The sequence below is a fragment of the Gallinula chloropus genome (genome assembly GCF_964237585.1).
Source record: "Gallinula chloropus genome assembly, chromosome: Z".
NCBI classification, from domain to species: Eukaryota; Metazoa; Chordata; class Aves; order Gruiformes; family Rallidae; genus Gallinula; species Gallinula chloropus.
The window spans coordinates 34,951,982-35,086,137 of NC_140089.1; the positions used below are offsets into that span (position 1 = coordinate 34,951,982).

Genomic DNA, 134,156 nt, shown 5'->3' on the forward strand with positions numbered 1-134,156 from the left:
AAACTCAGACCCAAATAAGGTATCTGGGGTTTTTCCACACTTCTACGCATATCATACACTTTGTCATAACCCTTTATTTGCTGTCTCCTAGTGCAACAGCATTCTCATTCAAGTATAGCTGAGTATTAAGTGCTTATTTTTGTTCCTAAAAATACATCAAATCTGCTAATACTTCTTTTACAAACCTATCTTACATACTGGATACAACTACTGTCCCCTTAAAACTGATAGCCATAAAAACTATTTAGACCTATGTTTATTTTTTAATTTTACTCCTATGTGGCATGCATGCACCATAGTCTGTTTTATACCTGCTATTAATACTTTACACACTTATGTGTAGTCTCTCGACATACAAATGACATAGTATTATATTCCTGAATTTGGCAGTTCTTACTATGCTTCTATTGTAAGTTAGCTGTGGCAATCAGCAGGTTTAGAACTAAAAAACCATTTTATGCCCTTTTATGCGTGCACTGACAGAGGATCTATCTCATTGAGTAGCAAAGCTGTGGGAAGAGGCAAGCTGTAGAACTTTAGGGTCACTGACAAGAAGATGGACTGGGTCCTCTCCAAGACCATGCAGCTACAGGAACCTGAACCCCCACTGCACTGAGAAGATGCAGCCAGAGCCTTAGTTTGTCAGGCTGGGTAGGGAGACGCTGGGCTTGGTGAAACCTGGGAGCTTGCAAGCTCCAGCACCAGGAGCCTGCTCCAATTGCAGCTGTGATCTACAGAGCAAGTTCTGCACCCTGGAAGCAGGAAAAGAAGGGAGCTCTGCCCAATAAAGTCTCTGAGCCGGCTGTGTCCAAATCCTGTAGCAGTGTGGGCTGGACAGGGCAAGAAACAGTAGTGGGAGCGGGAAGGACAGAGGTTTACTTCTTGACAAGGGCTTGAGGTCTAGGTATCATGGATAGGTTCTTCTCACTGACGCCAGTAGCATGGGTGAGGCCAGGGGAAACCAGCAGCGCATCGAGCAGAATTACATGGCTGGGACTATAAGGGCAGGGCATGGGGACCATGTGATAACTCCTTCATCCTGCTGGTGAAGGTGGAAGAATCTGAGTAGAAGACAGTGGTTGTACAGTTTGTGTCAGAAGCTGGAACTCAGCTTTTACATCCACAGGACTTTCTCTGAGGATCAAGCCGCTGCACAGGGTAAAAGTGTGGACACACCTGACCCAGACAGACCCCCTGGGTATACAGGGATGGAGTTTGGAAAGCCAAAGACTACCCAGAGTCCAATCTGGTGAAAGCTATGAAGTTCAAAAGGAAAATCTTGTGCACATACATCAGCAGTGTAAGGAAGGCTAGGGGAAGTCTGGGCCTGTTGTTGAATGGGATGGAGTACCTGGTTAAATGATACAAAAAGGCTAAAAGCACCCTCTTCACCCTGTTCTTTATGGATAAGACCTGCCTTCTGTAAACTCAAGCCCCTGAGACCAGTGGGAAAGTCTGGAGGAAGAAAGACTGAGGATGCCATTAAGCACCATTTAAACAAAGCGGTGGTAACACTTCCATGGGACTTGAGGAGGTGCCATCATGAGGGTTGCAAGAGCTGGGCCTGTCATTGTGAAGCCACTCTCAATTATGCTTGAATATTTTCAGCTGATGGATGCAGTTCCACAGAGCTCAAGAGAGCATCAACCCTGTTTTCAAGGGCAAGGATGATCCGAGCACCTACAGACCTGTTAGCCTCACCGTGATCCCTTGGAAGGTGCAGCAACTAATCCTGGAAACTGTTTCCAAACCCATGAAGAACAAGAAGGCGATGGTGAGTAGTCAGCATGGATTTATTAAGGGGAAATCATGCAGACTGACAGAAACACAAAAGCAAAAAAAAACCAGGCAGATAGAAACAGTGCTGACCAGTGAGGAATCCATCTGTTTTCCATCTTACCAGACCAGCAGAGATTCCATGACTTCACAGCACTTCCTCAGAAGGGGAAATAACAGCTCAACAAACAAAACAGAGAGATGTAAGTACTGAAATACTTTTTTCCGAGTTACCTACTAAAGTATAATGTGTGAGCAATACAGTAAGAATGCCTATGATGGAAATATATCCTGAATTTTTATAACTCAATGACTAACTTCTGCCTGCATGACATTATTCACTTTAATAATAAAAAACCCCCACAAAACAAAATGAAACACAAACCCCAAAACCCATACCTTTGGTAGCAAGTTCCGTGATTAATTTGGAATTAGGCAAAAAAAGGCCCCATACTCAAGAAAGGGAAATTATTCATCATCATCTTCTTTATCTTTTCTGAAAGAGACAGAAGAGAGTGTAATAATCAACCACCATCATCATTGAAGCAGCATATAATAGACTACCTTCTACTCTATCCTTCATATCTGAACTCACTGGGCACAGCTTGCTTTCAAGCTATTCACAGAGATATCCAGATCCTTTGCCTCTCATGTCTGAACTGACACACTGATTCTAACAAGTGTTCCTCAAATTTCAATCCTAGGCCATTTCACAATTTTAACATAGATCTAAAAGGATGGGAGTGTTCAGAGAAAGGTCTCTATTAAAACTGCACTGCTGCCAGTGCGTTTCAGTTATAACTGTGATTCACCTGCTTCCTGCGTGCTTATTGTAACGACAAATTAAGTTCCATATTTTTACATTATTATTTTGCCAGCATATTGCATAAACAATGTTAATATATTGACTTCCTCCAGCAAAGTGAGCTTTTTTCCCCTCTCCCTCTTGACTAATGCAGCATATTTACACATGTAGGGAAGGGGACAAAATAAAGAAAACCTACACATGCACAGTCTGATGACCGGATAGAAACTACTAGGTTCCAATTTAACTCACAGGCAAGGTGAATTTCTAGTCTCTTTTTAGACATTTTAAATATAAGTATTTACTCTTTCAAATACAGTGTCAACAAAAGGGAAGACTGATCTCAAAGAATTCCGTTGTTAAGGATGCATAAGTTCTGATAAAAGCTACAATATCTAGAGGAAAAACCAGGTTTAAAACAGATCAGTTTAAAAGAAACAATGAAGTAATTTATATCCATATACAGTCACTATTCATACATGCAACAAAATGCTTTTTCTAACAAAACCATTTAGGACAAAGAACACAGCGCTAATGTTAGAGGGTTTGTGGTTTTCTTCCCTCTTAACCTAATGTACAGCATTGTTTTTCTAAGTAAACATCTCAAAACACAAAGCATCTGAAAGCAAACGTCAGCTGTGAAAAGCTTCAGGTTTTCCAAAACGTGAGCCTGTCCAACATGATCATGAATTTTTCTTGCCCTTCCAGAAACATATTTTTACCTCAGGGTGCCTGGAGAGCACTTTTACCTAACCCTTTTCTTTCTGCCCAGGTCATTAATGGTATCATAAATGCAGTATTTGTTCACTACAAATACCTGCAATATGACTTCTGATATGGTGTCCACTGAGGAAGTCAGGCAGGCAGAAAGAAACAAGAAAGCTTTGCACTAACCAGAAAGGTTATCATGAAATGCAGATTGTTTTAATAGGTTCATCTGAATGCAAACAGGGAAAAAAGTATATAGCTTTTGCCCTAGGACTGCCCCAAAACATACTGAGAAAATACTGCTTCACAAATAAACCCAATACAACCACAACCCAATTGCTTATCTGATGAGGCACCACCAGCTCTGGTGACAACACGGTCCTTGCAGTCCTGTGGCTGTTGAACTGATACATAACTAGAAACCATGACCTTTTAAGTTCTGGCTCTCTTTAGCCCTGGACTTCTCCTTCAGGAACAAAAGTAACACTTGTGAGATCTGAACTCCACAACTTTTTTCACAAAACCTTAAGCATGACAGAGATCATTAATTCCCAGCACTGACTCCACACAAAGTTAACAATACATGCTTTATAAAATACACATCCAGTCTGAAAAAACCCCACCAATTCCTAAAAAGGCTGTATTCTAAGCAAGTTAGACAGAAAAAGGAGTGTAGAATCACAAGAGATACACTTGCTGTAATATTTGTGATAGCCAAGGCATGGCCATATCAATTGACAGCCTCCATCAATCTGTGGATCCAAGCTGTGGTTTCAGACATGTGACCTTCTTGAAATCTTAAGAATTACTGCCAAAACTAACACTAAACATACACATCATCACCTCCCCCCCCCCCCCCCAAAAAAAAAATCCAAACTTGAACCAAACAACTAAATTAAACTATGTTTTCAAGAAATCACATGATGTTATCATGCCAGAACAGAATTACCATTATTCCTTTTGCAGCTCTTGAATTTAACAAAACTAGTATCCCAGTTAACACAAGTAGCAGTGTATTTTTGCCACAAGAAAACCCTGCGTACCTGGCATTGCCTGTTTATACACTAGATGGTTGCTAGCAGAGACTGTGGCACTACACGGTTGCTAGGTGGCTCTCCACAGGTTGGTTCAGGTCAGAAAGGCATTCCCACCCAATTCTTTTTTGTAGATAGGATCTAGCAAGGTGTGCCAGTAAACATCAAGTGCATTCATAAAAGATGCCATGCATGCTTAGCCTGCAACGGGCCTTGCCATTAATGTCTACAGACTATATCCTTGTTAATGACAAATTCATCACAACCACCCTCACCTACTGGCGACCAAACTGCTGCCTGTAGACAGGTAATATATGTAACTTCAGCACATCACTGTTTGGATCCTCAGTGTGAAAGGAATTAAGTCCTACAATTTCCTTTTACCAACTACTGGAGCTGGAAAATTAAAGTGCGAACTAAGGACAGTTGGAAGGAACTGTCCTTCCCTGCGCTGTGCTGCTGAAGCCCACGGCCCACAAACACACACGCTTCTTCCCTTACCACCTCAAAAGCAGCAAACGCCCTCATCGCTTAGCCAAAAACAAAACCGAAACCATCACTGGGGATATTCACGAAAGAGGCAACAGTATTTCTTTATTTCGTAGACAAGGAGATACTAATTGTTTGCTAAGGATTTCCCTCCCCGACTCTCCACACAGAGAGGCACTTCTGATGCTAAAGTTAATGCAGGCAAGGCAGGCAGATCTGGCAAAGCAGATCTGACACAGGCCAAGCTGACGCCCCAGCCTGGCTACACGGAGGCCCACAGGCACCTCAGAGAAAGCCCACCCCCAGCCAGCCTTCCCGGGGCCGCGCCAAACGGCGTCCCGCGGGGCAGCCGGCGCTCTCCAACCCAGCACCGCGGGAAGGGCGGCAGCCGCCTCTTCCCCGAGCCCCTGACTCGGGAGCGGCGCCCGGGCCCCTGAGGCCCTGGCACGGGAACACCTCTCACGGCGAGGGGTCGAGGGCGACCGCGTCCCCGCTCCCCGCCACCCCCTTCCCCCGGCTTGGCGGCGCCCCGCCGGCCGCCCGCCTCCCCCCGCCGTCCCCCTCCCCAGGGCACGAGGCGGAACCAACCGTTGGGCGAGGCCAGGAGGAGAAGGGAGGGCCCGCGGTCACGCGCCCCCTTCTCCCCCGCGCTCCATGGCAACCGCGGGGACCACCCCGGCCGCTCGCCGAACGCGCGCCCTGCCGCTCCCAACCCCTTGCCGCCGCAGCGGCGCCGCCTTCCGCTTCCGCCTGCCGGGAACGCGCATGCGAGCCCAGCGCGGCGGGGTGGGGCCAGAGCCCGTGAGGGAGCGCGGGCGGGGGGTTGGAGCCGGTTGGGGTTTGGCTTGGCAGCCCCGGATCGCCTCACGGCCGTGCCGCGGGCTCCCGCCCGGGAGTCTTGCCTCGCACGGCTAGATTCAGCCGCCCGGCGGGCGTGCGACTTCTGCGGCTTACCAGCGCAGGCGGGAGGAGGCCGCTGGAGGAACGCGCTCCCCTGCCTGCCTGGAGTCGGGTGGGCGCCGCCTGACCCGGCCCGCCTTGGAGCACGCACCCGGCTTGCGCTGGAGGTGGGAGGCGCAGAGCGGCCCCCGAGCAGTGAGTGGCGTTGGTCAGGACGGGTTCTCTCTCCCTCGGTGTAGTGGCCCTTTGCAGCTCCTGGCAGGAGCAGCTCTAGCTGTTGTCCGAGCATCGCAGCCTAACCGTTGTGCCTGTTCGTCTCCCTCGCACGAAATTTTGCAAACCATTAAAAGCAATACTAGCTTTCTTAGGAGGCACGTATTTCACCATCTGTACTGCATAATAGCTTGTTAGTCAAGGTAACTGAAAGGCAGCTGCGACCTGCACGGAGGACAGTCCCCATCTTAAAGACCTTTTGCTTCTCAGAATCTTAAAGCCATCCATGAAGAAAAAAGTATACTCCGGGGCTACCAAGGCAGTCCCAGCACCCCAGGCCCTCCAACCCCTCTGTTAAAACCTACTGTTAGCTGGCATCATAAGTAACTGTAGCAAGGTCAACACCAGGGACACCTAGATCACAAAAGAAGCAGATGGATGATGGCATCACAGAACCATAACTATTTTTCAAAATAATTTATATGTGTTAAGTACTGAGCGGTTCAATCATGTTGTATCTGAACGCCTGAAAGGTCCAGGAACCACGTATAAAACTGCATTCAGTGTGCCCTAGGACAGGACACCTGACATGTATGAATAAAGAATGGCTCTACCAATTCTATATTTTGCATCCTAGCCCTGCTCCTCAGTCAGCACAGGCCAGTTGCAAATTTTCTGTGATGCTTGGGTGCTCTGCTGAGCTGTGGCCCTTGCAGAGGGCGTTTACATGGCTGGGGAAGCTGATCTTTGTTTTTAAAAGATAATTCTGACCCGCGAGGGATTAGCAGTGGCTAAGAGCCACAGACAGCTTGTAACAGACAGCGTTTTCAGTGTTCCCAGCTGGGAATCGTGCCTTGAGCACCCATTGCTGATGCACATACATGATCTTTTGGCTACCTAAAGGTATCCCCATCTGTCTGAGTGGCATGGTTCCCGCTGTAAATTGATGGGCTCTCACCCTGGAGCATGTTTCCTACACAATGATGGATGAAATGGATGAAGAGTAATGCGGTGATCACCACTGACAGAGAAAACTCTTCTTTTTTACTGATAACATTCTTCCTAAAACTTTATTATAATATGATTTTTCTGAAAAGAGAGTACCTAAAAAGTCAGTTCAGTGTTTAAGTGGGTTTCAAGATTTTGTCAAGGCTTTTGGACCTTAGGATCCTGATTTATTTTTTAGCCTCTGATATTCTTTAGTTTTCCCTATAGCCTTCTGATGTATAGGGCAATTGTTAACATCTCGAGGTACTGTGACCTGAAAATACATATCCTTAGGAGGAACTTTTCGTTTTCTGGGAAGAGAATTAAGCATGTTCCAGGTATAACAGAGGACAGTGATTCCTCCAGAACAACAAACATATGCCTAGGAACAGGTAACACTGGAAATAATATATCTGTTAAGTGGACTGTTAAAACCGTGGGGAAGAATCGCTGAAAAGGCTGTAGTAAAAAAACAGCTTCTGCCTCTCACTCCATGACAAATTTCACATGTGAGTTTCTACATATATGTAAAAGACGTAAGTTTGTGAAAGCTTCTCTCTGATTTGAAGAACAAATGTAGATTTTTTTAAAAAAATAACTAAGGAGTGGAAAGGAAGCCTAGGAATTGGGAAATAAAATAGAAAGATAAATAAAGAGGGACGGTGTGAGTGGTGAAGCTTTCTTGTAGAATGAAAAAGAATCAGTCAATAATGCTTCTAGTCAAATAGCAAGTGTTTGCATTTCTGCAGTGGTGCACTGATAATGGCCAGTCATTAGATATGTAGCCTTGTCAAACAGATTCTATTTCGCTCTTTTCTACTCACTTAGATTTGCAGAGTAAACACAGGTTGTGGAGCAAGGGCAGTAGTCTATTCTGGCTCAGTTGTCAGTGCAGCAGTTCCCATTTGTTAGTATTTCTTTGGGGGAAGCAGGGTGCAGGAGGAAAAGCAGGCAGTCACATGCTGGGCTGCCCAGCTGAACTTGCAAAGGCTCGGACTATAGAAATTCCCTGACGCTTCTGCCAGAGTATCAAATCCAGACAGACAATAAGTCTTTGTGGTGAACTCTGTCCTGAAGGAAAAGAAAACATACTTAGGAGGAGTACTAACTTTGTGTAATACAGACTTTACATAAAGTCTAATGTGGATGTGGATGTATTACACAAAGATTTTTAAAATTCTGCAAAATTAGGAAAATACCCACATTCTTCACTGGCGAATGTTGCACGATAGTGCAGAATTCCTCTTGGAGTTTCTGATGTCTGTGTTGTTTTGTTGTTGCTGTTTATAAATTACCACAGGAGCCACCAGCTGTCATCATATACATTTTATTGGCACTCTGTAAATACTAAATCAGCATGCTAAAATCAAGCCATGTGCAGTAACAGCTGATGCTCTGTTACTGAGAGCACATGCAAGGGAGAGGTATGCACTGTGACTCCCATGATTCTTACAGCTTACAAGTCCCTTGCTTCATGGAACTGTTTTCTGGGATTCATTTGGAGCCCAACTGTGCCCCTTGATCAATGTGCAGAAGAGTGCTGCCTGTGCACAGGTGTCCCCTGGGCTGAGAATTCAGCCTTCTTAACACTCATCTTCCTTCTGAATAGTGTGGTTTGTTACTGCCCTGTCTTTTCTGCAGCACCCTTGCATTGCTGGCTTCCTTGCAAACCTTGCTGACGTACGCAGGAGACACTTGTTAGCTCGAGAATGGGAACAGAATTCTTCATCTCATGACTTGCTGTGTGGAAACAAAACCTGTCCAGAAGTTTTGTAAGACAAAATGTCACATACCGGGGGTGGGGCAATAGATCTTTAAGTAAAGGAAAGTGTTTCTCGGGCTCCATTTTCACTCTGGCCTACTCACCACAAAAATTAAAGGCAAGGTGTGTTTTCCAATCTGTATGCCTTAGTAGTAGGCATGGGGAAATCTACTGTTTCCCCAGCCCAGGTAGGTTACATGGGACTAAAACAAAGCAGGCAGTAGTCTTAATTTTGGGAGCTAATTTTCATCCAGGTCACTTCAGTGGTGTGAGGAGCTCTGCTGAGATGAAGTCCCAGTGCAGATGTCCTAGCATTGATTCTCATAAGGCTTGTCTTCCTCTAAGAGTTGCTGTCTGAAGGCCCAGCAGGGTGACAGACCACTTGGATGCTTCTGTACCTATTTCAACATGACATGAGTTTGAACCAGCTTCAGCAGAGGGTTCAGCTGAGATACTGCCTTGCTCAGAAAGGCAGCCTAGGTACATGCCTGCTCTGTTTGGACACCCTGACCACAGGCTGCAGCCGCTAGCAGAACATCAAGTTGAACTGATGGTAATAACAATACCCTAAACCAGCAAAAGGAAGAGTCCTCCAAAAAGGCCTTGGAGAAGCGTAAGGCCAGCACTGATTTCTCTTCTTAATTATTTTTTCTTCATTTTAGCTTTTGGGCCATTTTTTGATTTTCAAGTTGAAGTGCATTTTGCTGGTGCCATGGAGCACGAGGCACTGTAAACAAGGTAATTTTGTTCTCAGTGTAAATGAGAAACCTTTTTATCCATATTCCCGTGTGACGTACTGTGTCCCTCAACGAATGCCTGTACCAGTGGACTTATGTTTCAACATTGCTGTTGATACTGCTATAATAAGAGGCTTGTAAATGGTTAAGGAAGACTCGTTAGCAGGAACTCAGGACTGACAAAGAAGAAACATCAGTTGAGACATAAGTTTGAGTCTAACACCATATTTTGAGTGAATTACGCACTCAAGCACTATGTGCTCTGTGGAAATAAAATGACTTCTTTGATGACTTCCAGCCCCCCTCCCTCCTTATCTGTTCGAGGAATTCCTTGTTGGCTTGTAATTGGTCACAAATGCAGGCAAAGCATTTCATTGTAACTAGTTCAAGCTCCCTTTGTCCTTGAAGGTATTCAAAACCTGCTGAAACCAAACTTGTAGTGTGGATCAGAGTCAAGGGGTAACAGTCTGCGCGAAACAGCTGGTTACTTGTGGTGACGAAGAGGAGCCATCCGACTTCATCCCCATGACCCTCAACGACCACCACCAAACAGCAGTAGCAGGCGCAGCTGGGAGGAGTTTATGGAAATCACTTCTTGGAACTCATTTTAATACGAAGCAGGACAGGGTATGAATATGTACAGGTGTGTGAGGTAACCCAATAAGTAAGTGTCATCGAACTGTATATAACCAAGAAGAACTGCCACGTTAGTGTGCACGTCCGCAGTGGAGCAACCCCCAGTGCACCCAGCGCTGAACCATTGCAACCAGCAACTAATGGAACTCCCCACCTGACGTGAAGTCAATTCGGACTGATGGAACGCCTCAGCTCCATGGTGGTTGATACTGCAATCTCTCTCTCTCTCTTTCTCTTTCACTCTCTTTCTCACTCTTCTTTCTTCCCCCTCTTCTCCTGCATGCTTGTTGCGGGCTAAATAAAGTGACTTAAACCTTGACTCCGTTTTGAGTCTTAATTCTGTTCCTGAGAATTGCGAAGACCTCCTCACGATAAAGCACCTAATTGGACATCACTCAGGGGTTAAGCCCAGCTGCCCCCAGCCACCCAGAGCAATCTGAGGTCAGTTGGAACACAAGGGGGTTTAACCTCTGCCAAAGCAATCTATCTGATTGCAGATGTGACATCCTGCAGTGGGCAAACTGTCATTTCCTCATGCCTATTCTTTCTCACCTGAGCAGAGGGAGCAACCGTGAGGGAAGATGCTGGGGGAGCTGAAGTTGGTGTCTGCATACCAGATATTCAAGGACTTGGGTTTTACAAAAAAGCTCATGCAAAATATTTGTCATTCACCATCAATGTTTCCGCTTTCCACTGGCATGCTGCCTGATGGAGGACCTGAGGTAGCCTCAGCCCCACCCCTCCTCACCTGCACCACCCTGCACAGCACATGCTCCCAGGCATGATGTGATCACGCAGCTCTGCGGACTGGCAGGGGGCTTCTCCCAGAATGGGGAATCTTGTCGCCGTGCTGTTGCAGCCAGGAGCTAGTACATTAAAGAGAAGGTACTGCAAGAGACTTCGCCACCTGTCAGTACAACATGCTAAAGCTTGTTAGCTGACAGGCATGAGGTTAGCTGTGAATATTTCATAAATGGTGAACAAAGTACCAAGCACAGCATGAAGTACCGAGTGCAACTTCCGAGGCTTTTTCCTGAAATAGATGGTTGTGCACAATTCAGTAAGAGCCACCCTCCAGTGTTTGATGTAATTATGGGCATTAAAGCCAACCGCACAAAATCCTTACTTAAGAGAATAGCCTGTACTAAAGATTTATTTTGCTTAAGCAATTAGAATAAACAGCACTTCTTCTCAGTTATTTTTGAGGTAAATACAGCTATTTGGAAAAGAGGCGTTAGGTGAAACAGAATGACAGAAGTGTACAAACTCCACTTGGGACTGAGCTGAATTTTCAGAGCCGTCTGAAACCATGGCTTAGTCTCGTTCTGTGAGACAGGTTTGCAGAAGGAGAGCTGAAACAGAGGAGTTACCAGTAGTGCCACTGTAAGCGTGGTTAGAACGGAAAAGGTCTCACTGCAGAAAGCGTGCAATCTCCGAATGGACACACAGCTGAACGACAGCCATGCGGGTTTGCTGCTATGGAGCCTTACTGCTGGAAGCACTCACACCGTGACACAGTGACACAGATCACACCCTTCACCTTTCTGACCCACATCATTATAATAATAGTTATGCTGAGGGAGCGAAATTCTGTTAGCCCCTGGGCACAATTTATTCCTAATACAGAATTTTTAAAGGCTGAGAAATCTGATCCAATTAACACATTCTTGATTTTGCAGAATACCGTGCTAATTACATGCAACCAGTCATTGCTGGGTTAATTAACATTCATCCAAAAAACCTAAAGCACTAATCTAATTAGCAATTACTACAGCTGTCATTACCTCTTTTCACCTACTTTTAAGCTGTGCAAATTCACACTAAGAATCTGGTCGTGCACACTCCTTACATGAATAGCCGCCTTTGACTGCAGTAATGCTTCAGCACCCAGAAGGCGCTTTAAAAGTTAGGCTGAATACAGTCCACAATATAGCTTCAGTTCTGCTACCCTTATGTGCAAAAGTCACAGCTTAGCAGCCAGCCATGTCAAAATTATGAGAATGGAAGTTTTTTTTTCTTTTTAATTGACTTGTGATCCAAATTGGAGTGTATGCAGGTCCTACCTTGAAATGGTTCTCTGCAACTATCAAACCTAAAACATACTTGTATTTAAGAAAAAAAAAAAAAGAAAGAAAATGGGGGCAAGCGTTCTTAAATACTCACACAGCTCTAAAAACATGAGTTGACAGAAGCCTCAGAAGTTTTAGCTTTTTCAGATTAAAAAATTAAGTTGTGAATAAAGAGGGGAATAAAAAGTTGAGACATGTAATGCTTTGTGTGCTTTTATTCCTTAGGCTGGATTCAGGCAGTAATCACGTTCAGTAACTCGGAAAGGGTCCATAAGGTGCTGAGGCTTGAACCTTAGGTAAGGCAGGGAGCTGTTTCTTAGCTGTGCCACTTGCATACTTTAACAAAGCACCAGTCATTGGGGCTGATTGTGCAATTGGACATGCACGTGAGGAGGAGCCTCTGCAGAAAAAAGGAGGAGCCATAAAGAATTACTTTGTTCTCTGAAGCGATACCGTTCCGAGCTGGTGCGACTTTGCCTGGTAGAAAAGCTTTTCTTTCTTTGGGCATAACTTGAGCCTGTTTGTGCTCAGTGCAGCCTAACGGGAAGGTAAATTTCGGAATCTGGTGCTAGTTCATTCCACTAGCATCCTGACTATCAGCAGTATAAAGCTAGAATAAATGCTAAGTTAAAATAAGCATTTCCTTTACTGCATTCAATACTGGGATGATAAGACCTGAACAGCTTATTACTTGGAATGACATCATGTATCATACCGCAACATATCAACAGTCATCACGTCCTTAGGGTAAAGAAATAGAGAGGAGGCTCTGTTCAGTTTTAGTAAATGATTTTTATTATGTAAAAACAGGTTTATATATATACAATGAAAGATAACCATATACTAATCTTCAGTTTGTTCACTGCAAGGGAGAAGCAAACTGGTGCAGCAGTTCAGGTCCAGTACCAGAATATCATTCAGATAGTTTTCTGTTAAGTATCAAACATGGGCCATGCTGAACATATTTTTTGACAAGATGTTAAGACACTACCAGTAACAGTGCAGTTCAGATCCAAGGAATTGTTTACCCAACCCTTGCATTGACCAGTTATATCAATATCGCTTTCTAATACACCACTCCCCCCCCCCCCCCAAAAAAAAACCCAAAAAACCTGTAAATATTTTAACAATCGGAGCCTGTGTCTGAGAGTTTGGCAATAGCAGTGGCGCAGATTCAGAGCACTGAAGATGCTGGGTTAGTAATGGGCTGAAGTCTAGAGGCTGGAAGCTAATGGCTGTCTGGGGTGCCAGGTCTGCAAGACAAACCCAGGGAGAAGCAGCTGGGGAAAGCAAAGAAGCCCCCAGTTTAGCTAACAGCCACTGGTGCTGGGTTGGCTAGCATTAGACCCCTCCTTGCAGAAAGTTTTCTTGGCTCTTCCTATAAAGCTGTACAGGTATTGGCACACTGATAAAATCCTTCTGCAGATTTTCTATCACACACATGCCTTTCTTGCTTTAGTTTAGGTGTTGAGAACATTGCTTAAACTTTGTCTTGGAGTCACTACCCATATTAAAATTCATCACACTGGAAAACATGAATTGTTTTTCCACAATTAATTTAAATAATAATAGTAATAACAATCCGTTCACTTACAGTATTTTCTGTGGGAGTATACAATTTAATTTTTTGTTTTTACTCATTCTACTATGTAACACTTTCAATAAAGTGCAGAGTAAATACCAGAGTGTAGAAGGAGAATAAATAGTTGCTGTGGCAAAATATCTTTTGCAACCACTATCTAAGTGTGCACATTGTGAGGTTTATTAGTTTTTGCTGGGAACTGAACAGCTAGGAGCAATCAGAATGACCTTAACTAGTCAGAGCTTTCAATCTGACTTCTATTTTTGCACTCTCCAGACACTATCTTGTTGTAAAAGTAGGCCTGCTTTAAGAGACTAAAGCCTGCCCTGGGTTGCCCGTAAAGCTATATTGGCAGTCCCTGCAAGCAAAGGCAATGTAAACAAATCAATATATTAGATTTTTGCACAGGTAAATCATGCTAGTTCTTCAGCTGTTGCTTAATAGCATCCCAGAAACAGTTATAGGAAGGGTGGAAAATTCCTGAAAGCTTTTCGTTATGAAGGTAAGAAATGTACAGTGATCTCGTCCCCAGTTCTTTAACAGCTGCCAGGTGTTTTTAAGTCAAGTTATTGTTGAAACAGTTCAAGTAGAAGGTTTATATCTTTAATATTTTCATGTAGCAGTGTGATGAAAGTTTGTCTTTTTGCTTTTTTATACTTTTTTTCATTGTCAGATTGTTATGGAGGAGTTAAGAGGTACTTCACACAGGTTAATTGTGCTCATGTACATTTGCATGCAAGTCTGACAGTGGAGATCCAATCTCAGGGTCTTTAATCCTCTGACTCTCACATTTACACTCCTCTACGATCATGACTTCTTTGACCACTGGAACAGAACCGGTGCAGTTGAGATTCAGGCGCTTCATGGAGAATTTGCTGGGCAGGCAATGGGAACAAAACGTATAAAGGCGATCTTCTGGACCAGGAACATGAAAGGAACTACACTTTCCAAAGCACAGTTTGTTCTGCACCGTCACCTTCTCACAGCTCTCGTGAGTAACACCCTGAAACAGAAAGCAGTTGAAGTCTCTGGTACATGAGCGGCCTGTGGACTTCGGTAGAACGCATTAAGGCAAACACACACACCTCTCCCCACCCCCCCACCCCCTTGTTTTTTCTTATCAGAACATTTACTTTAAATATCTTCATTTATTATGTAAAGCAAGTGGTAAAACAAGTGATTTGAAAAATGAACATTTTTAATTCCTGTGGGCAAATCTTAGATTGAACAACAAAGGCAAAATCTGTTTAAACTATAGCCCTTATAAGGTGATGGGGAATATCCAGTAGGTGGGGGTTTTATACTTACCTTTTAATTGTCCTTTGAATTCTACATTTCTGACATGGTTAAGCAATCTTACACATTTAGCAGGACTTAGAACATCATTTTGGCCTGCTGTTCATCTATATATGCACCACTCAACTGTAATCTTGAAGATTTGTCTCCATATGGAAGAAGCATAATATACTTTGACAGATCTTTTTTTATAATTAAAATCTTAGAAGTGCAGTGGAAGTTCTGTAATCTCTTGGTTTGCAAGAATAGCAGTTCCTTGTGGCAGAAGAGCCTATGTCAGCTTGCAAGCTATAAAAGGCTAGACTGACGTTAGCACTTTCCTAGCGGCATAACTTCAGCCGTCCTGGAGGAAGCTTGCCCTATTTCATGGCAGAAACAAGCAAAACAGTACAAATTTCTAGGCCACATCTACACTTACGTATGTCTGCCAGTGAAAGAAATTTAGTGAGGGATGTGAAAAATCACAGCCCTTGACAGACTGTGATTATAGAAGCACTGAGAATAGCTGTTACAAAAAATACAGCACTTTTTTTATATATGCTGGCTACTTGTCTAGATGTTACAGAATGACAGAAGGGTTCATCTGTGCATGGGACAACTGACCAGCACTCCAGCATTCTTAGTACAGGATTAGATGCATGCATCCCGCAAAGAGTCCTGGGGCAAATATTTACAGGTGGGATGTGGTTATCTAACATAGCAGAAAGGAATTCTTGCTTAGCTGTAGGAAGACAACCACGTTCCACCTGTAAATATTTGCCCCAGGACTCTTCGTATATACACTTACATATGTATATACATATACAAGTGTATGTATATATATGTAATTCACATATAAAAACTGTTTAGATGTATATTTATTGAATAGGTAATTAATCACCACTGCCCTGCTTGCTCAGGCTAGGTCAGAACATCTTTGCATAAAAAGAATAAATAACTCTCTGAAAATTGAATGTGTGTTTTTCCAGGGCTATAATTTAGCTGTTTGCCTCATCATACTAAAGCTTTTTCAGCCCTTTTCAGTGGTGCTTTTCAGCCACTTATCAAGTGTGAGTGTTCTGAAGCAGCCCTGTGAAATAACCACGTGTGTCTTTAATTGCTGATTACAGAAGGCAGGGGAAAGGACGTGTTTATTGAGCCTGGATACCAGTTCTTACCTGGGAAAAAGGCAGGGTTCTGCAGTTTTCTTGGTGCATATCGTTGGTCTTGATGGGCAAGACAACCTCTTCAGATGCTGAATTTTTCCTTAACATGAAGTGGTCCCAAAACTTCTTGGCATCCTTCCTGTAGGGAGGTTCAGCCTCCCTCTTGCTGGAATAGTGGGATGGTGAGAAACTTTCCACAGGAGAGATCTCTCTGGGTGCTACCCTGGTTCTCAGGTCTTGGTCTGCATGGAGTTTGGCATTGGGAAGGATGAATCTGGATGATTTTTTCTCCTCTTGCTTCTCACTTCCAGACGCTGTCTGAGGAATTGCTACAAAAAAGCTCGGTTCTCCAGGGGTTTCGTCAACACCTACTGGGTTTTTCCCTACCAGCTCACGATAACTCTGACCTTCCAGCAGTTTTTTGTCCAGATAGAAAAGGTGCTGAAATGGCCACCTGCTTTTTCTTTGTGGTGAATCTCCCCGTGGCTCTGTGGCTGCAAGACATGAGAGCACTAACAGCTGAAGGAGAAGCAGTGACATGATCCTCTGAAGTGCAACTGTGTAGACCTGCTGTGATTGCAGTGAACATTGTGTGCTAGCTTTATACAGGAGCCTGAAGTCAGTTTATGGCTGCAGTCTGTGGGCAGAGGAGGGGAGGGCTCAGGGGAGGTCCCAGTGTGACTAATTGCATTAATTTACAGTAGATTACAATTATGATAGGGGAGTTTGTGCTAATGAAACTCTGCTTTCAATCTGGATTATGTGTATTAGGAGTTCCTATCTAAAATCTAGTAACCCAGGATGGTGTGGGGGACAAAAAGAATCAACAGGAGGAAATGTTTGGATAAGGTGTCTAGTTTAGGCCTAGGAATTAAGGAAACATTTGAGATTGTGTATTAGCATGTTTAATGTGATCTTCATTGTTTGTTTTGACTTTCCATTCCACAAAGTCAGAGACTGTCAAAACAAGGAGTGTTACTTCATCACAACAGGGAAATGCAAGCTGAATCAAGTTTGATACAACGTGAAGCTGGATCTGGAGACATCAAATCAGCCCATGTTTTCAAAAGTTGAGTCTAATTTTAGTCTTTCATATTTGGGATGTGACCCTAGGCCTGCAGCAGCATCCTGCAAACTGATAGGCTGGTGCTCACACACACAGAAGAATCTGGCAGAGAGCACTAGCCCTTGCTTCACCTCCTTCACAGCAGGTTTGCAGCTGCTGGAGTGCAGACATATCACTACCCCCGAATAAAAGGTCCTGGGGTGAGGAAACTCTGTGGCCCAGATTCTCACAGATTATCTGACACTGTTACATCCTGTTCAGGCACCAGAGGCACTATAGGCATCTCATAAAGCTGTTAAGCAAAGTGAGGATTTAAGAAAAACATGATAAAAACGACATTTTATTACTATAGACATCAGTGTCTCAACAGAAATGTCAAAAAACTGCTGGAACCTAAACTGTAGGCATATTTTGCAAAGTTACCATGCTATGAAACATGCAAGAAAAAAGAATCTGACAGAACATCATCCTGAGGGAAGTTTCAGAAGAAGAAAAAGGTATTTTCAATAAACATTGCAAATGCTGATCCTAATCTGAAAATACTAAAAGGAAGTTCTTCAGATGACTTGCCATTTAGGTACTCCAATCTTTACTCACCCCTGTTCCTACCAGGAGTCTGTTAGACTCTAAATTTTTTGTTAATGTCATTATTCTTGAAAACCTATGCAGGCTGTGCTAGATGTATGGAATTAGTGGACTTTCATTTCCAGGTAGTTAGTTTATTGCCTGATAGCCAAAGCAACTTCCTGGCCACATCCTTGTGAGGCACTGATTTACAACTTCAGCACAAAGTTAGTGGAGATGTAGAGCTTTTCCATACTACAGAATTCTCTTGAGTTAAAGTTTGTTCTAGTCTTGAGCTCCATCCTAAGACAGAAGTACATAAATCCCTTCATGGTACATACTGTTTTATCCTGCAAATACAGCACCTAACAAGACTTCAGGTGTAAAGGCACAAAATGTTACTTACAAAAGGGTAGGAAAGAAGGCTAAGGCAAAGCCGTGTCAGCACGTTGTGCCACAAGCCACTCCACGACCCAGAGGCAGGAAAGAGAGATCTCTGCTCCTCTAGGCCAAGCCAGTTACGGTTCATGGGTTTTCTTGGATGCTTTTCACAAAGACCTGGTAAGAACCAAAAGCAGCATGCTGGCACTGGTTCTGCAAGGCCAGTCTAATACTGTTCCTTCATGGAGTAAGCTGGGGCTGCTTTCTGAGAGGCAATGCTGGTTTAGAAAAGGGGCTGGGTACATCTGGGCACAGTTAATTCTGTATTTACATAGTGTATAAGCCTGTTTCAGAGTCAGACGTTTGTGTGACCGTGCACAGGTAGCAGATCTGTCCTCAGCCCCCCGGTTCAGCCAGGAGCCTGCCTGCAGCATGGGAAGAGATCCCAGCTCAGACAGCAAGTTTGGAGGGTCATTCAGGAGTTAAAAATAGCCAGTATTTGTAAGTCTCTTTGCGGTGATATCAACTGCAGAGACTAATAATTGACAACAGGGATTGGACTGGGCACATAATCATTATGTTCCAAATGCAGCTAATCCCAGGTTTCTACAAAAAGAAATGCTGTATTTTTTTTAAAAAAAAAATTGTTTTCCTGCCTGATTACCCTTTCATATAAGCACAGCACATGTTTTCACTGTATTTTGGTTGTTAAGTCTTGTGGCTAAACGCAGCAGTGTCTTTCAAGCAGGCTCTGATTTGCCTTCATAGTAGCAATTTATTCGGGACATTCTGTTTTCACTAGAAATAGTCACCGTGCATGTTTGCCGATCCTTTTAAAACTGTCAGGTCTATAGATGATAAGTGCTATGCAAGTGCAAAGTGGTATTATTAATTTGTTTCAGAGCCGGAGTTTATTCAGTCATTATGGACATAAACTGAGTAATTAGTTACACTGCCAATTGATGCCTAAAAATAATTCTCAGGCAGTGCTTGAATTACTTGCCTACTGTTGAGCTAAATAGTCTCATCATAGCATGATTGATGATTAAATCATTAAAATGGATTTTATGTATTACAGGCCAATTCAACATCCTGTCATTTTCCCAACACATCCTATGTAGACAAACTTGTATCTAGATATATCTTTTACAGAACCCATATGAAGACCTCAGAACTAACGAATTAGCACTATGCAGTTTATTCTCCAATTATTGTACTTATCAAAGAAAGCCATCTGCAGTCTTTGTTTCACTGAGTTTTGGGGAAACAGATCACATACAGGCCTCGGGGGAAGGTTATAATTATGAAACCAAAAGGCTTTTCACAAGGTGTGATATGAAAGAAAAGACAGTAAATCTGTCTAATTTTGTACCTTCAACCTCAGGTACCGCACATCATTAATTCTCCCCCCCTTGCCGTTGAGTTTCCAGTCCTCTGTTGCATTGTTGGGTTTTTTCTTCACTCATTTATACCTTCCTGTTCACATTTCTCTGCTTCTTTCCTCAGTGCTGTAGCAAAAGAACTGAGCACAGTCTGCCAAAATGTGGATGCTCACTGCTGAAAATGCTCGCTTTGTGTCCAGCAGGCCTAGCATATGTGTCCTTCATGTGTATTGGCCTGTGTTCTTGTGGCTGTAGGTATGTATGTGTGATGCAGTGATGGGTTTCTCTGTTATAATTCTCAGGCTGGTAGAGTTTGGACAGGTGTCCACTTCCTGAAGCATCTCCTGCATGGTTCTGGCACTTACATACTGCCTAATTGAGAGGGTATCCAACTCCAAGCCCAGCCTGAGGAGCTGTCTTGGGTTTGTGCTTGGTTGGGTCTGTGTTTGATTGGGTTTGTGCTTCAGGTTGTTAAGCTGTGGGACAGTGAGCCAGGGGAGGAGGAGTCTGTGTAAAGAGATGTTTCAGTCTTCATGGAGACATGTCTGTCTTAGCTTGCTGTGAATAATTTGAGAGAGCAGAGGGGGTTCAATTGAGAACTTTGACAACAGAAAGAAAATGGTATTAACATCATTCAAGAAAGAAAATGGAGATAAGGGCTCTTTTATTACAATAAATATACACCTAGACTTACCTGAAAATTTCATCTGTACAAATATTCTTTTGCTTACTGTTCTTATATCCAGCACCTCAGATACTTCTACTACCTCTGACTGAAAAAAATACATTATCTCAACACTAAAAAAAGCAAACAAACAAACAGACCTTACTGTATTCTTGTCTTCTAACTTTATACCACTTGTCTACTGATGCAGAGGATGGCAGTTAAGCAACGGAATTAGAGTAGCAGAGTAGTCCATATTGCAAGCAGTGTAGCTTCTTCATGGGCAATAAGAGAGAACTGACGTCTGCATCTCTTCCATGAAGGTGATGGAGGTTGGTGAGGGACAATGACTTTACACATTCTACTTCAAGCCAAGAATCATACTAGAATCGAATTTTATGACAATCTTTCTTGAAGTCATTTTTCCTCTTAGATAGCTGCTTGCACACCTGTAACTTCTCTTGATTTTACTTCTCAAAATAAACAGCTTTTTCTCCTCCATAAACATGTCTTGGTAATATTAATTCAGGGATAGGAACATGGACAGAAACAGAATTCAGGAACTGCATAAACAGTAGGTATATAATGCTTAACTGTAAGTGTGTTTCTGCTGTGTCCATCTCAGTAGTCTTTGTCACTAGAAAAGGAAGCTTTTGTGAGATTATGAAACTGAACAAACGCATATTCACCAAAATACGTTGTGGTTTTTATTGTTAACACACATTACAAAGTTAAACATAACAATATATATCGTGTTCCGAATACAAGAATTACTATAGCACCAGTCTTGTGATGTAAATAATACTGAATCACAGTATTCAGTGAATTATATGTAAAATTCTCTCAAAGCTATTTTTTATAATTTTAGAATGAGTGAATAAAAAATTTAAGACATCCAGTAGTCTTCAGTGAGTACAAAAAAAGATGGAAAACATTTTTGTGGGTTTTTTTTTGGTTGGTTGATTGGTTTGGTTTGTTGGGTTTTTTTTGGGGGGGAGGGGAGGGGGAGGTGCACATTAAAAACTTGCTCTCCATGAAGTTAATAACCACACAAATGTTTTAGAATATTTTAGTTTGGAAGAAGTGCTCCTGTGCCCAGCTGCCTATCCATCTTTTTTCATACCCATTGTCTTTGAATCAACCACTTCTCTGTCAAATTTATCTGAAATTTTTCAACAGATTTAAAAGATACTTGACAGGGGGAAATGGTGGTTAAAAGGAACAGGTACACAAAGAGCTCACGACTCCCACAGCTTCATAGAAATCTGAGGTTCCTTTCACTGGGCTGTTGCATCTTGGTTCTGTTTCTTTGAAAGGTATATGGATAGTTCTAGAGAAACAAATCCTTTGTTTATCCATAAAGTGTGGCACCCATAGGTGAACACCAGAATTTACATGTTCTTTGTTCTTTCTTTCAGCGGCTTCAAATTCCTCTGATGATGTTCATCCTCTGAACACTGATTTTCCCCTCAGTTTACTCAGAGTCTAGTTCAAAAAGTAATGAAAACAGGAAAAACTCCCGATATTTTCTCAGGTCTTGTAGGCCCTTCCTTTACTAAACCTCTTTGAGACAAGAACTCCCTGTCGCAACAGTAAAAGTTACTTATTTGTGCTCTCCCTGGTTTTAGTATGTGGTGTGCTTCTAGCTCCCTCATTCTACTAAAAACTGTAAAAATCTTTGAAAAAAAGACTTCATTTATAAGGACAGAGCAATTACAATTTACAAATATACGTTTGGAACAGCTAAGTGTATTGAAAGACAACTCATCAGCCTTTTCAGGGCAGACATATCCTTGCACTGCTACGTAATAATTTTAGCTGTATTAATGTATTGAATTAGATCTAACAAAACCAGTAAACACACTCAGTTCGCACCACTAACAGTCTGTTGTGTACTGGAATCTTCCTTCTCTTCAATCACTTTAAAGGAGCTTGAATGGAATAAGACAAAAGCAAACCCCGGAGATCACTGTTGTCTCAGACTAGGCACAAGTCCTTTATTAGTTACTGATCAAGTAACAAGCACCTCGGTCAAAGTTCCCTCTCCGTTGATGACATTTATTTATTAAAGAATTAAGAGAGGTATTTGAATAATCTCAACAGGCTTTATCAAGACAGCACCAATAAACCCAGCAGTTTTTATAAGGAGAAGGGCCTAAAGAAATAAAAATTTATGTCTAACCAAGCTCTCTTGGTCAATTTTCCCTGGAATTTAAGAACACAACAGCAAGAGATCCCAAGAGTGCAGGGTTGGGTTTTTCCCCCCCCCAGTGAAAACTCTCAGATACAAAAACAGGTCCAGAGGGGTGCTCAGGGGTACTTGGCTTGAGGAATTCTTGAAACAATTAGCCTATCTATGTTGATCTAGAAAATTCCTTAAGCAAAAGTGTTAGTGTCTAGCAACATGTCTAGAAGCTTGGCATAAAGATTACTATGACAAAAAAAAAAAAAAAGAAAATAAAAGAAAGAAGAGAGAAATCCCCATAATATTTGTATCTCTATCTCTTGACAACAGCAGGGGTGGGGAGGCTCTGCCCACCGTGTTTTTCCTCTGTTTGTGCATTGCACTTGTGTTTATCTGCAGCAGCCCTTTCGGAAAGGTTCTTGCTGATATACAAAGACTGCCAGCTCCTCACATCCGTATTCATTCAACATGTCACAGGCAGGGAGGACGGATGAATAACCCATGCGTGCCAAAGGCAGGGGGAATGGATAAATAATCCAGGAAACCATGTCCCTCCTCCCAAAGAGGAGAGGTGATTCTGCGGCGCCTGTCCCTCGCAGGGCTGAGGAACCCCAGGAGGAGGTTTTGCACCTCGGGTGTGAATGCTGTACAGATGTGATCTGTCCAGAGGTGATGGGGGCAAGGGGAGAATCAGCCGCTGGCAGTGGGCAGGCAGATGGGAGGGATGGAGGTTCCTAAGGTACGGGGCAAATTCACTCTGCTTAATGCCACACCAACTGTCACATGCTCACCACCGGTAGAGAGGGGGAGTTGAGAAGAGCCTTAATATTACTGGGTTGGGTTTTTTTAGGAAGCTTATGACTTGTGTGGGGCTTTTTCTTTTTTTAATTTTGAGGCTGGCGGTACGAAGGTCCTAAAGCAAGATTTTTGACAGGTCAGACATGAATTTACTGTAATGTTACAAAATGGTAATACTCCAAGGGCATGTGTTTAAAGTGAGTTAAAATTAAGTAATGGGCAGCTGTTTTTTCCTATCGAATGCCAATTTTTAAGGCTTACCCAGAACTAAATCTGGATTTTTAATTACTATTTTTAAAAACCTCTAAGCCCTAATAAGTAGATTAATACTTTTCCAAAGCCATAGCTGCTTTAGTACAAAATATGTCTCACGATTACATTGGTTTACACACACGTATAAATCCTATCGATGTTCATGTGCCGTTGAATATCCCAAGATAATATTCTAGGATTAAGCTTCAGTATTAATTTTGTGTGTGTGTGTAAATCACCCCTTGATACAGCTTTAGATTTAAGACCTCCCATTATTTAATTACACAAAAAATTACAGCGGCGTCCTGCAACTCCCAGAAAACATTGAACAGTTTTGGTTAGGAATGTGACACAACATGCAGCTCTCCCTGAGCAGATCTGCTGGGATCCGAGGCTGGCCATGGGAGGTAGAAAAAGAAATACAAGGCTTTGCTCCTCCGTAGGAAAAGAAATACAAGGCTTTGCTCCTGTGTCCCTAAATACCGCCGGGGTGGTATTTTCGCAAGACATTTTACTAGGGCATGTACCAAAGAGGCCCCAGTCTCCTGATACAATGTCCCTCCCCTTGTCACCCAGGAGGACCTGCTTTTAAGCAGGTTTGCTGATCCAAGCCTGCCCTCATTTCCACCCCAAGCAGCCGCCTTCTTTTTTGTTACCACCAGGTAAAACTGCAGGTTTTACTGCAAATGAATTAAAGCAACATCCAAATTCACAACATCCCTCCCTTAAGAGTGAAGCAAATTGTCTTTTTCTCTTTTTTTTTTTTCTTTAAGAGAAAGTATTTTTACACAGAAATGTGATGAAAGCCTTCAGGTCTAGTTCTTTGGGGTAAAAAAAAAAAACAAAACATGAGTAAATTACAGATCAAAGTATTTGGGGAGAATTCAAAACCATAACCTGGACTTTATCTTTGCAACTGACCTCTGTTCCTTGGTTATAATCCAATCCATCTGCATCTCTGGCAGCAGATAAAATAAACCTTGCTGATAATTAGGACACTTGTCTAACTGCACACCCTCACATGTCTGCAGATAAATAAAACTGAAACCACATGAATTTCCATGTGCTTTCAAAGAGATCCTCCATGATTTACAACTTTCTTGAACATACGTAGCTGCTCCGTTTGGCCTTCCTGCAGTCAGTTGCTTGCCATTTTCCTCGCTTCTGCACCAATACACAACTTCTTCCCCTCTTTGGAAAGTGGTAGGAACCTCTTCTCCAGTTAATGTAGGTTACAGGCTCTCCGCCGTTCCACTCCCAATGTCCAGGATTGACTTGGTCATTCAAGCCTGCATGAAATCAGTAAGACTAATCAGTGATGCTTATTGTCTCTGGAGCCTGATGGCAACACAAGCATGTTGTTTCATCCCTTAGTTAGAAAAATGCATAAAATATTATGCTGAGAGAAAAAAATCCATCTGGAAGAACACAAGTAAAATACAGTTTAATATTTCATAAGGCCATCTGAATCACAATTAGTGCCATCTGAATAAGGGAAAATATACTTTTCCACATTATTGCCTATCTAGAATGTTTTCTCTCCATCTCTTGCATGTCTATCACTCCCCAGATTTCTTTTTAGATACTTAAGATGCCAAACAGAATGTTATATTCAAGTCTGGGCAGCCTCAGATGCCTTCAGAAAATAAAATCCTGGAGATCTCTGTAGACGTTGTTTACACTGCTGAAATTAACAGTTGTAACATTAGGTTGTGTTAATTAATACAACTTAAAACACATCTTTTCACTTAGTCTCTGAGTTACTGAGACTGAGAAGCGGGTGGTGCGTTTTCAGACATGACCTGTCTTACTAGCTGGAAGAAACCAAGATCAGAAAATTTACTGACAATGGCCTTGTAGTCTTTGTTCTTACCAGAGGACTTCCCTTTCTCTCAGGTTAACAGAACCATGATATGATAAAAAACAATCCTAAACTAGCTGTAGTTTTTTAAAGTTAATTTAGAATACCTAGTAAATCCATCTCAGAAAACTTCTAAGAGCTGAAAACTGCAGTTCACAATTGGATAAAAGAGCTTAGTGCATAGACAGAGGAAGTAGAGGAAACAAGAAGGGTTAGGAGAAAGCAACGGTGCTGGTCTGTGAGCTACAGCAGTCGCAGGTGCAGAGAAGGCCCATCTGAGGCTGAGTGGTGCTTACTTGCCAGCTGAGGTTAAGCCACAGCGCTCATGACAGGAAAGGTACATAATAAGATAATAGACAGCTAAATCTGAAATCATGTGATGAAACCTTATTTAGCTGAACATCTAATTGATTCACAAGATTTACCATACCAGGTGACCACTAACATTAATGTAAATTGACCATTAACAGTAATGTAAATACTTATTTAAAGTAGAGCAAAAAGGTAAATTAGCAGTCAAAAGAAAGGTCAGATAGACAAAAGAGTACGAGCCCCATCAGAACTTATTTTACCAGCTAGCATTAAATGGGAAAGGTCTTAAGGTGAAACCAATCCAGCAATAGGCATGATAAACTCTTTGCTTTGACTTAGAAAATTAGTGAGGTAAATTATGGCTTTCAGTTGATGCCTTGCTCTGAAAGAGTAGAAGCAGAAGAAAGTTGAGGACGATACAAGGTTTGAAACCGGGGCTTGAACTGCCGCAGCAATTTCTGCTTTCCAAGGCACATAGGAACTGCAGTCCTCGGAGGGGCAGCCGGTGTACTTGCCTATCCAAAAGGGCTTCCTCCCACTGAAGTCCCACAGCCACTGCATGTGTTGTTCATTAGCCACACTTGCGAGACTCCCCAGGTATCTAGGCTCAAGGAGAGACGACAGAGTGATTAGCGTTCCACAGAGTGACAGACAGCTCCCATCAACTTCTCAACAAGGGGCACTGATTCCACTATAAAGCATATAAATAACTTTTCATGGGAAAATCACTACTTACTGGCGCAAAAGAATCATTGCACAAAGATAAAGTGTTAAGATTCTGGATCACTTGGAGAGGAACCAAAGTCCTAGGTCTGATTTTTCTAGCAGAAAAATTAAATCAGCTGGGCAACGGAAGTAACTGTGTACAGGAAATGCACACCTCGTTCATAGTCACAAACTGGGCTTCACACCTTTACCACAAATGTTGCTACGCTCTTTTCTTTGAAATAATAATCTGCAGGCACTAAAACCCCAAGCTGCTGAAATACACAGCTTCACCCATGTGGTAGCAGAGCAGACTGCTCCTTTTTAAAATGGTGTTCTGACAGAACTACAGCTTTGAATACCGCAGTTAAAATGCTGGCCATGTTTCAAAGAAAGAGCTACGTGGGTGTAATTTAGGGGTCTGGCTTGGAGTGGTAGCATGGTTCTGAGCAGTAATGTTGGGTTGCCTGCAGTGACTATGCATTTGGTTTGTGCTGGAGAGCAGTTGTGGTGTGTATTAAGCCAACGGCTTCCGCATCAAGCTAATGCATAAACTCTGCGCTGTGTTCGCACCTAAAGGATGCCAACCCCAAAGCACTTGCAAACCCTCATCAAAACAGGTTTTAAGAAAGCCAAAACCTTTTCTAGCAGCAGAGTAAGTTGATGGCATTATGACAATTGTGCTAATATCATGACCGTTTCCAGGTAGTGAAGACAGAAGATCAGTATTACTCCAAGACAGGTTGGCAGCTGTCTGGTAGGGTTTGGGATTGTGCACCCCACTTGTGGAAGGAGCTCACAAAACTTCCCCCAGTGAAACTCCCAGCAGGGGCTGTGACTGTGTCTCTCATCATGGTAAAGATTAATGCACAGTGTTGGTGCCTCTGTGTACCAAGGGTGACATGGTTCCACACTTCAGGACCCATCTACCCGAATCTCCAGTGAGCGGGGAACAAAGCTGTTATGCCAACAAACAAAAGCACTCTGAAAGTTCAGCATTCCATCTACTTCCTGAGACAAAAGCTCAAGGAAAGCAGGCCCCATTAACTCGGGGTGTCCTCCCAGGGTTACTGATTCAGGGGCTGGATGCCATTCCCCCTCAGAGTGACTGTGGGCCCAAACGTGGGGCTAAGAAAAGGTTTGGGCAGCAGTCTCTGTGGCATCACTACAGGCTGAGAAATAACAAAACCAGGGCATTTTGTTTGACTTCTGCCTAAGTACAATCGAAGCCCTGGAACTTACGTTGCTTTAAGTAAGCATAACTCCTGTTGCTTCGGTTGTTTTGGAAAAATGCAAACACAAAAGGGATCAGAGTGTATCAGTAACTGCTGTACCATTTGTGTCGTACAGTGGGGGGTCTGAGCAGGACCAGTTTCAGACTTTTACTTCACTCCCCATACCAAGGCAAGAATTCAGCACTGTGAAAGGGAAGTACTCCAGTAATTATAACATTATCTAATATTTTCTCCACAGGAGTGCTTTCTGAATACAACCTGAGAAACACACGTGACTGAAATGGGAACAACCATTCCAACTGTTACACCTCCTCAGGGGTTTCGAAGTACTGTAGGGAAGTGAGAACAGTCCTGAAGGAACGTACCGCTTACAGCGGTATTACTGGCTGTACCCCTAGGCAGAGCGCCAGACGTAGGAAATTACAAGGTAGTGTTATTTATGGAGTTATGTAAATCTACAACTCGCTAATTTAAATTACTCTAGAGAAGGGGTCATCATGCTTTATTCAAAAACAAAAAGAAAAACCCCCACACAACACTGATTTCTGTGCTAAATAAATGAATTTGATATTCTTCCTGTGTACAATAAATTTTTTACTATCAAGAGTGTCCATCATCTTTACATGGATGATGGACATCTTGTAAAGAGTGTAAAGGAAGTGTTTTGGGTAGCCATTGGGCTTGAAGTAGTATATGCAAACCAGCACAAAGACCTTTGCATTAAATTGCCCAACACGTTTAATAGAACTTGGTACCCTTCTGATAATTCTAACTTCAGGAAAAGCACACTTGACTAGCTACGAAGGCCTCTGCACCACAGGAGGACATGTGATTTGAAGTGCTGTAGTAAATCCATGTCCTGTATTGAGGGTAAGGGGGTAGGGGTGGAGGGGAGGTGTGGGGGTGCATATGGGGGGGGGCAGTCTGAGCAGCTCTGCTTATCCCAGGCTTGTGTTCAATCACCTAGGGAGTAGTTCCAGTGCCTTGAAATAAGTGCCTAGTGTTGCTACAGCACCTCGCAGAATTCAGAACATTCAGATGAGGCTGATAGACTATGCAGAGTTTACAGGAGCCCTGCACATCCAGAGTCATGGCTGAAAGTCTCTGGGTACATGAATCCCTATGCTGGAGTCCTGACCAGTAACACCAGTTAAACCAGTCACTTACAGAACTAGCACAGCACTAGGAGAGGAGGGCAGCCTGGTCCATCCACCGAGCCATCACGAAGGATCTAGCCTATTATTTTAGCTGTCATTCTGCCTGTGATTCCCAAGGACTGAGGCCACAGGCTGCTCATGTACAAACACCAAACGGAACAGCCACTGCCTTAGAGAGCTGTCAGTAAAGGCTCTGGAATCTGACCATATTTGAGATTCAATTAAATGTTCAGCTTCAAGAAGATGGAGGTATAATCTGACTAACAAAGCCGAAGACGTGACAGTGGGCTCTGTCTATCCACTGGAGAGTCCCTTCAGTGGAAGCACTGAAACCATCTCCCATGCAAATGAGTCCTGCTGCACTGACCCTTGGGGAGGACATGTTCCTACGGGATAAACAAGAACTGTAGCACAAATCACCAAAATTGCTGCTAAATCAGGCTGCTGTGGGATCACTCAGCCGTGATATCCCCCAGATGCTTCTCTTCCTGTTGCCAGGGGCCTCTCCATGCATACAAAACAAAGCGAGAGAAACGAGCTCTCGGAGCACCTTTCTCTCGGATGTATTGGGGAAGGGTAAGAAATGCAACAACACAGAGCTGACAGGTTTTTTTTCCACCCACATTATCACCGTGGCATATAGTAACTTGCATCAGGACAAGCACATTCTTGTGTTTGTACCTGGAAGCTGATTAAAAGGTTGGTATGGTATGCCACCTGCAACAAATGGGTGCAATGTGTGTCAAAGCTGATGTGAAGCCCAGATAGGTTTGCATAACCCCATGCACATACGCATAAATTATGTCTTTGCTTCCACAACAAACTGTTGCTTTGATGGAATGGAATCATAGAATGCCAGGTTGGAAGGGACCTTAAGGATCATCTAGTCCAACCTGTCAGGGCAAAAGCACAGCCTAGACAAGATGGGCCAGCACCCTGTCCAGTCAAAGCCTGACCATGTCCAATGTTGGGGAACCCACCCACTTCCCTGGGGAGTTTACCCCAACAGTAACTTGGTCCCATTACCCCTCCTTCTAAAGAATGAGTGTCCATCTTCTTTGTAGCCACCCTTTGAGTACTGGAACATAGTAATAAGGTCACTGCTAAGATGTCTTTACTCAAGGCTGAACGAACCCACTTCTCTCAGCCTTTCCTTATGTGTCGGGCTTCCTTTTGATCACCTTTGTGGCCCTACTCTGAACCATCTCCAACCCTTCCATCTCTTTTCTGTATAGCCTGGTCTCAAGTCCGTCATCTCAGGATAAGATTGTTTTTGCTAAGAAGTTAGGAGGTTGGTCATTTTGGAAACTATCACTGAAACAACTTTAACGATGTGCTTTTTTCCTGTTTTGTATAATAAAAAAGTTTATCAAGAAAATGGAAGTTTCATGCCATTTTTGTAGTAATAAAACCTATTTTTTTTCAAGAGAAATTGGCTGGTTTTGTGAGGGTCAATTCTAAGGTTTTCATTTAATGTCTCAGTTGGATCTACTAGAAAAAAAAAAGCTGAGGACTGGACACCATGCTGATTTTATTTGCTTGTTGCATATATGAACTATTTAGATGTCAGCAGAAGACGTACTAACAACTGCAATACCACAACTGGTGGTGGTGGTGATCACTGGGGTGGGAGATCTGGGCTAAAGCAAAAAATTAAATCTATACAGTTACCTTCCTGTGCAACTTCTAAGCATGTGCCTGGGGTTGTACTTCTGTAAACCAGTTCCGGACGGAGGCCAGGAGCACTCACTCCATTTACCAGGATAAAGCTTTCTCAGTCTATAGTAGTCTGACATTAATTGAACAATCACTGCCCTAAAATACATTTGCTTGTGGTTTCAGTGATAGCCTTGACTTTTCGTGGAGGCATTTAACACTGTCATTAATTTACTGTTGTACAGTTTATAATCTATGTGGCACACCATGGCCTTCAGCAAAGCTACTGCCTACATGTTCGCTTGTGAAAGACTCTTACTGTTCTCTGCAAGCCCGAGCAGCAGTGTTCCAGGTGGCCTTGTGATTCGCTACCAGGAAGTAGCAGCTGCCCTCATGATGACTCCATCCGGAGGGACATTTCTTTCTGCTTGACTCCTAAAATAAAAAGGGAAGAGGCAAAACAGACTCCTGCTCATGGTGATCTAGGTCTGTGCACTAATAGCAAGACGGGATGTGCTGTTTATGGCCTCCCTAGAATTAAATTGAACATGAACTTCAGAATGTATCAATAAAGCTACATCATTGCTTAGAAGATGTAAAGAAATAAATGCCTGCGGAGGGGCCATAATGAACAGCTTTAAAGGTGACATGAGGTTTCAGTTCCAAAAATCCCCTTAAGAGACCACATTTGTTTGGACTCCATTTTCTGTCTCCAGCACTATGTGTGAGGAATGCAGTGCAACAAAATCCAGCATGACATCTTACAAGAGAGATTGGGGTGTGTGTGTGTGTGTGTGTGTGTGTGTGTGTGTGTATGTTTACAGAATACCTAAGTGAACCTCTTTTACCAACTCCCACTCATTCTGCCACAGCCTTCATTCACTGCCTTGTGCCTGTATCCCCACTGTGCTCATGTGCATTGCCCAGGAGCACTGGAAAAGGCAACCCCAGCAATCAAGCCCTCATCAACATCTCTGGGAATCTTTTTTTCTGCTGGCAGCAAACCTGGTTCTGAACAACACCTTTATCCCCGGTACAAGTCAGTAGTTGTCAGAGGAAGGTCCTTTGCTTGAGATTCTCACTCACTGTAGACTCTGTGCTCTGATTTAGCCTACTCATGGTGACATTTTTACCTTGCTTTGGAAATTCCAGAATTTCCATATTATCCCATCACACTGAAATAACTTCTGAGTGTTTTCTTCATAATGCAAGAGCCCCTTTAATTCTGGTGTACAGGCCTTTGGAAAAGAGTAGAAGTCCTGGAAAAAGAAATTTCACTTAAACATTGGAAGGAAAATAATTACACAAAGCAAACAGGCTATGTGAAATGGATTAAATAGGTTTTATTTTAAAACTTTATGCCATGAAAACTCTTCAAGGGCCAAGCTGTTAATTTATCCGTGTATTGAGTAAACTCGGCTTTGGAGTGGGAAGGGTTAGGCTGCAGATCTCAGGGGTGTTAAATCATTTTGGAAAACAGCATGACTGAAAACAGATGGTGGAAATGCCTATGAAACAAGAGGTTTCATACCTGATGTCTTGAGCTTGATTCAAATGCTGGTTCTGCCTTATCAGCTTGTGGGGTTTCTGTCTTCCTAGAGGAGACGACATTTATCTGTGGCTGTGCTTGGTTAATTACTGACACTTGAGCCTTCTTGTTTGCTAATGCTGATGAAGTGTCATCCTCTACTTTGAGTGATACCATCCCGTGATACTTTGTTTTGCAGTACCACACAGACCGGAGAACAGGAGAGGGGAAAGAGAAGGTTAGCACATAGAAGGAACTTTTACATAAACTAAAAATAATAGTAGTAATTAAAAAACCAAGTTGTTGCAAATCAAGGGAAAATGACACTAAAGAAAAAGAAAAATGCCTACAAAAATAAAGTATTGGTCATCACAAATTGTTAAAACTGATAAAGCCTGGAAAGAACAGAATCAGAAAAATCACAGAAATGTCTGAGAGTGATCATAATGTTCTTACTTTGAAAACCACATCAGTTCCATTTCTGAATACAGATGAAGGATGAACCTGAAAAAGGTGGGAAAACAGAATGAGATGGGCACTTTCACGCAATATAGAAACAAAAAGACTTTATGCAAGATTTGGTACAAGATCTAGGCTGCAAATCATGCAGAACATGTCTTGGTATGAATTCTTTCTCTTTCAGAATGGAAGCCAGTCAACTCTGAAATCAGCCATTGAAAGTCACACGTTACAAGTGAGTTTATGAACAGATTCCACTAACTTTTAACATTATACTACCAGAGAGTAACTTAACCACCTAGCTAAACCAATATAGCTTAAGCAGGAAAATCAATGGGCAGGTTTTAAGCAACTGGTCTCTTTTTAAAATAACAGTATTTTTAGCTTTAAAACTTCAGGACCAGGTGCATAGCTTCTATGTGACTTGTTCCTTCTGTCTAAGCCATGATTTAGACAAGATTAGAAGCTGTGTAATTGCTGAATTTGCTCAATGCATGTTTCCTCCCCCAAGTCTGTTTTTCTTCCTCCTCTCTTACATACATGGAACTTCAAAATCAGTATTTTTTTCCTTCTTTGTTTTTTCCATGCAGTTTTTTTGAATAGCCCTCAGGTCTGACTCAAAACAAACTCGGGTAGTTCATGGCTCTTGTATTGTCAGGTAAGATCACTTCAAAAGTATCACAACTAAATGAAGAAATCACATCCCAATAAATCCACAAATCAGTCCATCACTGCACTACAAAAGCGTCCTACCATTCTGCCATTTCCAGTCACTCTCAGCCTGGGTCTTGACCGATTCGCCAAGCTGTGTTCCGGCTGCAGGTCCCCTCCATGCTCTTTCATCCCTTTGGGAGGAGGTGATGGGATCCCTTCCAAGGGAACATTGCCAGGCCTGGAAGCTGATGAGGAGCCTGAGGAAACTGGAAACAGCGTGCCTCTCCCCCAGAAGTCGTGCTTGCTTTGGCCAGAAGAATAGGAATAGCTGCACTGACCTGAAAGCATAAAAAATGGCAGATGGTCAGTTCTAACTGCATGAGCAGATAACTGGTCACGTTGACATGGGCAAAGAAACAGCTTGTCATTAAAAGTTGGATGGTTCTTTCCCTTGATGTGGTTGATTTGCTGTTTGTTCAGTCATCCTCGTTTGTGGGGTTTGCTGTGACACTGACTGCAACTACTATCTGTATATAGATATATTTTTATATATAATGCATTCATCTACCCACAGATCAGAATTTCAACCAAGCACCTGTGGAAAATACCTTTTTTCATGCATAGATTGGGGTTCAGAGTGCTGGTTTTGTGGTCATGGATAGACTGGTAGTTGTAACCAAAGCTGGTGATATTTCCATTGTGCCCAGATAATTTTCTCTTCAGAAACCCAGGACACTATTGTTCCTACAGAGCAGTTGTGTTGGTTAACTTCTGAGTTACATTATGAATGTTAAAGAGAAAACAGATTAGAAATTTTGAAAGGAACTTTTATAAAATAAAGCCTAATTCAATGCTACATGGGTTTTAAAAAATAAGCACCAGAAGAAAAAGCACTCTTCAGCTTTCAGAGAACTCAGCTGCTTTGTTAGTTATTTCTATTTTTTCTACAGTTGCTTCATTTTTGGTATGATTTGAGGCACACCACATCTGATTGCTGAAAGACACAATAGTAATGCAGACATAAAAGCCTAAACTGTAATGATCACTGCTGAGTGCTGAAATGTTGTGGACTGTGTTTACTAAGCATTAGAAAATGTATTGTTAAGAGCTGGGTTTAGTTGTTAGGTTTCTTTTTTGATAGGAAAAGAAATCAGAGGTGTGTAATAACTATTAAACAATAATTGGAGAGAAAATTTCTATTAGACCAAAACCCATTTTTTCCCACTTTAATGAATGACAACTGAACTCATGTTGTTATGAAAAGTGGTTTATTTCATTGTACCCCTCTCATTTCGTACTTGTTGCTTTCTCCATGCTGCGTTTCCTAAGAGGATGCATATGACTGTGTGAGAGAATAAAGGGTCTGCAACTGTCAAGCCTGTTTTCTCTAAAAAGAAATTAAGCATTTTGATCTGAAGGTGAGTGTTAGGAACAACTTGTGCTTGAAAATAAGTAGCTAGTGAGCCAAGATTGTCCCACCTTCTTAATGATGAAGATCAAAAGAGAATACCTCCTTTTGAGTCCAAAATTTTCACTACAGCTTTTGTCTGGGTGCCAAGAACAGCATTCACAGGGGAGTTCAGAACTACTTCAAAGACTTCATCATCTTCCTCTAATCCGTCATAGGTAATTGCTATATTCCACGTCTTGGTTGACACTCCTAACAGAAATAAACATTTTAATTACTCTTTAAGTGCTATTTCAATCAATCGGTGTGTCAAAGAAATATATTAATTAACATGTCTGCAGCTAGAATGGAGTAGCTGGTGTATGCTATTGTGCTCCTACCAACTGACTGGTCTCCCGCTGTTCTGCCAAATAACATTAAGTTCGAATTTGTTCCTGGGCAATGATGATTCAGTTCAAGTGCGCACGCTGTAGATGTGCGAAATGACACATGGATTTAGGACTTTCATTGCAGGTTTCAAGAGAAAATGTGTCATGTGCTTTTTATCCTGAAAGCTTAATTTTAGAGATGGAACAGTTACTGAAAATACCTACGAACAGATCAAAGACTAAGTTAGATTGGAGCACAACCTTTTAGGCAGATTTTATATCCGGCCGCAAAATTTCTACTTGCTTGCTTGCCTGTACTGGGTAACTTCAGGCTTGCATTATGGGAATGAGAAAGATCATTCCAAGATAAAGGACTAGGCTGGTTATTAACCAAAAGGCTACAAAAGTTGTTCAGGAAAAGTCAGAGGCAGCAGGACAGAAACAGATCTCAACATACACATTGCTGTCAACAAAACATCTTGGGAAATGCATCACAAAGTCAGTGCCAACATCTGAAATCAATATCAAAGATTACACGTGCAACATTCCAAAAATAAACCCACAAATCTACACCATTACAACATTTCATAGCCTGTTTCCTTGCTCTTTTCCAGTATGAAGTAATGAGCTAAGAGAAGTTGTCAGTACAAGCAGACCCATAAAGTTGGATAGGATCTTCCTCTGCTCCCTTCCATGGCAATGTATTGGTTGCTGTCTAATGTACCAATCTGTCCAGTCAGTTATCATAGTTGAGGTTTGTCTTTAAAACAACCTTTCAAAATAATGAATGAACACTGCTAACTAATAATTTAGAACTGAGAAACTGATGCTTTGAATGCAGTAATTTAGAGGGTCCTTTCCTAATGCTAAGTTTAAACTAAAGACTTCTGAGGAGACGCGCCTGAAAAAAAGTGTGTGAGGGAGCTCAGCTGGATTAACAGAGAAGCTGGCCAAAAGAGAACAGTGTGCATCTCTCCTGCCCTCGTTCACAATTAGTTTTCATGGGGCTTACCACCACATTCAGAAATACAGTAACTCCAAACTGTCCCATGCTTGGAGAATCTGCAGGGGCCAGCAGACGAAGGAAGTTCTAGTAAAGCGTCTTGCATGAAAACTCTCTGACCATTTCAGTCCAGAGGCTGGTAAATTTGACTGCATAGTATATTAGAGGAAAGAGAGCTGAAACCCTGAGTCAGCACAGTACAAAGGACTTTTTTAAACTGACCTCTTAATATAAAACTAGGAAAAAAAATAAGTGTAATGCTTGTCTCAGAGAGATGCTCATTGGTTTTGGCAGTTTTATGTGTGTTCCAGAAACACTGGAAATTAGGGCAGATTTCCACCTTTCTACACAGTTTGGGGGTTTTTATCTGCTTTCTACTAGGTGTCATCCCTTATCTACCTCTGAAAACTAACCAGCTCATTCTACACCTTTACATAAAATCTGCCTTTCTCAAGATGGGTTGTAGTGGCAGATTTCCAAATTAATCAGATTTGTGACTCTGAATTTAAAGCTCCAAGTTTTTCTATGGGACAGAAAAGCAAGGCTGGGATATATATGAATTCACCCATGGGATGCACAGCTACATAATCTCTGTAGCATGCAATGCCTTTTTCTTTTTTTCAAAATAAAAATCCTAAAGTAAAAATCCAGACTTTGGCTGGAACTGACTTACTACATTCTCAGTTTTTCAAATGCAGATAAGCACTTTTACACTAATTTTTACTATCATACACATGCCATTTATTTCGGCCTTTCACAGATCATGTGTTTTGTCTTCTCTGTAGTGACTTTCTGCCACTGAAATCTTATTTTAACTGATGTAAAGAAACCTTACTCCATTTAAGCCCAAGTAATAAGGATGCTAACTCACCAACAGCCCACCTCACTTTCAGAAAATGTGCCAGTGGCTTTAATTGTGATACATAAATAGGTTTCATTTTCTGAAATGAGAGTTTACAGTTTCAAAATTAATTATAGAATTATTCAGTGTGCTGGTTCATACCTGGATCAAATTGAACAAGCTTGGAGGGTGTCACTGTAAAGTCCTTTCCCAGCATAGCAGATATTTCGCTGACCTTTGGAAGAAAACAAACAGTAAATGCCATGCTGTGACCTATTTCACCCCATTGCTGCATTCTGCTCTGTGCTGGAGCTACTGTGCGCCTCTCCAGGGCATCTCAAAGAGACACGCCAATGCACACATGTGCTTAGGCTGAAAAAAAAAGATAAAGACCTAAAGAAAAAAAAACCTTGTGATGTGCAACTGTTGTTCTGTCCTGGTTTGCAGTTTAAACCTCATAATTGTGTGAAATCTGCTCATCTTAAAATTTTGCATTGTCCCCGCTCGAATTGCTCCGTGACAGCATCAGACAAGACTGCTGTTCACTGTGCCTGGGGACCTGCCCACACCTGATTCATGTACAGGCACATCACAGCATCCTGGATGCCATCTAGGTGATCCCACTCTGGCAGGGGGGTTGGACTAGATGATCTTTCAAGGTCCCTTCCAACTCCTAACATTCTGTGATTCTGTGCTTATGTGATTCTGGAAGACCAGCAGCAGCCTGGCCATGTTTGGCCATTTAGCTCTTTGTGAGGCCTTGGAAGAAGTGTTTGCATGCAGAGCTGTCTGTCAGCACCAAATACTCATTGGAACAGGCATGAACCCATGCATACACAAGTGTGGGGACACCAGCAGCTCCCTGAATTTTCACAGGAGATTGGCAGAGGACACTAGCTTCCATACTGTGTTCATGGTGCTGAAACAAATTTCACTGGTCTTTTTAGCCAAGTGGCAAACAGAGTCGAGTCACTGGAGTCTGTGAAGGGTAGGGTAGGGTGGCCCTCAGTGAATAACGAAATTCCCACTGACTTCATGGAAGAAAAACTGAATTTATGTTTCCAATTTGGTCTGTAATCTTGAGAAACTGTGAAGAAAACTTTTAGTGCTGTTCTAGCAAGGGTAGCTGCAAAATCCTGCAATTTCCATTTCCTGAGGAAAGACAAAATTTGTGAAAGCAAGTTGCACAAAACCTGTTTTACAAAATTAAAAACTGTGGTTTTCAGTGTAATATTTTTGACACAAGACAGATAACTGAAGGTAAGAGGGGGTTCCCTGGTTTTTTTTTTCCTGGGTTGATGGCTGTTGGGGGAAAAATGGGGGATGCTGCCATGCCTGTGGAATTGAAGCCCCTGACTCCTGGCCGCATCCATCCTGAGCAGGGAAATGAGAAGTTCCAAGGCCCCATGTCACCTAAAGCCTGGATTTTAAAGTGGCAAATCCTGGAAACCCAGCTTTGGAGCACAGTGCCAGAGGAAACTGCCTCCTGTGTCACAGAAGGTCGTCAAAACTGCTATGAAATATTCCAGTTTTGGTTAATTGGCATTTCTACTTAAAACTCAGTTCTGACGTGCCAGGAATTTTTCAGTCCTCAGTACTAGCAAGGGCAACGTCCTGGTAAATCTGGTTTGAAAGTCACGGCCTCTTCGCTGATTACCAAAATACCTTTTTAGTCTGAGGAAGGAATTAATGGGCCCCACTACTTGTTATTACGTTTCCAGCTCGGAGCTTGGCGTTCAGCTTTACCTTCACAGCGATGAAGGCAGGCTCTGCAGAGTGTCCTGCCCTGGTGATTTTCAGAGGCACCACTCCCACGCTCTCACACACTTCATATTCTGCCTGTTGCATTTCAATCCGAGACCACCGCAGCTCTAGCCTGTGGGAGAGGAGGGAAAGCCTCTGTGAAGCAAAGCCACCTCGCCTGCCACCACCACCCCCTGTGGCTCCCAGGTTCACCGAGGAGCCATTTCTCTCCTTGCTAACTTAGCCAATACACATACTGAGTCTTTGTTTCCAAATCAACATATTTGTGTGATTTGGCTGATGAGAAAGAGGAAGAGGTGGTTAATAAATCTTCCAGTCAAGCCCTGGTCTAGCCAAGAGTGAGCCTAAACCTTGTTTCAGAAGCAGAAGGGCCCTTCTCTTTGAGAAGAGCAGAATTTGTCCACAAGTAACGCCAAACAGACCAAAATGACCTGTCACTGATTCTTACCATTTCACTTTGAGCCTGTAGGTTTATTTTACTCTCACTCCCTGGCATTTTTTCTGCAACATCCTTCCTGCTTCCCACCTTCCTTCATCCATCCTCTAACCTCCCCCGGCGTGTAGGGCACGCTCTAGGACTTCACCACCTCTGTGCGAGTGCCTTCCCCGCTCCCCTTACTTTAATACTCTATGTGCTCCACTCTTCAGCCATTGCAGTGGCAGAGTCCAGGCACCTCATACACTGGATTTTAGAATTTTAAGGGATGAGAGCAAACGTCAGAGGATCACATACTGCACAGGGTCACGAATAAAGATACCGCTTTTAAAAAAGATGTGGTAAAAATTAGTGAGAGTGAGAGAGGGCTTAAGCAATGAGGTAAAGAAGGAAAATGAGATGTGCTACTTAGAAAATAACATTAGCATTTCTAAAACAAGCTTTTAGGGTTGACCAGCTCTAAAACCAGTGGAAGTTTCCTCCTGTCCTCCCATATCCTCTGATACTTATGGAGTGGGCAAGTCGTTTAGAAACAGATTAGCTTTCTTTTTGCTAAAGATAATGCATGTGCCAGATGTAGGCTGGCAGCATTCAGATAATAGTTGATTCAATTTTAATAATTTCAACATCCAAATCAGACTTTTGAACCAGTGACCATTATGTGATAAATTGGGTTTTTTTTAAAAAAAACTTTCACAAAGCTTTTAAATCCAATATTAGAAATACTACTTTTCCTTTAAAAGCCAAATTCCCATTTGTTCTGATGTCCAGTGTGGCTAACAGATAAATTCTACTTCTTTAAAACTCCTGTTTGCCATACAGAAAGTGCTTTCTCTTTGCTCTCTTTGTACATTGTGTTATGCATTGCTATGTATATAGGAGAGGCCACACTTTCCCACGAGGAGTGGCAGCATTTTAATGGTTGTTTTAATATCCGTGCACCTGCGAGCCAGCACAGAGCAGCTGGGGAAGCTCTTGGGCTGGCTGTGTTCAGATACGTTTGTGTATGGGGACATCTTTTGGCGTGGTGCATAACTGCCGAAATGCTGTCTCCGGCTCTGCTCTCTCCCCATCCTCTCTGTCACACAGCTCTCTACTCCCTTTTCCCTTGCCATAAATCCTCATTTGTGAATAGCCAGTTTATCCCAGGAAAACAGTTCCTCAGTTCTGTTTAAATAAACTGGTTGGACATTTGGGGCTATTTTAAGAAATAAAGGGAAATGTTAGCCCCGCTGCAGGTCTATACCCGCTTTTGGCCTTTATTATCGAAGCACAGTTCAGATGATACCCTAGTCATAGACTCACAGAATCATAGCATGGCATGGGTTGGAAGGGACCCCAAGGATCATAGGCCTCCAACCCCCTGCCACAGGCAGGGCCTCCAACCTCCAGGCCTGGATCGACACAAGGTTGCCCAGGGCCCCATACGGCCTGGCCTTGAACACCTCCAGGGACAGGGAATCCACCACCTCTCTGTGCAGCTTGTTTCAGCACCTAACCACTCTCAGTCCCTGATTTTTGTACGTTAGGCTTATTGTATGTCACAAGGCCATTTTGGTAATATGCTCAATATAAATTTTGCCGGTGGGTGACAAAGAGGATGTGTGCCCTCCAGATCCCTTCAGTGCTCTTTTCTGGAAGTATGGCTCTCAGCTTTTACTGCTTGGAAGCATCCCCTCCACCATGACCTCAAGCTTGTAAAAAACAACATTGCCATTGACATGGGGCAAGAGTGACCTCCAGCTGCAGGACCATGTACATGAATCAGCAGTCCCATTTGTCAGCACCTAGTATCTCAGATCTCCATATGCCCAACTCCCACTTAAACTCCATTATGGTTTTACTGTGAGACCCAAAGGCCCTTGAGAGCTGTGCCCTAGTCTGACCTGGACCTAGCCCTGTGTATTTTACCTCCCTGAGGGGAAGAAACCTTTTCTACTATGCAACCAAAGAAATGGCAGTTTGGGCCATAGCTATCTTCACGTCTGCACAGCTACAGGCCCCGTGCAGGTTGATTTGCCCCTGTGGACAGCGCGCACAGTTCACCACAGCACACACCATCGAGGGTCCCAGATACCTTTGGGGCACCGCAGAGTTTCCACTGGCATCTGTGACCTGAAACTCCAAGCTGTCCGAATTCACTTCCTGTGATAGATTGATGACATAAAGTATGATTTTGCTGTTTAAATCCTTTTGGCTAAATCCTTTCCTAATAAATCCACCTGGGAAAGAACAGAAAAATTCAGTTGAATCAAAAGCCTGTTGAGAAGAACGACATAGCTCATATAGGCTTCTTTCAACATTTGTTCATGTTGAACAGCTAGAAAATTTGAACTCAGATAAACCTGATCTTATAGCTGAACAGCAACATCCCAGCTCATTATTTGCCAATCTATGCCTGTGTGACACGTTTATAAAGTGGCCAAGTTCAATATTAATCTTTTTTTTTTCTTGACACAAGCAAAGATAGTTTCTCAATGGCAGCTATTAACAATCATCTCAATTCTTTGAGAATTCAGGTTTCAGTGTAAAAGTTTCCTTGCTACATTCAAACCTTGCCCAAAGTTTGCTAGGAAATTTAGATTTGCTCTATCGAGCAAATATTAACAGGGTAGGTTTTAGAATCTGCTCTGATACATACCAAAACACAGAGATTATAGAAGACAGTACCTGTTGTTGTATTTTCTAGGTGGCCATAGTGAGGACCTCGTAAAATCTTAAAAATTATTTTGTCATCTTCTGTATTGGGGTCAGATGCCTTCAGGGACCTCGCAGTAATATAGATCCCATAATTCCCATTCTTCAGCAGTTCAACATCAGAAAGGCACTGGAGATGTACAATTTTTGGTGCCATTTTGTCCAAATGATCCACCTAAATCAAAGTTAGACAAATGTATACTCATTTTACAGCATCAGCATATTGCCTGTCCCACTTTTGCTAAAAGCACAGTTGCCTGCTCAGTCTGGCAGTAGCCACTTTGACTAGCAGTCTACTCCAGAAGTCTGGTTTCCATGCAAGGTTTCCAGGTCCCAGCTGGCCAGTCCCTTGCTGCATGCAGCAGGATACACAGTGGAGGGGAACACAAATTCTGTGTACCCCTGCACTGATGTCCCACAATCCCCATTCTTCTTTTTCATGTCATTTTCTTCATAGCAAATGAAAACTCCAGCAAAGGTTTCACAAATCTGTTTTGTGATAACAGGCATGGAAACCAAAGGATTATGATAATCACAGCAACGGAACTGGCCAATATATCTCCTCAAATCTGTGCCACCTCTCACAACTTCTGATGAATCTTCTAACACTCCATAACTGTTGTTGCTGTTTCCATGTCTCATCTTCTGCTGAAACAGCACTCCTCAATCATCATATAATGTCAGATTTTATCATGAAAAGTTAGGAGTCTCTTTGTTAGCACGAGAGTTTTGAAATGTACAGAATTTTGACATACAGTGCAACCAAGCTTGCTTTGTATAGTGAAACATGCTGGATGAATACATAAATGAAGTCATAGCAAAGGCACCCAAGCCTATGACACAGTGCAAAGAACTTGAAAATGAGGGAAATGGGAAGTGAACAGAAAGATCCTAGTAAAGGAAGGAAAACTCAGACCAGGCATCTTACAAAGACTCCCAGAAGGAAGACAGGCTATCCAGTTGTGGGAGGGAAGAGACCATAGATTCCTTTGACATGCATATCAATAGTCATCCTATTATCCCTCACATGAGCATCAGTGGATTGGGTACCAAGCAGGAAAGCTGAGGAGGGGGAAGTTAATTCCTCTCCATAGCTGGGGTCAACTTTAGCACTGAGAATTCTATGTAAAATATTTTAGCAAGTGTAAATACAAAAGTATATACTTGCTTATATATTTATATAAGCAAGCAGTACGTCTTCTCTTAAATACAGCCTCTCTCTTTGCACTCCATAAAATTCTTTGCCTGAGCAATGCATTGTGACAAGTAATTAATTCTGCAGATTAATTATTCACAGAGCATAGAAAGCAAACATTTTCACTGATAAATACCTCAGTTAAATCATAGACTGCGGCAAGTACCAGTTCTCATCAAAATTATGACATTTTCCTCCTTATCATGCTAAAATCATAGACTGCGGCAAGTACCAGTTCTCATCAAAATTATGACATTTTCCTCCTTATCATGCTATATACCTCATGTAAGTAGCCTGTGGTCACACTTGCCTGAATGGTGAATGCCACTGGCTCACTCTGCACCTTCCCATTCACGATGAATCCTTGATTAGTTCTATCTGTTGCCACAAATGTAAATCTGTCAATCTGGGAGTCCCCACCTCGGTGTTTGTATGCAACATCCCTGTTGTCCACGTCTTGCTGGGTGAAATTGTACTGCAGAAGCACAGCGCCTCTATAATAGAGCTGACCATACTGGGGAAGCTGAGCCAAGAGGAAAGTAAGGTTTTCTTTGGCAGTGTCTGGGTCTGAAAGCTGCAGGACATCAGGAGAAAGGAGTGCCATAGCGCCTTTGACTAATCTTAACCCCATGTTCCTAGATAGTGTGGGCAAAGTGTGGTCAACTGCATCCAAGGAGATGATGAATGTCCCATGCTTAGTCCTCAGTCCGTTGCTGATGATGAATCTGGCAAAGAGAGGCAAGGTAGTCTTCAGCATGTGTTCCTGATTCACCATGTACTGAAATGAAATGATAATACACACCTTTACTACAGGACTTGCCTGTGTTGATACTGAAAAAGTAGTAGAGCTGGTTTGAGCTCAAAACCAGACTGTGAGTGTGGTGGATGTATAACGTAAAAGCATGAAGGCAGATGGCCAGGTATATGACAAGAATTACAATGCATCTGCAGGAATCTGCCTAGATGCCAGAGGAATGGCTTTCAGGATGTACCCATCAGTCTCAGCAGTCACAACAGAGCTAATCTAATCTTCTAGCTCGGATGCAGATGGAGCGGATGTAAAATGGTGGGCTGGATGGGGGCCTTATTGCACTCTCTGGCATATATACATGTTCGTACATATCCTTAAACATGGATTCACTTGGTTACCTGGCTGTGGCAACTGAAAGTGCTGGTTTTGTCTACAGCTTGCAGAAAGAGGTGTATGAAGTGCATGTCCTCCCTGGACAATGTGGGGTTTTTTGTTTTCATTGTTACAAGGCTTTTGCACTCAATAGCTCCAAAACTATTAAAGCAAGCTGGGAAAAGATCCATCCTCAGGTCACTTTACAGGTTTGTTTAGTCACTGAGTCTACCTGTAAACTTCTGTGTATTCAGAGGAACTGATTTATGCTTTTTTACAAAACTCAAGTAAGGTTTCACAGACATACTAAGATTCCATGGAGGATATTGGGCAGCATTACACAAGTTGCTAAGGTAATTTAAAAAGTATAGGTGACTATACCATGCATTTATTAATAAAGGATCAGATCTGTAAAGTTCTTTTTTCATGCTGTGAAATTTCATTAATAGCAGCATAGTTTCTTACGGTTCTCTCTGGAGCAGTAATATTTCTTTAGGTATACTAAAGATTTTATTATACTTTACAGTAAATTTTCCTTTCCTAAAGAAGAGAAAAATAAAGATGCCCAAGGCTGGAGAGAAAATCTGTTGGAAGCATACCAGCTGGGCATGAGCTTTTGCCATACAAGTGACAGCATGTTCTGCAGAAATTTATTATCAAATTTTGTTATGGATAAATATAAATATAAAACTAACATTTTACCCTTCAAAATTAATCCTAGCTTTAATTGTCAAGATTATTACTTAAAAATTTTTTCTGAAAGCAATTGCATTGTCATGCCTGTAACAAAAAATCTTGAGTGTATATGAAACTAAAAATTAATTTGAAAATGTCTCATAGTCCTTCATATCCCATCACTGTAAAGTATGTAATAGTTACCTTTTCCATGCATGCAAAAGAATCTTGGAGAACAAACCACCCAGATTTGTTCTGCCTGAGCCAGAACAGAACCTGGTTTGCAAAGGAATTTGCTTGTGGCAGGTTATTCACATTCCCTGACCTCCCTTTTTCTGCCCTCTTAAGATGCCCAGTGCTTTGAATGCACCTACAGTTACACTTACGCACTTGATCTGCTATGGGCCAGTATCGTGGGACAGTTGTTTCAGAAAATGTGAGGGCCAGCCTAGGTGGCTGCTTTCCACTTACCATACTTCTACCATACATGAGTGAAAATGGGAATGATTGACATTTAGATTATCTGTGTCCTCTTGCTCTCTTGACTACAGGCCTCAAAGAAATGTTTAATTAATCACAGGGTGAGAACCTGGCCGTTTGTGTTGTGCCTTGAACGTAAGTGACCTTCAGTAGGCCATGGAGTAGCTTACTGTGTCACACAGACTGTCCATCTAAAACTCCTCACTGCCTTCACCAGTGCTGGATGATTAGGGCTTGATCAGTTTGTAAGCTGGCAGTATGCCATGAAACAGATGGGAATGAGCATAGGCAGACCAGGGACTATATAGCAGTTAGAAATATGTTTACTGAGGATGGTATTCCCAGCTGGGAGCCTAGAGACATCTGTCTGCGCTGACCTAATGCTATTGTGCCAATGGTAAAAGGGTTGTGCTATTAGTAAATCTAGCTGAAATCAAATACAGAACTAGAATAATGATAATAAATACTACACTAAGGGAAAAAAAAAAGGCAAATTTGTTCAGTCAAGATCTTAATCATCTCTCAAAAAGTCTGGAAAATTGCAGTGGAAGTGAGTTTCCTATGGTACTTTTCATGGCTGTAAAACAATTTGGATGATGACTCAATATTTAAGTGAAAGACTTTGATAATTCTGTTTCTGAAACTGAAGATTTGTCTGGTCTTCTACAGAACACCAGTCAGGAGCAAACCTCCTGGCTATATACATCAGACTGAAATTTACAGTGCAAATATTGCACACCTCTTAATTTCACAGGTGATGAAACTGACTGTGTCCAAGACGTCCTTTTTTCTGCACTTTGGGAGATTTTGGTTGTTTATTTCTGGTTTATGGCTGCTTCCTCTTTTCCATAGGAATGGAGAGCAGCCAATATTCTCCTCACTCTGATGAAATTTAGGGGACAACTCTCAGGCACAGCTAGAAGGACATGTTGCATGGTTCGATTTCACCATTACCAACATTTCATGCTTTCTGCAGTTTGATGGCAACAGAGTTGGCTGTAGGACCTACCATCTGTCATGGCATTTAGAAGATAAAAATGGAATCATAAATAGTGCCAGCTCATTACAAAATCGAGCCAGCGTGTCAAAATGGAGGACATTAGCATGTTCTTTTAGTATCCTGCTGCCAGCATCTGATGTCAGGTTGCTAATCACTTGAAGTCATCTGTCCAAACAAGCACGGCCAAATCTTTCTTCCAGGCCAGCAGCACCAAACAATACAGGCAAATTTATGTCTGAAGGAAGTACTTTAGTGAAAAGTAAAAATCTGATCAGTTAATCTCCCCACCACCACCAATTACCCATATAATTAATGTAACCATTCCTTGTTTAGATAATAGTAATATTCTGCCCAATATTTATATGCCTGCACACCAAATTCTTTTCCAAATGATAACATCAATTACTGTGATTAACATAGTTATTGAGTATCACTATCTACTAAAGCATCGCAGCCTTACTTTTATAAGGCTGACTTTCCAGTCTGGCTCTTTTCCATCGGCCTAACCAAAAGACACTGGGTTTATCCACATGCACTGTTTCCCTAGAATTGTTTGGTGTGGCTTTCATTAGTGCAGTATTGAAGTCTTAACTGATGCAGGCCACTCCTGTACTTCCCAGCTAGGGTTGGTATGACTGCAACCTTACTTGTCTAAACTAATTGTAGTTTGGGTCACAGAGTTTCACAATCAAGAAATATAAAGCCTGGGAATATTTGTTCACTTTTTCTATCATGCTCAAACAAATCTCCTAACTAGAATTTCCACCACATTGAATTTAGTGGAAGGAATAGTTTAAAATGTTTAAACCCAGGAAAGTCACAAATTTATTTTTGGCTTAACTCTAAATAATGTCACCTGAGCTGCCTTGGTGCCATGGGGAGGTTTGTTTGATGTCTCTAAGCCTTCCTGAAAAAAAGGATCTCAAACTGGATGACACGTCCTTGAATCTTCATCATGCACCATGGAAGACAACATTCAGATCACGAATCTAGTCATAGGAGAGTGTAAAAAGGCATCTCTTCTGAATCACAGCTCTTAGGATTTAAATCCTTCCTTTTTCATAGTCACAAACTAAAAAACAGGCAGCTTTTATTGTTGTGTGGGGAAATCGAATTTTACATAATGTCCATTTTCTGTCAGAAGCTGTTTTCAGAAGAAATTGCCAATGCTAGGAAGAAGCTAGCATTCTTCCTTGGGAAATATTTTCCTTCTTTCTGAGCTGCTTTTTCTCTGAATTTGGTCCTTTACAAAACTGTTCCCACGACTTTAAGCAATAATACATCTGCTCTGTCTTTACCTGATGATAACTCATTATGCCATTCCACTCCATAGCCAAGCGAGGTTCATTACGGAAGAAAATAAGGAAATGTTCACTTCAGGAGTGTACCTGGTCTAAATTGGTCAAAGGGGAAAGTTCAGAACCAGGTGAAAGTAAACTTAAATGTAACTGGGCTGCTGAACTGTGCCTGTAGGTAGCCAGATTTACCCCAAAACTCCAATTATCTACACAAGTCCTGGTGTTAGAATAGGTAAGTGGACTGGTTTTCAGTATATCAAGAACTACTAATGGATTCAAAAAGCATGTAACCAAATGAATATGATAAATAAGACTAGACTAGAAAGCAGAAACCTGGATGGACCAGGTTTACCACACCCACCTATAGCAAGAAACCAAAGGAAAAATTCCACAAACTGTGTTCGTAGTCCTTCTCCCTGACTTAAATCTTAACAGCTATCCGTGTTTAGGTGCTGTGATAATATTGAAGCTAGCATCATTGAGTGATCATGGCTCTGGCTACAGTTTCAGCATCAATTAGAAAATGCATCTGTTACCAAAGCAGTCATAACTATCTGTATTATAGTAGAAATATCTTTGCTGTATAAATATTGAGACTTCCCACAGAGCTTATGACTATTTTTAATAATTTGTTTTGGGGGTTTCTGCTCATTTTGTGTTGTTTCTTTTTTTTAATACCCAAGAAATCCAAGCGGAAAAATTTAGATAGTGGGTTGTTAGGTCCTACCTGAATGTATCTTCAGGAACAACTGCCTTTGTGTGGTGAACATAGCAGACAATCTGTCTTGCTACATCCATTTGACTGAAGCTCGCAATGGGGATGCCAGGATAGCTGACATACTCTATCTGTCCGTACTGGGGTGGGGAGGTTATCACGTAGAGAAGCTCCTCTGGCTTGTCACTACCATCCAGTGCAAGGAGGACATCAGTTGTAATGTAGCCCTGATCCCCTTTTGGCACTCTGAGAGGTTTTATGAAAACAGCAATGTCTCCTGTGGGATAGAAAAAAAACAACAGTAAAGCAGTCATATTGGATTGTAAGTTGTTCTCTCATGCATTATTTAGCCACAAGCAAGGCATCACCAGTAGAAAAACCACAGAACTGTAGGATTAAAGAGAGATTCAGGCTGGAAGGGACTTGAGAATGATTCTACTTCAACCTTTGGTTCAAAGCACTGTCAGCCATGAGATCAGCTATAACAGGTTGCTCAGGGCTTTATCCCATCAGGGCTTGAAATATGTCAAGGATGGAGACAGCACTACCTCTCTGAACCCTTGTTCCAATCTTAACAGTACCAGATTAACTTGGTCTAATTTAAATTTCTAATAGAGATGCAATAAAGGAAGAGAGAGGACTAGAGCATAAACCTGGGAGGCAGAGCTGGTTTTGAAAAGCAGTTTGCCTACGTTATTACATTCTTGATTTTTTTGTTTTGGTTTGGTTTTTGCTTTGATTTACTCTGACATAGACCTAGGTCCAGAAGGATATTTTCAACTCTATTTTCATGGGAGTCCTGAGAGGCAAGGTACACCACATTGCCTTCACCAGCAGGAACACCAGGGCTCTGGCCAGCAGACAGACTTTTGAGACCTACAGGGAGACTTGCCATGAGCCTATAGAGTGCTCAGGGAAGGATCAGGACATGTACTCTAATCATCTGTTTCAGAAACAGGCACTGCAAAATGTCATGTTTGTCACATCTTTACCCTTTTTCATGTCCTTGATATTTATATAGAAGTCTGTAGCTGGGGATCTGTTGTACCCATCCCACAGATAAAATGTGAAGCCGTCTTGTTTTTTGGACCCTATGGCTGCTGTATGGACATATCTCACAAGGTTCATATCCAGTTCTTCCTGAGTGCACTTCATTCCAGTTTGAAGAGTCATCCAGCCTTGGCCCACCTACAAAGAATAAACATCATTTACTAAGCAGATAGTGTCCCAAGTATCCTTCTCAGTTAATTGTCTTTCATTGCAGTTATGAAGACTGTTAGTGGCAGCTACTTGGCTTCCCTTTTAAGCTATAGACTCTTTCCTCATAGAATGTTTTGAAAGACAGTAAGGAAAAAGGTTCTTTCTGAACCCTGAAGTAACTGAAGTAATGGCTTGTCTCTTTTTTGACCAAGGACTTGCATGCACACACCCTCGCAGCTTTGACACTTGATTTTCCTCCTCCATGGACTGAATGTCCCAGCATCTCTCTCCATTATCACCTCAAATAATCTCTGCAATGCTTTTCACCCTTCCTCTCCTTCTCTTGAGGGTCTGGCCTTTGGTGCCAAAGCCTTTGGGATAGCATCACTGTTTAGTTCAAATGCTTTCAACAATTAAACTGGCCACAGCCATCTACTTCAAAACATGACAAACATTTGGGAGAAAAGAAAGATGAACTTCATTCTACCCTACAAAGAGAGAGTTCTTTGCATGTTTTCTTTTTATTGAAGTACAAAGGCTAACCTTGAGCTGAAGCTGACCATTTTCTGGAAGTCTTTCAAATAAGTAGTAAATTCTCTCCCTGGGGGTGTCTTTATCTTCTGCTGACAGAACAGCACTAGAAATTATTCGAGTTTCACCCATGTTCACCTCTATATCATCCTTCCTGAAAAAAAAAAATAAAAGTCATGTACTGATGCAATAGTAACCTTTCCAACACATAAATTCTCTGCCAGGAATATGGATTACCCAGATGCTGACAGAAATGACAGCTGCAGAAAGAATGAAAGGAGGGTGACTGTTTCAGTTCAAAACAGAAAAAAAGCCAAAACAGGATAGACCAGCTTCTTCTTAAAATGGTGAAAAACAACAAAACAGATACCTACAACAACCTGGGATTTACCACGTCTGTCTACTTCCCTTGGGCCCTATTCCATTTACTTTCATACAATCTATACAAAGGGAACAATGTAAAAAAATAGACTGTATTACAAGTTGCTGCCACTATAGACCATAGCAATACTGGGTCTAATGAACTGATTGTTCATTAGAAAAGACTGTCTTTCAAATGACTAGTCTGTCACTGCTCACCTTAACCTTTAAGAGACACTACAAAGACCTAACTGGTTTCTTCTCTATGGTCCCACTGCAGAATTTTCCTGGGTTCTTAGTTCAGAAAAGCAGGTTAAGACTACTTGCTCCTTGGCAGAAATGGGTATCACTAAACAGAAATAAAATCTGAGGCAACTCTAGGGAAAAATACCCGACACTGTGTGAAATTCTTGCAGAGTCTCGCTCCAGGATGATTCTCAGATCGTGTCTCCTCTGCTTTCATTCTCAGCTAGCAACCATTCTCCAGTTTACTTCTGCACACCCTGATTTTTCACTTTGCTGTCAGCTGTCTTACATTTTCACAATGCACAAACAGTATTATTAGACTACACAAACATTTCAAGGAGGTTAGAGAGGATTCAGCATAGTCGGTCACTCCAGGGATGGGACCTGCTCAGGCTAAACTCCAGTTTCACTCCAGGGATGGGACCTGCTCAGTCTAATCTGTTTAGGGATAGCAGGGCAGGTTGGAAAAGGACAGAGTCCTTAGGCATATGAGCAGCTAAACTCTGTCTGGATGCCACTGAGCATGTGCAATCAATGCTAATTCAAAGGCCAAATACAGCTACATTTTTGCAAGAATTGTAAAGACACGTTCTTCATGTAACAGACCTTTCCTTTGTCACAGAATCACAGAATCGCAGAACTGTAGGGGTTGGAAGGGACCTCCAGAGATCATCGGGTCCAACCCCCCTGCCAAAGCAGCTCCCCAGCTCATATTGCACAGAGAGGCGTCCAGACGGGTCTTGAATATCTCCAGTGAAGGAGACTCCACCACCTCCCTGGGCAGCCTGTGCCAGGGCTCTGTCACCCTCACTGTGAAAAAGTTCTTCTGCATGTTGGTGCGGAACTTCCTGTGCTCCAACTTGCAGCCATTGCCCCATTGTCCCATTGTCAAGCTGCAAGTGCCTGCTCCAAAGCAGAGTGACAACTGAGATTTCCAAATTATTTAGAGATTTTTGAGAAAATATTTATTATTTGTAGGATGGATTTTTTTTTTCTAAAATTTCACATTTGAACTGATATGGCTACGAGGCATAGAAATTTCATGTTTGACAAAATGAAAAGAAAAGAAAATGGGGTCGTATGACAAGGTATGTCAAGTCATAGTAATGACAGACCAAGCAACCTGAATGATTTGCTCATACAAGCAATAAGCATGCTGGAACTATGCAAACAAAAGGCCAGGTGTCTGGCCCAAAGACTCTGAGCCAGGAAAAGAAGATTCAAACAAAAAAATAAGTGAAAATTAACACATTTAGCTGCACCCTGATTGCTGTCTAATCCAACTCAGATTTCTGCATAGCAGTTAGTTGGTTAAGCTCTTCTATCATCACCCACATGTGTCATCTTGAGAAGAAGCTTTCAAGGGGAATGTGCGAGGGCCTTACATTCCCCAAGGGCACTCCTTGCTACAGGATGCAATCCAAGAGGTGGCAGATTGAGTTTTTGGCAATCACTGTGAATAAGAGCTGCTGTTTGCCAGCCAAAAACATCCCATCCCAGATTCTTCAGACCAGAGCTAATGGAGATAAGAGCTGAAAATCCCTGAGATGGAAAGGTGCCCCCAGTTACAAGTATTGTCAAATGTTCACCTGTAAAACACAGCAGTGGCATAAGGGAGCTGCTACCCTACAGCAAAGATGTAGTGACGTAAAGTGGCAGCTAAACCACTTCAATGCCAAGCAGAACATGTTTCCTTAAAGCACTACTACTGAACTGCTGGCAGCTTACTGCATCTCAGTGGAAGAATAACAGGCAAGAAGCAGTAACTTCTTATAATGAAATAGCTATTTTGCAAGTAGATGGCTCACTATGTGCTACTGTTCATCACAGAAATAGCAAATGGTGAGATCTGGCATCACCAGGCAAGGCAGCAACAGTTTCTGGATCCAGATGGGCAAAGTTTGATTTCTTGCACTCCATCACTATCCTTCAGAAAGGGTGGAAAATTACATATCAAGCTTTACCATGTGAGGAACCAATAGGCAATTGTCAGTGATGAATACATAAACTATACCCTTTATTTAAACTAGAAATTAAACTTCTTGGCATTATGGAGTCTTTGATAATCTTTCAACTATAAAACTAATGTTTGTTAATGCAGGAAGTTCTACATGGTAAACAAAGCATTCAGAATCCTCTGCAATGGGAAACATAGGTCTGATCTGAAGCTAGGCCAAATATCCTGAGGGATCAGTAATTCCCACTTTAGTGGCAGCCTGCTTAACAGGCTGTGAGTCATTTCAAAAATGCAAACTTTAGAGGTTCAGAGCTATCCCCCCAAAGCCTCCCGTCCCCCAGCTCCCCATCTGTCTGCTTGAGGCTGGAAAGCAGCCAGGAGGACAGAGGCCCTGATGCTCTGGGGCAGGTCGTCAGCTAAAAAATGGGGATCCCAGGGGACAAGATCCTTGTTTAAATGTCCAGGAGGTTCAGCTCTCTTGCAGCCAGCTGCCTATCTGCAAACGGTCTGCCAGGCAATTTCTGACCACATCTAACTCACTTATGACTCCTACCTTTGAACTGTAAGGGAAGTTAGCATGCGCCTTTTCAGAAGCTGAATTATAGCTGAGTAGTAGAGTTTTGTACTAGAAAAGAAGAGAATAATTAAGCTGAAAGGTTTGCCCCTGCGAGGCAAGGGGGCATCAACTCTGCAGATTCTCCAGAGCTGCTTTCAGAGATGTGGGTCAGGGTGGTTGCCGCAGGGAAGGGAAAAGCAACGTAACTGCAGTCAATACCGTGGTGGTCAGTGGTCAGTGGCGAGCAGAATTGTGCAAAAGTCAAGGCTCTCTGGTGTACATATTGAAGTAAGTTGTGAAACCAAAATCAAGCATGTACCCCCCACCTTTTTCTTTTCTTTCTATTATTTTAATACTGAGCACCATTAAAGCACGCCCTTCTTTCAATAAAACTGTATTTGTTAAACAGGCTGATAGACACCCACATGGAAACATCTGTATTGACATTAGTCTGTGACTAGTTGTGGAATCATCTCCCCATCAGTCACCAGTTCGCTGGTTTGGCCACTTTTGGATCATTTTGTCTGAACTCATCCCTCTGATAGAGACAGGAACATGTGGCTTACTTGCTCAACACTGGTTTCTCATCATTAACTGGAATGACCTTTACTGAAATGGTTCTGAGGACTTTGTGTTTCCCATCTGATAGCTGGATTTTGAAGCTGTCAGTGAGGTTTTCCGAATTGTCATGCATGTACATCAGCTTCATTCCTATGAAGGGAATGGGGGTGGGGAGGGGGAGAAGAGACGGGAGGAGAGAGAAATGGAAAGAACAAATAAATCCGACTTCTGCAAAATCTCTCACATCATTTCATTCTGCTTCCATCACCTTTCTTCCATCTCCTCCTCCCATATGCTCTGGTTACAGCAAGCTTGTTTCAGCTACCAGAAGATGAGCTTGGCAAGCCACCACTGTTCATTAATCTAACAACCTACTATTGACTCAAAATGCCAGCCTGGCCTGAATAAGGAGCGACTTCCTGCACAAAAGGGTCTTTGTTGGTCTGAAAAAGGCACATTTCCTCTCTTACTGTCCTCATTTCAGTTTATTTTAATGAAGTGAGACTCTCCTGCAGCACTTTTCTGTGCCTTAAATAATCCTCAGGGAGCTTTAAATAAACCCTGTGGAGGACAGCTGACCATGGAAAATTGGAAGATCTGGGCTGGAGATGGCTTGGTTACCATTGTGAACAGGGAAAGAGAAAACTCAAGCAGTTTGAACAGAGTCAAAAACAGGACTTGGGAAGGCTAATGGATTTGGGGTGAAGACACGATATTTCTGAAGTTTTATATTAGACAGACAGAAGACAAAAATCTTTCCTCAGATTGTGAGGGCTCAACTGCAACCTGAACAGAAGGATTGAATTCATGTGCCTTCATCTACTGATAGATCCCATATTCACCAAATGCTTACAGTCTGGAAGAATCCACCATATTCTTGGTAGTGTTAAATGTACTTTTTGATTACATGTGTACTTGGAAGAGCTTTGCTGCTTCAAAACAGGTAAGAGTCATGGAATAGAATCGTAAAATAGTTTTGGTTCAAAAAGACCTTTAAGCTTAAGACTGTGCCACCTTGCCTTATTAAAGGAATGAAAGACTAATGTCAGAAAAATGCTGCACCTACCATTTTTCAGTTGTTCCATGGAAAATTCATGAACAAGCAACCCATGGATGTGGTGGTCGTGGTTAATTAACTGTTTGTAGTGTAGAATATCATTGCCATGAACTCCATTAATAAGGAACCCGTACCAAGGCCTCTGCACAACCGCAAATGCCAAATGGTCTTGAGGCACATCCAGATCAACTGCATTGATAACAGACACATCCAGCTCTTTCATCTCACCCTCATGAACCTAAACAGGAAAGGATAAAAATGTCCAATTCTTAAAGATATAAAAAGACAAGACATACAAAGAAATTACAGAATTTTAGCATGGTTTCCTAAGTAGTGGGTTTTTTTATATCTGTTTCCTTCATCCCTTTCCCACTAGCTTTTTGAACTAGCTGCTGATTTGAACCAGTTTAAGAGAGAGAGAGTAGTAGACAGTTTCAGTGGTGAAAAAGTGAGATAAGGAGTTCATATCTGCTCCAATTCATAGAAAAGCTGTTAGGTGAGTAAACTTCATATTATGTGCTAGGGAATGCATAGATGAGAAAGCCTTTCAAAGCATAAATAAATATAAAAATGTGGACACACATAAATTTGTACACTTACACACGCACATTTTACTTTACAGTAAGATAATCTTAGACTGCCCTAGCATGGTGGTCACATAATTATTATTTATATTAAAAGCAATCATAAGATAAGGGAGAGGCTGTGACAAAAAATTATAAAACCTCTTGAGATTTAGTTTATTTCAAGATTTGAGCCTGTTTTTTACTTAACTGCAAGTTACCAAACAGGGCTGTGCACTGCTCCAGTCCCACTGAATCTCTGCCTTACAGGTTTAGATGTGATTTAACTGGGATATTTTCTGGACTAGGCTGAAGTACACAAAGTAAGGGAAAGATACAGAGGTGACCAGGTGTCAGAATAATGCTCTTATTTATGTTAAAGAATGTTTTTCAGTATAAAACAATTCTACGACAGGCATTTGGATTGTCTTCTTACAGTAATGTTCCTTGCTATGAATTCAGGGACTTCATCATTGGTTGGGTTGATCAGCACAAAAAATGGAGTCTCTGCTGAGCGATGCAGCCCATCAGTGACATAAAGCACAAAGTGATCTGCTGTTGGCTCCATTCGCACATGCCTGGCTTGTACATAGTTTATGTTCAGGGCTTTCAGGTGCTTCAGCTGAAATGAAGCTAGGGATTTTAAAAAGATAATGAGTTAGCACAATCTTTCCCTGCCTTATGGCCTTAAGTATCATCAAAATATCTGAAACTATCTTTCTTCAAAGCACAACTTGTATTTGATAAGTTTTCAGTCGTTTCCTGGCTAAAAAAGTTACACTGCACATTACCACAGGACACATGCCCTTCCCCTGAAACAAAAATGCATCCTTCTGCTTCTTGTGGGACTGCATGACTTCGTATTTCTCAGTTCAGTATGCAGAACTGAGCACAGATAAAAAGACCCAAACAACAGGTAGGAAAATATCTGAGGTTGGAGTAATGACATTGATTGTTACTTGACTGACAGACTGGGAAAATGGGGACCAAAAGGCTCAGTAATTCTGAGTTTCCAGCTGGAGACACAGGTAAAAAGCTGGTGGCGTTATAGATCATGCCATAATCTGTTCTGCTGAGGATGAATCTGCCAAGCAATGTTTGAAAGTAGACAAGAAAAGAGACCCAAGTCAATCACCATCTTTATCAGTTTTGTAACTTTGCCTCGGAAAACTAGCATGGGACCCAGGCTTTTCAAATTCTCAGCAACAGCACTTAATTGACAGACGTCTCATTGAAGGGAAGCACCTGCGTTGTGCATGGGAGATTGAAGGGGGAGGCAGAGAGAACAGATTAATGTCTCCCGTCCCCACTTCTAATAGATTGCAGCTGGAATGCATAAAACAAGGATTGGTTTGTTTACTTCAAGTGCCAGTTCTTCACATTTCCAGATCTGCAGTCTCCCTTTGAACTCCTCCCGCACAGTCCCACCGCTCTTCATTTGCCAGCACCTGCTTTCCTCAGTAAGCCGATGTTAATGTGCACACCTGCAACTACTTCACAGGAGCCCACCCCACAGCCCTCCTCAAGCCCTCCGGATGTCATCTGCTTGATTACCATACCTCGTTAAGACTTACCTATACTTATACCAATGTTGCTCTTCTCAAACCCAGGAGAAGGCAGTATATTTTCAATGTAACCAAACTGGGGAGGAGAAACCAAAACAAACTCTAAGTCATCTGCAGTGGTGTCAGGGTCAGTGGCAAACAAATGGTTGGTGGTAAGGGCTGCTGAGGAGCCCTCCTCCACCACAAACCTTGCACCTGCACACAAACAATATGATAAGCATTATTGCTTATTTAGCTCATTTTACTGTTGTTTTTGTTAACAAGAATTGAAATAATAACTAAGGGGGAAAAGAAGACAAATACCAAGTTACTGATGGGTTATTGTTTAGGTTTTTTTTTTCTCTGCCTACACCATCAACTCTACTTTTGCCATCCCATAAATAGAGAGCAAGGGGATCATGAAATTATTTTACTAGTAAGTTATTAGGTATGTTTTATGTGCTGCTCAAAATCAGTTGTTACCTCTGTTTGTTAGAGCATTAATTACATGAGAGCTGTTACGAATTGCGCATAATGAACAATTTTCCATGCATCACTGCTTAATTTTCCTGCTGGGACAATGTTTCATTTCCATAACATTACTTGGTTGAGAGCCTGCAAATTACAAAACTACTCATACACATGCTTAAAAATTCTCTGAGATACATAACATATAAGTGATGCTTACAAACAAATGACATTGAAAAAGACAAGCATACAGAAAGCATACCTTTAGCATGTATACTACAGACCTCATCCAAAGCCCAGGAAATAAATGTGATTTTCACACAATGGGCTGCAGGTGGACTAAACATATGTTACCAACAGTATTTGCATTTTAACTGAGCATTTTTGAAGAGTACTAGTGAAATTGGGGCTTTGTATCTGTTTTCATCAGTTACTTATAGATTTGTCTTTATTCACTAACAGTTAAATATAAGTGCTAAAAGTTTCTCTCCCTTCATTTAAGGGCCAGAGTCTAAATTTCTCTTGTTTATTTTACATGCAAAGGTAGACATATGTTTGTGTTTTTTGCATTGTATAAACCTGACATAGTCTGGGCAGAAGTTCAGTTCAAGGACAATATATCGCTTGCTTTTACTCAGACTTAGCTTACATATGCAGCAATGGACAGGTATAGATGGAGGATCTGAGCACTCTGATCGCTAACTGTATAATTTAAATCTGCAGCTGAAGAGCCACAAGAAGTTACTTTTAGAGTCATGGAATCACAGAATGGTTTGGGTCGGAAAACACCTCAAATATTCACAGAATTGTAAGGGTTGGAAGGGACCTCCAGAGATCATCAAGTCCAACCTCCCTGCCAAAGCAGGTTCCTTAGGATAGATTGCACAGGCAGGTGTACAGACAGGTCTTGAACATCTCCAGAGAAGGAATATCTCCATGACTACACCCTGGGCAGCCTATTCCAGTGCTCTGTCACCCTCACTGTGAAAAAGTTCTTCCTCATATTAGTGCGGAACTTCCTATGCTAATATCATCTAGTTCCACCTTCCCTTCCACTAGATGAGGTTGCCCAGATCCCCACCTAACCTGGCCTTGAGCACTGCCAGGGAGGGGCAGCCACAGCTTCTCTGGGCAGCTTGTGCCAGTGTCTCACCACCCCCACAGTGAAAGTATTTTTTCCTTATATCTAAATCTCCCCTCTTTCAGTTTAAACCCGTCACCCCTTGTCCTATCACCACACTCCCTGACAAACAGTCCCAAACTTTCCTGTAGGCCCCCTTTAGGTACATCCTTGCACCTGCAGCTGAATTTGGTACTAGCAAAAGAATTGATGGAAATTCTTATTCAAAACTTCTGTATACTGATCTCAGTGGACTCTTTCTGATGCTAAAAAACAAACAAACAAACAAACCCCCCGAGTCTTTAGTCATTGTGGTAGTGTATAGCCCACATTATAATGCTATAGTGAGAGAGGAAGCTTTCACCAGTTGTAATTGATGGAGGCTGGTTGTCCACAGGAAGTACAGTAATGTTAAGGTCATATACTGGAAATGGGTCGTGAGGCAGCACTGGAGGAGGAAGAGGTCTGTCATAACAGCAGTCTTTCACATCTGGGCCAGCCTCACCATCAGAGACAATGAAAGTTAAGATCTCAGTGGAAGGAGTCAGGCCAATTTCCCCACCTGGAAAAAAAGTTGCAGTTCAGAATAAATGTTATACAAGGACTTGAAGAATAATTTTGTATCCTGCAAGGACAGGCTGCAGTATTCAAAGTTAAAAGAAAATAAAAAAAAAAAAAAAAAGAAAACCAACCAACCAAACAAACAAACCACAAGCAACAACAACAACAACAAAAAACAAGTGCAGAATTACTAGAACTCTTAAGGGGGGCTTTTTGGTTAGGGATTTGTTTTGTTCTTTATAATTAATTTGGCCAGCTTATTTATATTCTAGAATAAAAGGGTGTAGAAAAGTGTGTAACTAAGTATTACTAATAGTTATTATTATTGCAATGTTAAAACACTACATTGCAACTGTAATAAAATTGCTAAATCCTCATTATTCTGTTCTTTGTACACCAAGGCTTGTGCAAATGTACATTTGTGCAGAAAGAGAGGGTTGGTTTTTTCTACATTCCTTCTCAAAGAATGTAGGAAAAGATCTTTCAGTTGTATACACTCTATGAAAACTGGTAATATCCATGCTTTTCCTGAAGAAAGCATTTCTGCATACCAAGAAATATGTATGCCTCTTATCCCTACAAAATGGACCGCAACGAAGGCTGTGGTTTGTTACTGTACTGCATATTATGTCTATATGTAATCACATTTGAGATGAGGGCTGACACAGGACTGGGAACTGCCACCCCTTGCAGGAAGCATCTGTGTCTGAGTATATTTCAGTTCTCAGCGCTTCTGGCAGCCTGTATCTTGCATCGCTGCAAGATATTACTAATAAGCTGCCTGAAAATGAAAGGCAGTGGCTCCCACCCTCTCTTGCAATGGCAGCAGCACATTTCAATTTGGAATGAAAAACACAGGCACTGCACCCTTGAAGGTCATCTGCTGCCCTTCATTGCCTCTGTATAAGACTGCCATGGAAATAATATTCCTCATATCTTTAGGATGCTGAAGAAAAGTTTGTTATGGGTGGTCATAATCAAGTACTTCCTTCTCAAATACCAGCTGTTCATTTCAGACAGTGCCAAGCCTGAAAATATCACATATATTCTCCATGCTAGCACAAAATTACAGAGTAATTACATAGAAAACTAAAGCATTTGGGGAAAAAAAAAAAAAGCAGAAGAAAAAAGATTAAAGCTATCATCAGAGATGTAGAAAAGAAAACTCCTTTAATACTAATGAGATGCCAAATTGTAGGAAGTGGGGTAAACCAGCCCTTGATTCCTGTGAGCAATTAAAAAAAGTAATTTTTATTTTAAAGATAAAACAAAAAAATATATTTTTATCACTGTGATTCTCTTGAAGAAAATCTGAATATCATTTATATGGTACAGAAAGACTATAAACTGTCCAAAAGTGAATATCCATCTAGGTTGGAGAGACAAGCAAGAGCTACCTCAGGTTGTTAGCAGTTTTCTATTAAAACTTGACCATCCCATTTACAGTGCTACATCTTTTTATCTAACCAGGAGTGTGGAAAAATAGAGGGGGTTTTAATGTCACAAAACAAATAAAAAGACTCTATTTTGTGCCTAACATAATTTTAATTTTGCCAAGAAATTTTATCAGCAAAAGTGAAAGAGATCTTCCATGTTCATGATGCTTTCATGTACTTGTTCTAGTATAATTTTCTGTTCGAACAGGGAATTGGAGAATACATTAAAACATTTGGTAGCTCTATATCATCACCAGCCTTCTTTTGAAGCCAGCTTACTTTTTTCCCTAATCACCACATATGTGGTTTCTCAGCAGTTACTGCTGAGCTTCTGCAAAGATGGGGATTCAGGTTAAGAGCTTCTGCCAAAAATTCTCTGACCACCTTCTAGTCTAATTCTGTCCTTAACTCACTTACTAGTGTGCTCATATGTGACTAAACCAGAGACGATATCAGCTTGGAAGAAGCGATCCACAGCAATGCCAGCTTTCCTCACTACCCCGTGGTGGGGCTGGCGAGCCAGCATAAACATCAGTTTCATGTCATCACTGTCTGCGTCAGTGGCATAAATGTGCTCTGAGGAGAGGACCACTTCTTCACCCTCCAGGCAGTACAGCAGGGGAACAAGGCCTGTTCTTATCACAGGTGGCTCGTCATTCACAGGCAACACCTAATCAGAAAAATTAAGGTAAGATCTTTTATTTTTCATCTCAGTGGAAACCTGTTGTTTAAATGCACTGCTTTCCACTCCAAACCAGCACTATGGTGTCGATGTCAGAGTGCATCGAGCTCTCACTATGAAAAAAAATGAAACCAGAGGAACTAGTCACTCTTTAAATTCAAAGACAAAAGTAAACAAAACTAGCTAATTACAGCTTGCAAAAAAACCCCCTCACTTCCCATATTTAAGTATAGAAAGCAGCATTCCAGACAGAAGAACCCAAACTAGAGCAAACACAAATGCCTTTCTCTTAGTACAAGCCAAATCTCTTCTCAAATTTGCCACATAAACCTGAAAGGTAGGGTTGAAATGGAAGCCTAACCAGTTAATTATCTTCCAGTTTTCAGGACAAAGCAAAATCTTTCAGAACCCAAGCTTTGCACTCTTCTTCTACACAAAGAATTGCTCTCAGAAATATGCAACACACTGACCTTGATCTGCAGCATGAACTCTACAAAGTGGATGCCATCTGTGGCTGCAAAAAGGACATCATCCTTGAGAGTCTCAGAACCATCATGCCGATACCTGTGAGGACAACAAACAAAAAAAAGGTACACAGATTTCACACAGACAAATAAGCTGTGCTTTCTGGTTATGACAATGTGGATAATTCCCAGTATAAAAAGCTGATCCCCATGTAAGGGTGTCCATGTAAGCCTGGTGATTCTGGATCACCACATCTTCAGAGGGCTTTTGGAATCTCCTACAAGAAAACCCTCAAGATAAACCAGACATCAGCTGGGAAAACAATTTCACTGAGGCTTTATCATCTATATTCTGGCTGCTTGTGAGGTGTCTATACTAAACACATATGTTCTTGCTGCAGTAAATGCTCTCTCTAACTAACAGATGGAAACAGGGTGAGGGAGCTCTGATTCTGTGTGTATGTACAAAGTTGAATCTTGTTCTTTCCACAAATATAGCAGCAAAGTTTTCATTCTGAATACAGAGTTTACCACTTCATCTGCATGGGGCATTGCTTTATAGAGAAACCTATATAGATCAGACACGGTCACTGACTCCCACTTACTGGCCACACAACTACTCAATTTCCACTGTGACCACTGCAGTGCTGAGGTTCAGACAGCCGTCTTGGCCTGGAGCAGCTCTGCCAGAGCCCTGCTAGCTGTGAGAGTGGCTAGCTGTAGCCTCTGCACCTCGCACAGCTTCGCTGCAAGGCTTTCACTCATCTGACTGTGAGACTCAGACACTGCAAGAAAAAAGGACAGCCACTCTTCTTACCTGACTGCCAGGGTGTGCAGGTGCCACCAGGAAAGCCTGTCGCCTTCATTCAAGGGAATGCCATCCAGCTCTACCGCCCCATGCTGAGGTTTTCTCTGCACAAGGAGGAGGAGATGCTCCCGTTTTGTGTCCACATCGGAGATGAGAATGTGTCCCTCTGTGACGGGGCTCAGGCCACCCTCTTCCAATCTCAAATGCCTTGTAAAAACCTGCATGGAGGAGAAATGATGAATTCTTTTTTCTACTGCACCTCCAAACATCCACCAAAGAGAGTAGTTTCAATACACTCCGGCGTGAGAAGGTGCGGCACTTTAAAAAACAAAACACTTAAGGCTGGACTCTTTTCTGCTGTGCTAGGAAAACCTATGAATTTACTAACAGTAGACCCCAATACATGCAGCCCTGTTCTGATCCCATTCACTGGGAATCCTGGCCTTCATACACAACAGGGAACACAAAGAGTAGGGACGTGCAGGAAGGTGGCCTTGTGCAGGCCTATTCTGCCCTACGACATGCATGACAAGTAGTCGTGGCAACACATAGGGCTTCCAACTGCCCCGGCCAACGTTGTCATCATCATTGTCATCTTCTCTTTTTGTGGACCAGCAATAGAACCTGAGGGAACAGCATGAAGCTGCAACAGGGGAGGTTTAGGTTGGGTGTTAGGAAGAGGTTCTTTACTGAGAGGGTGGTTGGGCACTGGCACAAGCTCCGCAGGGAAGTGGTCACAGCCCTGAGCTTGACTGAAGTGGTCACAGCCGTAAGCCCTGAGAAGCATCTGGACGCTGCACTCAGTCACATACTCTGACTTGGCTTGTGCTGTGTGGAACCAGGAGTTGGACTTGATGATCCTTATGGGTCTCTTCCAACTCAGGATATTCTATGATTCTCTGAATTTAGTGATGTGCACCACACCGGGATGTGACATCAGTATTTTCGTACAGCCATTTAGACACTGAAGGTAGCCCTCAGCTTATTTAGCACAAAAAAATCACCTTGCACACTCACCAGACTTTGCCTCAGTCCCAATGCTGGCTACATGCAAGACACTGAAACCTTGATCCCATGGAAAATATATTGCTTATTTCAGTCAGATCAGGAAATCTCTGCATTTCTGATTCTACCCAAAGCCATTTCCGGGTCCTTCACCTCTTGCCTTCACCACCACCCTACCTGTGGGGCTTGATTGTCCACAGGAAGAATTGTAATATTGAAGCAGATCCCATACAAAGTGCCACCATGCTGATTGCTGATGGAAAAAACAAATTGGACTTGCTGAGGATCAGGCCCAATGTCCTGCAGCGGCGGCATGTAGGCAACTTTCAAATAGTTCACAGCATGCTGCCAAAAAGAAGAGGGGGGCATTGTAAGAAGAGGTAATGCTGGTCTTCACAATTTAGGACATCCTCGTCCCCTGATTAGATGTTATCTGAACTGTCAAAATTAATTCCAGAAACTTTGCACATGCTGCTTGGGTACTGGCAATACCTTGATTGAATACATCTTTAGCTACCGATCAGGTGAGTACAGGTTGAAATACTGAAACCTGTAGCAAAACAATACTGACATGGTGTATAAGTGATAACAGAGGCAACAGCTTTGTTATCTTGATGAAGCCTTTTAAGAACACTGGTCTGAAGGCCTTTTCTAACTATGGTTTTAAAACAGTCAATCAAAACAAAGCTTTTGATGTACCATCTCACATAGCCGGCGAATTTGCCCTATACCAGTATGAATATGCTGCACCCTCTGCCTGTCCAGGTGAGGGCAGGCTGGTGAACAAGGCTAAAATATTCACCAAAAATCTTGCATCCACGCACCCATATTAGACATGTGGTTAAGCGTTTGTAGACTCAAAGCTCTCATTATAGTTCTGCAGCTATCACCTGTTATGCAACCTTAACCATACAACAGAATATAAAACAGGAGACTTTATGAATATTTGTAACACACCTGTCAAACTACAGAAGCATGAAAACTGAACAACAAAATCCCCAAAAAGGCCTGTTCCAGCCTGTACTGCATCTGTTGGTGGAGACACCTCATTTTGTGTATTTTTTCCTTCCTCCTAACGTCATGCTGGAGCCAAATTCAGACTACCCTATGCAATCACAGCCTCTGCTGAGTTCAGAGAGATGTGTTTACATACTGCAGAACTGAAGCATGGTGGAAATTTATTTTAAAAGCTGGAGCTGAATTAGCAAAGTTTTGAGCTTCTTAAGCAGAGCTTGTTATAGTACTGCTCTTTATTTTTCACCTCTTGTTTTCCTGTCAAAAAGGAGCCACAAGCTGGTAGCTTTTAAAAAATATTTAGAACTGCTTATGATGTCAGATAACATAACAAACCTGAGTAAATGACCGCAGTGCAAGAGCAGCAGGATCCTTGACCAGCTTTGGAATGGTGTCCACCATAAACAGCTTCCCAGCGTCTGAATGGCTGTACAAAAATATGTATGTCACACCCTGGTTAGCAATACCAAAGAACAGGAAAAACAACAGTGACATATTTTAGTCTTGCATTTCAGATTAACTTCCCACTCACAGCTGCATTGAAGTAAAACCACTTTTCTTCCCTCTACCCCTGTTATTCATTTAAATGTTATCACACACTACTGATAACAAGAAATATTTTTCAGGATCATCATGAACAATCATTGCATACCTTACAGGAAAGCTCTGGGTTTGCTACAAGTGTGCCTCTGCACACCCCAAATACCATTTACACCACCTGTAATTCTAGTCCATCACATTCTTCTTGCTTACATACCCACATTTATCTTTATGTAGAAAAATAAATTATTTATTGGTTTTGTGCATCTTAGAAACTCCTGAAACGAACCAGTTTCCAGCAATCCAGCTTTCCAACCACAGCAAACAACCAACTGTGGCTATTTCACTGAATAAGGGAACAGTCCCAACATCTTTTTCCCCCACCTGCGTGCTGATCCTTTTTTTCTTCAGGTCAAAATTCAAAGTGTTGATTGTCGGCTTAAATCCTACAATAGCTGGATTTAAAACTTTTCTGTTTAGCAGATTGTTGCCAGTGCTGTCATGAGTTTACCAAATGGTGAAAGACCGTCAGTGACTACACCTGTTCCTCTCATAGCCCTATTGCCCCCACAACCTCTTCTGCCTGCATTCTGCTCCACCAGGTTCCATGGTGATAGTACATATCTTAGAAAAGGCTGTAGCACCTCATCTTCTCAGTCTGGGACAAGTCCAGATCAGCCCCACTCTATCAGTCGAGAGAGGTGCTGGGGGTTGTGTTTATGGCTATGCAAGATCCCACAGGCTAGTGTAAAATAAAAGTCCAGCAAAAGGAAAGAAAAGATTTTAAGTGCTTTCCTCCTTCTTATTTCTTTCTAAAATATATGTGGGTTATGTTTGGGATTTTTTGTAATTACTCTGTGTATTATTCTGTTGCTTTCAGCTCTAGCTCACTCTTACTCATCAACAGGAGAGCTGCACCCAACTATAGCCACTTGCACTTTAAATAAGCATGAAGAACCTGAGACTCAAACATTCTGCTGCACTGAGGCTGCTCCTCTTACATAGGTCATTGCCCTGTCCCACCTGCAAGATTATGATAGGTCACACCTACCTGTGAGTGCAAGAGAAAAATGGGGAAGTGGTTATGGTGTATGTGAGCTCTCTGTCTTGCTCTTCCACATCTATGAAGTGGAGGTGTTTCTTAGTTAGGTGAGCAATCTCGGTCTCCTTAACAACCAGGTGACGGGTCACTCCTGGTGCTTCTCGGGGTAGCTGATCATCCACAGGGATAATGTGCATCATCATCACCTGAAATCAAGAAGACAGTAAAATCATCAGCCTCAGTAAGAGAGTGTCCAAGCAGCTGTTTCCAAACATGCACACAGAGAAGTAAATGGACCCCTGGAACGTGACATATGGGATGTGGCTGTCATGCTGTATCAGGAACACATGAATAGTGAAGATATGCAACAGTTGAATGCAAAGCCTATGAATAGTAGCAATTTCCCTTTAAATTAAAGTTAAGTTCAGTATGTTGGACTCCCGGGTGAAATAAACAGTATCTTCTCAGTTGACTTAAGGAGGGCTATTTAGCTTGTTTGTACCACCTACAAATCTAATTTCTTTTTAACATTTCTTTTTACACTAGGAAAAAGTCTTCACAATGGACTTATCTCTCTGTGACTGGGCAGAGAGTTACCCCATGGAAAGAAAGAACAGGAACTAAAGAGCTAGCACTGAAGAATATCATTGGTGGTGATAACCTCAGTGATGGCAAACAGAAAAGATCTACACCAGTTTGATTTGAAAGTCTGTCAGAAGGTGCAAAATCATCTGACATTAAAAAAAACCAAAACCAAACAAACAGACAGGGATCTGCCAAAGATATTTCCATTTCATACCTGTGGCTCTGAGAGATTGGGAGGGTCGTGGCTATCACACAGCACAAATTCAAGGGAATCTTCAAATATTTCTCCTCCCAAATGATGATAATAAATTATTCCATTAAATAGGTCCCTCTGAAGAAAACTGCTGACAGAATACCCTGTTGAATTGAAGAATATACTTTCTATTGAACAGTGCATGATTTTAATAACTCATAAAAATTATCCATTACCTGTGCAAGTAACAGGTGAAGCATAACCTCCTCTTTCTCAACCTAACTTGGGAAAGCCTTTTGAAATATTATCTCATTGTTTTCCATGTTTCCTGAAGATCACCAACTTCTTTTCTCTGTACTGAAAGATCATTCCAATAATGAAGGAATCCAGGAAATGGGCCTAAAGGTCTCCTCAGAGGACAGAGGAGAACTTGCAGTACTAGCAGCCTCTGCAGTCTAGCACAGGAATTTCTGATTTCAGAAATGAATTGTAAATAGAACGAGAGGTTGCTTACTTTTTTTAGCATCATTAGTGTCATCTAATAGCTTTGAACTTATCAGGATCCTCCCAGATGAAATAACTCCCAACTAGCCCAACTTTTCTGGGGGATGAAAACTGGACTCAGAATGGAAGAAATATGGGATAAATTGTGTTCACAGGTATAGTTATCCTGGTGCAGAGATGTGATTTCACCCCGGCTGAGAGCCGAGATCCAAGCAGCTGCCTGCTCCTTAAAGGAAAAGAGGAGGGGGAGGAGGGGGGAGGAGGGGTATGAGGCAAGGGAAGGGAAAAGGAAGAGGCAAATAACAACCCCAAAACCAAGAAACCAAAAGCCTGTGGGTTGGGATAAGGATAGTTTACTAAAATAGCAGAAAGATAAAATATAACAATGCTAACAGGACTTTAGAGCAAAAAATATATGAAGCTGTTGATACCCAATGCAGTGTCTCACCGAACCCACAGCTCAGGCCGTGCTACCCAGAGCCGTCCCGAAACCCGACCGTCCCCCCAAAACCGCGCGTCCCAGAGCTGCCCCTCTCCTCCTCTCATCAGCCCCCCTTTATACCGAGCAGGACGTAATTGGCATGGAATACTCTCTTTGGCCTGATTGGGTCACCTGTCCTGGCTTCACCCCTCCTTTCTCATGAATAGAGAAATATGAAGAGCTGAGAAAGTCCTTGACTGTCTGACAGCAACTAAAACCATCAGGGTGTTACCAGCACTGCTTCCATTTTAACTCTCAAACACAGCATTCCATCCACTGCTACAAGAGAAGTTAACTCCATCCTGACCAAAACCAGCACAAGAGACCAACATTAATTCATGATGGGGATTTACACTATAAAGAGAAAAGTCCATATTTGCCATGATTTGTCCTGGGTCAAAATAAGTTCTATTTATAGCATTTAATAAAGTTTTAAAAGAAGGGGATGAAGAAAATCATGCTATCATGGATGTGATACCTATCAAGTTTGGTCCTGGTTTCTTCATGATTTCTCCAGCCTGTGGTGGCTTGGTAATATTGAATAGTATGTAATCATCACTGGAGTCCATGTCAGAGGCGTGGAGCATGGAGCCCTGAATCAGGATCGTCTGTCCCTCATAAACTTCAATTACAACATTGCTGATAAGAAATGGAGGGCTGTCATCTTTAGGGAGGATATTGATTGGAAACTTATGGCGAATACTATGGAGGCCATCAAAAATCCGAAATACCACAAAGTCCTTAGTAGAATCACTGTCATCATGATGGTAATGAACAACTCCAGCCTGGATGTCAGAGACTGTGAACATGAATCCTTTCCCTCCTGTCAAAACAGAAGAAATCACATCAGAAACATGCAGTGCAGCCCAGAGGAGAAACCTTCCACCAATACGAATTTTATTAAGGGAGAGAGAAAGAGAATGCATTTCAAACTAGAAAAATCACATGTAATTTCACCCACTGGAAACAAGTTTGTGGGATTTGGAATAGTTAAAAAGAATGCAGAATTTGTAATTATGGCTGCAGAGACAAATCCTCCAAATGTCCATTCTGCGAAATATATCCTCCAGTATCAAAGATTTTTCACTGCAACTGTTGCTACTTGAATTTTAACCTCAACTCTCTTATCAGAACATTTTACGTGTATTTTAAGCATTGAAGAGAACATGCTTTAAAATTACAGCTCAGCACAGCAGCCCCCCTATAGCACCATGTCTAGAGCTGAGCCAAGCTAACACTGCTGACCCCGCTGTTTCTGCCTGTAGCATTAGAAGAGGATGATTGTGCAGATACTGAACTCATTGGCAGTGGTTTCCTGAGGTGATATATAATTGTCAGTAGTTATCATTTCCATTAAATTCCTAACATCACCTTCCCCTTTCCTTTAAGCACTTGTTTTATGTCTCTGAGCTATGCATTTTACATGGTTACGTTTAACTATCAAAAAATCCAGTGTTGACAGTGGCAGCATCTTTCCACCCTGCCAAAGGCAGAGTGATTCTTTTCTAACTAATCATTTTCCCAAGGAGACCAGCACTGTGCTGACTCATGAGACTGCAAAGCAAAATTAGTAATACCGACAATGCAGAAGGCTAATGAATTAGCAGCTTTTTGAAATAAACTTTAAAGCTGCCAGTAAATAACATCCATATCCAAACGTTGTTTGCATTTGCCAACAAATCAAAACAGCTCATCATTCCTTAGCATCTTTGAGCAAGAAGTAAAAATGCAGTGGCTGCATTTCACCTAGGTGCAGCCTGCTCAGTGAAAGCCCAGCTGACGTCCCGAACACCTCAGCTCTGGGACGCAAGCATACGTTGAAAAAGTACAGGTTTAAACGCTGATTTTTACAGCACTTTCGGTTAAATCTCCGTGCCTATGGCGGCTGTATCAGAGGAAGCCGGTCAGCAGAGGGAGCTGAGCTCTCTGGCAAGCCTGGCTCCCGCAGCAGCGGCCGCCTCCCCCTGCCCGGAGCAGGCGGGGCAGGGCCGGGCTGGGTGGCGGCTGCTGCCCGTCGCTGCGAGGCCGTGCCCGCTTCCCTCGGCTCCGGCTCTGGCCCTTCGCTCCCGAGGGGAAAACTGCAGAAGGGCTATTCTCTTGCCTCGGATTTTCTTGCTTCCTTTGAGCGACGCAGAGCGAGAGGCATCTGTGCTGACGTTCCTCTCGCAGCAGCATTGCAGCACGGCGTTGCCCATCCTCATTTAGCCGTGGTGAGACAGGGCAGCATCAGTCAGGCTTCATGATACTGCTGGCTGCATTAGCATCAGCTTGGGCTGAATCCACCTCCGGTGAAGGAACTGAGAGGCAATTTAGTTTTCTAATGAAAGCAGTGTGTGGGCGAAGTGCCAGGCTTGCAAGTAACCCCCATGCATAAATACACTTAATTGCAAAAGTGCCCAAGCTACACAATTGACTTACTTTCTGAGCTCACAATATTTTTAATTTCTCACTGTGCATCCAGGTATCTCCTTCCACACTTTCTTGCCTTGTAAATAAGTCCTATGCTGGGAGCCCACAGCAGGGAGTGACATTACGACCGACTTGATCATATATGGTAGCCAGTTGTCACTAGAGATTGTGTTTCCAGGCCCTTGAGTTGAAATGATTTACCTCTCACTGTGAGCCGCCCATGCTGTAAGCCATCAACTGTGACCAAGCGAACATTTTGTATGTCATCGTTGTCAACAATTTGGAAGTGTTGCCACGTGATGGGTCGGGATTGCCCTTCCAGGAGATTGAGGCCTGCAACAAGCAGAGTGCTATTTCACCAACATGTCTGCAACATTCAAGGCTGTCAGCATCTAAATTTCCTATAAGATTTTGCAGTCAGGAAAAAAGTCATGTTTAATTCCATGTACATACCTACCTGTGACTGATATTTCAAAGCCAACTTAAAAGCTTGAAGGATATAGAACTCCTTGAAAGAGTCCAGCACAGGGCCACCAAGATGATTGAGGGAGTGGAACATCTTCCTCATGAGGAGAGCCTGAGGGAGCTGGGCCTCTTTAGCTTGAAGAAGAGACTGAGGGGTGACCTCATGAATGTTTATAAATATGTAAAGGGTAAGAGTCAGAAGTATAAAGCCATGCTCTTCTCAGTGATGGCCAGTGATAGGACAAGGGGCAGTGGGTGCCAGCTGGAGCACAGGAAGTTGCATGTGAATATAAGGAGGAACTTTTTCACTGTGAGTGTGACAGAGCACTGGAACAGGCTGTCCTGAGGGGCTGTGGAGTCTCCTTCCCTGGAGACATTCAAAACCCACCTGGATGCATTCCTGTGTGATTTAGTCTAGGTGATCCTGCTCTGGCAGGAGGGTTGGACTAGGTAATCTTTCTAGGTCCCTTCCAATTCCTAATGTTCTTTGATTCTGTGATGGTGTCTTTAATCTGACACACTTGCCTTAGCCAACTGTCTTTAATGGATTTTTTTTCAGAGAAATTATGTATTCCGGTTCATAGTGATTTGGTAGACTAAATAGGGACATTTCTGGATATCTGCACAAACTGGAGCATTGCACTTGCAATCTCACAGTGTCTGAAACTGGGCACTCAACTTCCTTGTGAGTATGCATTTAAAATATATATTGATCTTCATCACAGAGGACAGTATCTCTCCTTTTTACTCAGTCATTTTGGGGTGAAATAACTCTGGAAGACGAGACCTCTACTTCCCAGTTCCTTCCCCTTTCTACTGCTGTTTCTCTGGTGTTACCTTCAATACTTGTTTCATCTTACAACTTTGCCTTTTAATGATCAAATATCAATGTAAATTTCACTCTAAATGGGAGCACCTGCCCTGTCTCCAGTGCAGGCATTAGACATCTGTATGAATTAGCCTTGACCCTGTAAGGCTTCCAGGCTTCATTGAATTCTTTCACAGTGAGTGTGACAGAGCACTGGAACAGGCTACCCAGGGTGGGTGTGGAGTCTCCTTCTCTGGAGATGATTCATCTGGATGTCCTCCTTGTGAGATCTGTCCTAAGGAACCTGCTTTGTCAGGGGGATTGAACTCTGAAGGTCCCTTCCAACCCCTATAATTCTGTGATTCTGTGATTCATATGCCTGGTGGCATATCATACCCTCTTTTTTTTAGTTGTTTATTTTTACAGGCTTCCATTCAAAACACTACCAACAAGACTCAGTCTTCTCCATACACTACCCTACTGTTCACATAATTGTCTTTATTATTTACACTTTTAAATTTTTCATTCTTGAAGAAAGTACTATATATATGAATTCTCATTTTTCTGTGACTCCTTTTTTTCTTTATTTTTCATTCCAGTTAAAACTTATGATTATTTTTCAAGTTGTAACATGTTTCCCCAAAATGGGTAAAGGGGAAAATAGATTTACGCTCCCTCAGTTCATTGATCTTTAAACTTCAGGTATAAATTTGAATTTTAGAGCTTTGTTGAATGTCTAATGCCAAAGCATTATAAAATCTGTAGCAAAATAAACCAAGGAAAGGAGATCTCACCTGTATTCCATGAAACCCGGGGAGCATTTGTATCTGTTGTTCTGATAGAAAGATGAACAGTGACTGGTAAACTCCTTGCAAAGTAGAAGTCATGAACCTCAAACTCCACCTGTTGTAAAAACAGACAAACAATTTATTGAAATGAAAATTGAAAACCAGCTATACCTCAAAACACATATAGCATGTTCTTACCTGAGAGATTTAAAAGTATTCTAACAATATGTTGACAAACAAACTCAATTTAGCTTCTAAAAAATGCTCCTGAGGTTCTGCACTAAATTAAGAATCTGCCTTCTGCAGTATCCACAGTGAATGCTCAGAAAGTTAGTTTTCACTGGGTGGAAATTAATGGAAAAGAAGTATTTTTGTGGTTGTTTGGGGCAAGGTTAAAAAAAACCCTAAGAGTTATCAGCATCAGGTGCCAAAGTTACTGTTATTCTCCCTTCCATTATACCTTTTCCCCAGCTTACCTTGCTCTGATTTTTCTCTCTTTGGTTTCATTACTTTAGTCCCAATCATTTTGGTTGTGTGTGTGTGTGTGTTATTGCTTAACTATCCTATCAGATAGGTATTTTGTAACTATTAGCGCATATATATATTTAATTAATTAATTTCTCTTCCTCTTATACCTCCTTTTTAAGACTATTGCTTTTTTCTCTGAGTGCTGGCAGACTGTTGAATTACACAAAATATCTATCAGCACAGATTACTGAAAAAATGAAGTAGCACTTTACCCAAAGTAGTAGACATTCACTGTTAGCACTCTGTGGCAGATCTGGAAGGAGAAACATCACTAGCAGCTAACACAGAAAAGGGAGAAGCGATGCTCTGATCACTCCCATAAAACACAAATGCATTCCTGCAGCCTTCATATCCTAGATTGACACTGTTTATTTACCCCATTACTCCAGACCTTGGAGATACCAGCCTGCTCTCATCATTTACATCATCTTCTCTATGCTAGCAACATGTTTTTACTCCTCCCAGTAGGATCTGTTGGGACTCCTTATTTGTTATCCCTGTGCCACCACTGCCACATTAGGTAGGACAATCAAATCAAAAATCAAATGGCAATCCTGACATTTAAGCTGCTTTGTCTCTCATGGTTTTAGATATGTCACCTGTCCACAGGTCATAGGGATCAGCAGTCTCACATAGAGAGTAAAGCTGTGTGGAAAAGACATCACTTCCCAAGGCCCTTGGTTAGGTCCTATTTCCCTGTTCCCTTCATAAAATATATTACATGGTCACCTCATAATTTCTCCTCTCTGTATGGCTGTTATTTGGAGGCTGATAAGCAATGAGCATGTCATTGAGGTCTTTCCATGTGAAGGAACCAACAGCTTTTGTATGGTCAGATAGATGAGTGATGAAGCCCTGCAGAGGTGGCTTGGTAATGTTGAAGACTAGCAGGGACTTCGGAGTTTCGTTGTCTTCAGCATCAACAGTTGTGGTTGTAATGTGGGTTAAAATAAATTGATCTACTTCCAGGAAGAACTTTGCAGTTGGGACAGCCTTGGGTATTTGATTGGGGATAGCACCTTTAATCTGAACAGGGATCCATGCGTACTCAGTCTACAACAGGAAAAAATGAGACAAATGAAAGAATAAAATGAAGCAAACAAACAAACAAAAGTCAATTTCTGTTATTTTCACATAGCTACTAGGGGTAGATGTTAAAGTAATCATTCTTTTGAAAATAAAAATTGAAACATTTTAATAAGAAAATGCCTAAAGTAAATATTTAGAATTTAGGAATAGGTCTTCCAGGTTCACTGGTCTTATTTGTGTCCTTAATTTTGGGCTGAAACAGTTTACGTAATTTGATGTGAATTAAATGAATAATGTTACTTGACAGAAACATGCAGGATCCATTAATTATTAACCGAATATGTTCTCAGAGCTCTTAACTTATTAACTACTATATATGTTGAAGTCGGTGCAGTTAGTACTCTATAAAAATGGTGGAATTATGCCAGAATTAATTTTGCTCTCAGGCTAAATTACTTATGCCTGCCAGCAAACAAGCAGAGGTGTTTCTCTGTAGCCACAATGGTCTAAGCATAGGAGCATGGTGACGATTCATTTCATTTGCCCAGCTGGCAGTGTTGTTAAGAACTGAATATACTTTCAAGATTGCTCTCTCTCTTCAAAGTTGAAAGGAATTGACAGAGCTTTGGATTTTCTAACCAGGAAGACAGTCAGAGGTTGCAAGATTGCATAGAAGTCTACCTTGTGCAGAGTTTTGCTCCTGCTGTCTGTGAGATCCAGCCTCACAGGAATATAATCGGTGTCAGGCGAGGGAGGGTCAAGGTGCTGATATCGGATCCCCATCCTCAGAAATTCTTCGCAGCCCATTTTTGCGTCGTGAACAGCTCCTGGTCCCAGCACGCAGCTCTCGTTTCTGCACTGCTGGCCCAGGCTGTGGTCTGTAACCAACAGAAGCAATAGTGAAACAGGTACTGGAGCAGAAATCAACATGGGACATTTATCCGCACAGCTAAATTAACCCTGATTAAAGGCCAGTGTGATGATGATTAGGAGTCCTTTCCTGCCTTAGCTTTTCCTACAGAATTTTCCAACCTCCCTTGGTCTCTTGGGTAGATGTTGCCTCCAGCAACTCGTGGTGCAGTTTCTACTGAGGTCTGGCACTCTCAAGGCCGTCACACTGGTCCACACGCCTTGGAGCCAAAGCCAGACTTCAACCGAGGCATTACTGACCCAGATCTGTGATCTGCATTGAGACCCACACAAACTTCATGCCCCTTTCAGTTCTCGTGATAGCTCAAGCTGTTCATTAAACTTCACATGACCTACTCTTACCCAGCAAGTCTGAAGCAACCCACTTCTGCAGACTTAATCTGCTGGTGTCTTTGAACCTGCTAATGCAAACAACTAAAGCATATCATACTGGGGCCGGGGAAGAAGCTCTGTGGCTGATCTCCACGAAGCTGCTCTGAATGTGCTTCCCCAGTGATGACCTGGCCGTGAGCAGGAAGGTGGGTTTCTGAAGAGGCTATGGAGATGGTGCAATCCAGATTTATCTTCCTGTCATAGTCGAAAGTAAGGACGTTCTTGTCAATTGCCCTGGACAGACCATAGTACTCAGGGACCTCCAGGGCACGGGAGCGCATTTTGATGATGTTACAGTCTGGTTCAAGTAACTGCACGTGGAGGGTGAAGATTTCTACGAACGTTTCTGTTTCTGTAAACCTATAGGTGATAGAAAGACGTTAATTATGCTTCCTCCTATCTACTATCACTCTGTGACTTTGGCGTCAGCCTCACCTTCTACACTGAATTACTTGAACCCCTTTTTCTTGTGTGCCCTCAAACCCCAGAATGGCAGAGACCATGAGGTGCCAGACACTGCTGTCCACCTCCTCCTCCCTGTAAAAACAGTGTCTGGGCGAAGAAAGAGGTTACTGGCTGTGTATATGGAAGGGTCCGTGTCCCTGCCAGCAGGACACCACAGAACATACCAGGCTCTGAATCTACTGTTGCCACTTTCAATAATAAAAAGAAAAATCACCTGTTTTCTGTAATAAACAAGCAATGTGCATTATTTCTTACTACTATCAAACATTATTGCAGCATATCTGAAATACATTGTGACAAAAGTTTCCTTAACCAGATGGCCACTTTTTGACTAAGGATGCTGCTGCTGTATCTAAGTAGTTATGAAATGCACAGAAGAACATATTTTTACCTTGAAAACATGAAAAATGGACTGCTTGCTCTTCCTGAGGGCAGCTGTTCTTCAGGTAACAACAGAGTGTAATCTCCTGCTGCTGCTGCTTACCTGTATAGCCTAAGCATGACCGTGTCTTCATCTAAAATCGGACAGCCGTTGTGGGTATATTTGACTTCATTAGGAAGGAAGTGACAGTCAAAAACCTATGGAGAAAGAATAGGCAACACTACCAAGGATGTCAACCTCACAGCTTCTGTTCCACTTCTCTCTGACCATCAGGCTAAAGACATTTTTAACCTGTAGTTTACTTCTATGAATAGGTATTCACCTGTTCTGTGCTCTCCCCGTGAGAGCCAGAGCAATCACATTAATCTGGGGCTGATGGCACTCTGCAAGGGAACAGGCCTATAAATATGATTGTTTCAGGCTGCCAAGTTCCTCCTGCAGCACAACAAATAATCTGAGCGCGTATTTCTACCACTGAAGCCGGTGCACTTACAGATGGAGTTCTATTCTGCAGGAGAACTGCAATGAATCTGAAAAGCCAGCAGTCCCTGCAGAATAATGTTTGATTTCTTAGCATTTAAAGTTGCTCATGGCAATAGCTTGGTTATACTGTAAGCTCTACTTTATGATCACTACCATTGAACTACAAAAGTATGATCCTGTGAAACCTCTTTGTTGGAAATATTGCTAGCTCAGGTTTGTTACGTGTTTTTTGCAACACTGGCTTTATACCAGTAGCCTTTTACCAGATCAGATGTCATCTCTGTGCCACACCAACACCCAGCCCCAGTGTCACTGTAATCCCACAGCATAACTATCCATAGTTTAAGTACCTAAAACGGACACTTGTTTCAGGCTGATTGCTTTATTTAATGGTCTGTTGACTTGTGAAAGTAAGGCAATACAGAAAAATGTCTGACCCAAATGAGAAAAAAAAAAATTGCTTTGGAGAGTTCTGGCACAGCCATTCTTTGGAGCAGGGCTTTGGATTTTGGGGCATAGAGTTTTCATGTCCTCACATAAGCCTATTGGCAAGCCTGGCAAATTACAATTCCCCTGTAGCTGTATTTATTTATAAAGTTTTACAGCTGAAAGCTCCTAGCATGGATAAGACCGTGTCTGTTATTCTTGTGATAACAGGGAACCCCTACTCAAGCCCTACTCAAGCCCTACTCAAGCCATGCATAGATGGAGTATACTCATGTTTCATACCTGGAGAGAGACCGGACATATTCTTGTCAGCAAGAAAGCAAAAGCTAATCATTGCATTTCCTGAGTGTATTGCTGTGAAACTAAATGTGGCTTTGATTCAGTTTTTATGGGCAGTATTCACACATGATTAGTTCTTCCAAGGACTAAAATAAAATCTGTTCTGCATTCACTGATAGACCTGATGAGGCCATGACTAATAAGGATTAACATACATATGCATCTGGCTGATGAACCACATCTTTTTTGCAGAAAGGTCGTTTCTTACTACCAGTCACTTCTTAAATTACACCAAAAAGAGCCATGGAAAGGAAATGGCTTGCCTGCATTACCTACACATCTCCCCAGTCACTTTGGAGTGTGGTGAAATGGAAGGGGGATTTTAGTGGGGTTCTAAAAACTTGACTGCAAATGCAGTGCATGAGGAAACTCTTTGGATGCTCTGATTTTCAGTGTAAGAATAAAGTAATACATTAATGCCTAAATTAGTTTATAATGCATAGCTAACTGAAGTACATTATGACTGCTTTGTGGATTTACTTTAAAGGATATAAGAACTTCTGACCTTTGTTTCTTTCTAGCCATTAAATGAAATTAGAACTTGAATCTTTCTATAATGGGAAAATAATTAATCTGCTTTCATTATAGAAATGAAATAGATATATGATGTAGATCTGGGGGTCCAATACAAGAAAGATGTAGAACTGTTGGAGAGGGGTCAGTGGAGTGCCATGAAGATGATTAGGGCTGGAGCACCTGCCCTAAGAAGAGATCCTGAGGGAGCTGGGCTTGTTCAGCCTGGAGAAGAGAAGGCTGTGGGGTGACCTCATTGCAGCCTTCCAGTACCTGAAGGGAGCAAACAGGAGGGGAATCAACTTTTTAAAAGGATAGACAACGGCAGAACAAGGGGGAATGGATTAAAACTAAAAGGAGGAAAGTTTAGATTAGATATTAGGGGGAAGGTTTTTACAGAGACATGGTGAGGTGCTGGAACAGGCTGCACAGAGAGGTGGTGGATGACCCATCCCTGGAGGTGTTTAAGGTTGGATGGGGCCCTGGGCAACCTTGTGTAGATCCAGGCCTGGGGGTTGGTGGTCCTGCCTGTGGCAGGGGGGTTGGAACTCTCTGATCCTTGGGGTCCCTTTCCAACCCAGACCATTCTATGATTCTATGACTATGACCATCACTATCCACTTGCACTGAAGGTATTCTCAGATGCTTAAACTATGTGGAAATAGTCCTATATTCATAGTGATTTTACAATTTATCACCTGCTTTTAATTTTCTTCAAGAAGCATGTTATACAAAGTGGAGGTTTTTGGGTTTAGGGTTTTTTTAAAGTTAAATAATGAATTAGTTGATTAATAGATACATACATGTGGATTTACTACCCTTCCTATGGGGTAAAGAAATGCTGGAATAATCTGTATGGGGTTACAGGAAACATAACTGATTTTCTATTTCTTTGTTGGGACTGTTTAGAAAGAAAAGAGCAGTTTCTGAAAAACAAAATTTCTCTCATATCAGGAAGATTTTGACTATGTTGTGACGGTTCTTTTGTGTGTTGTTTTCAGATGTCACAGAAATATGTGTTTCATTGTTTTCAGTATTTAATAAACAATAAATATGTCTTTTTCTTTATTTAGTGTCTTTTTTTTTCTCAGTACAAGTTAACATAAAGGAAGGTGATTAGTTATTTAGATGGTGCTAAGTGATGGCCTTATGAAAAAAAAAAAAAGATAAATAGTTAGGTGGTGTGTAACCTTAAAGAAAAAATAAAGTGCATTATATACAAAAGCCACTCCCATTACAGCTTCCAGTAGTTCAAGGCTGTACACTGAGGGCGAGACTCTTCACAGCGCAGAGCCATCGAAGTCAGTGGGGTTTTTGGTGACATGTAGGTCTGGTGTGCAGCTGACAGTGAGATACTTCTCAGATGATGCATCCCTGTTCATAACAGAGGGGACTGCCTATGGCAGAGGAGATGGTTTATCATACCAAAGAATTAATTTGTTTCTTGCTAAGACATCATTAGTTCCATCTCTTAATTGATAGCAAGGGGATGGAAAATGAAGGACCTTTCCACAAAGGTCTGTTACCACTGACTGACAGTCACTTTATATATGTATAAGACACAATCTGCTTTGCAAAAAGAAACATCTGTTTTATGTTTCCTAATATGTTTTCCTTTTATATGAACAGGCAACTCTAATTGTCTGTAAATGTGCTGGGTAAGACAAAGGAGATCTAAATCTTTTCCTAATTACTGTCGAGCTTTGTTTTTTTCTACTTCAACTGCTTTTCAATTACAATTTATAATTAAATTGTCATACATTCCTAGAACATTACTTTCTTTAATGGCAGTAAAACTGATCAGACCAGAGACGTTTCTCTGGCTGCAGAATTTCCTGGAAGAAAGAGCATGAGTGGCACCGGGAAGGCCGGTGTCTGGCACATTTATTCAGGAATGGTCAAAGGTCAGGCAGCACTTTTCAGTGTCTGGCCCAGGATTTTAGCATTTAAAATAGAATCCCTCAACGTACAAATGCTCTACTGTTCTTTCCCAGTAAGGAAATGTGATTTGGGATAACCAGACTGCCTATCTCACTGGCAGTGTCCCAGGAGAACCCCAAATGGTGGGGTGTCTCTGATACTTTCACATCCCTACAAGCTGCAGAGAGGAAAAGAAGACACCTTTCCAAATGAAATGGCCCTCAAGCCAGGAGCTATTCAAGGGAAGTATCCCAGGCACCACCAGCAGCTACAGCCCCTTTCCAGCCTGGTGCCTCAAGGCCACCTGCCAGGCAGAGCTCACCCCTACAGATAGGATGTGTCTGCAGTCTCCAAGTGCCACATTCAGCTGCCTGGGCTCGCGCTGGGGACATGAAAGGATGGGCAGTTAATAGAGGTGGGGTTGGGAGAGGGAAAAGGCAAGGAGCCTAGGTATTCTGGATAATAAAGTATAGTGAGTATGCATTTCCTGGGGTGTCTGGAAAACTGCCTCTGACCCTGTGCTTGGAGCACATTGGGTTACAAAGGACAAACTGGCTTTTTCGAAATAACTTAGTCCTATTGCATGTAGAGGCTGAGGCATAAATCAAAAGCCAAATCACTCAGCCAGCCAGCTTGCCTACAGGAGTGCTTTGCCGGCCTCAAGTCTCAGCAGAGGCACTGCGTGTCTCGGGGCCAGTCGCTAGAGAAGATCACGCATTGCCCTGCTCATCATCTCCTGTTTTCCCTGGCGTGCCTTTGCTCCTCCTGAAGGCTGGTTCAGCTGAACAACTCGACAGTGGTCTGCAACAATAACAATGACGGCCAAGCCAGAAGCTTTGAAAAAAATCTACTGAGACTGGTGCTTCTGTAACCACCTTCACAGAAACCACCAGAAACCTCAGAGAGGATGTTTAAAACAGTATAGATACAGTAACTTAGAGAAGCGTATGCCCCATGGTACAATTAACAAAACTCTCTTAAAACAGACAAAATCTGTATGGTTACGGTTCATTTTAAAACCATTCATCTTCTACCACCACTGTTACATTTTCACATCAGTTACTTCAACTCCTTCCTGCTATGGCTCAGGTGGGGAGATTTGTGAAGCAAATGAGTAACAGAACAGTGATATGTGAAATACATTTCATTATTCCTACAAGCTTGAAATTTTAACAGAAAACATTTCTTTTTTATATATTTGCCATCTGCTAGCAATTTAGCTGTTGCAGAGCAGAGCAAACAACGGTGTACACAATGTGCTTATTGTATGTGATGATTCTTTTCTTAATTGCTCCCTAAGCAGTGGCTGCGTGACTAAAATGTAAAACGCTGTAGCAGGCTATGTAGCTACCCAAGGGGCATTACTCTCATGGTAGAAAAACAGGCAGCTGAGAAGCAGGAGTGTATCTCCTCACTGAAAGGTTTGGAATACCCGTTCTCTGCTTGTGAAAGGACTTTTGGACTGCACTCCCTTCTTTGCAGTCACATTACAGAGCTCAGCTTTTGGATTTCAGGGGTGCAGTTTTCTGTCAGGTGGCTACTTTTGGCAAAAGGCTGAATCTCACAATGCTGTTCAGTTTCATCCCTTTTAGTCAATACCCAAAAATATTTTAAAAAAGTAATCAATAAAGCATCTGTTCCATGTTTCTCCCACACCTGTGGACACTCAGAGCAGCACAAAGAAGCCCAAATACCTGCGGAGTTAGTGTCCCAACCCTCTGTGTTATTGGCTCATTGACCACCACTTCTATTTTGCAGGCATCCTTCTCTCTGGGGATGGAAAACTTGAGGTCATCTTCTGACAGGAAGACAGACTGTCCTTTCATCACTTTCACACCAAGGTTGACGCTAATAAAGGAGGAGCAGACAACTCTCAGAACAACAGGCAGCATTAGGAACAACAAGCTTTTCTCAAAGGGCTTCATAGTCTGAGAGGGATGCCAACTCTTTTCCACCAGTGAAAACGTTGTTAACAAAATAGGTCTTCTCTTTCCAGCGGATTTCCACCATATAAGGAAGGACCAAAACGTTAGTTGCAAGTAACCACGTGCCACATGTTTTCTCTTAAGATGCACCCTATGACTGAAATTTGGGTAGAAGTCTTTCAAAACATCCTTGGGTTTTTACAAAATTCATTGGTCAAAACTGACAAATTGATGAATGTGTTCTCAGAGTGATTTTAAGGTTTGTTAATCCTGAAAAAAAATAGAGAAGAAAAAGAAAGAAAATTTATTTAAGGCATTGAGCAACTACAGAGGGGGTGGGAGGACACACCCCCACAAAAACCTTCACCATCTCTTATAATTTCAGTTCATTTCAAGCAGCAGATTTACTTCACCTTTGAATACTGTTAAATTGCTCATAAAATTATCCATGTACCTATGAGACTTCTCTCTCAAGGATCAGCCCTCAATACGGATTCCAGGCACCTTTGATCTGTATATGCATATACAAACTATTGCTTGTTACTGGCTTTTTTTATGGCTGGGCCAAGTAGTTATTAATAAAAGGGTATGAGCACCCATATACTTTGAAAGTGCAGGAGTAGACATTCATCCAGATTCAGTATACCTTGAAGTGACACACACACACACAAGTAATCATTCTAAGGTAGATTCAGTAGAAATGAGGAACAAAAGATAATATGGAAAATAAAATTACACATGTCCCTCAGTTACAGCTAATCTTCATCTTTCATGTTTTATACTCATAAGAAAAGCACAGTTCTGACATTGAGCAAGCAGCATTGAAATCCTTATGAAGCCCTAATCACTATAACCCTCCAAAGTAACTGAACCTAGGGCTCAAAGAATTGGCAAAGGTATTGTTTTAATTAAATTTGGAAAGATCATAAGCTACCAAGCTAGTAAAGCATCAACATTTCTTCAGTTTATTGTAAATTTTTAGTGCCTCAAACACCTATTTGCACCATCTGATTTAACCACAACACTACCACAGACAGTGAGCTTTCCCCAAAGTGCGTAAGAAACCAAATCCACCTATCTCTTTATTCCCTTCATTATTGTTAACAGGTAAGTGTTCACTCCACTGTTTCCTGAACAGCTGACAACTGTGCTCACATACCTCTCCAGTTTTACCTTTAACTGAACAAGGAACACCCATCAAGAGTTTCTTTAAACTTACTCCCTAACGTAGCACAAGACAGATCCACTCACTTCAGCCCAGACTCAAGACTGAAGGCACTGGGACTAACATATGTTTGAAGTTAGATGTATGTTGACTACGTGGTGTGAGCCACAAATTTAAACTCCAGTTTTCTAGCTCTTTAACCGAAAATCTTTTGATTTTGATCTAAAATTATGCAACAACATCAGTCTGAACAAAATGTGAGAGAAAATGTGGAACTCTAGCCAGGAAAAAGGGAATGAAGTTCATGGCTGAAATGGGTTTTTTATGTGTTCCAGAAACAAATCAAAATCTCAAGTAATTTTTAAAAAAGTTTTCTTACGCAGACAGCTTTTACTAAAATCCAGATTTGCAAGTGTACTTGCTAATTTTTGTTGCTTTCTAGTGGGACGGGTACGCATGGCACTTCACAGAAATGAGCACATCTGAGACAGCACTCCACTCCCTGAAATTCACAGTTTTGAAACACAGTCTGCACTCCTATAATGGACAGCTTGGGAAGAGGGAGAGGAAAACAGATTACACGTCAGCCCCCAGGTGAGAAAGTATGTTTCGCAGCAAGCACGCTCTTTTAACCTGTCATTTATCACAGAGCACACAGATTGCTAGCACTTATCAAATATATTCTGTGTTCCCTTCATCAGCTCTGAAGTGTGGAGAGATGTTCTGAGTGAAACCCTTTTCCTCTTGCTTGTCTTCTTCCCGCTTCCTTAAACAAAGCGAAGATGGGGCTGAGGGAAATGAAATAACTTCCTTGGCATGTTTCAAGAAGATCTGCCTACCCCTGACTTCAGGCATGCCAGGATCCTTGGCTAGCAGGAAGTTCCTGGCACAGAGGATTTTAAATGGATTTTAAATCCTTTGACTCCAGCCCCTGATGAAGAATCAATGCATGAGTAAGTCACAACTAGTTTCAGAGGAAACTGGGCTTCTTAAGCCATAGAAAGGCTCAGATAAGATGAAAATAAAGAGGAATTTAAACTCTGGCTAGGACCTGGCAAAGTCCTACAAGGCAGTCGATGACTCTGAAACATAGACTCGGTGATTTATAGCTTGTGACAATGCCAATAACTTCGTGTTCTGTAACAACAGGCAGTGGCATTGATTTAGCGTGCAAAATGGTTTTATTCACAGGGCATTGGTTACCTTATGAAAACTTGTAAGACTGGAGCCTGGGTAGTTTTGACTTTTTCCACTCCCACTTGGATATCTGCTACAACACCAGGGACAGTCTAATCAACAGATCAGAAATGGCACTGCTCAGGAAGTGTATTGTTCTCTTTGCACCTTCCAGATGTGCTTACAGGAAGGGAAATCCAGCTGTCTTTCTCCAGCAGGCACTGTTGGGGTTGTTCATGCAGAGACGTCTGCACCAGGACTCCAATGAAACCCAGGTCCATCTATATCCTGGTACCTGCCCCAGAAATGCCAGCACTGAGTGCAGGTATAAACCTCAGGCACAAGCAGCTTTTCTTACTCTGGATTAAAAAGCTAAGAGCAGAAAGGCTCCAAGGGTACTCAGGAGCACTTTTGGCCAGTTTCACAGTGGGTGTGTGAGCTGTTACCCATTACAAAATTGGACCAGTGTTGTCACTGTGTATTACAGTCTTGCTTTACTGCTTTTCCTTTCAAGTACTGCTCCTGTATCATTGTACACATTTGCTCCATGTGATCCAGCAACTGGCTTCTGTCAGCTGCAGGGCTGTCTTCTTGTGAGGCCAGGTGAAGATCTGAAGATCTTGAGAAGTATAACCTCACTTTCTCAAGCACTTCTCCAATGACAGCAAAACAAAATGACAGAAGAACCTTTCAGCACACAACAGCAATAAAAAGAGAAGCTTTTGGAGTGAAAGCATTCCCCACTCTGTGGAGAAGGACACAGCTTCAGTAAAGTCCCACGTGTGCTCCACACCGATCCACAGTGACTGTGCCCTGCCCTTCGGCAGCTCAGCATCCACTGGTGATGTTGCTGCCGTATTTTGGGGCTGTCTCAGACTCCCTTACAGCCTCCTTACTTCACTGCACCTCATATCAGAGCTGAGCCTGACTATTCCTTGGTGTGCCACCTGCTTATCCAGAATGAACTTAGGCACTATTTAATTCCAAATGCACCACGGTATTTCAGATATACTTAGAGGCTTAATGAAATAGCAGTGTTCATGAACAGTAAGTTAGGAGGATCAGTGTTTTTAAACCGATCTGTTCTCTCATTGACTTTCTAAGGTTTTGTCTATATGGTAAAACACCTGAACAAGCTTCAGGTGCATTGTGTCCCTACAAGTTCACAGAAAGGTACCATCTTGGGCTCCAGAAGCAAAACAGTCATGTCAGTTCAAAGATATATCACGTTTTAGTTGCTGTCCCTCAGTGGGATGGAGAGTCCAAACCAGCTGGGTTTATTCAGCCTGAAGAAGAGAGGGCTTACTGCTGTTTATAGACATCTAACAGAAGACTGCAGAGTTCCAAGGTGTGCACTGAAGGGACAAGATGCAACCCATGAAATCTGCAACAAGGGCGATTCATATTAGATATTAGGAAAAGAAAAGCCACAGTGAGCAGGGTCAGTGGAACAGGTTTCCCACAGGAGCTGAGGACTCTCCATTCTCAGAGATGTTTTAAAAACAACTAATCAGAGCCTGAGCAGCCTGATGTAACCTTGAAGCCTGCTTGCCATAAAAGCAGGCTGTGCGGAGAGCAAGGAGTGGGAGCAGTTACCTGCAGAGTCTTTTACACCCTAAATCGTGTGATGACTCTAAGCTGAAATGACAGCTGTCTGCATCCCAGGACCAAAATTAATTACGTGATCTATTTTTGCAAAACACTGCATTTTGCCCTGCAAACTGTTCAGTACTTCCCACAAGATCCAATATAAAACCTTACCAGTGTAAAAAATGTGGTGACAGAGACCTTATTTCCTATAATTAGAGGTAGACTTGTCAAGCCGATCATGAGATTCGGGTATACCTCTAGTTTTGGAGAACGGATATTATTCTTGTCCCCTAAAATCATCCTGAAGTCTTGTCCAAGACATTATGCGAGGCTCAGTCAGCAAGAACTCTGAGGAGTTCCTCATCTGCTGGCAAACCCATGCCCTGCCTTGCTCTGTAGATGAGCCCAAGGTAGAAAGGCAGAGGGAGGAGGGACATCTGAAGAGGCCATGGGTGTGACTCTCAAGAGTTAACAGTGACATACCAGACTGGAGACAATTTAGGGGAGGGTTACTAAAAACTTCTGATGTGGTTTGTTGGTTTGTTAAAAATTTCCTCCAAATACCAGAACTAGTTTTCCCTCAGGGCTGGGGGTGCACATGTGCATAGTGATGCAATGGCCAATTACAAACATTAGCTTTCTCACCAAATACAACTGGCTTCCAAGATTCTCCCTAAGAGCATCCATGCTTTGATTTTTATTGCTGTTACAGATCCTGCACTAATGAAAACATGCAAACGTTAATACACTGATGGGAAGATTTCTACCACTTCTTTAATTAGAAGATTTAAAGCCATGAATACATGAGTCTGATTCTGAAGAGGGCTAATGTGATGTAAATAAAGACTAATCCAAGTTATTTACATAGCTTTCTACTAGTGCAAAACAATTGAAAATAAAATCAGAAACAGCACCAGTAACCCACAGTTGTAATACCTAAAAGCTGACTAAAAAGTCTGTAGTTACTAGTGACCTTGAGCCAAGTCTTAATGGCCTTCAAAGTCTTCAGTGGGATTTGGATGGGACCTCAGGAATTTGTCCATTTGTGACAAAATCTTCAGTTGTCTGAGTGATTTTGTTGAAGAACTGCATCCAAAATTGCCCTCTTCTTTTGAAAAGTTTGTAGGGATCATGGAGGATGGTTGTTGTGGGCTGGGAGCTGGACTGATTTGTTTTAATGAAAATCAGAAAAAGTTCACAAGAAACAGGAAGAACATAGGATTTTTACTTTAAGAGTGCAGGATTAAAGAAAACAATTAGCAGCCTTCCACAATTTCTTGGAAAGAACATAAATATTATTACAGCAACTAAAACTTAGCCCAGGGCAATGAAAGGATCCTGAGGTATTAAATTAGGGGGCTGTCACTTCAGCAGGAGTAATTAGCATGTGCACCCCTCTTTGGCTGTTTGTTATTTAATGTTGTTGTTCAACACACTACAAACAAGGATTATAGGTCACGCAGCACATAAGTGTGCAGCAAAGTTATTTGCTGAGTTAAGGTACAGAAGGTAACGGTCCCCTCCTTTTTTCACCTTTCTCAGTTTTGATCTGTGAACACAAGCCCTGTGCACTTTTTAACTAATTCTGCACGCTGTTTAGCAAAGTAAGGGAACAAGAAATGTTTTACTGCCGGAATGGACCTTTCTTCATCAGGGCAAACTAGATGAAGGAGGTCAACTACTCCAGATATATCCAGGTTATTAACATTTCTTGTTGCCGTTTTTTCTTTCTTGGAGTAAAACAGAATACTCTAGTGTAGGAAAAAAACCTGAAACCCTCTTTTTCTTCATTCTACCCTCTCTCACATTACAGCTATCTTAACAATGATTGTCAGATCTGGACCTAATACAGTTTCAACTTATAGAGATGATTTCTGACTTCAGTGTTCATTCTCAGCATGATATTGTTGCTGTCCTACAGTGCATGTCACAACATGATTCACCCAAGCTTGGGGTATTAGGTAGTGGAAACCAAGTGCAGAAGTATCCCCCTATGCTGACAGGCCAGTATCAGGCTGAAAGCATATTTGACAAGTAGTAGAGGACCAAAATCTGAATATAACACCAAAAACTTTATTTCACTGTAATGCCAGCTTAATGCAAGGCTCATAACTGAATTCTTCTCTTCCACTGGCTTCCTCCCTCAGCCACTACACAACCTCCTTTTCAGTCCCAGACTGAGACTAACAAAAAGGAGCCATTGGTTGTGGTTGTCCCTTAAAGACTGTCCTTTTAAGTGTTAAATAGATCTCCTTATACTGTTAATACTTCAAATAGAGATCGAGATCCCATTGTTAGCAGATGCCTCTTTTACTGAAGACAACTGCAAAAGCAAATAAAATAAAGTCTTGACTCTTGTTTTAATAAAGATAAGAGTCTAACAGCTAAACCACATTTTGTGAACAGGCAAATATTTTCTTTTCAACAGATTAATAAAAATGTCTTTGCCCTCTACTGCCTTAAGCCCAGAATTCTGTCTCCTATAACCAAACTTGAGAAGATAAAGCTGAAGTGATTTTTTAATTTTCTCTTAGTTGCCCTTTGTGTGTTCTTAAAATCATTACACAAATAGTAACTGCCACCCACTGACTACCCATTCTTTACTGGACATGAATACTGAATTGAAACAGAGTGCTGCAGAAATCACTGTGAAAAAGAATTAAGTGTGTCTTTCTTTGATGGCTGTCTGAGAAAGTCCACAGAAGAGTCCAGCTTCCAGTTAGGTTCTTCCACTGATGCTATCCACAGGTTGCTATCCTGCACCTGACCCTCATCCTTTTGAGTCAGTACTCAGTGATTTCCCATCTTCCCTTCAGGAGTATAAAGCTTTAGGGGATAGGTGTTTGCAGGGGAAGTCAAGCCAGCCAAAGAGAAACACAAACTGACTCTTCCTCTTTGCCATTTCTAGGACTAATTAACTTTTCAGAAGTTTTAATATTTACACTTAAAATTTTTCTTTCAGCCTTTCAAACACAGCAAAAGATCCGGGGTTCTGGCAGCCAAAGGAAATAGGCTATTTCTCGGTGTAAATGTTAATACAAACCACTATATTTTTAATTGTCATTGTTTTGTAGTTCAATGCTATACTTGTACTCTCTTAAGAACATGACAAAGTTTTAAAGATCAGGAAGATATCTCACTTCTCTCCTTTCCTCCTTTTCCCATTTGAGAAGGGAGAGAGGGTTCCTGGATATAGTTAAGGAAGGGGAGGAATGTAAGCTATGGGGAAACTAGTGGAAAAAGCCCTGTGAAAGGACTAGATTAACCATCCTTTTTATTTCATATACATACACTACAGAGAGGGGATAAGACCTCCTCTTCTTAAGAGCAGTCTATAACAATATGTGGGTAATGGAATGGCTTCCCCTTATCCACCCAGAAAATTATTCAAATATAAAAACGCAAACTACCCCTAATAATGGAAACTGTGGGTGGGTGAAGGGAGCATAGTGGATTGAGGAAATCTCCCCAGACTTTGAAAAGACATTTCATTTTAGTAAGTAACTGTCAATGGATAGAAAAGATGCTATTGAAGCTCAGCAAGCAGCCTAGCATTGGTCAGCAACCATCATGCTTGCGTTACAAGGACAAAATCATCTGCATCACCTTGATCCATAACTTTGGCGAGTGAAGACAGAAATGAGAGCATTGGATTCAGTACCCAGCATGGCAACAGAAGGCTTCCAGCTCTGGATCCCTTGCTCTTCCAAGCTATGGTCAGATCTCCAGCATGAAGTGCTGGCTGAGTTTGACTTATGGCAACTCCACCAGAGAGTGAATGCATCTCTGACCCACAAGTGTGAGAGTGTCAAAACCCATAGAAAAGGAACAGGGAAAGCCTCCTCCACATGGAATAGCAAGGTGAGGAGGCAGGGACAAGGAACCTGTGGTCAAGCTGTCCAACAACGACATTGTCTACTTACACCATGAGCTGCAAGTTCTGATACTTGTGTGGCAGTGCTGAAGTGCACTGCCACTGACATATTGCACCATTCCATAGTGTCACACGTCTCTTCATGTAAAGGACAACCACCCTGATCTACATGGAAGTGGAAAGCAATGAAATGGCAGCGGACTTCCACCACTGGCAGACTCCCTTTTGAAGGGGCAGCATTTCTTTTTGGCGCTTTTAGAATAATTTTGTTTTGTGCTGCTATTGGTTGGCTGGTCACCTCAGTGTGGGAAAGAAGGCTGAGCCTTGAGTTGATGGGCCTTCAGAGTAAAGGCAAAGGTTTTGAATTTTTGAGAAGGAAGACTTTGCAGACTGTTCTTCACAGAAACAAGCTACTGGAGAAGTGCTGCATCTCACACTACTGAACAAAAGAAGACTTGTAATCTCCGTCACATGCTGCACAGTGGATTTTTTTGAATGCTTAAATTTTAACAGCTGGTAGATGGTATGGTTTACACCTTCTCACAAACACTCTGGCTCGATTCCTCTCTTTGCATCATGGATATGTAAAACTTAGAAGCTTGTTTGAGCTTTTCACCAGGGCTACTGCCATATTTTGTGAGAAAAACATGTGCCTCCAAAGAGCAATTCCTTCCTGTTTCTGTAGCTAAAGGAAAGATTTAGACCAATCACAAATTTAGGTTTCCAAAGTTGTGTGAGGGGACTCCATGGGGAGTCTGCTGTTCCCTACATACAAATCACATGATTTGAGGTTCTTCTGTGAAATCTATGTTACTTAGATGTGATATGATTGCCTTCAAATTATGTTTGATAAACAAGAAATATGCAGTAGATTAAATAGTTATGCATCCCCTAAAAATTAGTCTAGATCCACTAAAAACCCCAAACCCATCCAAAGCCACAGTTCCATTTTTGTTAACAATTTTCATTGATAAAAGTATATCCTTACACATTCAGGATGCCTACACAGCACAGCTACAACCTGTCAGCTCCTGCAGCCACAAAATCATTTTAACCAGTTGTTATAAAACCAAACACAATCAGCTACAGTTTATCTTCACAGCCAGCTGTTAAGAGTACTTTAAAATACTGTTGCAGGCTTCACAGTGGTAGCAGCTGAAGACAGAAATCACACATTTCATTGAGGAGGGTTTAACAACTTCCCAAACCTAGACTATTCAGGTAATTATTTTTTTTACCCAACTGAACAAAAGGCAACTGAGTCATCCTGAGAATCTCATGAGGCACGTTGCGAAAGCATGAAGTTGTGCATGGACACCTTAACTACAGTAACTGTAGCCCACACAGCCATTAGAATGACATAAATTAATCTGGGTCCACAACTGATTTACAAAGAATCTCAAAAAATGAGAGAAGCAAAGTTAAAGTATTGATGGCAAATGATATGCCCGGTCTCCCTTTATGCTCAACAGATACAATCAAGCAGATTGCACTTCTAATGTATCATTGTTTGACTAGCAAGTGCTATTTTCATATGTGATTTCACTACACATTCTGTTGTTACCATCTAGAATCACTGTTAGATTGATGAAGTCAGTGATCATTTCCCCTGCAACTCGCCTTGTAGGAAACCCCAATTGCCCAGTAATCCTTGAAGTGATCACAGACTGGACAGAAGCCAAAGATTCTGGAATGTTGACAGAGGAGGAGGTAATATGTGCTGAAGAGGCCGCACCATACAGCAGACTACTGGAAAATGAGAAGCAGTAGTCCCTCTTCATTGATGGGTCCTGTCACATCGTGGGAAAGCATCAGAGATAAAAGGCTGCTGTATTGAGAGTCCTACAAGAGAAGTCGCAGAAGCCACTGAAGGAAAAGGTGGATGGAGCCAGTTTGCTGAGGTGAAGGCTATCCAGTTAGTCCTAGACATTGCTGAAAGAGGTAAGTGGCCAATACTCTACCTCTATACTGGCTCATGGATGGTGGCCAATTCCCTGTGGGGGTGGTTGCAGCGGTGGAACCAGAGCAACTGGCAGCACAGAGGCAAACCCATCTGGGCTGCTGACTTATGGCAAGATATTGCTGCCCATCTGGAGAAGCTTGTGGTAAAAGTATGTCCTGTAGATGCCCATGTACATAAGAGGAACATCAAAACAAACAGCAGGTGGATCAGGCTGCTGGGATTGGGATTGAAGTGGCTCAGGTAGATCTAGACTGGCAACATAAAGGTGAATTATTCATAGCTCAATGAGCCCATGACACATCAGGTCATCAAGGAAGAGATGGAACATAAAGATGGGCTCATGATCAAGGGATGGACTTGACTATGGACGCTATCTCACAAGTTATCCATGAATGTGAGACATGTCCTGCAATTAAGCAAGCCAAATGGTTAAAGCCTCTTTGGTATGGAGGACGGTGGCTGCACTGTAAGTATGGGAAGGCCTGGCAGATTGATTACATCACACACCTACAAACCTGCCACATCGTGCTTACAATGGTGGCAGCAACAGGAAACATCTCCTGTACCCCATGCCATTGCCTCGAATACAACCCTGGGCCTTGAAAAGCAACTCTTGTGGTGACACAGCACCCCAGAAAGAACTGAGTCAGACAATGGGACACATTTCCAAACCACTCTGACACCTGAGCCAAAGAGCATGGCATTGAGTGGGGGTACCACATTCCTTATCATGCACCAGCCTCTGGGAAAATCAGATACAATGGGCTGTTAAAGACTACACTGAGAGCAGTGGGTGGTGGGACCTTCAAACACTGGGATACACATTTAGCAAAGGCTATGTGGTTAGTTAGGTCTAGGGGATCTACCTTTCAAGTTGGCCCTGCCCAATCGAAATTTCAACGCACTGTGGAGGGAGATATCACCCCAGCAGTGCATATAAAGAATATATTAAGGAAGACAGTCTGGGTTATCCCTGCTTCAGGCAAAGGCAAACCCATGTCTAGCACTGTTTTTGCTTAAGGACCTGACTGCACTTGGTGGGTAATGCAGATGGATGGGGAAGTCCGATGTGCACCTCAAGAGGATCTAATTTTGTGTGAGCATAGTCAACATAATCAATAAAGTAGCAATCATATGATATTAACTGCTAAATAGCCCTGCTATTGTATATTTGTCAGTGCTAGAATTGTTATATGCTTCACCAACTATATTGCAGTAAGAATTACACAAGTTAATGAAGGGTGAGTGCCACAATGATGAGGCTAGAACTGGCTTCAGCAACCAGCACCCACAAACTTCTCTGAAAGAAAACCCCACAAACCACAAGCATGGACCATGCAAGTGCATCAGTTGAGAGTCCAGAAGGCAGCATGCAACAACCCAACAACATACATCATCACTCCTGCCCTGAGAGACTGTTATGACAGGTGATATCTTTGAGGGCACAGTACTTGGACTCTGTCTCCTACAGTGCATGGAAACGAGCCCAACGTCATGAACTAAATGAACTCAACAGACATTTTAGAGGGATGACCCACAGACTAAAGGAATTACATCTGCACGTGTGTACATGTATGTGTGTGTGTACATGCATGTGTATGTCTGTGTGAAAAAACAAAGTGGTTGCACCTCAGGACATCGTTGGATCTGGTCATGATGTAAATGGTATGGAGTAAGGGGTGGATAATGTCCTGGTTTTGGCTAGAATAGAGTTAATTTTCTTCCTAGCAGCTGGTGGAACGGTGTTTGGGAGTTAGGATGAGACCAGTGCTGAGAACACACAAATGTTTCTAGTTGTTGACAAGTAGTCAAGGACTTTTCAGTTGTTTGTATTGCCCTAAGGAGAAGGTATGGGGCATTCAGGAAGCTGTGAGGGGACACAGCCAGGACAGGTGACCCAAACTGGCCTGAAGGTATAATCCATACCAATGACGCCATGCTCAGCATAAAGGGGGGGCTGGTGGGGAGAGCAGCATGTGGCTCCAGGACACACAGTTTTTGGGGATGGTCCAGCTTCAGGCATCTCTGAACTGTGCAGCCTGAGTTGTGCAGTTTGGTGAGAAACTGCATTGTTTATCACCACTTTTGTATATTTTTGCTATAAAAGTCCTATTTTTGTTATTTGTCTCTCTGCTGCCCCAGTAAACTATCCTTATCCCAACCCCCAAGGTTTGTCTTTTTTTTTTCCCCTTTTCCCCTTCCCCCCCCACCACCCAATGTGAGCAGCTGCGTGGTGCTCAGCTCCCAGCTAGGGGCAGAAACACAACACTAGTATTATTGTAGTTTAATTTTAAAATGACAGCACAAAATGAACTTAATTAATGAATAGGTATGAGGTACTGTCATTTTGAAAAACAATCATTGTTCAGGGACTTGTTAAATCGCTTGTCCTTATACTTGCCCAATTCTTCTCAGACCAGGGTTCTATGCTGGGAAAAAAATGTTCAAAATCTAAAGATGCCCAGATCCAAGCCACTTCTTTCTCTACACCAGAACGATTTGCATGCAGTCATATTGCATGCAAAATAAACCCTAGGGAAGAACCGTGAGGAAAACGCTGGCAGGACGACAGCAGCAACACCCTGAGTAAAAGAGGCCGGACAACTTATACAGAGGTGTGTGCACTCTTTGACTGTGAAAACAACTGGTGATTTACACTGCAAATGCCTCCCACAGACACTTCAGACACATGGCAACAACAGAGGTGCATTTTGCCTAAGGTGATGTGCAGTCCTGAGTTAGCTGAGAGGATGAACCAGTAAAATTCTCTAACTAGCAAAGAAGTTGACTTGCAAAATCCCCTTTTATTAACTGTTCCAAGAGGCTGGGTACAATTATCTAAAGGATTTGTTCAAGTGTCTCAGCACAACAGTGAGTGACAGCAATTAATCTCTATAAAGGTGATGGTTTAGAGTCTGGTTCTAGATAAATGCATGGAAATCAGCAGGAAATCTAAAAGCTCTGTGTGTGTCTGTGTGTCTGTGTGTTCAGAAACACACATAAACATTTACACATACATATGAGCAATGAACATCTAATTCAGATGAATGAAGTCAGCTGTGTGAAAGTACAAGAAAATGTGAAAACTCACAGATCCCTACTGCAAAATAAAAGTCTAGAGTTATAAAATATGCATTTAAAAAAACCTAGTTCTCCCAGCTAAATTAAATGCAACCTTTCAAAAGACTTACTTCTTTGAAAGTTTTAATTATGTTTTTCAGTGCTTTTAACCACATTCTCTCTCCTGGTGTGTCTTACTAAAAAGACAACTTTAAGAAAAGAGCTCTTGCTTAGTGCTCCCAAGCTTTTGCAAAAGATAAAACCACAAAGTTTTATTAGAGCTGATGGAAGAGAGCCGGCACAGCTGACAAATCAGTTTTAACTCGAGCATTAGGATAAACCCAGTTACTTGAAATCCTTAACTTCCAAGTCAACTTACACTAAACTACAGGCAGCAACCAGTGCCTGTTTTCCTCCAGAGTTAGAACCGAGCTTTCACCTATCCGGAGAACAAAACTTCCCCTCCGACTGCTGCACTGCAACATTCGGCTGGGAGCTGCGTGTTGCCAGCTGCTAAACGCTGTTCCGACCACAAACACAACAGCACTCGGTGCATGCAACGGACTCGAAGTAGGTACTTACAGGCAGCAGAGTGTCCTCCAGAGCCTGGACACCAGATCATACTAGAATAGAAGGAATAATGAATGTCACTGTCCCAGTAATCCCTGGTTTAAAAGGCTGGCAGAGGAAGAAATCCAATGAGTGGGCGACAGAGAAAGACGGGGCAGGAAGGGGGAGGGAGTGGGGGGGGAGGAAAAAGGGATAGATGAAATTCCAGTCTTTCTGGTCAGCTTGGCTGTAGTTTTCTCCGTACTAAAAATCCACAATAAACACTCTCTGCTTGCAAGACTGCTCCTGTCTGCAGAGTCCCAGAGTACAAACACTTTGGAGTTCCCTATGATAAGGGCATTCTGAGATGCCTTGGAATGTTTACACTCAGCAATGCTCTTCTGGCAGCCAGCCCCAGATCTTCCCTTCCCCTTCTGCTAGTTAAGTCTGTTGGGACTGAAAACTGAGCTCCTGTTAATAAGGTTTGCTCATTCTCCCCCCCCCCCCCCCCGCCCCCCCATTTCTGCTAGTTTAATTCCTTCAACACACACACACACACACACACACACACACACACACTCATTTATGCATTAAGTATTAATAGAAAAAGAGCTGGCCTACAATTTCAGAAGATTCAGTTTTCCCCACAAGAAGGGAAAAAGAGTTTTTATTGAAATACAGGAATGATTAATTTCCTCCATAAGTCAGAAGCTTATTTTCAAGCAGCTGACAAAACTAAAATCAAGGGAATTATCAAATTAATAGCAATGCATATATGTACTTATAAATGTGATACTTTTTACAAGCTGAAAGGTTCAGTCGGCTGCTGTTCCAAGTCCTGTTGCATATTGAAGTATTAAATATTCAAATTAACATATGCTCATTTTACTGACTAATTGCAGTTGCAACAAAGGAAAATCCTGTAGTATGGAAAAAAAATATTTTTCCACTCAAAACAGTAGGAAAGAGGAAGTGTGTAGGCCACATCCCATCAGTTCTTTATTACCTCACAGAATTCACAGTATCTCTCCAGCCTTCTGTCATGAGATTAACATTGGATTTGCAGCTTTGACTGGCTAGTGGGAGTCCTAAGTAAAATTTGCCGGCACACAGTGGCTCATTGGTGCACCCTGAGGTGTAAACTTGGAGCACAGAAGCTGTATTGCAAAGTGACAGTATAGGAACAGACCACCCTATGGCCATCACTGCACAGAGGCCAGAAGCACTTTCAAATGTCGGGGAACAGACAAATTTTCTGCCCAGAAACAAGGCATTATTGCAAATGGAAGAAAGGCAGCATGAGGAAGAGCCACTGACTTTCAGGCTGCCTGTGGAAACAAGCCAAATCCAGAATGACTACAAATCCATAGCATGCTGCCTCCCCTTGCCCCTTTTTAAACAGGCACACACTGGTTAGCTGCTGGAATGGGCTGCACAGAGAGGTGGTGGATGCCCCATCCCTGTGGTGTTCAAGGCCCTGGGCAACCTTGTCGAGCTCGTGCCTGGAGGTTGGTGGTCCTGCCTGTGGCAGGGGCTTGGAAATCTCTGATCCTTGGGGTCTCTTCCAACCCAGACCATTCTATGATTCTATGGTAAACAAAATGGTACTATGAAAATGCAAACCTGAGGTCAATAGTATGAAAGAAAAGAATGAGCCAGTGTTCCTATGGCATTACAGGAAGATGAGGAAAGATGAGGAAAAGACAAATGAGAAAAAGAGATGACTGTTAAAAATTAAGTCAAAGCTACACTATCTGTAATATGATAAAATTTGAGCTATATTTGCTTATGAAAAACCATGAGGAAAAAAAAATAATTTCCTTGAGGTACAATACTAGTATCAGAGTGGTATACTTCCTGGGCTTCAGACTTGTAGTGATCCTCAAAATTTATCAAGTTTCAGAAAAACTTGGAATGTATATTTATCTCCTCTGAGTCATGTAGATGGCTGGACTGGCTGGAATGTAGTGTATAGTTCACCGTGATGGATGGCCTGTTTGTACTGTAGTGGTCTGGCTAGGATCATCAACATAACTGTTCTTACAAGCAGATTAAAAATGTGGCAACTTATTTTAAAGTATAATATGCCTGACCCATTAATCTGTAACATAACCACAGAAGCTTTTTTCAAACCAGTTTGCTTACTCCAGCAATGACCTTGGCATCTCGTTTCTTACCTCACTCCTTTAATGACAAGTAATTTTTGGAATCTATCGAGGTTCATTCTCTAAAGAACAGGCTGAAATTACCAAAGCTTTCTGTAAGAAATGCCAGAGCCTTTTCTGCAAATACACATTCTTTTTATTTCACCACACAGGAAAGAGACTAGTTTAGCTTCCTGTGACTGAAACTTTAGCAAGGTATTCCTTCTTAATTACTAGCTAAAATCGTGCAGTCCAGGTTGTTGGTATGAAGGTAATCAGTCAACCATTATCAGTAAGCTTTCTTTAGCAGGGTGTAGTCATAATCAGTTCCTTTCTTTCCAGGGTTTTATTTGGAAAACAAAAGAAACTGTACCTGAGGCACAAAACAGGCGAGAACACACATAGCCCCAAACCCACAAACACCCTGTAAACTCACACACACAGACACACACAGACACATATCTTCTCTTTCATTTTGATTTGCATTGATAAGCAAAGGCCTAGATCACACACAATGTCTGTCATTTGGCACTCAATCAACACTCCTGTTAGGAGGATGATGTTGCTCATCCCAAACCTGAAGGCTGCACACAGGAAGATCTGCTTGACTGTGGGAGAAAAAAGATGCAATTATTTCCCAGTTATTTACTACATGGTAGAAATTTTGTTCTGAGCACAATGATACCTGGCCGCAGCAGACCACTCTTCAGTCTCTAATGCAGGCTGGAAGAACAGGGTGAAAGATCAAGTTTAAAAGTATTAAATCCATCTTTTTCTCCTACTCCAACCTATGTATACCCTGCTCATTAAAATTCAAGTGTGGGGAGGGCCCTGAGTGCACTAAATTATGTTCCTCCTTGACATAAAAATGCAAGTTCAGCCATACAAGGTCAGGCAGTGAACAGGAAAATAAGGGTAGATATGTTGCCAGAGAGCTGACCCTGCCAGGGGCTGCCAATCTGCCAGGCTTGCACAGAGACTCACTTCTTGGTTCCCACAATCACATTTATAAGAACTTGATAATGGTTTTCGTGCCATCAGAAAAACAGCACACTTTCCATAGAAGAAACAAGGATAATCTGGGACTACCGTATGTTTGTGTTTAGAGTCCCTGGCTGGGGTTTCTTTGCAACAAACACTATGCACCACCACCACAACTAGGAGGGTAATTCTGCTGCTCCAGTCTGTTGTCTTCATCCATTATAATCCAGAGTTTACAAGCAAGAAGTTAACAAAATTAAAAATGAAACAGTGTGTTGGTTATTTCCTCTCTTTATCACAGAATGGCTAAGTTGGAAAGGACCTTTAAGATCATTGAGTCCAACCATACCCATCCCCTACTAAACCATATCCCTGAGCATCTCATCTACCCGTCTTTTAAACACATCCAGGGACAGTGACTCAACCACCTCCCTGGGCAGCCTGTTCCAATGCCCAATAACCCTGTCAGTGAAGAATTTTTTTCATAATGTCTAATCTGAACCTGCCCTGGCACAGCTTGAGTCCATTCCCCCTCTTCCTATCACCTATCGCTTGGGCAAAGAGACCAACACCCATCTCTCTACAACCTCCTTTCAGGTAATTGTGGGCAGTGATAAGGTCTCCCCTCAGCTTTCTCTTCTCCAGGCTAAACAACCCCAGCTCCCTCAGCCACTCTGCATAAGGTTTGCTCTCCAGCCTCTTCACCAGCCTTGTTGTCCTTCTCTGGATATGCTCCAGGACCTCACTGTCTTTCTTGTAGTGAGGGATCCAAAACAACCCAGTACTCAAGGTGCAGCCTGTACTCACCAATGCTGAGTACAGGGGCCAAATCACTTCCCTGGACCTGCTGGCCACAGTATTTCTGATACAAGACTCCATTGGCCTTCTTGGCTACCTAGGCACACTGCTGGCTCATATTCAGTTGTCAGTCAACCAACACCCCCAGATCCTTCTCTGCCTGACAGATTTGTTTATCCAAAAGTGCTTTCTGGAACACTAACAAGTACTACACAAGATATTCCTTTGAGTTCTTTCATAGGAGACTGAAGATGGGTTGGTTATCAGATACAACCAAGCTCAATTTTCATGATACAAAACAATTAACACAACAGACATCCTTGCTGCGGGGAGTACATCCACTTCTTTGACCACATCTGAGGCACAGAAAAAAAACCCTCATCCAAGACCAAGACACCAGAAAAAGCTTCTTTGTGTGGTTAAATTCTCACTCACCCACAGTCACCGAGTAGCAGTGATGCTACTGGTTGCTCTAGTGATGCTCCAGAATGGTTGCTGGAGTAGCAAACTGAATAAAGATGCCTACACAGAGACATTACAACCTGCAGGCTCTCTGTAATGTGACTTACATTTTCTTACAATTTGGAACACAGTTCTGGGTGGCTTTGGTGATTTTCATGAATAACACAATGCTTTGTGGCCTGGCAGTCAGGAGATCTGGATTCAGATGACAACTACCTCCTTACAAGGATGGACATGCAACAAAGCAGCCCTTGAGATTTGGCTGTATTCCACAAATCCACTCTTGTTCTCTGGAAAGAAGACGACTAGAAACACATTTTACCAGTGCTGCTGAGTTTTATGTGACATAGGTTTAATTCTCCCTGCAATCAACAATAGGAAAGTCAAATAGCACTCCCAACCGCAGTGGCAAGGGTGTCGTGCTAATAAGCCTAGAATGATAAGGCACTGTTGGTGTTTCACCCCTGATAAGTATCAGAAAGCATTCTTTTCAAAGGACTATTATCATAGAAACTTGCCAGCACTTTAAAGACTCTCTCAGAGGCCTAACCTTTAGGGAAATACTTTCAGCTCCAGTGACAAACAATTGACCTCTTAATTTATGAACCGTGACATCACTGTGTTGTCGGAAAAAAGAACCTGTGACCTAAAGGGAGTTTTAACCTGCATAAACCTCCACTGAAGTAATCAAAGGGCAAGCTGTGAGCCTTCAGGGAACGAGGGACCTTACCAGCATACAATCCTCTGAAAACAGCCACTTACTGAATACAAGGAAGTCTGTATTTACCCTACTGCAAAACTTCAAACCAGCAGAAAAATGAGTTACCTACCTCAGATTGCATTTAGAGGTTTAGTTTGCATTAAGTAGAGAGAAGAATCCCTCATCAAGCACATCCACCCTTCAATTTATTTCAAACAGGTAATGCACATGGAAGAGACAAACCAGCATGTCAAAAAACGCACCAGACTGAGCATAAACATCTGAAGTTAGAAATTCCTGTTACCGGTTTCGGCTCAGATTTCCAACTTCCTGGAAAGCATTTTATATCTCAGCTTTCCAATTTAAGAAAAAAAATCCACTCAGCTCAGTCACATTAAAATACCTGACCCATTGATGCCCAAGTTGTTTCAAAGATATTTGAAGGCTCAATTGCTTTTAAGGCATCAAGGTGTATGCTTGTAAAACACTGAGATTCTCAACTGTAACATGTTATAGAGAATAGAGTGTAACAGTGCTATTTATTTCACATATATATCACAGGAAATGGTTTATTTGTGTTACTAAGATTGCTCTCTAAAATAATGTACTCTTTTCACAAAGAAGGAAATAGAGAAAGAGAGCCAGGTTACTATTTTGTCTGTGTTACAGCAAAAAAATTTCATTTTTTAAATGAAGGTGGAAATCTACATGGATCATTCTTTGGGTAATGCCAACATTTCTACAAAATCTGACTTATACCTCCCAAGCATTCCTCTCCCAAACTGTCTACATCTATGCCCTTAACATTTGAGATTATTATAGGAAGCCTTGTAGAGCAGGTAACTCTTCTTGACAGTAAGTACTGTGTGATCAAATGAGGACATAACACTTACTTTTGTGGAGTTTCTTCTGAAATTTAATGCCATTATATCCTGGCACAACAAAACATTTCTCCTCATTTAGGGCAGATAAGCTCATTAGGAGCTCTCTCCATATTTGTTTAAAATCACCAAACCACAGAGTACTTTGTATTGGAAGGGACCTTCAAAGATCATCTAGTCCAATTCAATATTTGCTGCAGTAATGTAGGTGCTCGTCAAGTCTCAGGTCTCAGAGCTAGTTACAGTCATAGTCTACTACAGGCCATGTCCCCATTTTCAAATTCTCAGCAATGCAAACTTGAAAATATTGCTGCATCATTCCCTTTTTTTTCTCCATGAGAAAAATGGAGCACAGGTCTATCATGTTGCCTTGTGGGCAGTAAGGCTGGGAATTGTGATCACTCATTAGGGATTCACATACAGTAGGAAAGAGGATGAGGAGTAAAAATCAAGTGCACACCGAATCCATAGTCACTAATTGATATAATTAAAAAAAAAAATCCTTTTTTAGTAATTTTAACTCAATATATGCACTATTGGTTTGTGAAAGAAAGTTGTCTGATATTTCAACTAAAAGCAAGCAAAGCACTGCTGTCACACAGATGATAGATAAAGGAAATAGCTATTAATGGAGCCTCATGTAATGTCAAGCAATGCGTCTAATAATCCACCTCAGCTTCAGATTTGGATACAGTTCCACGAGTGAAGTCATGTATTGCAATGCAGCAACGATTAGCATTATAGTCTTTATTAATCTTGTACAACTTTTAAAGAAATTACCCCAATGGATTATTGTTGTACATGGAGTACAGGTGTCAGGAGATAAATACGCTGTCTCACTGCTGGCTGTTTTGGAAAAAAAACAAAAATTGAGAAAATTTGAAAAACATCATAGAGAACATAGGCAAAGCCTTTGACCACAAAGATGAACTATTCAAGCTTTTGCCTGCAGAAGAGGGACTAAACTTAAAGTTAAGAATAACATTATGGAGAATCATATAAATAAAAAGCCCAACAACAAGGCAGCACAAAACCAGTTACTTTGTGTCAAGCAAATGCAAAAATCAGACTGTTGTCTGAAATGGTAGTCTGAGACAAAGCTGTGTAGTGTTGTCAGTAAAATGAGTAGGGTCATTGAAAAACCAGCGCTTGATGCTACTGCTTTCTATCTTTAGATAGTTCAATTTTTCTCAAAATTCTTTGTATCTCAGGTGAGAGACTCAGTTGTTGCAGAGGAACTGTGGATGGGGATCTCTAAGGACTTCAGCATCTTAACAGCCCTTGCAGCCCTTGGCCTGGATATACCTAAAGCACATCACCACTTCCACAGTTTCTTCAGATTGCACAGACAGAAGGATCAGCAGACATACAGAAAAGCATGAGAACACCTCTTTGTTGGCATGACTTTCTTTTCTGAGATGTGAGAGGGACTAGGCACAGCTGCTGGCATAGCAGCAGAGCCCTCTATCCCTGCCCTACAGGTAGCCTCCCTGCGGGGCGCTGCATGACCACCAGGACTGTGGGACTATGCAGCCATCAAAGGTGTCCTGTTCTGCACTGGATCAGGACAGCAGAGATACATAACAAGGTGATAGGAAAAGAAACTCAGGCTACTGCAGTTCTCCCAGGCATGCCTGCATGTTTAAGCTACATCACCAAATTTAAATTTCAGAAATTGTACTTATGAATATTTGTACTTGTGCTTCCAGCATCCAGCTAATCCAATTTTTCATCCAGGCTGCTGCCATACATTGCTTATCTAGGGTAAAAAGGTAGAGTTCGGGGGTTTTTTTACATTTTCAGGTAGCGCAGTGTAAAGTCATTGACAGCAGCTAAGGCGGCCATCAGCATTACTAACTTGAGAATGGGTCAGTCGGCTCTATCACACAGGCGTCACACACGAGGCCCAGGATGAACACTTTTCCATCCCTTCCTGAGACAACCAGCATGTTCACAGAGGGAAAGATAGGTCCTAAGCACCAAAAAAATAACTAATTTGTCACAATTGGAGATGGGAGCTGGAGGAGCAGCACTGTGCCCATAATGGAGCAAATAATTAGATTCCAGCTTGAAAACAGCTGGCCTATTCTTTAATGGTATAAAAGAAGCACTGGAGGGAAAGGGTAAAGGCTATGTGTTCAAAATGTATTCAGACACCACAGGGTAAAAAAAAACCTATATGAAGGACTGCTGCATGTTGTCAACCTGCCCACTCCCTGTAACAGCTAGGATTCAAAATGCACGTTCAAAATGCCCATGCTTTCCCTCTCTTCCTTCAAAGCCTGTTGTTCCCAGTGCACTCATTCCACCAAAACCCCCAGAGCGCCTGGCTCCGTTCATGTGCACAGCGAATTGTTCTCACAGTTAAGCAGCTACTCAATCCACCACAAACTGAAAGGCATGCAGGAATATTACTTTACTGCCATTAAAACAATATCAATGCACTCTGAAAAGGTTCCTTAGCTGTTTTACTTGACATCAATCAAAGTTAACTTAATGAGGCTCGGAACATTTTTACCCGGAGTCTTTGAAAACTGAGCCTCATGGAGGGCAGGACCTTTATTTTGGCTTACGTGGATTTAGACCACAGCTGACACAACTGGATTTTCATCTCAGTTCATGTTTCTAAGGTTTCACTGACTTTCCTTGTTTAGCTCACAGTGCCACAGACTATAAAATATAGCAAAAAAAGGTTTTACCAGTGGTATCGTAGAACTATCGAATTACAGAATGTCCTGAGTTGGAAGGGACCCATAAAGATCATTGAGTCCAACTCCTGGCTCCACACAGGGCTTGACCACCTATCTTACTTAATTTTCTGCAGAGTTGCAAGTTCTGCAAAGGCAGAATGCTTCTCAGAAGCATAATCAGGTAGGACTAACACGTAACTGATACCACTCCTGGCCTCATCCAGTAGTTTTAGCAAACCCCTACATTTTAGCACACTGAAGTCATCCTGCGCGTATCCTTACATGTGCTACACACAGCATCCAGACTGAAAACCAAGAATGGGTTTTTTTAGAGAGAATTTGCCCCCCTTCTGAAGCCTGTATTTTCACTTACAGCAATGCCTTTAATAAGTGTGACAAAAAATTCTGAAATGAACGCAAACCCTGTTTGGAAGGTATGCTGAAGTCTTTAAGCACAGGATGGTGCTTTAATCTGTTATAATCCTCTGAAAAGATTATTTTCAGAAGAATTTTTGTATTTTGGCATTCAGCCAAGGTATTATTAAGATGACAGTTTAATTAGAGAAAATTGAAGTAGCCTTCTGAGATACAGGAAGAAAAGAAACCCCACTTATATGCACCTGGAGAGGGCTTGGGGAAATCTAGGAAAGCGTGTTTTAATAAGAGCCGTGCCAGATCCAATCCTTGCTCCCAATGGACAAATTTATCAACTGGGAAAATGAAATTCAGACTTCCCCTCACTTCACATGCAGGTGGTCTTTCTACTTTAACAACAAAGCCCAGCCATGGCGCGACCAGTATCCACTGTTGTCTGAGCAGGCACAGACTCAAGGATGGGAAGTAAATTGGAAGGTAGGAGAGAACAGGCAACCTCAGAGGTTTGAAAGAAAAAGCAAAACAAGGCACGCAGCAGAGTGCAGAACAAAGATTACATCAGAAGAGGAGAGACTGGAACCCAGGCACAAGGTCTGCCCTACAGCTCCATTCCATACAGCCCAGGCATACCTTTGTTTTGGTATTCTTACAGAATAACATGCTAGTGTTGAGTTGTGATCTGTTGAGGCCAGTGAAACTTTCCCAGCCTGACAGAGATATACAGACAGATAAAATCCAGTAAGAACTTGGTAAGAAATTATGCAAGTGATTCAATTAAATTAGGAGAGGGGAAGCAAGGAATTATTTTATCCTTTTTTTATTTTTAGAGTAGCTCTTAGGATGGCAGTAGATAATGCAAGGAGAAATAACTTCTGAATGCCTAAGAAAGGGTCTTGAATAAGTGTTAACTTCATTATTGTCCATGTCTAGAAGAGGAAATTTTAAAACACTGGACAAGTTACAAAGGACAGAGACTTTTGTAAAAATTTGTATCTAGTCAGATCTGTAGCTGGCAGTTTGGTTAGGTTTTGGTTGGGTTTTTTTAACAAACCAAATTCTTCCTTCTCTTCTTCTTTCATTGCTTTTTTCAAGCCATTCCCTCCCCGTCCCCCAAGTCTTTAAATGACCAGATGTAGACTCATTTAGGTTTCTTCTCAAAGTGTAGTTTTTATTCTCAATATCAGTTTCTTTCTTGAGCCATTCCTGGATTTTTACTTTGTGAACAGGTTAGTTATTATCTTAGAATCATAGAATCATTAGGGTTGGAAGTGATCAAGTTCCAAATCCCCTGCCATGGGCAGGGACACCTCCCACTAGACCAGGCTGCCCAAACCCCATCTAACCTGGCCTTGAACACTGCCAGGGAGCGGGCAGCCACCACTTTAGGCAACCTGTGCCAGGACCTCACCACCTTCCTAGTGAAGAATTTCTTCATAATATCCAATCTAAATCTACCCCCTTCCAATTTAAAACCATTGCCCCTTGTCCTATCACTACACACCCTTCTAAAAAGTCCTTCCCCAGCTTTCTTGTAGGCCCCCTTCAGGTACAGGAAGGCAGCTATAAGATCTCCCTGGAGCCTTCTCCAGGCTGGACAACTCTCAGCCTACCTTCACAGGAGAGATGCTCCTGAATCTCTGTTTGGTTTCCTAAATCTCTGTACTAAAACACAGATGCTCAGATGCCTTCTCCTTGAATTGGATCAACATCTATTGCTAGTTCTGGTTTCCTTTTTAGTTTCTCTTCTTCAAAATTCCAGCTAGATAAGGAGTCAAAAGTCATTCAGCTTCCTCCCTGCACTGGCCAGAGGGTGAGCCCACTGAAGAAGAAAATAAAAAAAAGAAAAAGGAAACAAATAAACTTCTTTTCAGCTGAGGTTCTTTACAGAGTACCGTGAATAATGACGTGACGTTTCTTTTCACTTAGAAGTTTCTCCAAACAGAATTTGTAGTTAGACAGATAAGGTCTGAGTAAAAAAGCACAGAGGAAGTATCTCAAGGTCTGCAGTATGTGGGCTGGAAACAGTGCTGTTTCCAGAGAGAGCTAGGTTCTGTGGAAGCACAAAACATTGAAAATGTGACAAGGAAAATTTTGTCATTTTCTGAACTTCCATTCCAAAAGCTCAAGGTTAGATTTAAATAGTGAGAACACTAGATCACAAGACTTGTGCCAGCTGTGAAATTTTAAGGTCACCAGCAAACCTCATGGATTCAAGGAATCACAGAATGGTTTGATTTGGAAGGATCCTTTAAACATCATCTAGTCCAAACCTCCTGCCACAGACAGGGACATCTTTTATTAGATCAGGTTGGTCAAAGCCTTATCCAACCTCATCTTGGTATAGATTTCACAGGATGCTCACGTCAGTGTTAGACTGAAATAACAAATTACTTTATTCATCCTTCCATCCATACAGAAGAGGAAGTATCTTCCCCCAGTGGCTGGGAAGGGTGATTAGAGACAGATTCAGCCTTAATAGGAGTGGTAACTGGCACAACTATGAATGTAGAGGGTGCATGTACCTAAATTTACATTGCCCATCTCAGTCCATCAAATGTCACTTTCCACACTAAGTTCAGAGTCAAACCGAATAATCAGGGAGAAAAAAACCCTACCTAAAGGTCAAATTTGTTCACTTATTTGGAGGCACCTGTGTCTACAAGCCCAAAGGAAGCTTCACCTGCAGGGTAGGGAGCAAACACGCCCTGGATGGTGCCGAACAAGTTCACCCACTGATGCGCGGCTATGTCAGCATGGAGCTTTGCCCCAGGTAGGAGCTTTGCCTACATAAAGAGGATTTTCCCTGCTTTAGGTAGAAATAATGAGCTGAAGCATTACACTAACGCTTACTGAGACCTGTAGGGATATCCCTTTGTCCTCATCTCCCAGTAGCCTCAGACCACTCTTGTACAGAGGTCACTGGCCCTGAAGATGGGTCAGCAGAAGAGATGGCCTTGGTGGTCCTCGTCAGCTTCAGCACAAGAATGAAGATAGCTACTGGGATATATTCATGATGCAGCCAAAACAGATGAGAGTTTAGAACCAAAACCCAACATAAACTAGACATTTATTCAAAGCTGGAAGCTCTATTTTAATGATAAGAAACCCCCCACAGGGCTTTGATCTGAGACAATTTAAATATTAAAAAAAAAAAAAGTGGTATAATGAGCATATGCAGACTTTTCCAATGGTTGACTGTTGGTTTATTTCCTGAGAGATTTGTTCTTTTAGCCACACAGACCAAAGGCAGTGCCCAAGGAGATGGGAGTTCTGTAAAACTGAATTTCTTACAGGTTTCTAAGAGAGAGAATCCTTTCCCCTGCAGACACCAGAATTGACAGCTCTCACTCCCTAACAGTTTATCCTGTCATCACCTGTAGCAACATCACTGAATATTTGAGAAGACTCAAAAAAACCGAAGAATACATATTCTTAAATACCCTTTGGATTAAACTAAATAAATGAATAAATGTTTCAGTAGGTGTAGGCTGCACTTTTAAAATTGTTTGGGAAGAGCAGAAATTTCAGTGTGTGTCACGGGATCACCACTACAAAATGTACCACACTTCTGTTTACTGATGTTCAAAGTTTGAACCAAGACAAGACAAACTCCTCACCAGTGCAATTTACTAAACTGGTCAGTCCAGTAGTTTTTTTAAGACCAACTAATGCAGACAACAATAAAAACCCTATTAAGAGCCTAGCAAAAAGCTGTAGTTTGATCCTTTCAGATCATAGACTCAGGTCACATATGTAGTTACACAGAAGGGAATTACACAAGCAGTATCAAAGGCCTCTTACCTCTGGTGGCAGATATGATCTTGGCTCGTGATCTTCATAAGATACTGAGTTTCACTACTTTGAGGCTTTTGTATACAACTAATTACTATTTCATCCTAATAAAAAGTAGAAAGAATGGTTTCTAAAAAAGTAATTGAAATCAGTGGATTGAAAACATACCCCAAGAGCACTTCACCCTTTTTTCCTTTTTTTTTAAAAAAACCCTCTTTTCTATATTTCCATGCATGCAACATGGGGGATTTAATCATGGATATTGCGTTGAGGAGGGGAAAGATACATTTCTAAGTGAGAAGATTCCCCAATTGGAGACATTTAAATGGGAGAAGAGAAGGCTCCAGGGGGACCTTACTGCAGCCTTCCAGTACCTGAAAGGTGCCTATAAGAAAGCTGGAGAACTGTTCACAAGGGCAAGTAGCAGAAGGATGATGGGTAATGGTTTTAAACTAGAAAGGGGAGATTTGGGTTGGATACTAGGTAAGACTACTTCAATATGAGGGTGGTAGATCACTGGAATAGGTTGCCCAGAGAGGCTGTGGAGGCCCCATCCCTGAAGGTATTCATGGTAAGGCTTGATAGACCTTTGAGTGACCTGATCTAGTGAAGATGTCCCTGCTTACTGCAGGGGGGTTGGACTAGATGGCCTCTAAAGGTCCCTTCCAACCTTACACATTCTATGATTCTAAATAAGTTTACTGGAAAAGCCATCCAAAAGTTGTTCAAGCATCTTTCTCTTACTGTCTGTTTATACTAAATGCATCCATCAGTAGTGTACATCACTGACATCAGAAGGGAGTAGCACTGTTGTGTGCCACTATTAGAAGGCATTTTGTGCTCCATGTATATCCTAGGAAAGGATAGATCGTGGCTTACAGACCAGCACTCAGCTCATGCAAACCAGCATTGAACAAACCACCAACTCTCCCCACATGTACTGCATTGGCCCCAAACCATGTGTCCGTATAACGCCATAGGGGGAGACTCTGGACTTCAACTGGGGCACACCAACTTGGCTGCATGAAGAGCTGAAGCCTGGTGGTAAATATGAACTGGTGGAAGCTGGGTGGAACCTCAGAGAGCTCAAGACTGAGGGACAGGCTGCCAGCAGGAGCACCAGCTTTAGCAGATTCAGTTCCTGTGAATGTCTGTGAACAGTACTCCTTCCTCAGGTTCAACCTGGACTGATCTGGCTACCCAGTATGAGAGGAAGCCAATCTCGTGTGAACTGATAGGTCTGACTGGGGCAGAGGTGGAGAGTAAGGAGGCAGCTGTAAACCCCTGTTTCTTTCCTTTTATGGACCCTACTCTCTTCATTTGCAGCCTTGCCATAGCACTTTTACAGATAATTAAGGTGTCAGCTAAACCTCACCCTTTGAATGCTTAGCTCAGACAAACAAGCAAGCACATTCTGTTTTCTTCTGGCTGAAGAAGGCAATGACTTACATATTGCTGATAGCTTGCTTACACATCTGTTCTGAAAAAAGCAATGTAAAAAGTGTGGGCCATCTAGAAAAAAAGATACAAACCCTAGCCAGGGGGAGAAGGGGGTTGTTAGTATACATGAAGGAAACAGTAATAACCTGGTAATTACTTTACATTAGCAAATTTTTTGGAGGGTTTCCATATTCTTAAAAAAATATGTGCTTTACACCCCGATCTCTCTTCAATGTATTACCTCAACACAGCTGAGGTCCTTCCCAAAAGAGGCGTGCAAAACCAGAAAACTGCTTAGTCAAACTTTTCTGTCCTTCAGGGAAGTGCAGCCAGTTACATTTATGTCTCATCTAAAGTTTAAGGGCAAGTTCTTAACCAGATCTTAGTATTCAATGTAAACTAAATGTCAACTTTAGTATTCAACAGAAACTAGAACTGGCCAGAAAATTCCCCTCGCATTCCTCACCTGCCTTTCGCTTTTTTCCCAGCACTTTGTGGACTACTGACCAATAAGAGAAAGGAAATTGTCTGAATGAAAACATTATTTTTTTGTCTTTAATGCAATGCCTTTATTTCCAAAGCTGACCTGGTTTATATGCAGGACAACTCAGACACCTAACAGGAATATTATAAACAGGAATGCAGGCAAGCCACAAAAGCACGGAGCTCTGATTGGCTTTGGAGTAGAAGACTACCTCCAATAAAGCCAGTGAGAGCTGCGACAATGACATTAGTATTTTTACCCTTCAGGACCAAGCTTTACCACAAAGGATCCATAGATTTTTGCTGGATACGGAGGAGACTCATATCAAATAGATTAAAGACCCTTTAGCTTAAGAACTGTTTTTTAAAATCCATGTATAAACCAATAGCCTCAGCCAAAACACACTTTAGACTTCTATTTCCAGAGTTTTTCTTTTGAGATGCTAAAACAGGTTGTACTAATAGCAAAAAGTTACCATGTTTCAAGCAAAAAGGAGATGGGAAAGGTCTTGCTAAAGTTAGAGTAAAAAAAATTTTTAACTCAAACTGATGTCCCCTCTCTTCTCTGTTGTGTACAGCCCTTGTTTTCTCATTCCCAATCTTCATACAAGTCATAGAGATAATCCTTCGGCGTCTCATTTCTATCAGTTCTGAAACCATCTTCTGGCAGTTCTTAGCATCTTCCTTTTTGCAGGAGTCTCATGCATCGAATCCCTCTCAGTCTTGTCAGTGCCAGACAGGCCCATGAAACTCCCATGTACATGGCAATTTGCAGTGCTGCATTTGACTGCCATCATGAGATACTCTGATTTGCAGAGGTGCTGCATACCTGGCATCTCCGAACTACTGGCACCAAGTGTTAAGGGTTTCAGATGACAATGTCACTCCAATAGGCTTGACAAAAAGATCAAAAACAGTATTCATAGAACCACAGAATGGTTTGGGTTGGAAGGAACCTGAGAGATCATCCTGTTCCAACCCCCCTGCCATGGCAAAAAGACTTTCCACTAGACCAGGCTGCCCAAATCCCCATCCAATCCAGCCTTAAACACTGCCAGGGAGGTGGCAGCCACAGCTTCTCTGCCGGTACCTCACTGCCCTCACAGCGAAAAAGTTCTTCCTTGTAGCTAGTCTAAATCTAATCTTTTCCAGTTTATAGCCATTACCTCTCATCCTATCATTACATTCCCTTGTAAAAAGTCCCTCCCCAGCTTTCGTGTAACTTCCTTCAGGTACTGGAAGGCCAATGTAAATTTCTACTGGAGCCTTCTCTTGTCCAGGCTGAACAACCCCAACTGTCTCAGCCTGTCTTCACAGAGACGACAGGAGAGGTTCTCCAGCCCCCTGATCATTTTTGTGGCCCTCCTACCTGCAGGCCAAGTGTCCAGGCAGCAGTCCTGCAATTGTCTCTGCATATCTTTGCACTCACATGGAAACAAAGCGAGCCCATTCAGAGTTTATCAGGGGTCACAAGCCTCATCATTTACTGACAATTCAGTGGAAAAATTATTAGCAGTACTTTGTTTTGCGAGCAATGCAGAAATCCTGCCAGGGCACAAGTGCTGACAAGTATACTCTTAATTGCATTAAAAAATTAGGTGCAACCGTGCTGTACTGTCAAATAGAAATGCTCCCTGTCATTTTGCACTGTGTGCTGAGGGATGCCTCTGTGCTGCCTATCGTGCAGCCAGGGCCCAGCAATACAACTGCTTTCTCACCACTCTCTCATTTTGCTAGGCTGAGCTCCAGCAGGCAAGGATGAGAACCCTGAGAGGTCACCCCTTTCTGAACATGTTTTAGGGCAGATGGTTACAATCAGCTTTTACCGGTAAGCAAACGAACGGTGATGTTTAAATTCTTAGCATCCTCTAGATAGCATCTCACATAAACAGAAGTAATATAAGAAATGTCTTTAAATGCATTTAAAGAGACCACCTCTATTTCAGCATTCCTTTCAGAAACTGAGATCATGACTTCTTGAATATCCACAGTGCAAGGGCCCCCGAGTTTGCATCCTGCTGGATTAACCAAACCAGTTCTTGCTCAGAGAGCTGCCAAATGCTGGAGATGACAGGATGTGGAGCATGTATATCACCCTCTATAAACAGAGTAACTGCCAGAGTAACTATTCATGCTGGCTTTGCACAATACATTTTGGTTCTATAATGAGAACAATCTCTCTCCACTTCCTGTAGCAGATACATTCATAAGATTAGAAGGCCTGTGTTACTACCCATGTGATTAATTAGCATGCCATCCTCAGCCTTGGTAATGTTGAAAAGCTTATTTCTGAAAGATGGAGTGGTGGGACAAGAAGGATAGGAACGTTCTCTGAAAAAAACCAAAACTGCTAATAACTACAAGTGTTAACAGAGATGACTCCTGCTGCATCATTTACAGTTTAACAGTAAATGAAATTAATTGTTTAGGACCTTGACACTACTTATTGCAAAGAAACACATTTCTTTTGCTAATGCAGCTTCGTAACACTTTGCTGGTTACACTGCTGAAACATTTGCTTACTTTGGAAGAAATTTACACCTTCATCATGAAAAAAGTGTTTCTTATAATTTTCATCATGAACAGGGGGAGCTCAGGGGTCAGGAGTCAGCCCAGAATACTTTATTTTTAGGAATGCCAAAGTAGAATGTTGCTAGCTTGCAGTCTTATCTTCCCTGATGCTTTTGCTCTCATCCTTCCACTTGCATTTCCTTTAGGGAGATGTGAAAAAAAGAATAGGAAGTTAAAATTTTTAGATTTCCTTTGAAGAATTCTGTAAGGACACAAATACACAAGAGAGAAAGAAACTGGTGGTGAAGGAGGCCTACTGCAGCAGAAACTCTTTTCCTCTTTGGTCAGAACATTGGGTCTCGGCTGCTAGAAATTTCTTTAAGATATATAGGAACTAGCAAAATTATTTTCTCATGAGAGTCAAGAAACCAAAAACCCCGGAGTAAAGACTTTTGGGAACTTTTCAGGGTTGTTTTGTTGGGTTTTTTTAAAAAGTTTTGTCAAAAGTTTTTCATCCTGGTTTGTAAGAGTGGTTTGATGAACATTTTGAAATACCCTCGTGTTAAAGAATACATGCTGACAACACTCATGTGGGCTTCCTCCTGGGCTAGGAAATCCTTCACCAAAGCAAGCACAAAGCAGAGCAACTCTCCTGATACTTCTTAGGAAAGAAAAAAAGCAAGGAGACTCTTCTTAAAAACAGAGAGGTGAGTTGAGAAGCAGCAGCATTTTTAAAGATAGGAAAGGTGAAAAACAGATTAAAAAGCTGATTTGAAATCTATTTTATGGGTTAAATTTCAGTCCGCCACAGAATAATGTTATAACAATAGTATCAAACCTTTATTTATGCAAAATGATTAAATGTTTGCTACTCACATTTCACTGCATAAACTCTTCAATGCACCCCTGCTCATGAACGCACAAAAACTCACTTGACTGGGAGACGTTTGTTTTGGATCAGGAAGAATGTAGGTTGATACAGTGACAGGTTGATAACATGGCATGATAAAATAAACATTTTTTTAGGCCTCCTTTGTGTTTCTGACCACTGGATGGATCTCTCCTCCCACAGAATAGGAGGGATGGTTCTGTTAATTCAACACAGACATCCTGTTGGGGAAAAAAAGCACTTGTTAATAGGATATCCAATTTAAGTTTCACATGGACTAATCACCCCAAACATATTCTGCCATTGAAAAATATTTGATGAAGAACCTTCATGGTTTTGTCTCTTTTTTTTCAAAATCACTAGTAGATTAGTAGATTCCACACCCCCACACCCTCCCCCCACACCCCCCCAAATTGAAGGAGTCACTAGATTCAGTTCATTGCTTCTACAGTAGCCCTGGAAGTTAGAGCAAAATAAGCAGAGGGACAAACCTAAATGTCAGCAAAAAAGCATACACATTTCACTTGCAGCAGTGCTATGAATGCTTGCACATTTCTGAATCCATTTCCTGTCCCCCTAACGTTAGGCTCCTGTTGTACAGACAGTCCTCACATTTTTTCAAATCACACCCTGTCGGTGTGACGGCCATAGGCAGTTGATCTCTCTACATTGTCCTGGTTGCAGTTCCCACCTCTGTTGAGATATCTTCTTAGAAATTAAGTCCCAACACGTTATGTGGCTTACCTTGCCTAAGATGGAACTGTGAAAGGCTGCATTGTCTAGCCTGAGCTGATAAAATTATTCCACAATTGGCATAGCCAGAGGCAGCTAGATTTATGCAGACTGCACTGAAATATCAGGTATGTCTCTCTTAGATCATATCTTAATATACCTTAATTATTTTAGTGAAAACTAGCATTTTTCCTTAGCGTGGCTGAACGTGCAGGTTCCCAAAGCATCCTTCTTACCTCTTGTCATTTTCACCGTGCTGCCCATTCACCATTTCCTCCAGAGGTAGGTGCAAAGGCATCCATTTGCTAACAGTGGCAAAGAAGCAGTATTAGGATCTCTGGTGTAACAGCATACAGAGGCTTAGTTTATTAAAAAAATAAAATTCCCATGTTTTCTCTGACAGATGCTTAAGCCCCCAAGATAGCCAGCAACACACCAAGGAAAGGCTCCATTAATGATTTCCAGCATATTGCACTTTATTAATTGGAATTTTGCCCTGGACAAGAATTTAAGTCCTTAAAAAAATTCCACATTCTGTAAGGCTTAACAATATTTATTTTGAGCTTTGTGCACAGAATAAAGCTAAAATAAGGCCCAACAGGTACTAAACTAAGCCACATTCTGTGCTCTCAGCTAGACATTAAGCAGGCAGCATTAGCTTGATCTTTAATCCTACATTAATGAAATACTGAAAGGAAAGACAAGCCAACAGTGATTAAAATAACTACAAGTAAATATTTGACAGACTTACAGAATACAATTAGGAACATATGTGAGTTAGTGTAGAACACATACCTGTGTAAGCTGTTATTTATTAAAAGTAAGTCACAGGTAATGGAGAGACAAAGCTGCAACCTTAGAGTTGCCAGAAGCTGTTATTCAATAGGTATTGAATGCCAATACACCTACTATTCAATACATATGGTGTTTAGACACGCTCATCAAGAAGATCCTTTGACTCCATCAGCCTACGTGGATGATTATGTCCCTTCTCAAACCTCTCCTGCAGTTAAACAGGAGCATGGTATAACAGCTTGTGGGTTTTCTACTGAATCCACTGCTGCCTCGCTTCTGAAACATAAGCATTTTTAGTATGCAGACATAAGGATTATTTTTTTCAGTCTTTGGATTTTGCTTCCATGGACATAGCAGAGGTTCCTAGCAGTGACAGGTCCAAGTCATAGAGGTTGGAATGTGGCTGTGGTTGGAGAAACACAAAACTCCCAGGGAAATACGAAGTTCCTGGGGTGCTCCCCTCCATCAGTCTCTGACTTACAGGGCACACATTCAGAAAGGCAGCAGGACTGGGAATGAATTGTCTTGCTCTTCTCTCCTTGGGAGCTTCGAACCAGTTCCAGAGGAGACAGCTGCAGGGCGAAAGCCATTCACACGCAGTGATTCGCTTTTTACCACCATGTGTTACATTTTCAGTCCACTGAAGCTTAAAAGGGGACAAAAAGAAATGCAACAGAAGCTTCTCACTCATCGCTGAGAAATGTATTAAAGACACTTTAGTGTTTGTAAGATCAGATAATTTCAGTATCAGAGACGTGCATTTAAGTAGCAGGTATGCTCCTGCTCTGAGGAGACCACCATTCAGGAGCAAACACAGAGGCCATGCTCTGCTATCGAAAGCTGCTAAGCTACTTTGCTCAGGTGGGATCCCACTGTCTGCAGCGGGTCTCCTGTCCAAGGGGTTTATACAGTACTATATCTGCCTTTCTCAAATTGTTAGAGAAACTTTCTGCTTGTATGGAAATGCATTTTTTTCTTGAAACAAAATAGTTGGGATGTTGACAGAGAGTTTTAGTAGTTCATTCTGACCTAGAACTACTTCCTTCTAAACTGGACTATCTAATACTAAAATCCACCACTGCTAAAAAAAAAAAATTGACACAGGCTTCTCATTAATAATAAAAAATCCTGAGCAAGCACCCTACTACCTTCTACATTTAATGATTCTGAAGGTTATTAAATAAGTCATGTGAACTGGTGCATTTCATTCCTCTTTTTCCCAAACTTCTAATAAATAAAACATTAATAACACCAGAGCGAACCCAATCTAGAAGTAGTAAATTGCATAAAAGGGCTATCTTTTCTTCCCCATTCAGATGAATCTGTATACATACTTGAGAGATTTCAAGCATGAACTGTGCAAGGGCATATCAGGTTCACATTGCTGCCCACAGATTGTCTGGTGCAGTGGTAAAGCAATTTGTTCTGTGTCAGTAACAGCATTCATGGCATTGTGCTGATAAGGGGGCCTAGGATGTGATTTATTCCTAGAGCAGCTGAAGACAAAATTCCAGCTGTGCTATGTCCTCTTTGTTAAAGCAGCTGTAAGTTACCACCAGATCCCTGCAAAAAGCAGAAAGATGCTGAAAAAGATGAAAAAGGAAGACATCTCCAGAGACACAGCACCTCACAGGCTCCAGGGCACTTGGCAGTCAGCTTGGCTTGGCTAATGGTCTTCTCTGTGACATGGAACATATGGCTTGCACATTTAAAAAAGTTCTTGAAAAGGCATATCAGCGAAGGGAATTCTAAACCTCAGGCGGCTTCATCTGGTGAAGGGCAAAGGGAGGGAAAGGCAGTATCTTACCAGGCAAGAGCTAAAACACCACCAGAACTTCTTTCTGTATCTGGATGCTGAAACCTACAACTAATGGGGAAAAAAATAGAAAAATTACTGCAGGGTGCCTTACACTCCCATCCATGGGGGAATTGTTTCAGACTTGCACAGTTGACAGAAAGAGTCCCCTAAACCACCACCAAAAAAGCAAGCAAGCAAACAACAACAACAAAAAACCCATAAAAAAAATTAAAACCCCAAAACACAACAGCAACAAAAACCAAACAAACAAGAAAAAAACACACAAACTACCTACTGAACTTGGAAAAAAGGACTCCAGTACATACAATGTTTAACTTTTTTAGAAGCACTACATGGCCACATTGCCTTTGGGAGCTACTAGATATCATAGAATCAAAGAATGCATTAGGTTTGAAGGGACATTTAAAGGGTATCTAGTCCAACCCCCCTGCAGTAAGTAGGGGCATCTTTAATTCTATCAGGTTCCTCAGAGTTCCATCAAGCCTGACCTTAAATGCCTCCAGGGATGGGGCCTCCACAACCTCTCTGGGCTATATGTTCCAGTGTCTTACCACCCTCAGAGAGAACTTCTTCCTAATGTCTAATCTAAACCTACCCTGCTCTAGTTTAAAACCATTTCCCCTTGACCAATCACTACATGGCTTCAAAAACAGCCCTTCCCCAGATTTCCTGTAGGTCCCTCCAGGTACTGGAAGGCCGTTATAAGGTCTCCCCGGAACCTTCTCTTCTCCAGGCTAAACAACCCCAAAGCTTGACACTTCAGTTGTCAGTTGTCTGTGTACAACCTGCAGACTCAGGTATGAACGAGTCTCCACCTCCGATCTGGTGTTGAAGAGAGAAGCATCACAGACAATAAGGGAGTTTTAGTTCAAGTGCCAGTGTCAACCCTAAGAAAACACACCAGTGTGACATAACTCCGTAGCCAGTGTTTAGGCATACTGGCTGTTGCCCTCTTTAGTGTTATTTTTGCTCAAACAGATTCACTTGAGTTTCTCAAAGCAAGATGTGTTTCTAAAACAATGCGCTGGACCTGAACTCAGTCAGAAATGGCTAAGACACAGTGCATGGCACCCATCATCTTAACAAAACTTCAACCTAACTGAGATAACATTTATTGAAAATTTCTAACTCAGCAGCTAAAATCTGTCAACGTTTTCAGATAAAGATAACAAGGTCCTCTTTTGAGCTTTCCCCTCAGTAAATATTGCTAACAGATATGCCTATCATATATACACATACACCTTCAGGCAAAGTTCAGTATGATCAATAAATGGTTTACACAGTGAAATAGATTCATGTACCAACACAGATCCTAGAAAAAACAGTTTGTTCTAGATGTGCATCTTAAAAGAAAGGTCAGCCCCTATCACCTTTACAAATAGCCAGGGATCAGCAAGCAAAACTGGCAGGTGGGGGGTTCGCAGAAAGCCCAGGTAGTTACACTGTGGAGCTCCTTGCCACAGTACAATACAGCCCATAACATCTTCTGTACTTTGAAGGGAAGTCCGTGCAGGCTAATGGAGAAGAAATCTACTGAACTATCAAGTACACAGAACACAATTCTGGCCCAGTAAGATGTGAATGTGAAAGATCAAGGGTGTGGACATCACAGAAGGCAGGAAGGGAAACAAAAAGGCTGAGATAGAATCATAGAATGGTCTGAGTTGGAAGGGACCCCAAGGATCAGAGAGTGCCAATCCCCTGCCACATGGGGCAGGCCACCAACCTTCAGGCCTCAATCTATACAAGGTTGCCCAGAGCCCCATCCAGCCTGGCCTTGAACACTTTCAGGGATGGGGCATCCACCACCTCTTTGAGCAGCCTGTTCCAGCACCTCACCACTCTCTCTGTAAAGAACTTTCCCCTAATATCTAGTCTAAACCTTCCTTCCTTTAGCTTTAGTCCATTCCCCCTTGTCTTGCCATTGTCTACCCTTTCAAAAAGTTGATATCCTTCCTGTTTGTATGTTCCCTTCAGGTACTGGAAGGCTGCAATGAGGTCCCCCCACAGCCTTCTATTCTCTAGGCTGAACAAGCCCAGCTCCCTCAGCCTCTCTTCATAGGTGAGGTGCTACAGCCCTCTAAGCATCTTGGTGGCCCTTCTCTGGACCCTCTCCAACAGCTCCACATCTTTCTTGTATTGGGGGCCCCAGACCTGGACACAGAACTCCAGATGGGGCCTCACGAGGGCAGAGTAGAGAGGGACAATCACCTCCCTGTCCCTGCTGGCCACCCCTCTTCTGATGGAGCCAAGGATACCATTGGCCTTGAGAGCTGCAGGAGCACCCTGCTGGCTCATGTTAAGTTTCTCATCCACCACAATCCCCAAGTCCTTCTCAGCAGGGCTACTCTACAGGTCTGTATCTATGTCTGGGATTCCTCAACCCAAGTGCAACACCTTACACTTCTCAGTGTTGAACCTCATTAGGTTCACCCGGGCCCACCTTTCCAGCCTGTCAAGATCCCTCTGGATGGCTTCCTGTCCTTCTGTTGTGTCAACCACACCACTCAGCTTGGTGTCATCTGCAAACTTGCTGAGGGTTCACTCAACTCCATCATCGATGTCACTGATAAAGATGTTAAAGAGCACCGGTCCCAAGACAGACCCCTGGGGGACCCCGCTTGTCACCGGCCTCCACCTGGACACAGACCCATTGACCACCACCCTTTGGCTATGTTCTGTCAACCAGTTTCTTATCCACTGGATGGTCCACCCATCAAATCCACATCTCTCCAATTTAGAGATGAGGATGTGGTGGGGGACTGTGTCAAAGGCCTTGCACAAGTCCAGGTAGATGACATCAGTTTCCTTTTCTTTATCCCCCGATGCTGTCACTCCATCACAGAAGGTCACCAGATTGGTGAGGCACGACCTTCCTTTGGTGAAGCCGTGCTGGCTGTCCCGGATCACATGCTCTTCCCTCATGTGCTCCAACATGTCTTCCAGGAGGATCTGTTCCATGATCTTCCCAGGCACAGAGGTGAGGCTCACCGGCCTGTAGTTCCCTAGGTCGTCCTTGCTCCCTTTCTTATAAATGGGAGTGACATGACCCTTTTTCCAGTCCCCAGGGACCTCTCCTGGCAGCTATGACTTTTCAAATGTGACAGAGCGCAGCTCAGCAACCACAGCAGCAGCTCCTTCAGGACCCTGGGATGCATCTCATCCGGCCCCATAGACTTGTAGACATTCAGTCTCATGAGGCATTCTCGGACTTGCTCTGCCCTTACAGTGGGGTGGGATTTACTCCCCCAGTTTCCATCTAGAGGTTCAGGGACTTGAGAATTGTGAGAATCCTGGCTGCCAGTGAAGACTGAGGCAAAGAACTCATTCAGTACCTCGGCCTTCTCTACATCTGTTGCAGCTGATTCTCCTTGCTCATTTATACAAGGGGGTACACTCTCTTTGGCCTGTCTCTCCTGTAAAATCCCTTCTTGTTTTTAACACCCCTTGTCAATTTCACTGTAATCATGTCCTATTTCCAACTTCTTTCTTCAGCACCCAGTTTTGGCACTGCAGGAGGCAGAGCCTGGTATGGAGATCCCATGCAGATCCAATGTACATAGATTATATTTTTGCAGTCTTCGAAAACATACAGTTTTAAGATGAAAATTAGAAGAAGAAGTTATTCTCCATAAAGCCATTAATAACCAGGATTTAGTTACTTTTCTTTTTTTTAATTAGTGGCAACATTTACTCTACTGCAGAAAGAAAAATTTTAGCCTGTACTTTTTCTGATTTTTTTTTTTATTTTTTATGTGGACACTTTACATATGGTGATTGTTAAAATAAAAAAAAACCAACCAAAGTCACATAAATATATGATTGTCTACTTGCAGTAACTTTCCATCACAGCGCTTAGGAACCTTCTCTACTCTCTGAAATTACAAAATTAAAAAAACCCAAACAAACAAAAAACCCAATAACTTAAATACATTGCAGCTGCATTACTTAAAATAGAAAATACAGCTGCTCTTGGCAGTGTTCATCTAATCATCCCCATTTCAAGTTCCTTTCTCCATTTCTTGTTAATCTGATTGCTTTCATTCTCCAGGTCTTATACACTTCCAAAAGATAACTGTTAAAGATAACCATGAGCAAAATCAAACTACTGACAGACAAAAAACCAACAGCTAAGGAACTACAGAATGTTTTGCTTTTGCATGTCTTTTATGTACCCATCATGTAAACCCTCTAAGGATATGTACATCTCCAGGAGCCACAGAAGATGTTGAATCAACACTTCTCCAAAATACAAAGGATGTAGAAAACAAAAGAAGATTCCTGGAATGTCAACCCCACCCCATGCTTGTTCTGTGTTTTGTGGACAGGTCAAGACTTGGCTGTAAATAGAGCTTGGTACTAGTTAAAAGTGATATGTTTCCTAAAATACCCTGAATTTTTAAAATTAGAAATATTGTTGCCTTAAATATTTCTGAACTTATCCAAAGGGGTATGACTGGCCAGGCTGTGAATAACAAGTAGTGCAGGAATACCTCCAACATTCCAATCTTGGGCTTCCTCAGTGATAACCAAGAAATTACCACTAGTAATCTTGTTCTCCTGAAAAAAATCTGCATTAAAAATTCAGTTGTCACATTATTTTAAATTTCTAGTGCACAGTAGAAGTATCTGCCATAAGAAGGGTGCCCACTTGTGACACAGAGTGGAATGGATGGGTTTTGCTTGGCTTATAGATACTGTGAATATTGATAGGCCCAAAAATAATTTCTGCAAAAGTATCTCTCTTGGAAGGCTAAGACATGCTACACAGCATAGATTTCATCAGCTGAAGGTCAAATCCAAACAAGGTCCCAGTGCAGTTGCAGCAATTGCTAGAGGCGTGCAATGAACAGAGCGAGAACTCGCAGAGAGAGGGCAACAATTCCCAGCTAACACTGTAACTGGGAACACGTGTGAGAGAATAACATCCACACGCTCTAATGAAGGAACAATACCAATGAGACCTCCTCCTCTTCCACTCTGCAGACCAAAAAATGTTTCATTAGCTAAGTAGCAAGACCTCTAGACAGTGGGGACTGAGGGAATGAAAGCTGCAACATGATGTTGCTGGTCTTCCTGGGTGACTGAGCTGTGACTCCTTAATATAATGTAATTCTGACAAGAAGAAACTGAAGAATGATGGGTGAATAGGACAAATCCTGGCTAAATACAGAGGTTGTGGGCTGTAAATTCTGTTCTTCATATCAGGATCCCCGAAAGCATTAAGGTGGTGCAATAGGAGGAGGTCAGAAAACTACAAGCAGCCATACCTTACAAAGTCATTGTTTTGCATTTTTACTGTGGCAACTGGGTGCAAGTTTTTTCTTCATGGCAAATTTAGAATAAAACGTGTGGCCAAAATCAGGAAGATGAATAATGCTGGAACATTTTATTTCACCGAGGCATGCAGGTTAAGAGCTGCAAAAACCTCACACATCAATTGCTGATTTGTGAAATGCAATTGTGTAGTTGCTCCTTGCAATAACTTCCCAGAACTGAAAGAGAAGCAAGGTCAATCAGACGAATACCATCATGCACCTACACAAGTCTGGCATTTTCTCCCAGACAAGGATCTGTATGAGTCCACCCTTTTAGTAGTGGCCCCCTAATGTACTTCTTGTTGTAAAGGTAACACTGACTCTGTTCTTCAGGTTTTTCCATTAATAACTGTATATATATATATATATATATATTTAAAGAACTGCTAGGTATAAAAATAATTATTTCAAAAGGTCTAAATAATCCTAAGTGAGGACTTAAGAACTGATGGAGAGAAGTTCCACAAAGGTGAACACCAAAGTATGTGAAAAACTGAGTATTTTTGCAGAATGTGTGTTGCACAGTCATCCCAGAGAAATTACAAACAGTTGTTTTTAAACAGTTCTTCCTGATGGAGAATTTACTAGCCTTCATAGAAATATTTAGTGACATTCCTTCTATATAAAGATTCCTCTACAGATTTTCTGCAAAGCAACTTTTTCTGGTGTTTGGAGGAGGCAATTCAATAATAAAACCCTCAAGCAGTTAAAAATTTTGATTGCCAGCCCTCCATCTTACAAATTGTGAATAGTTTCATTACCTGAAAGATGCATGTTTATTACTAATGGATAAAGAGCAGCCAATTGAGCCATGAATACTAACTACAAAGCACAAGAGAAATTACAACCAGACTATAAATAAGTTGCTTGCAATTGTACTTCTGTGGTTTTAAATTCCAACAACATAGCTAGATATCCAAGTGAGAAAGGAAACAGGTTCATGGAATCCCAGTGAAGGACAGGAGGCATACTAAATTTTTGCAAGGAAAATTGTCAATGAGTTGATTGCTGCTCTGAATTTCCAGAAATTGAACAGCTACTAAATAACTGAAGGGATGACCCATCGAAAGATAAAAAAAATCCAGCAAAAGAACCAAACAAAAAACCAAAATAAACCGAACAAAACATACCAGACCTTCTGGAGGACATTTAAAATAAGAATATTATTTTGACATATATTCAAACCAACAGCTCATCTGGTGAAAGGCTGTCACAGGTGAAGGCTTATGAAAGCACCAATATCAATTCATTTTATCAGACAGTAACACATATTACATAAAAATATTCCAGGTCTACATCACAGTCAATATTCAAGTAGCAAATAGAGCCACACCAGAGCAAATCATCACACTGACTGCTGTGCACCTCCTCCACTACGACTGTGGGCTTTGAGCCCTGCTGCTGCTGCCCCAGGCCTGTCCTTGATGCTGAGACACACCTGATGCCATGCTAGGGTTGCTAAGCACAGCAGCCAGATAAGCTCACCTGGTTTCAAATTTTACATCTACAGATGGGGAATTAGGCCCAAGACAAGGTGTTTGCCAATTAACAGCTATAAAGACCCTTTTCCAGCCAGCTTTAATTTCAGAAGTCTTGCTGGTTTTTAGGAGGCCCCCCATCACTAAAGGTTTGCCCTTTAAATTGCATTTCTCATCCCACAGTGTGGTCTTCTGCTAGATGCTTGATGAAAAAAACAAACAAACAAAAAAAACACCACCCAGAATTAACTATTAGGAAACACACCTTTCTCAGAGGGTTTTGTTTTATAAAAGCTGTGGAACATACTGGGCAACACACAGAATAATACCTTACAGCATTTTCTGTAACATTTAGAGTGATAAAGGCCAGATTTTTTCGTATTTTAAAATGAATTTGCACTTATATCACATTGAAGCAGAACAAATTGCATGCAATGGAGTAGCTTAGCTAAGGCTTTTGGTAAAATATATAGGCTGGATCTCTAGTTTATGGTAGGTACGCCATGCCCCTCACCACAGCTAAGAGAGATTACAGCAGTGGATGAGCTCTGGCTGAAGTTGTAAAGCTGTGGTGTTTCTTAGGCACAAATCTGAGAGGTTACAAAGCATATAGACACTTCATTTCATGAAGAACCTAAAATCCCAAGGGCAGCTTAGCTTTGCTCAGCTGGTTATGTTCAGTCTGGGCTCCTGAACTCTTTCTTTTCACTGTGACTGCCCTGTACTCTGCTGTACCGATTGCTTGTGGTGCAGGCATGACTAGAGGATAATCACACCAAACTGGCCAGTCTGTCCTAATGAGCTCACCTCATTCCTTCTTATACCTCAGTTTCTCCACCTGTGAAATGGGAAGAGTAAGCACTGTGCTGCTTCGCAATCCAGAGAAGAACAAGCAAGCCATGAAAGCTAGGACCTTGCTATCAGCATAGCTCAGTGGTTGTCTTTGGCACTAGTTGTGTCCTCTCAAAACTAACGGGAAAATATATGTTGAAACTAAGGGCATGGGAGAAAAGACACCAGATGGCTCAGCAAGTACATTTGCTTATGTAGGTAAAGCAGTTCTTTGCCATGCTTTCAGCCTCCACATGACTAGCCAGGGGCCTTGCACATCATTTCTGCAAATTAGTGAGACACAGCAACTGTTAAGGAGGTAACTTTTTAGAAAACAAGATTATATCTCATTGCACATATCCTTTCACATGGCAAGCTCCTGTCCCTATTGTCTTTCCATTTAGTCTAAAACATTTATTGGGGCAATAGAAAAGTAAAGTTAGGCTCCTCACACTCCCAAACTGCCAAGTTTGAAGAGCTGTGTTATCACATCTCAGGACATCAAAGGCAAAGTCTCCCAGCTTTTAGCACTCTGGAATGGCAGCAGAATCAGTCCAGTGAAAGAGGTCAACAGAATGTGTTTCAATACAGCAACTTTTAGGTTCATTTTTGCAGACCCTTGCCCATTTCCTTGAAAGGTTTGGAGATGAGAAGGTGTTAGAGGGATTTCCTAGATGCAAGGGAAATATCCGGTACTGAGACTGGGTTGTGTACATCTAGCATAACTGTACAGAAGCCCATGTGAATACCACAACAATATGAAACTCAGGGTTAAAAGCCTTTGAAATAGATTCACAGGCTGGGGCACCAACCAGAAAGCTCCTCTTGTACCCATGTCTATCCCTGAAGCGAGGATAAAGTGAAGGGGCTTTGCAGGGCTGAGCCCTTAAACACTCCCTGGGTACATTAAAGCATTTAGTCCACATGGTTAATTCCACTGAAAGATGACAAGGGTTCGATGCACACAAGTACAGACCTCTATTTTTCTGTTGTACTAGTGTCAAGAATTTAAGACATATCAAAAGGCAGGAAATAAGACATGCCATATAAATTCACATATTACAAAAATGAAAGAAGATAATCTGGGTTTATAAATAAAAAGCCATTGATTTCACATACATACGAAAGGTGAAGGTTTAAAGAAGAATGTGGTGATGTTATTCAGTAACAGTGACAAGAAAATGCCATACTCAAGGAACAAGAAAACACATTTTGAAGAGGACTCAGAATAATCAGTACCTTGTGGGACTGAAGCCCAAGAGTTAAAATCACACTGACGAACCAAAGAATACACCTGAAGATTTAAAAAGACCTGGAGCCAGGGAGAGTTTCTCAGACATTTCAGATAAAATGCCCCACAAAAAGGCAGCAGATAGGGGTTTATTGGTGGTTTTTTTTTTGTATGAGCTCTGCAAAGAGAATATTTGAGGGGTTTTTTTTTCTGTTCCTGTTTCTTACAGAGCAGACACATCACTTTTGTTATCAGATATTTTACAGTCCCCAGAAGCTGAAACAGAGTGGTCAGGGAGCAAGGATTAGCCAAGCAAAAACTTAAAAAGCACATAGCAATTCAGTGGTCAAGGAAAAGAAAAACAACCGGGGTTCCCTTGATGTTTTTTACCACATGTCAATTTGTTTGTTAACTAAGGAAGGCAATGATATGTTATCAACAAGTTTTTGAAAGGGATAACTAAAGATTAAGGAAGGGAAGTGTTCTGTACATCACATTGGCATTATTAAGCATGCAGACACAATTATGAGGAAAAAATGTATGGAAAAGGTACTCAGGCAAGCCTGTAGGTTCTGCACAGGAGCTGATGGTATTGACAGAAAGCCACTAGCACTGATCGAGAGCCTTAAAACTGAGGGACATGGTTAAATTCATGCAGCAGAAAGGAAAACTGGTCAAGGCAAGAGATAAATACAGCAGTGTGGTTAGGGTGAGTGGGCATGAGAGGCAACATTTGCAGAAGTCAGTATAGCCAAAGACAGAGCTAGAGTGATCATGATGGTGTTGAAGGAGTCACAAATTATCTTTAAGGTCTAGCCAGTACTTTGATATGCCGTGGAGCAAAAATGAATGCAAAGGACAAAAAGGATGAAGTCACAAGCCGTCCCTAGTCTAGTAAGAGACAAGATGGTAGATGTTGCATTTCCAGGAGCAGAACTGATCTGGCAGAGTAAGTAGAGCCCATGATACACTGGCTGATTTACATGTCTTACTTCTACTGACTGACAAACCTGAGGCATGCTGAGGAGCACAGCACTGGGAAGGACAGAGATGGGGGCTGCTCTTCCTGCCTTGGAGCCACCAGCTCTTTTCCACAGCTACCAGCTTCAGGGAGGGAGCCGAACAGAGCTATGATTTGTACACACTAGTTCAATTGTAGTATCAGAAATAGATACCAGAAGATTAAACAGAAAAGACAATGCCTGCAAGATAGGTTGTCAAAGGGAGAGTGGAGATGGGACAAGTGGGAAGTTTTTCTGATGTACAACTGAACAGTCCAAAGGGGAGTTCTCAGCAAAACAGAGTGAGCCTGTGCTTTCCACCTCACCGATGCCGAGAGTCAGAGATATGATCAGAAGGGGTAGAACACCCACTCATTGTTACTACAAGGACAGAAGATTTATGTGGAGGAAGAACTGATACAATCAAGAATAATTTCAGGAACCTGAGGAAGCATCTAAGAGCATAAACAATCCAGGTAATTTTCTACAGATTCACTTTCCAGTGCATTGGAGTGAGAAAGAAATTATTACAGAAAAAATAGATTCATTCTGGAGGTACAACAGAGAAAAGATGATGAGTTAAAGGGTGGGAGACCTTTTATAGGGCATTTTCTTAGAAGGATCTTCTTAAGGAGATCATTCTTGTTACTCTATCACCATAAAGCAAAATGGAAACTGGTCCAACCTAAGAGAATTACATTCACAGCTTTAAGGGCTTTTCTGCATTCTACATTGGGCAACTTTTTATGAAGGACTGAAAAGAAGGAACCATGAAAAGGAGAAACAGGCTAGGTTTCTGCAAGAGGAATCAATGGCTTTGAATAATATAGTAGTTCATTCTGATTTTAGTGATGAGAGTTTAGGATAGGAGTAGCTCTCTAGATGTGAGTGTTGTTCACCTAAACCAAGAAATGACCTCTTTTAGTTCATTTAAAGTTAAAGTATTTCACCAAGCGTCACCACAGATGGATTACGTTTATCCCCATGTAAGAGACACACAGGAATAGAAAGATGAGCACTGAATTCCTCAAGTTCAAGCAGTGCATATAGAGAGGTGGAAGAATTCTGACTCCAATCATGTGTTTTCTAACTTCCAGATTCTTTTATATTGAGAAGTTTTAGTCCAGTCCCTAGAATCTCTGCACCTCACCGAACCTTTGCACCTGTGAAACAGCAAGGTGGGAAAAAAATAAATCAATAGGCAAGATCTAAGGACTGGATGGACAGGATCTGAAATTTTCAGTGCACCACTTTTGATCTCTGGGAAAGGAAGTTATAGTAGCTCTTGCCAGAAGCTGCCTTTCATGTCAGAAATGAGATTCCATGTTTCAGCAACCTCTGCCTCACTTCATGAGGACTGACAAAAAACTCAGGCAGATTAACCAGGAAAAAAGGCTCAGCTGCTCACAACTGCTCATCTACTGATGCACCAGAACAACCAAGGGACATAGTACAAAAATAGTCACGATGGGCTGAATCCACCCAAGGCATAATCCTGTAAGGGGACAGAGAGGATGCAATTATGAAAACAGGCCTTGTGGGAATGTCTTAGTGATGGAATAAGCCAAACTGGGCTGTGTACCTTCTCATTTTAATCTTCCCTGCATTCCAGGCAAATCAGAACGAACCTATTTTTGTGTCTTTTCACTTGCTTTCATGCAGAATCTGCTGTTCATGTCATGCCTGCATGCACTGACTCATGAAGCTAATGAACTAGGCATCACGAGTAGTTACCAAGAGTTGGCCTGTGTCCCACACATGAAGCAGTAAGATTCCCTGCCTGACATGGGCATTTGAGAGTCTCTCAGAGCAAAACTTTATACAGCTTCCACTTTGCTCAGTGGTGTGAGACGTGCCTCCTTGGGGGGCACTGCAAACTCAGAGTTTGCCCACAGCCTTCAAAGGCATTCCTTGAATGCAGCTCATGGAAAATTCTTCAGCTTCAGCTAGGTTTCAGTCTCAGCTGTGCTGCACAGAACTGCAGGGACCTGCAGGTTAGGTTTCTTTTGTCAAACAAACAAAGAATGAAATAATTAAAAAAACTCCAACAAACAAACCAACCAGCCAACAAAATAACCCCACAACTTAGCAAGAGTGACGTTAGCAAGCTGTGTTTTCTCCCTCTTTGATTTGTAAGACTGCAGGAGAAACCAATGCTTTGCCTTCTGTTTTCACCTTTTCCATTTCATTCCCCTCATGCTGCACATCTGGTGGAAGGTGAGGGGATAGCTGGACTATTGGGCCATTCATTGCCCACAAAACAGCATTTTTTAAAAGCCAACAAGCTTTTCCTGGCAGAAAACAAGACATGTGAAACGCACTTTCCTCAGCTAAACTCCCTTCTTTATTCTTAGCTTGACTCTGTTCTTATTTTATCTAGTGCAGTGGTGTTGTGACACCTTAATTGCTGCAAAGTTACAGCTGATGTAAGACCTTCCCTTTGCATTGTTTGTTTTTTAGGTGTCCACAATTAACGATGAGTAGTCCTGGTAAGATAACTACTACTTCCTTGCTGTCAGCACTTACTCCAATTCAGAGGTCATGTCCCCTCCAGCAATGCAATCTGCAGGCTGTCCTGGGGAAAGGCAGTAGCTGAAAGCAGGGGCTGAAGGCCATGGAGATTTCACACACGCTATGAAAAGAGATTTTTATCAGCTGTTGTATCCTGGGAAGATCCCACTCAGTGGGGAATTCACATAGCCACTCCGGGCAGCAAAGTAAGATCTTGCTCCAGAGGTTGTCTCAACTCACACAGATCACCACCAATCCTCCTCGGAAGGAGCTACAAATCCCAGGTATTTTTGGACAAGTTGAAGCCCAAGTGACTGAATAACTAAACAAACAACTAGAGAAAATGGCAATTAAAAGAAAAGGCAAAGCCTGATTTTGTACTGCATCTGGTTAAGGTGTTTTTCCTTCTGCAAAGCTATAATGATAAAACAGTGTAGCTGACAAAAGCATGAGGCCGGAGTGCATAGTGAAGTGGGGGAAGAACTGCTGCGACTTTTACAAGTGCTTTCTCTTTTTGTGAAGAAACATGAACTTGTAAACAATTTGACTCCTCGTGATTCCACTGAAAAGGACAGTCGTTGCCTTTACCAGTTCTTGTTCCTAACACTTCCAAGAACACAGGCCGGAAAAGGTGAACGGATTCAGGAAAGGCACAAAGCAGACAGTGGTCTTTGCCAGACTGGGCATTTTCTCTGCACAGGCTGAGCCACAGGTGCCAAACACAGCACGTCATGTTGACCTGGTCATCTGTTCCCAAAAAAACCCCACAGGTGTGTCAAAATCCAGCAAGACCACACAGCCTCAGCTTGGATTAGAGTATTTTTCAACTGCTGCAAACCGTGTGGCCACAAACAGGCAGAGAAAGACTCCACCGTGCTGCTACTCGCAGTTTTTGTCTTCAGCCCCCACAGAGCCCAGGTTAAGCTTATCTGTTCTCCAACAGGGAGCCTGCCGAATTTCACAGGACATCAATAAACACCCATCTGTTTCTCTCTAGCTTTCCTTGCATCTAGTAAACAAACTGGCTCATCCAGGGCAGTGCTGCAAGGGAAGGAGGCACTGACCTGTGAGGGTAGCGCAGATTGCCTCAATTTGTTCCGCCAGCAGGCAGGGGCTGGGGAGGGGAAGGGACCGGGCTATTGATGTCAGCTGCAAAAGTCAAACCAAAGCCGGTGCAACAGGGGATGGGAGGCACAGCTGCATCAGCCCCTTGTGCAGTGCTGATGCCTTGGCCAGCAGAGCAGATCATGGTCTTTCTTCTTTTCACTGGTACTCTATATCCCCTGCGAAAGGTCCTGTGGGGGGATTCTGCACTTTCCCTGTAGATTTATTCATGCTGTGTTTGGGTTGGCTTATTTCTAAATTTTGTTGTGTAGCTAATATGAAGCAGTGGAAAAAAGTAATTATTTTCCTCCTGTGTTTTTGATACTCTGTTGCCCCTTTAGGGATATTTAAAAGCCCCTTTTTCTAAGGGGCAGGCATTCATTAATCACCTGCTTCTTAAAAGCAAAGGATATGTGTACTGCTAGAGACCACAGCTGTCTAGGCCGTGTAACTGTGCAGAGATGTCCAAGCTGGAATTCCTCCTCTCTGTGGCTAAGGCAAGAAGAAACTACAGTATTTTTAATAAAAACTGTCTCGTGAGATGATTTTTACTTACCCTCCCTTCTCCCAGACTTTTAAAGTTTCTCAAGCAGCTCTAGTGCAGTAAGAGGCAGACCTACACCCTTGGAGCCTGATACTACTCCCTTACACAGGGGACGTGGGACTCTAGCACTGGTGCAGACTGGGTGGGTTGATGCCTCCTGAAGCTCCGCTGCTACATGACAAGGAGCCTCGGCCCCTGCCCACTGCCCAGCAGTGCACTCTTGTGCGGCCTGGTGTAGGTACATGCAGTGATGGTGGCTGAGCTCCAGTAGCCCTCTGTGCCAATGGTCAGTGTAGTCCTCAGGTCTGCCTTCTCAGAGGGCCCCTGGGGCCAGGCCTCAGGTTGTGCCAGCGAAAAGTGTGGAGGGTAAGAAACCAAGCGCTTTTGGCTGGGCATTAATGGCCAAGCAAGCACATTTCAGCTAAAATGTCTGGCAAATATGGCCAAGCAAGCACATTTCAGCTAAAATGTCTGGCAAATATTTTATGTTCAGTCTCTTTCACTCTCACCATTCCATCTCTTTCCACCCTATAAATCACATTTTAATTTCCCAAGACACTTACTGCTTGGCTGCCTCAGAAACACGGTTCTCTTCAGCATGAGCTCCAATGGTTGTGCCTCCTTACCAGTTTCTTTCCCTGCACTCAGCTCAGCACATGCAGCTCAATCTGCTTCTGCCCTTGCCTGAATTTCATCCCCAACATTTTTTTCAACAACTGATGGTTTTGATGTCCATTTTCCTCATGGCTTTAAGTGTCTGCTTCATTTCGCCTGATAACATGACTGCATTAGCCAGGTCAGAATGGGATGGTTCCCCTTCTTTCTTCGTCCACAGCTGGATGTGGAAGGATCCCTTTCAGGGATCACCCTGAGAAGACACAGTCTCCCTTCTCTTTTGGTATCCAAGATGCTTGCAGACATGACAAGCCAAGATATGCAGGCACCAGTGCTGTACTCCACTTTCTCTCCCCCAGCTAATGAATTATAAAGCTCAGCTTTTTACTTTTTCTTGTATGGATAGTCTGAGGCAGAACTTGAGGGCCACCATTTAAAAACTTTTCTCCATTGCTGTGATTTGAGCCCCATTTACTGATTTGGAGAGGTGCATTTTCTACCCAGTGCTACACTGGATTGGTCTTGTTTGGTTTTCCTTACTGAAATGATTCTGGGTGGCCCATTTATACCAAACAGGGCTAAGATAAAGACACCTATGCCTATGCAGGAAGGCTATGATCTTCTATTGCTTTGATTCACTTTGCTTTGTTTCAAGACAGATTTCCCCCAGGAAAGATGACTGCCACATTACAAACTGGGAGCACAGGTGAAAAAAATGAGGTGCAGAGAGCACATGGGAAAAAAGAGGAGAGCACAGAGCCAGAGTATGGAGAGGAAATGTTAGACCTTGGGGGATGACGAGATTGAGAGGAACACAAGTTCAGACAGGCTCAACAGGTTACACAGGGAACAGGCAGAGCAAGGCTAGTGGGATCACAGGAATGAGGAATAAGAAACAAGGTATTGTATCGTGGAAATGATCACATCAGCTGGTTATGTGAACAGATTTACTGAGGATGCAGGTGGAAGGATGAAGGTGGGGGGGGTGTAAAGGAAAGACTTGATCCAAGGGTAGGGAGAGTATTAACAGACTGTGCTTTCCTCAGTTTATATGAACCCTGCAGGATTGGGCCCTCCAGCTCAGAAAGCAGATGTTAGATTTTAAAACAACTCTTATTATTGTTTCAGGACTTCATGGGTGGCAGTGCAAACAAATAGAGGCACAGAGTAATGAAACGACCTGTGCCCGGGTGCACAACTTGTCATCATGACCGCTCAGAAGAGCAAATTCCAGTTCAGACAATTTTACCTTACCAGCCAAAAAGGATTCTGTCTTCTCGACCCCTGCCTGCCCCATCCACCCCCCTCACTCCCCATCCTCCCCCCCTCCCCCTGCCCCGCAACACACTTCATTCATTCTGGCTAATGAGCAAGCAATCTTTCCTTCACAGACCCAGAAGCATTCCCACAGAATACTTACTCACTGTGGAATAGAGGGGCTTTGTTCTTTGTCTAAATTCAGTATCTAAAACTAAGCTCAACAGCTGCAACCACAGCTTCAACAGAACTGTCCTCACAGACATTGGAGTTCTCCAGTTCCTTCCAAATCTTATATTAAAATCTCTCTGTTGCTCTTCAAGTTCTCCAGTTTTCTTCACTCTCTTCCTGCTCTGAGAAACGTTACAAAGCAAGCATCTAATATAAAATAATACGAAGATTATGGGGACAGTATCTTACACTGTAAATGTAATAGAAGAGTCAAGCCAACCTGACAGAACCTCTTATGCTTTAAACTCTTTTCTTAATGCCCTTGTGCATCAGACATCCATTTTGTTTCCTTCCAAATGTCTCCTGAGGCATCAGTTCCTCCACAAAGCCCACTGATGCTTAGTGGAAATGCCACTGGCCTGTGAGTGAAAAGAAAACCTGCTGGGATCCCAGGGCAGATCCTGGTCTCTGTAGCTCTCAGCTACTTACCTGGTATTACCATTTGACATTAGGTTATACAGTTGCTGAAATGTGGGAGTCATTTTATTTATGTGCCAGGGGCAGGGGACCTCTTAAGTTCCCCAAAGGTCATCCTTGGTCCCACGGTATGAAGATGCCAAGTTCTCTCCCCATATTTAACAATGACACTAAACAAATGGTACCCTCAGAGGATATTTAATAAGCAGAAAAAATGGCAGTCCTTTTTTTTTCTAACTAATGGTTTTTATACAGTATGAACAAACCAGTCCTGCATTTCATGGATGGAGTTGATATGAGTTTTTTCTTTTTTTAAATAGAAAAAAAAGGGCAATTTCCCCATTGTTTACTCAACAGTTTCAAAGAGCACTACATACAGAAAGTAAACAAAATACTCCATTGCAGCAGCTATAGCCTTTTCATAGATGAGTCCAGAAAAGAAAATGATTGAATTAGGAGCAATAATGACTCCTTTTTTTTTGCAAGTGAAATAAAGCAAATATTATTTGGATGAAGTCCAAGCAAAGCTTTCAAGCTTTCCCAGCACACGCTATTTTATTTGAGGTATAAAGGCCTGCAAAAACCAAAATAAAATCCATCCAGCTACAGCTTGTGAAGCTTGCCACCTACTGAGGAAAGCACAGAACAGCAACGCCAGGGAAGAAAAAGGAGGAACAAGGTAAATATGTGCTGGACCTGTTATGTTGCATAGCCATATTTGCTCTTGGAGACTTGACCATGAAGGCTTCAGGACACCTCCAGAAAGCTAGATCAATGGATCAGTTAAACAATAAATACTTCTCCTCATCCTCCTTTATACACAGAATTTAGAGCTAAGGTTTTATCCTGAATCAATCCTAGATTTTTGCCTTACAAATCTAAAAATTACTGGAAAAAACCAAAAATACTCCCAGATTCTGCAAGGAACGCATAATTTGCTAGAGAGCCAAGGTGTTGAGATGTCCTAAGTCACAAACTGTTCAGTAACAAAAAAGTCACTGTGTCATCATTTCTAACATTGCAGCGGTCATTTTTATTTACTTCCAAGACCTGTAAGAAACAAAGAGCCTGTCTTTACAAAGGGAGGCATACAAGAAAGACAACTTGTCAAGGTTTAGAAATATCTGTTGCAGTTAAAAAAACTTCGTCAGTATGCCTTTTTGGTGAAACACAGCCCCAGAGCAAGGTGTGGAGTGCTACACAGGTCATGGAGGCATCAATGAACGTGAAAGGGTTGCTGTCATTTTGAATTCACATAGGTAAAATATGTATCAAATGGAAAATATTATTAAAACCTTTAATAGAGCCACAAAAAAAAATTAAAATCATCAGAATGTAAAAGCTTCAAAAGACTTGGAGCTTGGTGTTCCTTGGCATCTGGTCATAAGGGTATAAATAAAGCCTCATCAAAATAATACTCTCCATCTGCAGATGTGATTGCTGCCTGGTACAGCAGAGAGCAGCAGC

General features: G+C 42.1%; 2 protein-coding genes across 2 annotated transcripts; both read right to left on the reverse strand.

Moving 5' to 3' along the window:
- Positions 1 to 14,407: 14,407 nt before the first annotated feature.
- Positions 14,408 to 16,679, reverse strand: CER1 (cerberus 1, DAN family BMP antagonist; the record flags this gene model as incomplete). Its single annotated transcript, XM_084278223.1, has 2 exons — positions 14,408 to 14,701; positions 16,152 to 16,679. 2 exons carry the CDS (start codon positions 16,677 to 16,679, stop codon positions 14,408 to 14,410), a joined length of 822 nt encoding a protein of 273 aa, XP_084134349.1.
- A 7,841-nt stretch (positions 16,680 to 24,520) lies between these two features.
- On the reverse strand, positions 24,521 to 81,282 carry FREM1 (FRAS1 related extracellular matrix 1; the record flags this gene model as incomplete). Its single annotated transcript, XM_084278955.1, has 36 exons — positions 24,521 to 24,720; positions 26,120 to 26,205; positions 30,677 to 30,792; positions 31,491 to 31,616; positions 31,889 to 32,071; positions 32,342 to 32,389; positions 33,098 to 33,336; positions 34,509 to 34,658; positions 36,781 to 36,853; positions 38,365 to 38,494; positions 40,896 to 41,040; positions 41,489 to 41,690; positions 43,021 to 43,435; positions 48,014 to 48,278; positions 48,994 to 49,189; positions 49,745 to 49,886; positions 53,418 to 53,562; positions 54,479 to 54,707; positions 55,469 to 55,665; positions 56,607 to 56,792; positions 58,529 to 58,726; positions 60,579 to 60,831; positions 61,314 to 61,407; positions 62,125 to 62,333; positions 63,298 to 63,465; positions 64,471 to 64,561; positions 65,726 to 65,922; positions 66,516 to 66,658; positions 67,958 to 68,302; positions 70,090 to 70,221; positions 71,956 to 72,064; positions 73,207 to 73,530; positions 74,188 to 74,384; positions 74,867 to 75,168; positions 75,758 to 75,852; positions 81,052 to 81,282. 36 exons carry the CDS (start codon positions 81,280 to 81,282, stop codon positions 24,521 to 24,523), a joined length of 6,561 nt encoding a protein of 2,186 aa, XP_084135081.1.
- Between the last annotated feature and the right edge of the window lie 52,874 nt (positions 81,283 to 134,156).